The following is a 144,179-nucleotide window of genomic DNA, read 5'->3' on the forward strand; positions in this document are numbered from 1 at the left end:
AATTCAACAACATTTCATTTCTTTTTCCATGTTCTTCAATAGCAGTGGTTACTGTCAATATGAGGCAAATCACTCGGGCAATCAGAGCTGCTTGGCTCTAAGGGCAGTCCGTACAGTGGGTGTTTAAGTGTGTGGAAGTTCCATGTTGCAGCATCAACTGTGTCCATACATTGGAGCTGCAACTTTCCAACACTAGTTGCTGGAAGAGTTGGTCTGGGTGTTAACTACCTTTCCTTGTCCCTTTAAAGATATTTTCTATGCATCATTTTGCCATGGCCATTATCAATCCCTTTCATAACCTGCCAGAGAACTTTTGAACCAACCAGGGCAGTATGTCTGACGTTTAGCCACACACATCTATGTAATAATGACCAAGATAATCTGTTTTTTAATAATGTTGATTTGAGGACTACAGTGAATAAAGGCCTTATTGGCATATCTGCTATCTTTAGATTAGGTGGGGAAGATTTTTCTGGGTTTAACTTTTTTTTGTGGATGAAATGTGAAGTAAGGGCAGGCGCGGTAGTGTAGCGGTTAGCGTAACGCTCTACTGCGCCAGCGACCCGGGTTCAAATCCGGCCACTGTCTGTTAGGAGTTTGTATGTTCTTCCCGTGTCTGCGTGGGTTTCCTCCCACATTCCACAGGCGTACAGGTTAGGAAGTTGTGAGCATGCTGTGTTGGCGTCGGAAGCGTGGCGACACTTGTGGGCTGCCCCCAGAACACTGCACAAAAAGATGTATTTCACTGCGTGTTTTGATGTCAATGTGACTAATAAAGGTATCTATCTTAAAGTAAAACTGGAGAGTTGCAGTAACATTCTTGTGTGTTGGTCTGCCTCATAAAGATGGTTAAACACACTGACTTCATTACAAATATGTTAATCTATTCAAAAATTGTACAGCATAATTTCAGACTGTCTTGAATAGCAGACCTCCATTCATCTAAACTACAAGAAAAATGCTTGAATTGTTTTGCCAACATTTGATTTTAAATTTAAAGAAGTGAAATTAGATATGATTAAACATAAATCAAGGTTAATTTCAAATGCAACAGACCATGCATAGTGGAAAAAAAACACAATATCTAATTCAGGTTCCGTCCTGGCCAGTAATGGATTTAATGATTACCATCCAGTAGCTGACTTAATTCCCTCTTACATTTATCAAGTGGTTCATTCCCTGGAGCTGCATCTCCCGACTTCAGGAGAGTGAAAGGTAAACACATACCTTCTATTTCCAGTGCAAAGCAATAAGAAATAGGGTGCAGGGTAAAGAATTCTACTCAGTCTCTCCATGATAATAATACTGGCAGCCACTTTAGTACAACAGATAACGCTTTGGTACCACTACAGTGTTTTAATATCTCACAAAAGAGCCAATCTGCAAAGTGTGCAGAGGCTTCATCAAGAAATAACATGAAAAACAGCAGCCATAAATGTGTATGAATTGCATTGGTAGACCAGTGTGAGACAGCCTATTACAGAGAACTGCCTTTTATTACCTCCAACACAAAAAGTGAATGCATTACTCCTTACACAGCATTTTGCTATGTCCATAATCAATCCAACAGGGCTACAAAAAGATCCAGTCCACAATGCTGACTGCAAATTATTTACTTTTGCCCTGTCAACTATGAACCTTGGAAACATACTCATATCTTCTGCATAAAAGCAGCAGGTGTCTGTGTGTTTTTGTGTGTTTCATCAACAAAACCATTTTTTGCATTTTCTTTCTGGAGTAGAATACTGGTGGTGATGGGGGGAATTAAAAGTGACAAATAAAGCTCAGTAGCACACCGCAAATAAAAGGAATGCATGTGTCGGTATGCCTAACGGGTAGGAAGGTAACTGGGGGCTGGTTGGATAAATGTAGTCATTTATAACAGTGATGCGACTGAGGCTGTAAGAAATTAGTAGTGGGAAGGTGACACTCTTCAGAATTGGCCTTCAACAAAATGAGGTCCCTTCCTTGAGGTCTTCCCCATTTCCAAGTCCTGCCAAACGGTACATTTAACTATACAAGTGCTCCTGTCACTTCTAACCAAAAGTGGCAGCAAGACATTTTCATTTGGTAAATGTTGATTTTCTTAATGAACCTGCTACAGAGCAATGCAGATTAATATACACAAGGGTATTTAACCCATTGCCCTTTATAATATATTCCCCTTCTCCAAGCCCTTTACCGCATGCATTTACACATCACAATGTGTACTATACTGCAAGTATAAACAGAAGACAAAGTAGTCTAAAACATAAAGTGCATCTACTTGGCTCTGCACAAAGTTCTAAACATCCATGGTTATACTGTTTTTTCAAATTCAGGTTTGTTGTTACAAATAGTTGGCGTTGGTTGGTTGGCATGCCGTTTTCTTTTGGTAGAAGGTTGGGCTTATTTCTTATTTGTTCACCGCTTCTTTCTTCTCTTTTCTGTTGCTTGCCTCTCGTGCTGGTCCACACAGGAACACAGGCAGCAGCAACACCACAATCCCCCATCTTCAGTACTGGCTGAAACAAATCGAGAGAAATATGCGTGAATTAAAAGAGCATGTGTCAATCAGCAATGGAGTGGCTTTGGCGTTGGTCAATCATTTATTGCGACAGGGCTCAAAAGACACTTGTTTAAGGATAAAAAACATTACTGAAAGAGTTACTTTTATACAGAGAGTAGATATGACCTGGTATTCACTACCTGCGGGGGTGGTGGAAACAGATTCAATCAAAAGGGAGTTGGATAAGTACTTCACGGAGAATAACTTGGAAGTTTATTGGGGAGAAACACGGAATGGAATTGATGGGAACTTTTCTACAAGAAGCCAGTGTATGGTCAATGGCCTCTTTTAATGCTATATGAAATCTTTAACTCTTAAATTTAGAACTAGAAGTCTTGTATCATCAACCATCTGTAACCATCACCCATCTGTTATTGCTTTCCCCTTCTACTGATGTGGTCAAATGATCTGCATGGATGGAATGCAAAACAAATTTTTCACTGTACCACGGTACATGTGACAATGATAAACCAGTTACCAATTACCCTAAACTCATAATGTGCAGCAAGAATCTATTTTAATGAAACAAACAACATGGGATTTAGTTCAAACCAAGATGGACAACTTCAAGCATTGGGGTTAATGACTGATATCTACTCAGCTGGACAATATTGAATTGTTATTTTCAAATTAGTGTCACTGACCAAAACCCAAGTGGTTATTTGATGGATATTGTATGAGTGTGAACAGAAGGATATTTAAGAGAGGATGAGAGACTACTTGTCATCAAAAAGAACAACCAGAACCAAACTCATGAAGCTGCACAGAATTAGAACTCATGGAAGGCCATCACAATATGGTTGACTGGTTGGGTATGGCTTACACATCTTTCATAGTTGACAACAATAGATGCTATTCAATCTGTTTTTTGCCTTGGCAAGACCCTTTTCAAATGATAAACCTTTACAATTGAGGTCTTCATGTAGAGAAAGAAGCCAAATGTGTATGGCGGGGGGGGGGGGGGGTGTGATGCAAATATTAAAAATGAGACTAAGACACAGTAACTCTACAAAGAGCATATGCAAAAGGTAAGCATAAATCATTACCCAGGACAGCTTAAAGCTAAAATTCTTGGCCTTTTAATCCCTCAGGTGAGTGCTGGGAACTTGTATTTCAGAGTACAGATATACAGTTCTCTTTGTGCTATTGTCAAGACGGTTCCATTTCCCAATTACTTAAATGCAACAAGATAATTCTGGAACCAAGTCCCAAATCAAATCAGAAAAGAAATAAGGTGAAGCCATCATAAAAAGGCAATTTCAATTGCTTGGCTTTAGTTGCAAGTGGAGCATAACATCATAGTTGTGCCAAACCAAGTGGTGACGCTTGATAAATTATGCTTAATGTTGTTTAGCACTTTTTCCATTGACACATAAAAGATATTTGATATTTATAATTTGAAGCAGAGATCTAAGTCCATAAGGATGAACTTCTGACCAGAGTTTGACTGGCAGCTACAATATACATTTGATACTGCTGGTAAAAGGAGATGACTGGTGAGTGCTCATTGCTAGTCAAACATATCCTCAAATTAAGTAGTTTGAGTGGATTAACAAAAGTTGCCACGAGAATACTGTTAGAAAAGATGTGTACATAGGCTTTCCTTTGATCTTGCATTAAACTACATCAATCAATTGAGAGAACTCCTCTCCAAGAACTTCCCAGCAAATGTTGCATTGCATTTGTGTTACTAGCAAAGGTAAGGCAACCATGAAATTTTACTTGCTTAAAAGCCATTGAACTCCATCATCTTTCAGTTCTGGTTGAAAGGGTGTAGATCTGAAAGGCGAGCAGTCTTTTGTTCCACTAGTGCTACTTGTTCTCCTGAGTAGTTGCAACATTTTCTGCTTTTATCAGATTTTTTGATAAAGGCAGGAATCTCAAGTGACAAAATAATGAAATGGAAGATATTCCACTGCTAATTAGTCTTGTGAAATGAATGCAAAAATATCCAAGTGCCCAGGATAGATATTATTTGTGAAAGATGAATATTTGAGTTCATAATGCACCTATAGATTAAAATTAATTTATCAGACCCAAAAATAAGGATGAGTGTTTCTTTTAGTGTATGTGGTCACAGATAAAGTTTTCATACATGACTATGTAAAATTTACAATTTATAAATGTTTTAAAATATTAAATCACTTTAATAAGAGTTCCTTTATCTTTTCACTTTGTAACCTTTTCACTTGAGACTGTGAATTTTCAGCTAAGTGCTCCTAGAACACTTATGGCACTCACTGGGGCTACAATGTGCGTCAGGTTCAGCCTTTAGTCTCCCACTATTGTGCATAGCTATGGGGATATAATTATTCAAATCCTACCCTGCAGGCTCTTTCCTGTAATATGTTCTGCTTAGAATTGGACAGGGACCTTAGGCTGTTTCCAGTCTCAAGAGACTGAGTCATTGTATGAATCCTAATATTTACCCTTCACGCAGACATACTAGAAAAAAATACATAAATTTAATCAGCTGGGTGATAATCTTGAACTTGATTTAAAAATACTCAATATCTGGAGCTTTAAATTTTTCATGGAATGTAGAATCATGACAAAGCCAGCAATTATTACCCATTCTTAAATACCCCTTTATAGATTCGTTTAGAAGGGATTTAAGAGACAATTGCTGTACCTAGAGTCTGGAAGTCACATACAGGCCAGATAGATCAGCTTTTCTTCAGTGAATAGAGATGGGTTTTTTATGACAACTGGGTCGTTTCATGGCCACAGTTACCGATATCTACTTTTGCACAGTGAGAATGACAGTGGGGAGGTCGCCGTTCACCGTTCATGGAGAAGCTGATGGCAACTTGTGAAGTTCACACAGTTAAATGTGGGAATTCAGAAGTCCATTGTTTTACAAGTTTCCAGCATGAATTTCCAAAATCAGTGATCTGACAAAATCTTTGGGTATTTGTTGCAAAGAAAGTGTAAATATTATCCTTCTCTGTTAGAGATGTAAATACATTTTTAATGCTCTACTGTGCCAAGAACCTGTAATCATTTTCTGTGTGTGAATCATCTTTCTCTCCATCACAAATAAGAACAGGACTAGGTCATCTGGCTCCTTGAGCCTGCTCTGTCATTCAATAGGATCGAGGTGGAATTGAAATTGGCCTCAGCTCCACATTCCTGCCTATTCCCCTTAACATTGATTCCTTATAGACCACACATCTACTTTGGCCTTGAACATATTCAATGAATGACTCAGCTCTCTGGTAGAGAATTCCAGAGATCTATAACTCTCAGAGAAAAATGTCCTCCTCAAGACCATTTTAAAGACATTGACATCCATGACAGATGCTTATACTGCAAGGGAGTTGAAGGGTATGGGGTGAGGATGTGGTGTTGGGACAAGATTGGATCAGACATGATCTTACTGAATGAAGGTGCAAGTTTGAATGGCTGACTAACCTATTCCTGCTTATGTTCTAATGTTCTTGAATAGGTGACAACTTATTCTGCTATAGCCCTAGTTCTAGATTCGCCAATGAGAGGGAACACTGCCTCAGCATTTACCTTGTCAAATCCCTCAGAATCTCACATATTTCAATACGAGCACCTCTCCTTCCTCTAAACTCTAATGATTATAGGCCCAACTTGCTCAATCTTTTCTCATAATTCCTTATCCCAGAAATGAACCTTCTCTGAATTGCCTTCACCCTCCTCAAATAAGACAACCAAAACTGCATGCCACAGATACTCCTTGCATTTTAAAACTTAAAACTGCTACTTTGAAGGGTCTTTTTAAATTTAATCTCATGTGTCACTTCTGTAAAATATATACAATGTTAACAAAATTTGGCTAATCTCCTCTTGGTTTTCTATACGAATCCAGCAATTTGATTGGCTGCTGAGCTGGCTAATTGTCATCACAATGCTGTAGCACAGATGCCCGACAGCAGCCAATATCAGGAAAGAAGAAATCCATGCCACAGGGAATGCCAGATGTTTGCGGGGAGTTTTTCCTGAAGTTGATGATGTTCGTTGCAAACTCCAGGCCAAAAGCACAGCTTCCAGCTGCAATTTTCAATAATCGGTGAAAATGGAGCCTGATAAACCCAAGTTGTTGAGGGGATGAAACAAACCTCAGACATTCTGCCCTAATGGTTTGATTTCTGACACTGGGTTCCCAGTATCTTGGTGCTTACAGTACTTCTAGTTTTGAGCCAAAAATAATTTTGAAACATTGCCAATATGAAAACAAAATTGTTTTACAGACTTTAATTTAGCAGTACAGAGTGCAACCAAGTACTAAATTCTTTCATAGCATAAACCAACAATAATCCTCCAGCTGTGAATTCAATATCCACAAGCTCACCTATCCTCACATTGGTCGGCATAGCAACACACAACCAGCTGCAGGTGTTGTTTGGACAGAGGATTTTCTAATTCAGATAAATGGAACTTTTAAGAATAGCTTCAAACATTTTCTTTAATTCATCATGGGATGTAGACCTCAAAGTCAAGAAGATACAAAATAGGAATGTGACATTTGACCCCTCATGCTTGCTCTGCCATTCAATAAGATTGTGGCTGATCTGTTACCTCTGCGCCCCTTCCTTGCACTAATTCCATGTCCCTCACTTTTTTTTAATGTCTCAAAACTTAGAGCTTTGTCTTGAATAAACTCAGTAAGCTAACCTCTACAACCACTTGGACAGTAAATTCCAAGTAAAAAACAGATAACACAGGGCACAAATAAGGTGAAAGCACAGAGGTCTTTTCTCCCCCAGGGTTGGGGACTTAAGAACTAGGTTTAAGGTGAGATGGGAGAGATTGAATAGAAACCCAAGGGGCAACTGTTTTTACCTAGAGGCTGGTGCATATGTGGAATGAGCTGCCAGAGGAAGTGGTTGAGGCAGGTATATTAACAACAGTTAAAAGACTTTTGGACAGGTACAAGGATAGGAAAGGTTTAGAGGGATATCAGCCAACCGTGGGCAAATAGAACTAGTATAGATGGTAGTCTTGGTCCGTATGGACAAGTTGGGCTGAAGGGCCCGTTTCCATGCTGTACGACTCAATGACTTTATTGGTATCGGTTTATTATTGTCACTTGTACCGAGGTACAATGAAAAACTTGTCTTGCGTACCGTTCATACAGATCAATTCATTATACAGTGCTTTGAGGTAGTACAAGGAAAAACAATACAGAACGCTGAATAAAGTGTCACAGCTACAGAGAAAGTGCAATGCAGTTAGACAATAAAGGTGCAAGATTATAACGAGGTAGATTGTGAGGTCAAGAGTCCATCTTATTGTATGAGGGAACCATTCAATAGTCTTATAACAGTGGGTTAGAAGCTGTCCTTGAGCCTGGTGGTATGTGCTTTCAGGCATTTGTATTTTTTGCCCAATGGGAGAGGGGAGAAGAGAGAATGTCCGGGGTGGGTGGGGTCTTTGATTATGCTGGCTGCTTTACTGAAGCAGCAAGAAGTGTAGACAGAGTCCATGGAGGGGAGGCTGGTTTCTGTGATGTGCGGGGCTGTGTTCACAATTCTACGATGACTCGTTACATCTCAAAAAAATTCCATCAGATTTTTCAAGCATGATATCCTTTACATAAATTCACGTTGGCTCTGCCCAATCCCATTTCTTCTCATCTCTGTCCTGATTGGCCAACACCTTATTTTTGAGACTCTGGATATGGACAAGGGGAAACAACACTCCTGAATCTACAGCATCAGGTCCTGTGCAAATGTTTCAATGAGACCATCTCTTATTGCCTCGTTTACTTACTCTCTTTGTATGACAAACCCATCAGCCCAGCAATCAGTCTGGTGAACCTTCACCACACTCTTCTATCACTAGTGTATCCTTCCCTCAATATGGAGAAGAGAGCTGTGCACAATATTCTAGATGTGATTTCACTGAGGCACTGTAAGTTGAAGCAAGGCATCTCTATTCTTGTACTCAGACATTCTTTTTATGTGGTGGATGTTGATGAAATGGAAGAGGGTGGTGGGACTGGTATCAAAGAAACTTTAGAAAGTTACAGCAGTGCATCTTGTGGCTGCTACACCCAGCAGCCGGTGGAGGGGGTGAATATTCCAGGGTGATGGATTCAAAGCTAATCAAGTATGTGACTTGCTCCTGCATGCTGTTGGAGTTATACTCATCCAGGCAAGTGATGATAATTACCACTCTGAGCAGTTATTACCACTTCCAGATACATCATTATTTAGCTAGAAATTTGGAGAATATGTATTTGAAAATTTCAGTGTTTTTTTTTATTGATCAACACAGAATTTGGCCAAGGAACAAGCAAAGAGGTTTTACTTTGGGAAATTGTGCCTTTTTCATTTTATGCATTGATGGAAATCTATTGGATTAATCCACAAAGATATCATTTGTGTTAACCATGGCCTAGTCAAGTTGTGGATTCAAGAGCCACTCCAAAGATTTGGTGTCAAAATCTGGTCTGAATCTCCAATGCAGTATTGAGGGAGTGTTTCAGATTTCCCAATAAAACTTTAACTGAGGTTCCAGTCTACCCTCCCCAAGAGGCAAAAAAAATCATTTGCCAGTTGTCCAGAGAGCAGTATCCCTGTTGTTCTGACCAATTGGCTACCACATTTTCTACATTACAACAGTGACAACATTTCAAAAGTAGCTCACTGGCTGGAAAGTATATTGGGAAGACTGCGTTACATGAATCAGAACAACAGTGAAGGCAACCAAATTTGTTTCATATGAACGAACATAACAAAATAAAGATTTAATTCTAACCTTTGCAAAACAAATAAAAAGTAGATACTTATGTTCACACGGTAAATGAGTTATTTAGTATGTTTGAGACTGAGACATCTGCATTGCTGAATTGTTATATTTTGTTATTATCTGATTGATATAAACCAATTAAAAATGCAAAATGACAAAAAGTAAAATAAAATGAATAAAGTAACTGAAATTCTGGCAGGACTTCACAAGCCAAATATAGGAAAAAAAGTTCTGAATGAATGTAGTTAATTTAAAACATTTATAATATACATATTTTGACATCATTAAATAATTCAGTAGGGCACTTTGGAAAGGCAGGATAAAAGGTGCACTTATCTTTTCAAATGTCTAATGCAGTGCTTGGTCACGGGTCTAAACTAAAATACCTCGAATACATGAATAATAAAAATATATTATCTGGCAGAAGTGAAAGGAATAAAATTAATGTTCTGTGATAAGTCTCAATTTTCCAGAAACTAAACCGAAATGTGTATACTACCATGGCGATGAGCCCCTCGCTTGGAATTCTTTGCAGAGTTGTGCACTTTCACATTCCGCATTGCCCTTTGTGACAATATCTCATCAGAAACAGTTACAACACAGAAATGCAAATTGTCTGTAGTTTTGACAATAAGGATCCACATGAGACAATAGCTGGATATGGTACTAGAATCAGAGTCAGACTCAGAGTCATACAGCATGGAAGCAGGCCCTTCGGCCCACCATGTCCATGCTGACCAGTCGGCACCCACCCAATATTAATCCCATCTTCCAGCACTTGGCCTGTAGCCTTTTATGCCCAGGAAAGTCAAGTGCCTGTCTAGACACTTCTTAAATGCGGTCAGTGACTCTGCTTCCACCACTCTCTCAGGAAATGCATTCCAAGTACTCACCACTCTCTGGGTCAAAAAGGTTCCCCTCGGATCCCTCTACTGCAAAGTATTGAACTTCAGGTACTGAAAGTTCTTTAAGGAAAATAAAACGTGATTTAAACTACTCATCAAGAGCTGTTATATTACATGTCTTTCTTTCAGGATGAAGCAATAAATAAATGCACAAATAACTACGACGATCAGAGATCACCTGCCTGAAAAGCTACAGTAGAACTGATACAGATAAATACTGTAAAGTAACAACCATTCATTTTGATTGGTTTCATTCTTTGTCTGAAACAACCCCTTCCAATTGACCCAGTTTTTTGGTTCAAGTTGTTTGCAAAAGCTGTTATTTCCTTGTGAAACAAATGCAAGTTTACAAGTTTAACCCTACAATATTTTAACTTATGACATTCGGGGATGGAAATTCTACTTGGAGGATGGTACAAAAACAGGTACAGTTGGAGCAGCTGTTCATTAGATAGGTGCTTAATTCAATTGCTGGGTGTGGTGTTATGGATACCCAACCTGATGCTGGCCATTGCAGGCTACTACCAGAGACAAATTGAGTTCTTTATGCCTAATGCATGATATTATATAATCACGAAGATTCATTGGCTTTCTTGATGTCTTATACATACACCCTCAGTAAGAGAGGCCCAGAATTAAAGCAAAAGATCTCCATGTTACATTTATCATCTGTGCATCCTCCTTTAACAAACCATCACTCGCTATCCAACGCGAAGGCCATTCTACCAGAGGAGTGGTCTTCATCCAGTAACAGTTTCCTATGTGGAGGTTTACAAAGCCAAATGCTCCATTATTCATATGATTGCCAGTCACTTTGTTCTGAATTTATCAGATTAACCAGGCCTTACCTTATGTACCTCCAAGAGAAAGTTATATTCCACAATCATAGGACTTTTAAGCACTTAACCCTGTTCTGCTGTTCCGTTAGATTCAGCTGCTCTAGTTACTCCAGGTTCTTTGATACCATCCAACAGAAATCAATCCAGACTCTTTCGCTTCAACCATGTTAGCCAACTCCTAAAAACTTACTTAACTGCAATTCTGATAGAAGATCTTCAAGCTGAAAGGCTAACTCTGTTTCTCTTTCCATAGATGTTGCCTGACCTGCTGAGTGTTTCTTGCATTCTCTGTTTGTATTTCAACAGCATCACAGACAAATTCATTGTGTTTCTCAGCTGATGTATATCCAAGTGCTTATTTATGTCCATTACCCCCAGGAAATACATCATTTCCTAAACTGCTGAAAGATGGCAAGGCTGCAGGTTCAAAGAACTTTTTTCACTCAATGAGGGGGTTTATGAGGCACCCTATCTTTTAATGCAATGCACAGACATGTCATACTTGTATGTGGAGAATTGCCTGGATAGCAGGGATTAATGCAGTTTCTTCCTGACTGTGCATAATGCTGCAATATCACCTGACAGAGTACTTTTTCCAATCATGAGCTATCCACTCTATATGACAGGTAGGATGGTCATCACATTACTCTGTTGGCCAAACTAAAGAAGTTACTGCCATTTTAAAGAATTACATTGGCAGTAATTGGGAGAGAAACAAAATTAGGAATGAGGTTTGAAGTATAGTTCCATTTACTAATGGATCTGATCCATAGCACTGGCAGTGGAAAATCTAAACTATACAACACAGTGAAACCAATAATAGGTACTGATATCACTATCATTTGTTAATGGAGCACAAATTGTCAGTCATTATGGACAGTTCAGGTACAGAAGTAGTGTCAAACTGTGTCAATGCAGCTAAATCAGGGTCAACAAGATTTCCAGGAAAAAAATTTTTTTTAAAAAAACAGGTTGTTCTTCACAATAGAGACAGCTGTCAATACTTAACTCATCTTAACCTTGGCAAATGAACAGCAGAAACATCCTGCCACAAATAGCTGTCAGCAGCAAAAACAAGCTCCACAAACCTAGCCACTGGGTGTCCTGTGGTGAAACCTGGGACTGCTCTACTGCAGGCTCCTGTCAAAACCTGGAATCTAGAACATAGATCAGTATAGCACAGGAACAGGCCCTTCAGCCCACAATGTTGTGCCGAACTAATTAAACTTATAATTAAAGTAATCCCTTCTGCCTACACAACGTCCATATTCCTCCATTCTCTACACATTCAGATGGCTATCCAAGAGCCTCTTGAATGTCGTATTTGCCTCCTCCAGCACCCCTGGCAGTGCATTCCAGGCACCCACCACTGCGTAAAAAAAAACTTGCCCCACGTATCTCATTTGAACTTACCCCCTCTCACCTTAAATGCATGCCCTCTAATATTAGACATTTCGACCTTGGGGAAAAGATACCCTATCTATGCCTCTCAATCTTATAAACTTCTATCAGGTATCCCCTCAGCCTCCACCGTTCCAGAGACAACAACCCAAGTTTGTCTAACCTCTCCTTAGACCACACACCCTCTAATCCAGGAAGCATCCTGGTAAACCTCTTCTGCATCCTCTCCAAAGCCTCCACATCCTTCCTAGAATAGAGCTACCAGGATAGAATGCAATACTCCAGATGCGGCCTAACAGTCTTACAAAGCTGCAATGTTACTTCCTGACACTTGAACTCAATGCCTCCACTAATAAAGGCAAGCATACCATATGTCTTCTGTTCCACACTACCAACCTGTGCAGCCAACCTAGAGAGAATTCTGTGCCTGTCAAAATCCTACCACCTCTTAAATTTGATACCTTCTGCTTCTTTCAAGAGCATGTTCAGTACAAGTTAGCTACTCTTAAGGGCAAGGCAGACTTAATTGCATCAACAACAAAAAAAATTCAATATAATTCCATCACATGCTGACTTTCAATTAATTGAAGGGATTGTGCATTATAGATATAAATTCCTGGAACACCAAGCCTTCAAGGAAATAATGGGAATTCTGCTCTTTGTAGGAGAAGCTGCTTTGGAATCAGCAAAAGTTGAATAAAAATTATGAGGGAGAAGATATGAGCGTAAACTAGCAAATACTATAAAAACAGAGTGCAAGAACTAGTATACAAGAAGGAAGAGGACAACTAAACATAGAAAACATAGACAAACTACAGCACAATTCAGGCCCTTCGGCCCACAAAGCTGTGTTGAACATGTCCCTACCCTAGAAATTACTAGGCTTACCCATAGCCCTCTATTTTATTCAGCTCCATGTACCTAACAGTCTCTTGAAAGACCCTATCGTATCCACCTCCACCACAGTTTCCGGCAGCCCATTCCACACACTCACCACTCTGAGTAAAAAACTTACCCCTGATGTCTCCTCTATATCTACTCCCCAGCACCTTAAACCTATGTCCTCTTGTGGCCACCAATTCAGCCCTGGGGAAAAGCCTCTGACTATCCACCCGATCAATACCTCTCATCATCTTATACACCTCTATCAGGTCCCCCCTCATCCTCTGTCTCTCCAAGGAGAAAAGGCCGAGTTCCCTCAGCCTGCTTTCATAAGGCATGTTCCGCATTCCAGGCAGCATCCTTGTAAATCTCCTCTGCACCCTCTCTATGGCTTCCACATCCTTCCTGTAGTGAGGCGACCAGAACTGAGCACAATACTCCAAGTGGGGTCTGACCAGGGTCGTATATAGCTGCAACAATACCTCAGAGGATAGGACAGTAGAATTAATAACTGGAAAAAAAAGTTGGCGGAGAATTTAAATAATTATCTTGCATTTGAAAGATAGTAAAAACATCCCAATAATAATAGACAACTAAGGGGCTATAGAGAGAGAGGAATTTAAAACAACCTCTATCACTGGGGAGGAATGACTCGGTAAACTAACGGAGTTAAAAACTGATAAATATTCTGGATCTAATGGCCTGTATCCTAGGGGTTTAGAGAAAGTGGCTGCAAGAATAGTGGATACATTGGTTGTAATCCATCAAAATTCCCTGGATTTGGGGGTTCCCAGAGAATTGGAAAACTGCAAACTTAACTTCCTTATTCAAGAAAGGAGGGAGAGAGAGAGAAAAAAAAATCAGAAAAATATAGATCTGTTAACCTAATACTGAATTCATTACGAAGGAGGTCATTTAAACTTCTCAGAGCACTGGTGAAGCAGCCACTGGAGAACAGTGTACAGTTTGGCCTCGGTATATAAGGAAGGACATACTTGCTTTGGAGCCACAAAGGTTGATCCTTGAGATGAAGCGATTGCTGCATGAAGAGAGGTTGGGCCTATACACAGAGCTCAAAAGAATGAGAGGTGGGCTTATTGAAATGCAAGATTCTGATGGGGATTAACAGGATGGATGTTTAGAGGATACTTCCCTTAGTAGGGGCCATCTAAAACCAGGAAGCATAGTTTCAGAATACGGGCAAGCTCATTTAAGGCAGAGATGTTGGAGTTTTCTGCCCCAGAGAGTTGTGGGGGCAGAGTCATTGAATACATGACCTTACATATTTATGAATTATGCAGCTAAATGATTAATTTCCTTGTGCAATTTTTTTCCGATTGATTCCAGCTGCCCTTAACTGAAGGGAAGGTGTGGAGTACAAGTACTAATTCTTGAAAGCTATGTCTCTCTTCTTGATGCAGCCCACACAATACTCCTGAGCCAGTCATTTGGTATTGTCTCACACACTGAACTAACCAATCTTTTGGCCTGACTGTATACAACAAGCAGAAGCAAATACCCTCGGAAGCCTTTAATAACCTGAAATTTGTGAATGAACAGCACATACAGATAGTACAATGCTTTTTCATAGGGTCATAGAAAGCAATAGAGGGGAAAAAGGCCTTTCGGCCCACCGAGTCCATACTGACCATCTTACACTGATCCTACAATAATCCCATATTTTATTCTCCCAACATTCCCATCAACTCCACCAATATTCTACCACTTGTGTTTTAACTTGGAAGCAAGATTGGAGTGAAACATTTTCCTAAATACTGAAGTACACGCGATTAAAAGGATTGGGAAAAGTTAGGAAGTCAGAGGAACCGGATACAGATACGAGAACATGAAGAATAGGGGTAGGTGTAGAGCACACTCAAGCCTGCCCTGCCATTCAAACCTCTCATCCCTGAATGTACAAAATGACTCAGTTCTTTGGGGTAGAAAATTCCAAACACCCACAGCCTTTTGAGAGCAGAAATTCGTCTTTATTTCAGTCTTAAGGAGTTAAAAAGGATCCAAAATAAAAATAGAAAATGCAGGAAATAATCCACAGATGCTCCCCAACCTGTTGAGGGGGGTTTAAAGTTTCAGGTCAATGACTGCTCATCAGGAAAATTAGAACTAAAAGAAATTTTAAGTTGTGGAGGAAGAGGTGGGAGGGGCAAAGGAAGAGGTGGGGGGGGGGGAAGAGTTGGTGGGGGGGGAGAAGAGTTGGTGGGGGGGAGAAGAGTTGGTGGGGGGGAGAAGAGTTGGTGGGGGGGAGAAGAGTTGGTGGGGGGGAGAAGAGTTGGGGGGGGAGAAGAGTTGGGGGGGGAGAAGAGTTGGGGGGGAGAAGAGTTGGGGGGGGAGAAGAGTTGGGGGGGGAGAAGAGTTGGGGGGGAGAAGAGTTGGGGGGGAGAAGAGTTGGGGGGGAGAAGAGTTGGGGGGGGAGAAGAGTTGGGGGGGAGAAGAGTTGGGGGGAGAGAAGAGTTGGGGGGGAGAGAAGAGTTGGGGGTGGAGAAGAGTTGGGGGGAGAGAAGAGTTGGGGGGGAGAGAAGAGTTGGGGGGGAGAGAAGAGTTGGGGGGGAGAGAAGAGTTGGTGGGGGGAGAGAAGAGTTGGTGGGGGGGAGAAGAGTTGGTGGGGGGAGAAGAGTTGGTGGGGGGAGAAGAGTTGGGGGGGGAGAAGAGTTGGGGGGGAGAAGAGTTGGGGGGGGAGAAGAGTTGGGGGGGAGAAGAGTTGGGGGGGAGAAGAGTTGGGGGGGAGAAGAGTTGGGGGGGGGAAGAAGAGGACAAAAAAAAAAAGGGCTGAAATAGGGTGGCGACCCATTAGGGAGTGAATGGCAAGTGGTAATGGTGCCAGGTGAAAGACAGCCCACGCAAACATGGTTCAATCTGCCAACATTGCTGCTTTTACAGTTGACTTGGTAGATCAATAGCTCATTCATGCCACTTGCAGAGAATTTTTGGAAAAAATATAGAATTGAAGTCAGAACAGAACACAGGAACAGGCCCTTCGGCCCACAATGTTGTGCTGAACTAATTAAATTAGTAATCAAATGCCCAACTAAACTAATCCCTTCTGCCGACACAATGTCCATATCCTTCCATTTCCTGCACGTTCATGTGCCCATCTAAGAACATCTTGAATGCCCCCTATTGTATCTGCCTCCACCACCACCACCCCTGGCAGCACATTCCAGGCACCCACCACCGTGTAAAAAAAATCTTGCCCCACATCTTCTTTGAATTTACCCCCTCTCACCTTAAATGCCTGCCCTCTGGTAGGAGACATTTCAATCCTTGGAAAAAGGTACTGGTTGTCTACTCTATCTATGCCTCTCATATCTTATAAACATCTCAGATCTCCCCCCAGCATCCGCCACTCCAGAAAAAACAGCCCAAGTTTGTCCAACCTCTCCTTATAGCACACGCCCTCTAATCCAGGCAGCATCCTGGTAAACCTCTTCTGCATCCTCTCCAAAGCCTCCACATCCTTCCTATAATGGGGTAACCAGAACTGAATGCAATACTCCAGATGCAGCCTAACTAGGGTTTTATAAAGCTGCAACATAACTTCCTGACTCTTGAACCCAATGCCTTGACTAATAAAGGCAAGCATGCCATATGCCTTCTTTACCACCCTATCAACCTGTGTAGCCGTTTTCAGGGAGCTATGAACTTGGACCCCAAGATTCTTCTGCTCATCAACACCATTAAGGGTCTTGCCATTAACAGTGTACTGTCTCTTTACATTTAATCTCCTAAGGTGCAACACTTCACATTTAGCTGGGTTAAACACCATCTGTCATTTCTCCGCCCATATCTGCAACTGATCTATATCCCGCTGTATTCTTTGCCAGTCTTCTACACTATCCACAACACGACCAATCTTCGTATCGTCTGCAAATTTACTAATCTACCCATCTACATCTTCATCCAGGTCATTTATAAATATCACAAACATCAGAAGTCCCAGTACAGATCCCTGCAGAAGACCACTGGTCACAGACCTCCAGCCAGAATAAGTCCCATCGGCCACTACCCTATGGACAAGTCAGTTCTGAATCCAAATGGCCAAGTCACCACGGATCCCATACATTTTAATCTGCTGGATGAGCCTCCTGTGAGGGACCTTGTCAAATGCCTCACTAAAATCCATGTAGACAACATCCACAGCTCTACCTTCATCAATCACACTTGTCGACTCCTCAAAAATCTCAGTCAAGTTAGTAAGACACAATTGGCCCTGCACAAAGTCATGCTGACTGTCCCAAATTAGGCCATGGTTTTTCAAATGCTCATAAATCCTATCCCTAAGAATCCTCTCCAGTAACTTCCCTACCACTGACGTGAGACTCACTGGTCAATAGTTGGTAGGATTATCTGTGTTTCCCTTCTTGAACAAAGGAAGGACATTAGCTACTCGCCAGTCCTCCAGGACCTCGCCTGTGGCTAGACAGGACACGAAGATATTGGTCAAGGCCCCAGCAATCTCATCTCTTGCCTCTCTCAATAACCTGGACTTTAATGTTCTTTCAGAGACCCAACACTACCACTTCCTTTATTTCGAAATGCCCTAGCAGATTAGCATGCACTGCACTGATCTCCCTATCCTCAACATCCTTCTCCTTGGTAAATACTGATGCAAAGTACTTATTTAGGACCTCACCCACATCCTCGCTTCCAAGCACACGTTCCCTCCTTTATCCTTGAAGTGGTCCTACCTCCTTCTTAGTTATTCTCTTGATGTATAGAATGCCTTGGGATTCTCTTTAATCCTACTTGCCAAGGACTTTTCATGGCCCCTCTTGGCTTTCCTAATTCCTTTCTTGAGTTCTTTTCTGGCTTCTTACTAATCCTCAAGGGCTCTGTTTGATAGTAGCTTCCGAAGCTTTACATATGTTTTCTTTTTCTTCTTGACTAAATTCACCACCTCTCTCGATATCCAAGGTTCTCCTACCTTGCCATCCTTATCCTTCCTTCTTACTGAAACATACCTGTCCTGTACTCTGTGCAGTTGGTCTTTAACTGTCCTCCACATGTCAGATGTGGACTTACCCAAAAACAGCTGTTCCCAATTAACTCTCCCTCGTTCCTGTCTAATGCTCTTGTAATTTGCCCTGCTCCAATTTAATACTCTCCTGCAAGGTCCATACTTATCCTTAACTATCTTAAAACTTGAGTTGTGGTCACTGTTCCCTAACTGTTCTCCCACTGAAAGGTCAGTCACCTGGCCAGGCTCGTTACCCAACACCAGCTCCAGTACGGCCTCCTCTCGGTGGACTATCTACATATTGATTTCAGAAAGCCTCCTGGATGCACCTAACTAATTCTGCCCCATCTAAACCTCTTGCACTAAGGAAGTCCCAGTTTATATGAGAGAAGTTGAAGTCCCCCGCTACACCTTGTTTTTACACCTTTCCCTAATCTGCCTGCATATCTGTTCCTCAATGTCCCGGTGGCTACTGGGGGGAGGGTCTGCAGTATAATCCCATCAGAGTGATTGCACCTTATTTTTGAGTTCTACCCATTTAAACTCAGTGGATGAGCCCTACATTATGTCCCCTCTGAGTGCAGCAGTGATATTGTCCTTGATTAATAGTGCAACTCCCCCTCCTCTTTTACCATCTCCTCTACCTTTTCTAAACCATCAAAACCCTGGAACATTAAGATAAGTATCCGTTCCTGTCCCTCTCTCAACAGTCTCTGTTATGGCCACAATATCATAATTCCATGTACTGATCCATGGATTTACTCAATTAATTTAATTGTTATAGCACAGGAGTCCATACGCCTAGCATGTGTCTGCCAGCTCCTAGTAGGTCAATCCCATTCCTCCACCATCCTATAAACTGGAGTATTGTGCACAGTTCTGGTCACCACACTACAGGTAGGACATGTCAGCAGTAGAGAGAGTGCAGAAGAGATTCACCAAGATGCTGCCTGGAATGGAAGGCTGTAGTTATAAAGAGAGGTTGGAAAGGCTGGGTTTATTCTCACTGGAACATGGAAGGCTGAGGGGGGGATCTTATAGAGGTTTATAAGATTATGAGGGGCATAGAGAGGGTAGTCAGTCAGAATCTTTTTCCCAGGGCTAGGGAGTCTAGAACTAAAGGGCACAGTTTGAAAGAGGGAGGGGAGAAATTTAAAAGGAGATCTGAGGGCAAGTTTTTCCACACGGTGTGGGGATTATCTGGAACAAGTTGCCAGAAGAGCTGGTGGATGCAGATAGAATTACAACATTTAAAATGCATTTGGACAAGTTCTCAGATAGAACATAGAACAGTACAGCACAGGAACAGGCCCTTCAGCCCACAATATGTGGCCAAACACGACGTTAAGTTAAACAAATCCCTTCTGCCTGCACTTGATCCATACCTCTCCATCCCTGCATATTCATGTGCCTATCTCAAAGCCTCTTAAACACCACTATTGTATCAAATGATACAAGGCACAGAGGGATATGGGTCGAATGCAGGTAAAAGCAAGCACAGTAGCGTAGTGGTTAGCGTAACGCTATTACAGCGCCAGCTACCCGGGTTCAATTCTGGCCGCTGTCTGTAAGGAGTTTGCATGTTCTCCCCGCATCTGTGTGGGTTTCCTCTGGGTGTTCGTGTTTCCTCCCACATTCCAAATACATACAGGTTAGGAGGTTGTGGGCATGCTATGTTGGCGCCAGAAGCGTGACAACACTTGCGGGCTGCCCCCAGAACAGTCTACGCAAAGATGTATTTCACTGTGTGTTTCGATATACATGTGACTAATAAAGATATCTCACCTCATGGTTGGAATTGATGAAGTGAGCCAGAAGAGCCCGATTCTGTGCTGTATAATCTTATAAAAATAATATATATATGCCAAATAATAAAGATATGCACAGACTTAAATTTGATAATGTTTCCACGGGTGTACCACCAACATTAGTAGAACTTTGAAACATATTCTATATTTAATAGTTTTTTTAATCACAACACAAGCCAAGTTAACCTGCCAGTTCACCCTTGCACCAGCAAACAGAACATCTTTTTAACACCATGTTGCTTTGTGTTTAAGTTTGCATTATTAGCACAAAAACGCTAAACAGAATTAGTATGAATGGAAATTGGTTGAGGTTTTGTTTTCAGAAGAATGCCCTTTAAGATGAATTCCAATGTAGAGTCAATATTGCAAATGTCAAAGAAACAAATGATGAGATTCTCTGTAAACGGAGAAGCAATGGCGATGCTGTGTACGAAATCCCTCCATCTGTTTCTCAGTCCCCCTGGACTGCCCAGCCACTGCAGCTCCTACAGCCAGGCAATGCAGTCGCAGATTTCCAGTAATATCAGTCACAAGTAGTGCATGCAAGCATAGATAAGAGATAAATCTCCTTCCAGTTTTCACTTCTTCATGTCGAGAGCCATCTGGACCTTTACAACACAGCAGGGCTGAGATCAAAAACATGAACGGAATAAGAGACTGAGCTCGTACCCAATTGTTCTCACCCCCTACCACCACCCCACCCCTGGACTATCAATTCTTAATAATGTTAAATAGGGAATGGATCTCGTCATTCGGATTCCCTGGTGTTCTCTATCACGTTCCCAGTCTGACACTTGACAGAAAGCATATTAGTGAAAACATTGATTGGCACAATGCCCATGTTAGAACAGTACAGCACAGTACGGGCCCTTCAGCCCATGATGTTGGGCCAACCTATTTAAACCTTATCCCCCATGCAATCCATCCCCCTCTCTACTTCTTCCATAACCGTCTATTTTTCTTTCATCCATGTGCTTGTCTAATAGTCTCTTAAATGACCCTATTGTATCTGCCCCTACAACCACCCCCGGAAGAGCATTCCAGGCACCCACCACTGTGCAAAAACCCTACCTCTGACATCTCCCCTGAACTTTCCTCCACACACCTTAAACGGATGACCTCTAGTATTGGCCATTGCCACCCTGGGGAAAAGATGCTGGCTGTCCACTCTGTCTATGCCTCTCATAATCTTATATACTTCTATCAAGTCTCCTCTCATCCTCCGTCATTCCAAAGACAAAAGCCCCAACTCGCTCAACCTCTCCTCATAAGACATGCTCTTCAACCAAAGTAGCATCCTTGTAAATCTCCTCTGCACCCTCTCCATGTCCTTCCTATAATGTGGTGACCAGAAATGAACACAATATTCCAGGTATAGTCTAACCAGAGTCTTATAGAGATGTAACATTACCTCTTGGCTCTTGAACTTAATCCCCCGGCTAATGAAGGCCAGCACACCATACACCTTCTTAACCTCCCTATCCTCTTGTGTGGCAACTTTGAGGGATCTATGTACTTGGACCCCAAGATCTCTATTCCTCCACACTCCTAAGAATCCTGCCATTAACCATGCAGTCTGCCTCTAAGTTCATTCTTCCAGTGTATCACTTCACACCTCTCCGGATTGAACTCCATTTGCCACTTCTCTGCCCAACTCCGCATCTTGTCTGAATCCCGTTGCAACCTACAATAACATTCTTCATTTGTCATTTCCTCAAAAAACTCTATTAAGCTCTTGAGGCATGACCTGCCCCTCAGAAAGCCATACTGACTATCCCTAATAAGACTATACTTCTCCAAATGCTCATAAATCCTGTCCCTAAGAATCTCCTCCAATAGTTTGCCCACCACTGATGACTCATTGATCTATAATTCCCAGGATTATCCCTTTTACCTTTAATGAACAATGGAATATCATTTGCCATCCTCCAATCTTCCGGTACCACCCGTGGCCAGGGAGGACTCAAAGATCATCGTTAACACTCCAGCAATCTCCTCCCTCTCTTCCCATAGTAACCTGTGGTATATCCTGTCTGACCCCAGGGACTTATCTATCCTAATACTTTTTAGTAGCTCCAACACTGCTTCTTTCTTAACCTTGACATGTTCCATCACAATTGCCTGATCTATGCTAACCTCACATTCATCTAAGTCCCTCTCCCTGGTGAACACTGAAGCAAAATATTCATTTAGGATCTCCCCAACCTCCAGACACATTCCCCCCCCCCCCCCCCATATCCCTAAGCAGTTCTACCCTCACCCGAGTCATCCTCTTGTTCCTCACATACATGTAGAATGCCTTAGGGTTTTCCTTAACTCTACTTGCCAAGGCCTTCTCATGTCCCCTTCCAGCTCTCCTAAGTCCCTTCTTAAGCTCCTTACTGGTTACCTTATAACTCTCAAGAGCCCCATCTGATTTTTGCTTCCTAAACCTTAAATATGTTTCCTTCTTCCTCTTGACTAAGCCTTCCACCTCCCTTGTTAACCATGGTTCCTTCACCCTACCATCCATTCCTTGTCTCAGCAGAACAAACCTATCTAGAACCCCATGTAAGTGGTCCCTAAACAACCTCCACATTTCTGAGGTGTGTTTACCAGAGAACATCTGTTCCCAGTTTATCCTCTCCAGTTCTTGCATAATACCATTGTAATTTGCTCTCCCCCAATTAAATACTTTCCCATAATATCTGCTCCTTTCTTTGTCCATGGCTATACTAAAGGTCAGGGAGTTGTGGTCACTACCCCCTGAAATGCTCGCCCACTAAGAGGTCTTTCACCTGACCAGGTTCATTGCCTAATACCAGATCCAGCATGGCCTCTCCTCTAGTCGGCCTCTCTACATACTGGGTCAAGAATTGTTCCTGTACACACCTAACAAATTCTGCCCTATCTAAACCTTTTGCATTAAGGAGGTGCCAATCAATATTACAGAAGTTGAAGTCACCCATGACAACCACCCTGTTATTTTTGCACCTTTCCAAAATCTGCCTACTTATCTGCTCCTCAGTGTCCTGATAGCTATTTGGTGGCCTATAGAATACTCCCAGGAGTGATTGCTCCCTTCCTATTTCTGACTTCCACCCACACTGACTCAATAGATGATCCTTCTATGATGTCCTCCCTTCCTACAGCTGTGATATTATCCCTGATTAGCAATGCCACACCCCCCAATCCCTTTTACCCCCTTCCCTATCCCTTTTGAAATATCTAAACCCTGAACCTCAGGCAGGCAATCCTGCCCTTGCAACAGCCAAGTCTCTAATGGCCACAACATCAAAATTCCATGTACTGATCCATGCTCTAAGTTCATCACCCCTATTCTGAGCACTTCTTTCATTAACATAAACACATTTCAACCCACCTAACTGACTGTATTTATGCCCCATCCCCTGCCTATCCTTTCTCATCTTCTCCGTATACATTCTACACCAACTCTTCCATCGTCTAATCTAACACTCCAGTTTCCATCCCCCTGCCAACCTAGTTAAAACCCTCCCAACAGCGCTAGCAAACCTGCCTGCAAGGACATTGTTCCCTCTCCAGTTCACATTGAAAGCAATCTTCTAAGGAAAGGCAATAATAAAACCTCATCAGTAGTCCATTAAATAGTATTCATATCATCTCTTCTCTCAAAACATTCAAAAGTCTGAGCTCCTCATCTGAAGAAAATTGGTTTTATTTCAAACCAGAGCATCACAAAATCTAACAACCAGATAAAGATAAATATACTGTATATGTCTGTCTGAAAGTGGCTGGACTTTGAGGGTTGAATCCCCAGTCTTTCAATGAGCTTAAAAGTGTTATGGGCAGGACCTTTGGGTGCTAGCAATTCCTTGTTAAAGTTAAACAGTGTGATAGAACCCCACCACATATCTCCAGCATGGATACAAGTTTTTTTTGACTGAATTACTGATAATGCAAATTGTTGGGATATTTTGGACGTAGGTTTTCAAACATGGCTATACAGTTAGATAGATTTCAAAATAGAAAATGCTGGAAACACTCAGCAGGTCAGGCAGCATCTGTGGAAAGAGAAACAGTTAACGTTTCAGGCCCCGGACCATTTGTCAGAACCAGATGTATTTAATCTTGAATAAAAACTCTGCTGGGTGGATAGTATTGAATGTTATCAGACATGCTACAACTAGAGATTTCTGCATAAATTGTTCTCAAAGCTAACAAACTAAAAAGCTAATTTTTCCAGGGAATTTATACTTTGGGTATATATGTCTATGACAAATTTAAACCTTGACTCAAACTTGAACTCAAACCTATACAAGATTAAATCATTTACCAATCACAAATGAATACTTAAAGTCCATGTTTCATAACAGCTTTTTTTTAATTTTTAAAACAACCCCAGCGATGTTTTTTTAAGAAAGAACTGGGAACCTTAAGCAAGCTGAAACAGCAGGTTATACCTCTATGGACTAACATGAAACATTCAGTGAGAATGTAGTGGAATAGTATGAGTGCATCCACTTGCTATCACTTAATACTGCAGAGCAGGAACTATCCTGCAGTAACAGCAAAACACTGAAGTCACTGGATGGTACATTAGCATGGGTAGATCTGCTGTCTCACAGCTCCAGTGACCTGGGTTCAATCTGACATCCGGTGCTGTCTGTGTGGAGTTTGCACATTCTCCCCATGACATTGCAAGTTTTCTCCAGGTGCTGCATTTCTTCCCACTTCCCCAAAAAGACGTGCTAGTTGGCAGATTAATTGGCTACTGTAAACAGTACGTGGTGTGTAGGTGAGTGGTAGAACTTGCAGGAAGTTGATGGGGATGTGGGAAGAATGGAATTAGAGTAAATGGGTGCCTGATTGGCAGTGTGGACTCAGTGGACTACAGGGCCTGTTTCCGTGCTGTACAAATGCACGATAATGTGGAAACAACGTGTGCAATCGTCTAAACTCAGAAGTCCAGGCTTGAAGTACAAATCAGGCTTTGTAGATTGACTTGAAAGTAAAATTCAGCAGTGGCAAGCAAACCATTCTGCCCTCCTGACAGAAAGTTATAAGGCAATAACATTTTAAGAGGTCTGGCAGGAGTTTGCACATCTCCCCGTCTTTGTGTGGGTTTTCCTCCAGGTGCTCCGGTTTCCTCCCACATCCCAAAAATGTGTGTGTGTTAGTAGGTTAATTGGCTAGTGTACATTTTCCTAGTGTAGGTGAGTGGTGGAATCCGGGAAGAGTTGAGGGGAATGTAGGGAGATGAGTGTGGGATTAGTGTACATGGGTACTTGATGGCTGGCAGGGACTTGGTGAGCCCAAGGGTCCACTTCCCTGCTGTATGACTCTGTGACTAAATTAGCTAAATCTTTTTCTTTATACACATTGCAACAGAACTAAAGTGGTTTTTGGTTTTGCTTTAGTGAATGGGATCTCATCATTTGAAGCCTATTCCAAAGCATTTACTTCATTCCATCGAGCAAAGCAAATGCAATTTTGGAGGATGTAGTTATCCCCAAAGAAATTCACTTTGCCTTTCCACGTCCTAAGCTATTAAATGACTAATTCTTAATAAATTAAACATTTTATCCATCCCTGGTGTATCCAGTTTCTTCCTTTGCAATATGGCAGTGAAAAGCTCTTTCACAGATCCCTTTTCTCTAAAAAGGGAGAGGGAAAAGAAGCAAAGAGATTAACTCTCGGAATGTGACCTTAAAAAAATCGTTGAAACACTCTCTGGATGAGTCACTCACACAGCACAGCATGAATTAACAAGTGCCGGAGGAAATCTCAAAGCAGGATGACATTGTTCAACTCTCTGTGGACTCCTGCACATATTTTCTACTCATCTTAAGCTTAATGAAGTTATACATTTTACATTAACCCTGTAGGAGAGATATAGCAATTCAGCAACAGGAACTGCCCGAGAATCCAGCAAATTATATTACAAATAAAAAGACTAAATGTTGGGAACACTCAGCAACAGGCAGTATCTGCAGAGAGTTAAAGTTTCAGGTTGGTGACCTTTCACCAGAAGTAGGAAAAATTTTAATTGCAGAGAAGTGAGAGGAGTGGAGAGGACAGACGGAGTGTCTGATGACGTGGAGACCAAGAGGGACTGAACGACACCAAATAGTTCCAGTTGAGAGAGGACAGTGAAGGCTTGTTAATCACAACTGGTTGTCTGGAGGAGATACGAGTACAAGGAGATGAATAAAAATAAGAGGAGAAAAATGTTGGAAATGCAAAATATAAAATCTGAAATAAAACAGGATTATGGAAATACTCAGCAGATCGGGTAGCGCCACGGAGAAAGGAAAACAGAGTTAATGTTACAATTTGATGACCTGTCATCAGAACTGGTCAGTTATGATACTAACTGGAAGAGCTGTTTATCCGAAATTGCTGAATTCAGTATCGAGTCTCGAGGGCTGTAACAGGCTGAGTCAGAATGTTCCTCAAGCTTACGTTGAGCTTTGTTGGAACAATGCAAGAAGCCAAAGGCAAAATGGGAATGGGGTGTTCAATTAAAGCAAAAGATAATAAGCTCGGGTTCACTCTTGCAAACTGAATGTAGATACTCTGCAGTCACCTGTTGTAGAGGAGACCATGTCGTGAACATAAGATGCACTGCAGTAAACTGGGAGAATCACTGCTTCACCTGGAAGTGGTATTTGGAGCTCTGGATGGTGGGAAGGGAGAGATAAATAGATAGATTTGCATTGTCCGAGGTTGCATGTGAAAGTGCCATGAGAAGAGGGGAAGGGGGGGAAGGGGGGAAGGGGGGGAAGGGGGGAAGGGGGTGATGGAAATGGAAAAAGATGTGCCTAATAGAGGCATCATATTGAAGGTAGCAGAACCTATGGTGGATGGTCTGTTGAAGGTGGAGGGACATAGAGTGGAAGGAGAGAACAAGAGGTGCCTGATTCTTCCTCTGAGTGGGTGGACCATGCAAATGAAACAGGTATTTGTGAGCCCCTTCAAGTGTGGTGGAGGGGAAACCTCAATTAAGGAAAGACAATGCCCACTAGGACATACAGTGTGGAAGGTGTTGTCATCAGAATAGATACAACGGAGTCTGAGAAATTGGAAGAATGGAATGCAGTCCTCACTGGAAGCAGTGTGGGAGATGGTATAGTTTAGGTAGCTGTGACAGCCTGTGGGCTTGCTATGGATATTGGTTGCTAACCTTTGCCCAGTCCTAAGAATTATCCATACACCTGGAAGCCTCCTTCCAGTCTCTTCCCCTCTAGATCTATTCATCACTAACAGCTAGTCTTTAATTTTTCCACTCCACCTACTCACACTGATCCCTCCCCTTCTGAACCTGCAGAGAATCAATCCTCACGCTACCAAAGCTACTGACGTGGGCAGTGTTGTTGCTGTTGTTCGAGCTGACCTCTGCCTCAAAAGCTGAATTCCTCATAACACCCTCCAGACCGCGACTCCAGCTCAGGACATCAGATCTTTCTTTCCCGGGCAGTCACTGACCTCATTTCCTCTGGAGATCTTCCCTCTCTAGCCTCTGACCACAAAGCCTTCAACCAAACCGATGAACTTACTGCTATAGTGCACAAGTGCATTTGCGAATTTTTGATCGTCAGTATATAGACGCAAGCTGAGATAGGAATGTAACTATATGCTCGTATTTCATGCAATATCGCTCACAGTAACACCAGTGTGTGTTGCCGTTGCTTGGCTGCCCTATATCCATCTCTTTAGCATTCTCCTCTTCTTCCCTCTGATGAGTTTGCTCTCTTTTTTGTTGTTCTTTCTCTTTTGCCTCTGCCTGTGTGGGCAGAGTAAGGTTGCAAGCAGTCAGAAATATCCAGCAAAAACATTCAGCAAGTTTCAGGGATACCACAGGCCAGCTTTTGGGATATTGAATGATGGCTCTCTAGAATACTGAGCAAAAGCAAAATAAAAACTAGCCTCTTCCAAGATAAGAGGCATAGATCGAGTGGAAGTCAGAGACTTCTTCCCAGGGCAGAAATGGTTCACACGAGGGGGCATAAGTTTAAGGTGATTGGAAGAAAGTATAGGAGGGATGTCAGAGGTAAGTTTTTTTTAAAAAAAAAGAGTGGTGGGTGCACGGAACTCACTGCCAGAGGTGGTGGAGGTAGTTACATTTGGGACATTTAAGAGACTCTTAGATAGCCACATGAATGATAGAGAAATGGAGGGCTATGTGGGAGGGAAGGGTTAGATAGATCTCAGAGCAGGATAAAATGTCGGCACAACATTATGGGCCGAAGGGTCTGTACTGTGCTGTAATGTTCTATGTTCTTAAAAACTCTCTCAGTTCAGGAATCAGTTCAATTCCAATCCTTGTAACTCCATAAATCATTTGACGGGCTTCCCACAAAATAAACATAGCCTACAAGGTTTACACTGCAGGTCCTTCTCACCTATACTGCCTCTTTTTTTAAAGCCAGCTAACTAGTGCAGCATTTGTAGCACATTGATCCCTCAATGCTGTGTTGGTCATCATGGAGGTGAGCTGAGGTGAGAAATCTGCCCACTAAAACACCGAGTACTAACTGTCTGAGAAGGAGCAAGTGAATGCCACCAGCAAGTGAATTCAGTCATTTAAAGCTGCAAAAGTTAGGCTCCCATTCACAGTTCCCCCTCATCTTACCAGTGCATCTAGTACTGTACAACTGCATTTCTTGTGCAAGTTCACGATTCCTTTATCCCTCAATATCCTCAGTGCCCAAAAATCCATCAACCTCAGCTTTGAATAAATTCAGTGAGCATCCTGACATTCTGAAGTGGAGAACGCACTCCACACCTGTCAAAGCTCTCTCAATTACTCTCCTTCCTTTGCCAGGCTCTCTCATCACACAGACAAGCAGTCACATACATCTTTACAAGGGTTCAAAAGACACACCTGCTATTCTGATGAGACTAAAACGGCTGCATGGAGAAAAAGAAAACATGTCATCCAAGGAAGACAATGGTTTCTGTTTATAGGTATCATGAAGATGCTGTTATAGAGGGAAGACAAGGAGGATAACAGATAGCATTTTAATAATAAGAGTCAGTGCATGCAAACACCCACTTCCTCTCTCCCACCTCTTGACAGACTTGTAAAAAGAATATTGTTCAAAGCAAGCTGCAAACTTAATTAGTGCCTGCAAAATATCAGAATACAAAACGAAGAAATCTACTTTCTTGCTACCATTTGTACACACCAACCGCTATATTTTCTTGGTTTATTTAGTTAAAATTATAACAAACCCCAAGGCAGATGCGAATTCCTTATTGTGGAAAGTTTCATCAGCTTTTTTCCACCCCATAGAATCACTGTTGCCTATTCTTCAACTTAGGATGCAGTTATTTTATGTAAGTTACAACAAAAATTACATTCTGTAATTAAACTCTAAATCACTGTTTGCTGATAAAATATTCATTTTCCCTTGCTTTATTGATCTCCCATTCATATCAGGTCAGTTCCTTGGTGGAGGTCAACTTGGTGAATGCAATTGTCCAAGTATTGCTCTCTTCCCCTCCTCCCGAACTCTGGAATCTCACACAAATGATTCAGATAGCACAGACTCATTCATGCATGGCATCACAAGAAGTCTCAATCTGACCAGGACCCAAGTCCTTGGTTAATATTTATCCTCTAGTCACTGTAAATCAGCCATCTACAATACTACCCTGTCTAGATTCAGATAATTTGACAAAAATGCACCCGTTTCCACAACTTAAAACAGAAGTGAAAAAGTGGCACCGAATCTTCCCAGAATGTATGTTTTGAACTGCAGGTACACTGAGAAACACATCACAGCTTGATATGGAAACAGTTCTGCCTAAGACCACAAGAAATTGCAGAGAGTTGTGAACACAACCCAATCCATCACAAAAACCAGCCTTCCCTGCAGCGACTCTCTCTACATTTCCCGCTGCCTTAGGAAAGCAGTCAACAAAATCAAGGACCCCCTCCCACCCTGGTCATTGTCTCTTCTCCTCCCCTGCCACTGGGCAGAAGATATAAAAGCTTGAGAATTTCTATCCTACTGTTATAAGACTCTTGAACAGACCTCTTATATGATAAAGATGAACTCGATCTCTCAATCTCGTGATGGCCCTGGCACTTTATCTAGCTGCACTGCATTTTCTTTATAACTAACACTGTATTCTGCCTTGTTTTTTTTTAAATACTATCTCGATGTACTTGCGTATGGTACAATCTGTCCAGATGGCATGCAAACAAAGGCTTTTCATTACATCTCAGTACATGTGACAATAATAAACCAATTGCCAATTATTAACTATTAACCAAAAGATTTGCAGTGATACTGCTTTTCTTGACATTAAATACCTCAAAACACTGTGCAGCCAATGAAGTACTTTTTGAAATGTAATTATAGTCCTCTTTTGACTTGAGTGCATTTACTGAGACTTCATAAGTTCATATTTATGCCTTTTTTGGCCAAATCATAAAAATAATTAAAGGATAAATTATTTATCAGTTATAGTAGTTAAATAACAAAGCAATTCACCAAATTGCATACAATAGCATTTATTCATTTCATCCTCAATCCTTGGTTTTGGAGTTAACTGTTGTTGAATTAATCATCTGTTGCAACTTCTGTATATTATACAGATTATCTTTATACAAATTGCCATAGTCACAGACTTCCCAACCCGCAAACGCAAGATTAGGCAAGGATTAAGCCACGTTAAGGAAAATTATATTGACTGAAAGTAAACCAACATTCTTCCCAAGTCATTATACCTTGACACATAAATAACTATAATCAAAGGAGACAACATGTACGGTTTAGTAACAAAAGCATGCAAGGAAAACCCTGGAAACAGTTTTGAGAATTAATTGATCATGACATAGTTTCAACATATGCAGTGGCTCAATGAATGCGAGAAAAATTAAATAGCCAACCAGCTATGATCAAGTCAGAACTGACCAGTCAGGCTTTAGCACAAGTTAAAAACTCTTTATAGATCTTTCCTCTAAATAAAAAGGACTTGCTGCAGATAGAGACTATCGTTGCACAGACACATTTTTGCCAAGGCCCTGTCTGCCTGTGCTGGTAGACTATAAACATCCAATTATACTCATCATGGAGCAGAATGTTTTTTTTTGCCATTCATTTAATTTTGAGGTGCATGAAGCAGCCACAATGCTTTGCTCCACGTCACTCATTATTGTGGAACAGTTGAGATGAATGCAAAATATCCAAGTCATCATTTCAGGAATTTTCCAAGAGGTTGATCTTCTAACACAACGTAGTGCATAAAATGCTTGAAATGTCAAAAGACAACAAAAACGCACTGCTTGCCCAATATGCAAAGTACAATGATCAGGACTGAAACCAACAAGCGTCTAGGACAAGAGGGCATAAAATGAGAGTCTGTAACAAAGGTACAGCCATTTAGGGGCTAAGGTGGGAATAAATTTCTTTAAGCAGAAGGCTGTAAACCTTTAGCCACTGCTCAGACATTGAGTGTATTCAGAAGCTGAATCTGATAAGAGTTATGGACACCAAGGGAATCAAGAGGGAAAATAGACGAGGCACACAATCAAAGTCTTATTAAATTATGGAGTAGGCTCAAAGGATTACAGGGTGTATTCCTGCTCACATTTCTTATGTTTTACTACAGGTGCAAGTCTTAAAACATCCAATTCAGCACTTTATATAAATAAGAGGAATACCACTTATCCAAGTAGGACAATGGCTGCAAACTCTCAAAGGCAACTGTTTAAGTTGTTGCCACCTACCAGAGCTTATTTTTATTCATAGCTTTAATGAGAAAGCTAGACAAAAGAATAAACTCTATTCACTGACTGGACTTAAAATCCGTTCGGGAGTGGGAAGATAAGGAAGATAAAGCTGTGAAATAAGAAGATGGCTTTAAAGAAATTGCTGAGAATAAAGTAAATAGTGGTGCTAAAAGATATACAACTCATTGGTTAGGTTACAGTCACATTATTGTTGTCAGTTTTCAGCACTCCTTTGCTAAGAATATTGAGGCAAAGCACAGAAAAAATCACTAAGCTCATACCAAGAACTAGATTAGTTTATTCTCCATATATACCAGGGTGCAATGAAATTCCTTGCTCACCTGAAGCTCACAGAGTAAACAAACAGTATAGGTGGTAATAATAAATACACCAATGAGTGCAAAACAACGGAATGGTGCAAAGTATAGTAGTGCAAACTGAAGTAGTGCAGAAATCAAAGGGTTTAAATTATAACAGCAGATTTGAGTAACTGGGTTATGTTAATTTAATCAGAGATGATTAAAATGCTTGAATTTCATGGTTTTGCTTTTTTTAAAAAAAGTTACTGTGAAACTTCATAAATTTAAGATTACCAAAAGAATAAAGGGGAGAAAAGTTGGACTAATTTTGTTTCTGTGTTGAGGTTAAATCCTAAAGCGTGGAAAGAAGAATTCACAATCCTGTTGGCAAAGGGAATGGATAAATATGCAAAGAGAAACAAGTACAGTGGATAGAATAGATAGAAAGCTCTTTTGCAAACCTAGCACAAATCTGATGGGCCAAGCAGTCTGCTTCTATGCTGCAAAATTCTGATGAGTAGCAAGAAATGTGCAATACAACTGTTTCCTTTAAAATCAATGATAGAATGGCACACCATTTCTTTGCATAAATTGTATCCAACAGTTCTTTCAGCTACAACCTTTATTTGCCAGGTCGAGTTTTATTTCTTTACAGCAAGCAAATAATTTCCTACTATAAAGCCTTGTTGTGAAGAAATCAATTTCTCATTACAAGATAGTCCAATTGACATAACCATTGCAATTTCCATTAGCTTCATAGTGACTTTTTTTTCTCACCAAGTTTCCATTCAAATTCACTCACATATCACGAAATGCAAAATTTACTAATAGGACGATGTTACAGAATGCAAAAAATGCATTACAATATTCCTTTATGTATTTGAGGAATAATTTGGTGCTCCTTTATTAATACTGCTCAAAATTGGTTTTATCACCAAAACATTTTAATCAGTGAGTCAGCAGCTTAAATAACTGAAAATGACAAAGGAAATGGAATTGGTTTATTATTGTCACTTGTACCGAGGTACAGTGAAAAACTTGTCTTGCATGCTGTACATACAGATCAATTCATTACACAGTGCATTGAGGTAGTACAAGGTAAAACAAGGACAGAATGCAGAGTAAAGTGTCACAGCTACTGAGAAAGTGCAGTGCAGGCAGACAATAAGGTGCGAGATCATAACGAGGTAGAGGGGCGGCATGATAGCGTAGCGGTTGGCGCGACACTATTACAGCGCCAGCGATCGGGGTTCGATTCCCGTTGCTGCCTGTAAGGAGTTTGTACGTTCTCCCATGTCTGCGTGGGTTTCCTCCGGGTGCTCCGGTTTCTTCCCACATTCTAAAGACGTACGGGTAGGTTAATTTGGGGTTCAAAAATGGGTGGCGCGGACTTGCTGGGCCAGAAGGGCCTGTTACCATGCTGTAAATAAAATTTTTTTAAAAATTTAAAATTTAATTTTTAAAATTGTGAGGTCAAGAGTCCATCTTATTGAATTAAGGAACCGTTCAATAGTCTTATAACAGCAGGATAGAAGCTGTCCTCAAGCCTGGTGGTACGTGATTTCAGGCTTTTGTATCTTCTGCCCAATGGGAGGGGGGAGTAGACAGAATGTCCAGGGTGGGTGGGGTCTTTGATTATGTTGGCTGATGATACTAAGCTCTCCATTTCCTTGCTGTGCTCCCACTCATTGTTACTTGAGATACAGCCCATTATGGTGGTATCATCTGCAAACTTGCGGATGGAGTTAGAGCAGAATCTGGACACGCAGTCATGCGTGTATAGGGAGTAGAGTAGGGGGCTGTGGATGCAGGCTTATAGGGCACCAATGTTCAGAATAATTGTGCTCAAGGTGTCGCTGCCTGTCCTCCCTGATATAGAACCAGTTCATTACACTACAAATAAACAATTGAGATATTTTAATGAATTGCCTGCTCATGTCCCGACACCTGAAAAATCTTACTTTTAAATGAATATCTCCAGAGTTCCACAAGTGTGTTCAAGTGGTCAAAGTCAGTGCTATACAGCACAGAAACAGGCCCTTCGGCCCAACTCATCTATGCTAACCAAGGTGTCTTTCTGAGCTGCATTTGGCACATATCCCTTTAACCTTTCCTATCCAAGTACCTGTCCAAATTGCTTTTAAACATTGTGGAAAATTGAGTCAGGGTTCAGGGCCTGTAAATTTTATTTTAAAAATTAAAGCCACAGATTACCAAAATTTATCATTTTATTTGGACATTAAGTGTCTTAGTATTGTGTGCTGATTATGCCAACTTTAAGTAAACGGCACTAAAAACCTAAGCCTATTCTTGCACAAGGTCCAGGCCCCGATTTTTTTCTTTTAACTGTACCACCAAATGTGTGGCTAAATCAATGTTTGGTCAAGTGTGACCTTGACCTCAAAACTGTTTAAGCCTTGTATTGGACTCCTGCTGGGAAACAATGTGCAAAGATGATAAACCTGGGAGCCCAGTTACCTCTAATAACTGAGCCACTCACGATATGGTTCTGGTGAAATTTAGCAGTTCTCCTTAACCTGTTTCTTGAAATTGTGCATGCATGTAGCAAGCATGGCCAGCAATTAATGTCCATTATTTTTTGCCTTTGTGGTTGATACTGTGCAACCTTCTTGAACTTGCACAGGCTTTGTGGTTAACAGTCTCCCTCAGTGCTTTCAGTGGGACTTCCAGGATTTTGACTCTGCAGTACTGAAGGATATATTTTTAAGTTACTTAAATGGTAACTTGCTGGTAGCAAGACTCACGTGTACCTGCTACCTGTGGCCTTTTAGATGACTGAAGCTGCCATCCTAGAAGACGTAATACAAGTCTTAGTGAGTTGCTGAAGTGCACATTGCAGTCGTGGTGCATAGGTGGTGGCAGAGGTGGAGTGAATAGTAGACACCAATCAAGCAGGCTGTTTTATCTTGACTGGAGATGAAGATTATGGAAAATGTACTCAATCAGGCAAGTGTGGTTTTCCATCACATTTCTGACTTCTGGCTAGTTAATGGTGGATAAGCTTTCAGTAGACCCTGCAGAATACACTGTTACTGGCATGTCCCTGGAAACCACAATATTTATGGCTGGCCCAGTTAAACTTCTGGTAATAACAACCACAAACATTGATGATGTAGGATTTGGTGATAAACACTATCAAGGCATGGTTGGGCTCTCTATTCTTGGAGACCTTCGTAGTTTGACCTTTATGGGAACAAATATTGCAACTCACATCAGCGCACATTTAAATGTTGTCTTAGTTTATCTACTTGTGGGCATAGACAGCTTCATTATTTGAAGAATTGCAAATGGAATAGAATACCGTGTAAATACTCACACATATCCCTACTTTTGATCTTATGCTGGAAGAAAGGACACCAATAAAAGTTGAAGATATCCGTATGTAAAATAGTGTTCTAAAAGAACTCCACAATGGCGTCCCAGGGCTGAGATGATTAGAATTAGTCTTCAACAACAACATTCTTGCTTTGTGAGAGGTATGACTGCAACCATTGGAGTGCCTCCCCTGTTGTGTACCAACTTCATAGAACACTACAGCACAGCACAGGCCCTTTGGCCCACAATGTTGTGCCAACATTTTGTCCTGCTCTAAGATCTATCTAACCCTTCCCTCTCACATCTTCCCCCCACCGCCCCCCCATTTCTCTATCGTTCATATGTCTAAGAGTCTCTTAAGTGCCCCGAATGTATCTGCCCCCACAACCTCTGCCAGCACTGCGTTCCACACACCCACCACTCTGTGTAAAAAAAACTTACCCCTGACATCCCCCTTATACCTTCCTCCAATCACCTTAAAATTATGTCCCCTCATGTTAGCCAATGTCACCCTAGGGAAAAAAGTCTCTGACTTCAGTTTTACAAGGGCTCGTTGACATCTCAGTTGGTCAAGTCTACTATGAAGTCCAAGACAGTCATTTGCATCATGCCGTTGGAATTCTGCTCGCTTGCCCACTTTAGACCAAGGCTGCAATGAGGTTTGGAGCAGAGGGATCCTGATGCAATTCAAATGGAGCTCAGTGAGCAAGTTATTGATGAGCCTGCGTCGCCTGATAGTACCTGTAGCTAACCTCTCCAACAGTATGAAGGGCTGAGCACTGATTAGAACAATAATTAGCTAAGTTGGATTTTTTTTTGTGTGGCAGAATATACCTAGATTCCAATTTTATAATTGTACTATCATTGGTGAGAAACACAGCTAGTTCTGGAACACAAGACTTTTCAGAACCTAAAGCCTGAATGCTCCTTGTGGTTTATGGTTTTGGATGTATACTGGGCTCTCTCAGCTATTTCTCATTGTCACATGTACTGAACTGAAGGGACTGAGGACTGGTTTCTGTAACGGTGGGGATTCCACGAGGAAGCCAAGATGGATCATTCATTCAGACGTGCAGAAATGCTTCAGTATTATCGTGTGCACTCACACATTGGGCTCTCCCATCACCGAAGATAGTTATGCTCTTACAGCCTTTTACTTCCGGTTTCAGACACTACCAAAATCTTCATCGTCACTTCAAATGGGGCCATCAAATTAGAGCTCTTGCAACTGCAATGATTTGTGAATATTTATAATATTGGGGGGAAGGGGGAAATTAGGGAGGGAAACACATTTAATAACAGCTGAACAGCAGGTAACCATTTAGGCTTTCCTCTCAAACTGAGTCTTCTGAGCTTTGCTCCTGTAAGTCAGATAATTAAAATATTTTGACTTATTTAACAGATTCTCAAGCAACACAGAATCTGAAAATGAGGATTTGTCTTTAAAGTCATTCATCGATATAAAATATCAAAAAAAACACTTTAATGACCTCAAATGATGTACTCACTATATTGCCAACTAAACAGTGATGCAATTAATAACTTCAACAGTTGATAATACAAGAAAATAACAGCACTGAGAAATGCTGCTGGTTCATCAAATGCCACACACTTTGGTTACATCCACAGCTTTAAAACCTAGAAAGCTGCAGAGGCTGCAAGTCTGAAATAAAAAGAGTGCTGGAAATAATCAGCAGGTCAGGCAGCATCAAGAAAAGAACTGAAGGGCCATTGATCTGAAATGTTAACTCAGTTTCTCTCTCTCTCTCCACAGAATGCTGCCTGACCTGCTGAGTATTTTCAGCATTTCCTGTTTTTATTTTGGTGAAAACCACATGACGATTGGTTGGGAGTGGTTGCAGATTTGGCAACTGCCTTGCATATGCCTGTCTCAGTAGTCAAATTCCTGTGCCACCCACTTACTTGTAGCCCAAGTTACTGCTTTGTGATATCTTCTCCTGTCCCAACTGTTTTTGCTTCCTTTCCTTGTACTTTTCTGTTGGATGGAAGATGGCGAATGGTATGACAGAGCAAGCCAGACTGGATTCAGCTGTACCACTTTCTGCTTCGCCCACCCAAACCTACATTCAAATTTAATTACCCAATCCTTCCTTTAACCAAACACCCTCATTCATATCACTGGATCATTTACTTTATGAACCTCAACTGTATCCACATACATTGACTCTGCTGTCATTAACCTACAACTATTCCTCATCCCCACTCACTTCCCCAATAGTGGATATCAAGAGGATATTGAACCAAATCCAACTTCTTTCCTGCCCTTCCTTTCCATTTCACTTAATATCTTATATTTTTCCAAAATTCAGACCTTACTTTAAAAACAAAGAAATTCTGCCTTTCATTCTAATTGTGTGTCTCTCTCTCTCTCCCTCTCTCTGATTTCTGACAACTAAGATAGTCATTAGCTTTTCCTGCAAGTAAAACATTGGTGGAAAGAATAAACTGGGTTTGATGCTCATTTTTTTTTTTAAATTGTAGCAGCTTTTATCTTAGCATTCACATAGCAACAATGTGCAGCAGATCCTTCATGCAGTAAGTACTAGACAGATCCTTATTTTATCGGCTTCGAGCAACATTTACATAAATTGCCGTTAAATATTGATAAACCAACAATGACAACATAGTTGCAGGTTCTAGTTCCTAGTTGGCTGCTCCAATTTGGTCAGCGTACTCTATCTAAAAACATACGCATCAACTGACTGTGTCCAACCGCAGGTTACCAATGATAACACAAGTGGATGATGGTGATTTCATTGCCAAACCCTGATATTGGGGATTAAACAACGGTCTGAATCTTTCACTGAACTTGCCAGTCACCTGCCCTCAAAGATTGTTCTTACCTGGAGTGGGCCCCAGGCACAAACTTCCACTGGATTTCCAGCTCCCTGCTGATCAGCGAGGCTCATAGCACAGGGACTTTCTAACATCAGCCCCCAGAGTTTCTTTCTGAGAGCCAGTTAAGCCCCATCTCCGGGTTTACCAGCTGTCAAGAAGATTGAATGTTTCACAAATACTCCAAAGTACTCAGATATTAAAGCATTTCAACATTCTTGAAAAAATTAACACTTGCAACCCTAGAAAGCAATTAAATACATTCAATTCAATTAAGTCATGGAAAGGAAATTAATTCCTACTTGCCCTTCCTTCCCCAGCTGATATTTTCCAATAAAATCAGTAGCCAATTAACGGTGCAGGTTCAGCTGGCTGATATTCCAGCCCAAATGCCAGGAAATCACCTTAGGTTTACACCCCCTCACTGGACATCTGGAGGTGTCCAATGGCGAAGTGCAGATTCCTGTCAGGAGCAATCAGTTGTGCAGAAGCTTGGGGCTTCCCTCTTCACTCAGGAGTCCTTAACTTCTACACACTTACCTAGGTAAAAGTTGACATTTCCGAGCAGTCAGATTTTATTTGGAAGATCTGCATCTACAATCCTCAAACAGATGTGAATTACATGTGATTTATCATATACATAGGTGCATACAATTTACAAAAACAATCCATTTTGCTTTTCTATATTAAAAGTATATCCTGTGCAACAAGTCAAAACTAAAATTTATAATGCAAACATACCTGGCATCAGAGTAGTTTTTTAAAAAAATATATACAAGACAAGCTTAAAATTAAACATTTGCAGCCTGAATAAAGCTTCTACAAGCAGATCACAAGTCTAATATTGCCAAACATAATTTAAAAAAAGCACTTACACCAGAAATTAAGGGATTGAAGTAAAGCATGCCAAAATCAAGCCGAATAATAATTTCTCAACATGGCATTCTTATACAAAGCGGTTGAAAAAATTTTTTAAAGCTTTCATTAGAACCAGCAGCAGTTTAGTTCTTCCCAGGGATAAAGACACTCATATTGAGTCACAATAGAGTGCTTTATTATTTCTTTAACTTTGTGCTCAGGGGTAACAGAAGTTAATTTCCATTACATTTGCACTTTTATTTCCAGCAGCTGCATCAATGCCACAATGTGCATTAAATCTCCCTTTAATCTGCTTCAACAATCTACTTTCATGCTTAACTTCACAATGACAATTCAAATACGAATATTTTTCATTTTAGAATACAGGAAAATTTTATTCCTGAAGCCTGTTCTACATTTTAGTGGGATCTTAATCATTCTGCAACTCAATTCCAGATGCCCATTTTTCCATATGAGTATTAATAAATTCATTTTTTAAAAAATCTATTGCACTGATTTAAAATTAACTGACCTAGCATCAATTGTCACTTGGAGAGGAGTTCTAAATTTCTGCCACTCTTTGGATAGAGGTGTTTTCTTGCTCCATTCCTGAAAATTCGATCTAATTTGCTCACTTAGCCTTCAAATCCTATACTCCCCAACCAGAGAAAATATTTGTTTTATTTACCTCATCAGTCCCTCTTACAGCCCTAATCTTGATCAACTCCTAACAGTCTAAATGCCATGGAATACAACCCTGATTTATATAGACTCTCCTTATTTCACAAGTTGAGGTATTATTGTGATAAATCTACATTGAACCACTTGCCACTCGCAAGGCTAAAACATCTTACCCTAGGTACAGTGCCCAGAATTACTTGCAGTATTCCAGGTTTGAACCTAGTTATCTCTAGACCTCAGTAAGTGATATTCCTGACCAGCGGTGGACTTGGAAACGAAAATAAACTGTCAATTAAATTACCTTCGTAATTCGCCTGTTGGCAGTGTGGTGTGAAGTCAGATCCAAGCTTCATGTCACTCAGTTTTAGATACTGTACCATTATAACACTGCTAGCTGGCAAATAAATGCTACAATAACTTTTTTCTGTTGTCCATAATTGGAAAGATCCATATTAAGATCAAAAACATTACATCACATATCATACTCCAGCTTTTTTTTTTGAAGTCATCAATTAATTTGATAGATGTATGGCTGATTTTAACTTATATGATATAATTATATCCTACTTTACAGAAGAACTTCACTGAATGCAAAGCACTTTGGAATATCCAGAGATCATGAAGATGCTTATTAAAAGTTGAAATGAGACAATTAAGAAAATTCAATTTCCCCAAATGGTCTTACTTTCTGATAGAGTTCTCATTTCTTGGCATCTTAATGTTAAATTTTGATTCTATAATTCATTCTTATAAAATTACAGAAAGCTTAGAAATGAGGGGCGGATGTCTTTGGGATTTCTAAAATTCATGATTGAACATAATTGTATTTCATTGGATGTCTTAGTTTGTAAAATAAAAATGACCAAACAAACATTTGTAGCTGTGGAAACTAAATTACTGATGAATGGCATAATTCCCTAGTTTTATTAAGGAAATGTTGGTGTCATCAACATGGTTCTGAAAGCATAGCTATTTTCACATTAATACACCAAAGCACTGCATGGGTCTAGGTAACACTCGTGCTAACGTGACAGTACTTCAGACTGTCCTATGAGGACAGACTAGTCACTCAGTTTCTACTTCAAAAGCACCAAATATAATTATGACTTGACCTTAACAGGGAAAGCTAAAAGAATTCCACAGACTTTGAGGATTACTTCACTTGCAATGTGAAACTTCTACAAATACATTAAGTGAAAAGCTTATCTTAACAAGTCAAACTGCCAATTAACACTTCAAATGCAGCTTTGCATATGGTGCATACCATGAGGTTTTGTGCTGTCCATGGTGTATAACCATCTGATTCACTCTTGAATCTGCTCTCAAAATATTGAGCAAACTGAATTGAGTTATTCTTCAAAGTTATTGCCTACCAAGAAGACAGGAAAAAGCAATTGCATTTTTGTGGCACCCTTCACATCTGTGTGGTGTTCCACAGACCTTCATAGCCAATTCGATATAGATAAATGTAGCAACCAATTTAGTCAGACAAAACAATTTAGGAGCATTAGTTGAGAAATGAATGTCATTCAGAACAGCAGAAACCTTCCTGTTCTTCAGGAATTGCTGCTGGATCATTTACAACCACAAAGAGGTAAATAAGGGCAGTATATCTTGAACATAAGTGCCATGGAAAGTATTTAGTGCATGCAATCTACAGGAAACCAATTGTCCAAGGTTGGTAGGAATTGGCAGATTAGGCTGAAGTTCATTAAATGAATAAAGAACGTCATAGTAAATAATTTTTGCCATTCATTTTACATTTAGTCCACAAGAATTTTTGTGTATGTCATTCATTGCTGGCCTCAATGCCTTTCTTAATACAAATCAACTCAAAGTAACGTGTTTGAAGGAAAAGAAAGTCCTACCACAGAGTGATGGAATTCCTCCTGCTCATCTCATCTACAGATGGAGGTGACTTTAACTGTTGTAGTCACACTACTGTGGACTTTGCTTTCCTCTAATAAGATTGTGACAGCAGACACTGGTGGCCTCACTAAGGTAAAATACCCAATTGTCACCAGGGATTATTCTTCAGAAACATCCTAGTTATAGTACATTGTGCTTTAAATTCTACCAGATATTTGATGGCACACCATGGTAATTGTTGGCCAAAGCCTCATTTGCACAGTAGCCAAACTGCTACAAGCCATATAGTGTTTGTTGCAGGGAACTGCCTACTCAGGATCAGTTCAGCCAATAGGCAGATGGGGAGATTTGGGATTTTCTATAAGGATGTTTACATCTACCGTGTGAAATAAAGGGAAGAAAAGGGGGCAAATACAGTGGGAAGTTGCGCATGGACTCAAACTTGGCTGTCTCTTTGCACATTTGTAACAACGTTGACCTAAGTGGATAATACCACAAAATAGAAGGGAAACCCACCCTGCAACCACTTTATACATCAGCAGCTTGACTTCATCAGCCATGAAGTGCTGGGCACGAGGCACAGGTCTAACGCTTGGGTTCACTTTTGAATTCAGCTTGCAATGTAAGAATTTGAATTGACAACTTCTGCGTTATTGCAATATTCTAAACAGGGCACTTAACTCTTCCTTTCTCCTCAGGTTACTTTGGGTTTGTGTTGAGTAAAAGTGGGATTTCTCCTGCATTAGCTCAAGGACTTCAATTATTCAAAGTCTCTTGATCTACTTCTATTGAAAATATTTCTAACTAGGCAGCCCTCAAAGTTACAGATTCATATGTAGACATGATTGCTACTTGAATGCTGTGGATGTAGAAAAACAAAATATCTTATTCTAAATTCCAATAATTCCTATTATTAAATTAACCTGTTGATAGCTTGTCCCTGGAATTTCTAATGGGTTGGTGTGATTCATCCAAATAATCAAACTAATAGAAAAAGATGAAAAAAAAACTTCAATCAAATTACATCCAACAAAAAAAAAAAGCCACCTCACTCACAAAACTGGTGCAGGACTGAATGAATCAATGGTAAAGTTCTGCTAATTATATCATTTTGAATACCTTGGAGGAGATACTCAATTATTATAGTTTCTGATATAACCATACTTGTAGGCATTCTGTAGAATATCTAAATTACCACGTACTGTTGCTCCTTGCTCTTAATTATTATTGACAGTTCTTTATTGCACCTTCCCCTCCTCTAAATATTTGAAGAGCTCACTCCAAGAATAATGGACCAAGACCTCATTGTTTGTGATAACAATTTTAAAAAAGTATTGATGCCTTTAATAACAGGTGCCTGAGGGCATGTACCACCAGACTTAAGGACAGCTTCTACCCCACTGTGATAAGACTATTGAACGGTTCCTTTATACAATGAGATGGACTATGACCTCATGATCTACCTTGTTGTGACCTTGCACCTTATTGCATTGCACTTTCTCTGTAGCTGTGACACTTTACTCTGTACTGTTATTGTTTACCTGTACTACATCAATGCACTTTGTACTAACTCAATGTAACTACACTGTGTAATGAATTGACCCGTATGATCGGTTTGTAAGACAAGCTTTTCACTGTACCTCGATACAAGTGACAATAATAAACCAATATTCTTTTATTCAACAAAACGTTACATTGAAAAAGCTTATTTGCTGTTCTGCATCTTGCTAATTTCACTGCAATACAGAGCAGACAGTTTCCATACATTCGTAATGGAGATAGTTGAAATGTCATTTATCGAATTGAGACCTTCATCATTATCCTTTGTAACTGTTGGACAATTTCAGTCAGAGGATATCATTCAATGCACTGTCTTATTTTAAAAAGATCTACCCAAGATCTCTGTTATGACAATGGCCCATTCCTTACAAATTAACTTGTGTTCAGATATGTAAAATGTCACAAAACATGAAGCTAGCTTTAAAACTGAATATGTAACTACAAAAGATAAAGTGCAGTGCTTAATGATAAACCATACCTAGCAGTTAACAATGAAACATTTTATTACTTACAAGCAAAGCCACAGATTTGAAGAGGCTGAGGTTCTGCACTTCAATATGGCTCATTAAAAGTAATTGCATGCACCACTAACCAGTTTTTTTTAAAAAAACAAACGTTTTATTGCACAGTTTAAAGCACAAAACTAAACAAATCTACATTTAAAATATGCATTCATTCAACAACTTTAAAACTAAAACTAACTTTTGAGTCATCAATCACAGTACTTGTTATATTATAAAGTTTTGTTTATTCATAGGATTACGAATTTGAATTCAACTTAAACTTTTGCATCATGACATTTGTTTTCATCACTTCACCCATATTCTCGCCTAAAATACAAATGTCTATTTATTGAACCAGTTCCATTAAACCCTACATCTGAACAAACGTAAAACTAGATTGAAGCTGTACTACAAACAGCAGCAAGCTACATCATTTTGTACAGTAAACTTTCTTTTGATTTAACCACAGCTGTTAAAATTGAAATCCATTTAGGGAGGGAAACAAACACATAGACTTCAGAATCTTAGAAAACTAAAATCTTCCTAAACTGATGGAAAAGCTTTCAAACTTGTTTTTACAATAACAACATGGAGGGCATCACCTATTTTCAATGGGGATGGTGAATGATACTACAGTTCCTTCCAACCTTTTAGAATTAAATTATTGGCAGATTTTTAGAATAATAAGAAATTTAAGATGTCTTCTGGAATGTCTATAGATAAAAGGCTTCTGCTGGATGCTCTGGGCTGGGATGCACTGACAAGCAGAGTTATTTAAGAGGCAATTTTTTTTGGTCAATTCCAGAAAATTTCAAATGTGACATGTTACTACTGATGGTCCCCATGAACAGATAGTAAATTTACGCAAATTAACAAACTGACTTAACATTTTTATCCTCTCAGATTGCCCTACAGAAATACGAAAACTCTGAATATCATTTGTACTCTAATCAGTTATAGCAGGTAATTCCATAAAAGGGTAAAATATTTAGTTGTAGGGCCACGAAGGCAAGAATGTGTTTACATAAATTTTCCATAAGCTCCATAAATACACACTCTTAAGTTATTACAAAAGTGGGTGCTTTTGAATGCAACAAAGGGCTTTCAAATCATTTTATTTAATTTAATACAACACCTGCAACAAAAATAGTAGGTAAAATCATTTAAAGTATTAACCAAAATTTCTACAAAATTTGAATCAGTGTGACTTTTGGGATTTCAGCTATTATAACATGCATACTACTATTGTCACAGTACAACACTGGAAAAGTGGGGAAAGATGTTTTAATTTTCTTGTACACTAATCAGCAACTGTGACAATTCTTCAGGAAGCACAATATAAACACACATTATATGCAATGGTGAAAACACCTCAGTCCGTTGTGGTTAATAAATATAAAGGAAAGGTAAAATACAATGGCATTTCTGTATGAAATCATACAAAAACAAAAAGGTATTCATTTACAAATAATTTCCATTTAATTTAAGGTCCTTAAAAATGGTTTTTAAAGCAGCTGTGAACTTTCAATCACCAACTATTTTCTACTAAAACTGTGGTTTGCTATACAATCTTTCAACATACCAAAGTAATGATTAAAAAAGAATGTTTATTTGCCAACTTAAAGGAGCAGAACGTCCTGGGTCATGGTTGGTTAGAGGCAAAACACCTACGTATTATTCTATTGCTAACAATCAGTCAAATGAACCAACACACATGAAAACAAAGATGGAAGAATCAGCAGGCTTTTTGCTCAGGTGATACTGGCATTGTCAATTTGGTTGAGAAGAGACCACTATAGCTGTTTGTAATTACCCAGCTGCAGTACAGAAGAATGGTAATTCTTCCATGGGGAAGTGTAGAAACTATATTAAAGATGTTAATTAATAATCAGATAATAATATTAAATGGCATTTTAACAAGGTGAAGGGCGAGAAGTACTCTTGTTAAAGAAAATCAAAACAAATAACGTACTGCTCCTTTAACACATTCAATTTTATTTTAAAATTACAATCCTGCACTAAAGAATTAGAATCCCGAGGATAAAAGCCATGTAACCTCAATGTAGAGGAGCTCCTACAAAAAGCTTTTGTTACATGTTCAAGATCCAAAACAATCAAATATTCAAGTCTACCAATCAGATTTATGATGTATTTCTTCGTATTTCTGGATGGCAGCTGCAAGTTACAGCACTCGGGACTTGCACAATGGGAGTTTCTCCTGGAAGCTACACATGCAGCACCAATGAAGTCTGCTATGTAAACACTGCTTGCAGCTCAAATCCTCCAGAGGTATCAGTCAGGTTTAAAGTGCAACTGAACCAGGAACAATTCTCAGAGTACTTAACACCATTGAGTGGGACAGATTTTAACTTTAACCATCAGGCCACCATTAATTTGCCGTTATACATGTTGCTGGATTTTTCTTTTCACTAAGTTCAATAGAAAGGAAACTCAAACTGGGTGCATAATTGACAGCTGACCCTCAATGGGCTGTTTTCCACCCAAAGTTAAAATCCATAACATCATGTCTAAAACATTGCTTTAAGCAGTTAAACATCATAGTAGCTCCCCGAAAGCAGGAGCTCATGGCATACTGCTGACTTCAAATGTATTGACAAATCTTACCAGTTCTTTCAACACTATGGATGCTCTTTATACATAGTTTTACATACAAGCAAACCTAAGCTACAGGAAATTGCATGAAGGGAGCTGGGGATTGGGGATGGAGTGACATATTTGTAACTAATATATTGTAAAAGTACAAATTATACTTATTACCTGAAATTCACTTTGTAACTAATGAACGGGATTGCTAATTTTTCTTTAAAAATGAACTGAAATAAAAGTAATGTTATTCTGCCACAAGTTCTAGTTTGTTTACAGAAAAATAAAATTCACCTTCAAGTATACAAAAAATACTGAGAGAAACAAAGGCTGTTCTCAAAATAAGTGAACAAAGGTTATATGACAATAATCACCCAGTGCAAAATACGAGTGACTAAATATACTTCTGTGAAGCTTCAATGTATCGATCATACCATACTACAATATTATGTATTGCAATATGAATATGGCATGTGGTGACTTTGTGTTGGGTTTCCATTCAATTACAGTTCAATTTTACCCCTTTTGTTTATTATGTTTGAACTGGAAAGGCATAGTTTAAAACCATCTGTCACACTATGAAGTGACAGGTAAAGCAAGTCAAGTTCACTATTATAGTCATATCTCACAGAGACTAATGACTGGCCCTATTCTGATTGCTATGAATCAATGCAAAGTCTCTATTCCTTCATAAGTGTATATACACAATTGGACTGTCACATTAAAGTGTGCACTTAAGATAGAGTCCAGTTCAAATATAATTTAATGGAAGCTCCAGTACATACCACATAGAGTTTACAGATGGGTCATTGTTGTTTACATGCAGAGAGTTTCCGAATTTTGCTGCTACTGGTGGAGGCTTTGCGGGATGGATTGGAAGAAGAGCTTGACCTCCGTTCATTTTTGACCTTGCTGTTAAACTGTCCTGCCTCTGTGCCATTCATGCACATTGCCTTGTGGCTGCCTTTGCTCCTGTTTTGGCCGTTTTGCTCAATTTCTTCTTCAGGCACCTGCACCTGTCCTGTGAAAATAATAGATTTTTTTTTGAGAACTGAGAGGCAATTCCAAGTGGCTTTTTTTTCTGCGAGGTAGAAATAAAATTACCAATAAAAGGACTATCCAATTGGCACATCATTTTGGAATTAAAAGAGCACTAAAGGATCAACCACAGCAAAGCCAATCTTTGAAATATCCACTGCCCTGATTAAATAGCACAGACTGGTGGACATTTGAAGGGTTTTAACTAGGCAAAATGCTAATTAACTGCTAACTTGAGGCATTTTTCAAAATAAATTAGTCAAATTGAGCATCTGCAAAAAAGATGCACAGAATTTTATGCCTATTCTAGTTAGAAATCCTCTAAACTTTTAACTATCAAATTGCATCTACACCTATATTAATTATCAACCTCAACTCCAGGAATCTCCTCCAAAGCATTTGCAAACTCACATGAAGCACTATAGACTTTTACTTAAAAAATTATTTAAGTTACTTCACACATTCACTTTTGAGAAATAAATGTAACACTCAAAGCATTAAGCTAAAAGGAATAGATATATTTATGCAAAATAACATGCAACTATAAAATATAATAGTAAATATTCAACTTTGGACACCCAATTATAGAAAGCACACAAATTTTAATTTCTGTTCAAGTGAAAAGAAGTGAAAATCTGTGGTCTCTGGAACCGGTAACATTATGGACTCGCAATCTGGGAGATCTGGAGACCAAATCCAACCATTACGGGTGGGGTGGGGTAAAGTAGAAGAGAAAAAAAAATCAATTAAATAAAAACAAAGAATAAACAGCTAGCACTAGTAATAGATTATTATAAAAGCTTATCTGGTTCAGTGATGTTAATTAAGGAACCCGGTATTCTTGCCTAGCTAAGTCCTAAATGTGACTTCAGACTCTTAGTTATGTGGTTGATTCTTGACTGCCCTTAAAGTGCATTCATTTCAAGGGTAATAAATGCTGACCTTGCCAGCAAGGCTCACTTCCTGTAGAATAAAGTCAGATCCATCATGCCAGTTGTGTGACTGGACAAGTTGAAAATAAAATGTCACAGAATTGGAGACATTTATGGGTACATAAGGTTATTCTACCTACTTTTTTGTGCATGTCAGCCAAAAAAAAGCCACTGAAATTGATTCCATTTCTCTCTCTCATTCCATAACTTTTACAATGTGCCTGAGAATATTTTGGATGCTTTGAATATTTCCTTTTTCTGGCAATGTTCCAAACTTCTGCATTTTTGCATTTACATGAAGTTTTATGACTCCCCTCTAATGGTGGCACCGCCAGCAGAGCTGCTGCCTCAGCTCCAGTAACCTGGGTTCAGCCCTGACATTTGGTGCTGCCTATCTAGAGTTTGCATATTCTCCATATGACTGCATAAATTTCCTCTGGATTCCTTGGTTTCCATCCCAACGACATGGTTGGCAGGTTAAATTGGCCACTATAAATTGCCTACAGTGTGCAAGTAAGTGGTAGAATTTGTGGGGAGTTGATGAGAATAAAAACAAAATGTGATTGGCGCAGAATTAATGTGAATAGATGATTAATAGTCGACACAGACTCTATGGGCTTGTTTTCATGACTTTATATTATTTTAAAATCGATGTCCCCTATATATTGGGCATTCAGCTAAAGGAAACAGGTCCTTCCTCATGAAGCCTCTCACAATGTTACACAATCAGATTAAATCTCCACAGTCTTCCCTTTCTTTAATGAAAACAATGTAGCTAACTTTCTTCAAAACTAAACTTCTCCAATCACTGCAATATGTTCATAAATCACATCTGTATCCTCTTCAAGGATTGTCATATCCTTTTGTAAAGTAACTAAAATCGTGTGCAATGCTCTTACAGTGGACTAACTTGTGTTTCATAGATTTCTAATGTGATCTCACTACTCTTTGCATTTTATGCATCAGGAAATAAAAATATCTTGTATGAATTTAAGGGGCAAGTTAAAGTTCATCCATTATAATAACTTTTCCAAAAATGTATTTCTGACATAGCTTGATAATCTGTAAGACTAAGTTTTTTTGTAATCACATGTGTGCAAGATAATTCAACATAATTCCAAGTTCCAATTTCACAAATCGATCCAAGACATTGAAGAAACTAAGTGCAGGGAAATAACCATCAATCAACTAATATCAAGGGCACAATGGACTATATCAATGCAGGAAATCATTGTAGTGCATTTATTCTTCCTATGGTTTAAAAACTACACACAAATTATTGTACTTGTCATAACAGATATATTGTCACAAAGCTGGACATCATATGTGCATGATTTGTTTAACAATGCCACAAAATAGTCAACATAAAAAAATCATCAACTCTACTTGCCTTGCAGAGACTGAAGTAGACAGTTTATAATCCCTTGGGTAATTAGAATAGATGTTAATTAGAATAAATGTTAAAAGACCATTCTGTGGAGTCTGGAACTTGGGATCATGGTCCCAAATTCAAGACTCCCCAGCCAGGGTCAGCCATTTAAGACAGATAATAACAAATTCATTCAATGAAGCCTGCAAATCTTTGGAAGTTTCTATCCCAGAAGATGATGGCTACTCCGAGCATATTCAACATGGAAATTGATAGATTTTGGAAACAAGAATCAAGAAAAATGGAGATAAAACGAGGAAGAGTTGAAAAATAAGATCACCCATGATTGAGCAGGGTTGTAAAGCCACATGCCCAACTGATGACCCTCATGAAGTTCATTGCCTTTAATGTTATCCAGCTCTTAGAAGCAGTCAACAAATACAACCATGAAAGGAATCTTTTATGATGTGTACATAGTGGAATCTGATGCAAGGAGGATGCTGACTGGGAAATACATTGCATCTTCCCCACAAGAAACAGGATCCAAGAAAAGAGCAAATCATTTAGAAAGGTATATCATGTATTATACTTGCACCCTCCAAAGCAGCCTACCCATAAATGGGACTTTCATCTCAGCCAGAACAAAATATATATCCAATAGTTAAATTCAATATTTCCAATCAATGAAAAGTACAGAAAATGACTTAAACAGAACCACTAGGAGTTTATGTTGAAATGGTGCTCTTCCAATAGGTTATTTGTTTTCCCCACCAGCACACTGACCACCCAAATCAAGAACAGGCACAATACCATATGGAACCAGGAAATTACTGAACTTAACTAGACTTTTTGCAAAAAACTTATTAAACATCAAGTTTTACCATTTCCAACTCTCCACATACAAAACAATTCTAGATAAAATAAATCTGAAAATCATTAGAAAATTGGATAGTTAATGTCCTCAGTCAAATTTGATACAGTATTTGATTATTGTGCTCTAAGAATGTAAATTTGCTTACAAAATTCCATTTGGTGAAGAGACCGTTTATACCACAGGATTTTATAGGTACAGATATGAGCATTTAAATAAGAGGAATTTATGACACAGAAGGAAGTGTTCAGATTGTATAATGAGTTATGGATCATTTTTCAGATTTAAAGCCAGCCTCACAATGCAATGCTATATGGAGAAACTTTCTAGATAAGAGGTAATGGTTGTGCCTAAAATGCATTAACTGCTACAATATTTTAAAGGATAGTGTTAGGTTCACTGTTTGAGAAAATGCACACTTTTGAATTTTTGTTACGTACAAAATCCAGTAATTATAAGTTTCACCATTGTCCTTTGACAGCAAATTGAGCAGCATCCCTTCACTTACATGTTTAGGCAGATCTTGTTATGCTTTTTCCATACAGGAGTACACACTGATGACAGCTGGTTCTAACTTAAAACAGAACATACGTAAGTACTGCACAGGAACAGGCCATTTGTTCCACCATGTTTGTGCTAACCACTAATACAGATTTAAACCTTATCCCTCTATTTCCTGCCTGTTCAACCTGTCGGCCTAAGTGCCTCTTAAATTTTGCTACTGCATCTTCTTTGACCACCTTCCCCAGCAGCAGGTAGAAAAATACTTGCCTTGCAAATCTGCTTTAAAATGTCCCCTACTCACTTTAAACCTAGACCCTCAAGTATTTGACATTTTCATTCTGGAAAAAAAGACTCTGACTATTTACCCTGTCTATGCCTCTCATAATTTTCTGAACTTCTGTCAGCTCGCTCCTCAGCCTCTGACACTCCAAAGAAAACAATCCAAGTTTGTCCAACCTCTCCTAATAGCTAATATACTGCAATCCAGGCGACATCTTGGTGAACTTCTTCTGCACCTTCAAAGCCTCCAATGTCCTACCTATATTGCGGTGACCAGAACTGCATACAATACTCCATTTGTGGCCTAACCAAAGTTTTATATAGCTCCAATATGACTTCCCAACCTTGGTACTCAACACCCTGACTGAAGGCAAGTATGTCATATGTATTCTTAACCACTCCATCCACTTGTGTTCCCAACTTCTAGCCATACTTTTGGCAAAGGATTGGTAACTGGTAGAAATGCTACAGAACCATCAAGCAGCAAACTAAATACTAATAAACTTAAAAATTGCACAATGTAATTATGCTAATACAGATCTTTCTGAAATACAAGCTGAAAATACAGTAGCTCCAATTGCACCTTGAAAACAAAATTGTACTGGTTCATCTAAGCCATCAAGATTTATGTCAACTGTCTTAATCTGCATGTTTAATAATTTGTCCTCTTAATTCTTTCCAATTAATTTGTTCTTTCAATAAGATTGTGCTCCTTCTCTACACTAGCAACTTGCTCTATTTATTATCAAGCCTAAAAACACCAATCCTTTCAGTCTATATTCATCAGATTGTGCACTGCAAAAAATGCTATTATTTCTCTTATTGTACTGGAGTTTGAATCCTTAAAATCAGATTTCCTCTGGGTAGTTCCATATGGTCATACAATCTTGCTTTTATTTTCTTCAAAAAAATGTTAATGAATTGCACATGCTCACTGACAGTTTCACGTTTAGTTTAGTCTAGTCAACAAAACTGAAGAGCTGGTCATTGACTTCAGGAAAGGGGGCAGTGTACACACACCCGTCTACATCAATGGTGCTGAGGTCGAGAGGGTTGAGAGCTTCAAGTTCCTGGGAGTGAACATCACCAACAGCCTGTCCTGGTCAAATCACATAGATGCCACGACCAAGAAAGCTCACCAGCACCTCTACTTCCTTAGGAGGCTAAAGAAATTTGGTTTGTCCCCTTTGACTCTCACCAACTTTTACCAATGCACCATAGAAAGCATCCTATCTCGATGTATCACGGCTTGGTACGGCAACTGCTCTGCCCAAGACTGCAAGAAGCTGCAGAGAGTTGTGGACACAGCCCAGCGCATCACGGACACCAGCCTCCCCTCCTTGAACTCTGTCTTTACCTCTTGTTGTCTTGGTGTAGCTGCCACTATAATCAAAGACCCCACCCACCCGGGACATTCTCTCTTCTCTCCTCTTCCATCGGGTAGAAGATAGAGGAGCCTGAGGGCACATACCACCAGACTTAAGGACAGCTTCTACCCCACTGTGATAAGACTATTGAATGGTTCCCTTATACAATGAGATGGACTACGACCTCAATCTACCTTGTTGTGACCTTGCACCTTATTGCACTGCACTCTCTCTGTAGCTGTGAGACTTTACTCTGTACTGTTATTGTTTTTACCTGTACTATATCAATGCACTCTGTACTAAATCAATGAAACTGCACTGTGTAATGAATTGACCTGTACAAAAGGTTTGTAAGACAAGTTTTTCCACTGTACCTCGGTACAAGTGATAATAATAAACCAATACCAGCTAATAACTCAGTTTATAACTCCTCTAATATTAAATTTAACTCCAATATCTTTTTCATTCACTCATAAGCCTCCTCTTTTCTACAGAGAAGCAGCACAGCCTGCAGTTTCCTTTTAAGTACATCTCACTTGTGGTACTATCCTCATGAATCATTTTTGCACCTTCTCTAGTGCCTCAAAGTCTGTGTAAACTATGGAGACTCTACCCAAATATGTTCGTCTCTCACACTTCTCTCGAGCCTAAATCTCAGTTGTAACACTGTTGGGATTGCAGTTTGATTAATTGCAGAGAAAATAAAAATCTGCATGCTCAAGAATTAGGTTTTACGAGCAATGGACTGGAGAGATTAAAGGCATCAATTGAAGAAACATGACATGATTCTATTTTTTAAAAAATACAAGCAATCCCTGGGTTATGCAAGGTTTCTGTTCTTGAGAACTGTCCATTAGCATATTTGTCTACAGGTCAGACACACCTATTTTTCTATAGCCACCCATGTCGTATCACTCCGTATACACTAGCTATATTCCTTTCATTGAATATCGACCCTAACACTACCCATAATTAAAGTAATGGAATATATACTGTATCCAGTCATAAATGCCACAAAACATTTTATTGCAATGTTGAAAATGTATGGAAGAATTTGAGTAAAGTTAGAATTCAAGTAAAGTTAGAGTTCCATAAGTCAGGTCATCCGTAATTCAGGGAGTCCCATACTTGGATAGTTCCATGCCAAAGCTTAACAGAAATTCCTATTTTCAACTGGAAGTTCTCTATTTGTTTAATGGCCTCAAAGAAGGAATTAATAGGAATTTAAAACTGGCGATAATTTCAATGAAATTCATTAACAGCTATGACATTATTAACAACCAATGAAACTGGTCACTGTGAATGAATAATGTAATAACAAAATCTAGGATAGTAATATAGTTGCAACTGTAGCAGAGCCGCTGAACTGAGATATATTAGCAAGAAATATTTTTTAAAAAACTTGTGCACTGATTTGTTTTCTTTGGCAAGATTAGCCATGTATTTAAGGTAATTGAATATGCAATTAATACAAAAAATCAACTAAATTATAGTTAATGGTTTTACTGCCCACAAAATCAGAAGAGTCATAATTAGTATTTAAAAACTATGCATAATTATAGCTTAAACTTCAAGGAACCTAAGAAAACAATGCCTTCTATTTACAAAAGAACAGTTCAATTTTTGGTAATGATATACAATAGCAATGCAATGTTTGAATAAACAGCATCATTAATAACATTTCAGGATCAAAACTTCAAAACATTTCCTGTTTGATGAGAAATTCTCCTTCTAGTTGTGATAACTGATTAACTCTCATTCTGAAAAAGCTTAGCAAATAACATTTTTAATAAAAATTTAAACCAAAATATGTTCAGAATACAAACTAACAGCACTGCTAAGTGAAGGCCTACATGCACCAGGCTTGCTCAGAACCTTGCTCATGTTGGTCCAAGAATGTAATGAACAGAAGCATATTCAGGCTTTGACTTCTGAATAAATGCACACTAAAGTTAGATGTCTGCTTTTGCATCATTCTTGGTTCTTTAAATCAATTTATTCTCCTCGCCTTGGACAAAGCAATCAGTCCAATGGCAATAAAGCACTCAGTGTCTGTAGCAGAAGATTTTTATCGTCTACTAATACCTTATCAGATGAGAAACTCAGTCAGTCAGGCTTGCTCCAGCATTCAACTGCCTTTGATCCATTTCCCTCACCTATCAAGAATTACTGGTCTCAGTTTTGAAAAATGTAGATTAGCCAAGCATTAAAAGCCTTTTGGTAGAACTGTTTCACAACTCCATTATCCTATGCATAAAAACTTTCCCGATTTCACAGTTGACAACATGTTCTTCAAGATGCACATCCAACAATGGATATCTGTAGCATTGTTTGGCTTTAGAATGAAAAAAAATTTATCCTTTTCATCTTGACAACCTTCATTAAAATTGAATGTGACAATCTTAAAAACACATCTGGATAATAAAGCTGCAACTTTCATCCTTGCTATTAGTACTTAATATCAACCCATGTTGTCACAAGAGCAGCAAAAACAAAATTTTCACATAAATTGTTACAGAAACAATTTTTCCTTTGATGTACTGATTGTGTCTTTTTAAAAAAGCACATTTTCCCCAAATACCTATAAACAAAGCAAAATTAAATGTCATAATTAACACAACCTAAACAGGTCGCTGAACATCACTGCCGTGAATTCTGGTCAGCACTTTTGGTCTCAGAATTGTTACTAATTGTTTGTGTCTTATGTTACCGACAGCACTTCTAAAATAACTACAACATTTTGCATCTCTTTCAATCCTGGCTGCTAGAAGCAGTATAGCTTTACAAGTCTATTAAGACAAGAAATAGGTGGTGGTATTTGGCCCTGTGTGCTTTGCCACATGATAAGGTCATTGATCTAAATATCAATGTCCAGCTTGAAGATACTTGGGTGACTGAAACTCCACAGCGTTCTCGGGTGGAAAATTCTGAAGATTTCAAGATTCACAACCCTGGGATGAAAATTCTCATCTGTCCTGAATGGCCAACTTCTTATTTTGAGACAGAGGCCACTGATTCTAGATGTTCCAGTCAGTGGAAACGTCACTTCTGTATCTATCCTATTTCAGATATGTTTCAATGAGATCACGTCATTCTTCTAAACTCTATAAAGTATACAGGCTGTCTGTGAGTTACAAACACCTGACCTGTTGACAACACTGCATGTGAAGGAGCTCCCATAATAATATTAAATTCAGAAGTCTGACCCTTGTACATATGTTCGGCCCTACAAATGGAGGAACTAGTTTCCTATCCCTCTCCACTTTTATTAATTGTTCTTTCTTATCAGTCTTATGTGCTTTTGATGCCATTCATTACAATATTGTGGAGGTATAATTACCATATTGAGTGATTTGTGCATATTCCAACTTATGGACAAAATCAACTCATGAACATCAGTGAAAAAGGAACCCATTTGTTAGCCAGGGACAGCCTGTGATTTGGTTAGTCTCTCCTTGTAGGACCACCCCAGGAATTTCCTCTATCACAGGTATATCTTCTCTCAGTTTGGGAGACAAGACCTGTACATAATATTCCAGCGGCATTCTCAAAAGTGCCCTATGTAATTGCAGGAAAACACCTTTACTCTTGCACTTGAATCTTCTTGCAAAAAAAAAAACCAATATCTTCTTTGCCTTCAAGACTGCCTACTGTACCTGCAGGTTAGTGCTTAGATCCTTATACGAAGATACCCATGTTCCTCTAGACATTAACACCATTCAATCTCTAAGCCTGCTGTATTAAGTTAACTGATGCCTTACCACCTAAAACTGCAAAACTGAAGCAGCTTTGGGCTTGTATGAAGGAAAAGTGGTAGCCCCCACAAGTTAGAAGATTTTCAGCGTACTCACTTTCAGAAGAGAAAAAAAGGCCAGAAAAAAAAACCCAACAAGGTGAGACTTCCAGATAATAGAGATTGGATCCTCCTTTGGTACTTGGGAACAGAGAAGACAGGAAGTAAAGAATCTTCACTATGCTCATTTTGTTCAGATTGAATTTTGCACATTTAATATTGAGAATAAAGTCAATGTGAATTGCAAGGAAACTAGCAGCTTCTAAAACTGATGAATCAATACTCATGCAACTAAGTATACCTTGACCATCACATATTAATTCATTTTTTTTATTAAAATTGTTTAACATTTAGCAGTCAAATTACCGAGAGATGGTCATCAGATTTTAGAAACGTGGGTAAGCCAGAAAGCAGAGGAAGTTCCTGGATTCCCAGCCTATGGTCAATTTAGCAGGACAGCAAGGAACTTGGTGTACACATTGGTTAGGTAATGGGAAATGGTTTTCATTAGTACTTATATTACTGACCCCATGTTCAGAAATATACTACAAGTGAAGCATACATGAACATTAAAGGTCCAGTGTGGCTTTGGGAAAGAAGCTCACCATGATAAAATAGATGGTCAACAGTTCTACCATATGTAGAAGAGGCACACAAGAGATTAAATTCTACAGGTAACAGATAACTTTTCATTGGAATGGCATTGCTTACAAGTCGCTATTCTCTAAACAAATGAATTTTGAAGGGTGGTACATGTTGGAAAGTGACACAACTTGCAATGTATTTGAGTAAAACACAGGACATTTAGCTATCTGAAATTCTATTCATTTACAGGTCCTCCTTATCCCAAAGTATTCTCTTCCAAGGTAATATCTGATTGGAGAGTTTTATACAGTTATATCATTATATCCTCAGTCAGATCTAGCCAGTTACAAGTTGAGATTTACTCTGAAATTGCAGGTAATTGGTATCCAAAGTAGATATAGGACAAATGGCAAAAAGCAGAATTTTAGCCATACATAAGAAAATTATAATAAATATTTGCAGGTGAATTTTTGGACGAACAACCATCCCAGAAAATAAAGACAACAGCAATTAAATATTATAGCAATGGTCGGTCAGCCAATCCAACCTACTAAACGCAAGGAAAAAGCAACTAACGAACAAAATTAAACTTAACATTTTTAGAGGCTTGATTTAGAATATCCAGTCAATCTTTGGTTACATTTAAGAAGTGCATGGAAAAAAAGCTAGTTAGATATTAATCAAGAGGTTTAGTGCCATCTGTGCAAAGAGCCTAAGTTATCTCTGTGAAACCAAAAAATATTAGATCAATCACAGGAAAACAAAGAATTTAGTGTTTACAAAGTTTCAAGGTGGAAGCTTGAAATGCAAAATTTACTCCAATAACTTGTGGTCCAGGTTTCAACACCCTGTAACTAACAAAGAGTTCAGACATCCCCAAGTAATCAGTTTACCATTAGGAATTTCCCACCAACCTTAGCGCACCAAGGTAAAATATCTAGATGACAGTGTCTGACTGTAGAGTGGAATTTTCAACCTACACTTTCTGCCTAGCTGCTAACATAATTGCAACTGGACAAGTTCTTCTCCACGTCTTTGCCAGTCAAAGATTCCCATTCAATTGCCAAACAGACATTCATTATTTGGTACCCAGCAATTAAGGATTTTGAAGGAGAAACTCCACATTATTAGATGTAACATACAAGTATATCTATTTTCGAAACACTTTTCACCTCAGGTGTCCTAAACTGCTTTAGGAATCAGTCAAATGCCTTCTGAACTGTATTCAATTTATAAAGCAGAAAATGCAGCGTCAATTTATAAAGCAGAAAATGCAGCGTCAATTTATAAAGCAGAAAATGCAGCGTCAATTTATAAAGCAGAAAATGCAGCGTCAATTTATAAAGCAGAAAATGCAGCGTCAATTTATAAAGCAGAAAATGCAGCGTCAATTTATAAAGCAGAAAATGCAGCGTCAATTTATAAAGCAGAAAATGCAGCGTCAATTTATAAAGCAGAAAATGCAGCGTCAATTTATAAAGCAGAAAATGCAGCGTCAATTTATAAAGCAGAAAATGCAGCGTCAATTTATAAAGCAGAAATGCAGCGTCAATTTATAAAGCAGAAAATGCAGCGTCAATTTATAAAGCAGAAAATGCAGCGTCAATTTATAAAGCAGAAAATGCAGCGTCAATTTATAAAGCAGAAAATGCAGCGTCAATTTATAAAGCAGAAAATGCAGCGTCAATTTGCATACTGAAAACCCAAGTTTTGAGTCAATGACATAATGATCAGATTATCTGTTTTGGTGAAGTTATTGGATAAATAATGGCTGGGGCATAGATGGTAACTCTACTGCTCTACTTCAAGCGCTTTTGTACCCACCTAAGAATGCAGACAAGACCTTGGTCTAACATCTCGGCTGAAAAAACAAATCTTGTCTCACTGGAGCACATCCTCCATACCACACTAGCGTTAAGTTTCTTGAGTGTGATTCAAGGCCAGAACCTACTGACTCACCAACAGAGCCAAGGCTGACAGTGTATCAAGAACCACCAATCTCACTGGGGATAGCTTGCGTTAGCTTTCACGGTTTGGTGAGCTTTTCCGTAGATACAAGTTTCTTACACAAATTATCTAACTCATTGTTTTACAGGGCATCATTTTTGAATTAGTGTTTGTCTTCAAGGTGAATGGATGTACAGGTAATTCTGATATAACGTGTTTCCATAACTCGAATTGGTTATAATGCGATTTTTGGATTAGGGAACACTATATGCATTACACGGGCTGCATTGTGATTGTGCTATAACCAAATCAGGAAAACCTGTTTAAAACTGCTCTGAAGGCAACTACAGCCTGTTCTGCCGCAATGTGACTTTCTATAATGCGAGGTTTCTCAGGAACATAACTATCATGTTATAGCAGAACTACCTGTATTGCTGAAACTTCTATTACTTGATAATTCTCTAAAGAAATCCTGATCTGACAACAGATGATGATGATATGCAATAAACTGAGAATGTAATCCCAATTATATCCAGTTATATTTTAAGCACCATAACTTCAGATCTGTAACACCAAATTTTCCCACAAAATAAAATTATGGACTTGTCCTGAGTACCTTAGCAAGACCACAACTTCCATAAATTAGCATACTTAACATAACCAAAACATCCCAAAATGGAACTTGTCAGGAACTTTAATCAAACAAAAAACTGACACCAAGCCATTAGTGAATCACTGTCACAAATGATCAAAAACTTCAAAATGGTAGATTTTAGGCATTGTCCTAATAGAGGAAAAGGGAGGCAGAGAAATGTTGCAAGGAAATTCCAGTAGTCCAGGGCTAGGCTGTTGAGACCACTAAGGGAACAATTAAAGTTGGAGACATTCAAACACACAGAATTACAAGGTTAGAGAACCGAAGGTGGCCATCGACTTAGGTAGGGGTGAAATGATAGAACGATTTGCAAACAAAATGATAAGAATTTTAAAATCAAGATGTTGATTCACTGGGATCAACAACGATGTAGGTTAACAAGCATAGGGAATGTGAGTGAGCAACACTTAGAAGCAAATTAGAACATGGGCAAGGTTTTAGATGAACACAAGCCTATGGAGAGTAGACCAGCCAGATTAGTCAGCAATTTATTCTGATAGGAGTACGGCCTGGTAGTGCTCTATGTAGTCTGGAAGACTTGTTGCCTGCCATGTCTGTTAAAGAGCATGAGTTAGACTTGGGGAAAGTTGTCAATGTACACAATTCACTGCATGATCAATCACCCAGATATAGTATAAACCCAAATGGATCACAAGAACAACAGAATATCGATTCATTACATTGAGATATCATTTTTCATCCCATTCCAACTGTAAGCATAGATAGTAAAACTTTTGGCAAAGACTATTTCACTAATTTTTCTAACCTAATTTGTCCCAGATCTGTTTGTATTACCAAGCCAAAAGCTGAATATCTATGGGTGTAGCAAGTTTGCCATCAATCTGAGAGAAGCCAAATGAATGGCTATATTAGTAGGTTTCGTCTAAACCTGACCCAGGGATTCGTTTGCAAGATGCCTTTAAAGATGAATTAAAAGAAAACACTCAGAAAACAGATCAATTAAATCACATTCACCAAATCAATGGCAAAGACAAAAAAGCAATTTCAGTCTCCTTTTAGAATTCATGATTTATCAGCACCATTTATCAGTCTAGTATCAAATACCTCTCCAAATATATCAGGAAAAAAAGCATCATTTTTATGAGGCTTATCCCAACAGAAGACTTCAAAGACTTTACAGCTTTTGCTGCAACTTCAAATGAAATTGTTCTTCACCTTCTGAACACCAAGACAAAGACGATCATTTGACAAATAAATTTGATTGGTCAGATTTGAAAATGTGTCTAAGATGTCAACAGCTCCAATTCTGAATGATTTTCAATAAAATCCTCAATTTACAAAAACCTAGAAACTGAATAAACTGACTTTCAACCATGAGCACTCACAGGAAAAATTTGAAATTGTATAGGCAAGTGAGGGGAGAGCCAGAACAAGTCGACCAACAAATAGGATTGTCCAAGTGAAAAACACTATCACACACGCAGAAACATCAATATTTACAGAAACAAGAGTACGTTCATTTGAAATGTCTTATTAAACAAAAGTAGGACTGATTAAACGTTGAGTGCTGTTGTATGCTATGTCCATGCAAAATGAAGTACTATTTTAGTGACACATAAATAGTATAAAAAGTCAATGGAACTTGAGAAAGCAATCTACCATGTTGAAGGCCACAGTGTAAACAGCATAACTCAGATCATACTGCTGTTTTCTGTGAGATTACTATATTGCATAATTTGAGCACAAGAACATTATGTAGGTAACATACCTGGTACTGTAAAATCCTGAGTATAAATTATTTCATTCTCCACATCTTCATTGTACAGATCTTCTTCATCATCATTATAACCATGCAAGTCTTCCAGGTAAGGCACCACTGTCATACTTCTCCATTTGTCCTTGGTCTCTGGGCTTGGAGGAATTGGAACAGGATTTTCTGTCTGAGGGTGTTTTTTCCGAAACCAACTATATATTTCAAGAAGAAAATAATGTTACTTTAGTTAAACCGATGACATTTCAAAATTCTGTATCTTTCCTCCTCCTTCCACCACCACCTCCCCCCATCCAACCTAACAGGTTTGCCATTTCCAAATAAAAGCAATTCATCGATATTGAGAAAATACAACCAATCCTTATTTAAAACTTGCATTGAACAAGGCAAGCTGGCAGACTAGTGGAAAGAGTTGAGCCACATAACCAGAAAATGAATGTTTCATAAAACCTCAAGGAAAATTTCTTAGTGACTCAAAAATCCAGCTTTAATAGCTACTTTCAATATTACACTATTATATGAAACCGACTGTGACAAACAAGTGAAATTCAGAAGTTGAGTATCTGTTAATATCCTTACTTGTCTGCTCAGTATTCATAAAACAACTTTTAATATCTTTAAAAACTTTGAACATTATGTGGGAATAGAACTCAGATGTCCAAGTATCTATACTCCAACATATTTCTGAGCCTTTAGACTAAACATCTCATTCATTTCTAGCCAGCAACTTTCCAATTTTGACACACTGCTGGCCAATTGAAATGGCTGATCTTTCAGAGTCGGCTGATCTTTCAGTCGGATAATAACAGCATGGAAACAGACCATTCGGCCCACCTCTTCCACACTGACCAGTGGGCACCCATCCATATTAATCCCACCTTCCAGCACTTGACCCGTAGCCTTCAATGCCCAGGCGATTCAAGTACTTATCTAAACACCTCTTAAATGTTGTTAGCAACTCTGCTCTGCCACTCATTCTCTGGCAGTGCATTCCAGGTACTTGCCATTCTCTGGATGAATAAAGCCACCCTCAAAATCTTACCCTTCGCACTAAATCTATGTCTTCTGGTTTTATTCACCTTTTATAAAGAGGGAACAGTTCTGCAGTCTACCCCATCTCATAATTTTATGCACCTTAATCATGTCACCTCTTAACCTCCTCCACTCAGTCTCTCCTCATAACAAAATGGTCTATCCCAGGCATCATCATGGTAAATCTCCTCTACACCCTCTCCAGTGCGATCATATCCTTCCTATAGTGAGGTGACCAGAATTGCATGCAGTACTCCAGCTGAGGCCTGACCATTGTTTTGAAAAAGAGCACAACCTTCCTGCTCTTGTATTCGATGCCCCAACTAATGAAGGCTGGTCATTATGCCTTCTGAACCATAATATCTACCTTCACAGCCACCAAAGATCTTTGAACTTGCACAGCAAGGTCCCTCTGTTCTTCAATACTCCCCAGGACACTACTGTGCAAGCTCAAACAACATGGTTATCTACTTTTGCAGCCCAATGGATTCATTGTGCATGTCCTAACCTTAGTACTCCCAAAATGCATCACCTCATTTACCTGGATAAAACTCCATCTGTCATTTCTCAGGCCATTTCACTAACACATTGACAAACATTCACATATATTGCAAAAAGCAATGGTCCCAGCTTTGGGACACCACTAGTCACAGGCATCTTATCACTAAAACAACCTCCACAATCACCCAATTCCTCCTATTACCAAGCTAATTTTGGATCCAATTTACCAACTTGCCCTAGGTCCCACGGGCCCTAACCTGTTGGACCAGACTCCCATGTGGGACCTTGTTGAAAGCCTTGTGGGACCTTGTTGAAAGCCTTGTTGAAAGTCCACATAAACCATATCTACGGCAATGCCCTCATCCATACACTCGTTACCTCCTCAAAAAATTCATTCAGATTGTGAAGGGCAGATCTTATCTGACCAAAGCCATGTTGTCCATCTGGTCCCTCACTTGATGCCCTGAATCAACATCACAGGAGAAAGATCAGACACCACGTTTATTTCACTTTTTCCAATACTTTGTAGAGATTAGCATCAATCAATTTGACAAAGCATTTACTTTCTTCTTTATCTAGATCTTTAAAAAGCATACAACAACCACGCTCACATGAACAAAGATAGATCCAGGTTTCACCCAATGTAATTGAAACAAGTTTTTAAAAATACATTGAGACAAATCTTCCCTTCAGCTTTCAACTCCTGTGTGGAGGGTGCCAGAACTCAATTGCCAATTCTCCACAGTAGCAGAATGACTATTAAGCCTTTAGCTCAAAGATTAAGAGAGATGGCACAACCCAATAAAGCGCTTGAAGAACAAAATTCCATTTTTAAATCTAAAGTTCAAATTGAAAATTCTGCCCTTCACTTCACATTGCAACATTACCAACAAATAATTCTAACATTTATACTTGGAAGGTTCACATCAGTTTGATATCCCAATCATGTTGGAAAGCAGATTTTGGGCAGAATCAAGACTGGTTGTTGAATTATTTTTTTTAAGATTGTTTAACAGAGAACTGGGATCTCCCAACATTATTCTCAATCTTGTATCAAGCCCACACTAATTTATTGAAAACATTTTCCAAATGAGTAGACGGAGAGTGGAAGAAGAAAAAAGCCAAAATCTACATTTTCTCTCAGAAATTTAAACTACACAACCTCATGATTAAATAGTTATGCTCTGCATAATGTTCTACCCAAAGAGTAATACTTACATTCGAGTAAAGAAGATATAATAAAAAACTGAACACATCTTATAGCTTTAGAGTACATAAAAACTGAAAGGAGGAAAGCTATTTTTCGGTGTCCGCTTGAAGTAGATTATTTTAGTAAATAATGCAAAAACAAAACAGCAATACATAAAGATTTTAAGCAAGTTTTGTTTCATCGTTTGTCTACAATTAGCATTTCAAACATCTTCCTTTCTTGTCAGAAGCACAAAAATTCCCTGGAGGGTAAATTATAGTGCTCTAGCCTGCTCCCTTTGACTGATTTATAATGCCAACATTAATTTGACATCCTGTGCAAGACACCTTCATTTTCTAGTCTCTCACTGTAATGCCTCATCAACTAATTCATTCACCCTTGGGCTGACATCCTTCACACAGGAAGTCAGTGATTTTAGAACTCTTCTCTTATTGACAAACAGCTGGCTTTTGATGTACTATAAGCACAGTAATTAAGCGTTTATTTTTCAGGCAATAGCCACTATTCTACACAATTCTATAAAGCTTCCTGAGAATGGCTAGGTAAATTTACACAAGTCCAAATATTTAAGTATAGGATAAGTTATAGAAAATATGCATACATAGGCCTTGTAAGAAGCAAAACACAGATACACTAGAATGACGCTTCAACTTAAGGGCTATATCCTGAAGACTATTTGCTACAGACTGGGATTTATTCTCTTAAATTTAAATGATTGAAAGATTATATGATTGTGTTGTTTAAGATGAAGGGATTTGTTAGATAAAGGGAAACGATTTCATTTGATGAGGAAATCAGAGCAAGGGATTGTCATCTTAAAACTATAGTTAGGTCAGTTGGGAGTGAAATTATGAAACAGATTTTCCACACAATGAGACAAATCAGGAATTTCACAAAGATTGAAGGTGCCAAGTCAGTTGTAATTTTAAATACCAAAGCTAAATTTTTGTCATTAGGTAAAAGGTATCAGGGAATAAAGGCAGATAAATGAAGTGGTAGAGAAGGCTTAAAAGAGCTGCGAGGCTTACTCCATTTCCTATGCTGCAGTAGTTTTTCTATCATATTGTTAACAATGCATGTACATCTCTTCACTTGAACAGGTCATCTTTCCACTCGCATTCCCATCCAGTTCTCCTACCAATTACAAATTTAATTCCTATAATTTTCTTTTCTGGTTATTTTATCCCATTTAACCTAGGCCCTAAAATTCCACTAATGTGGCCTTAAATAACTAAACCAAACTAATAATAATTCCAGTTAATTTCAAATCCATGCTCTTTTGAAAAAAAGATCTACAGTTTTTGAAACCACGTCAAAATATGGCACTTACTCGAGCAAAAATCCTAAAGGTTACTCAGGCTGCCTCAGTGAGCAGTACTATTGACAGCAAAGTATAAGCAACCCCCCACTCAGATATGCCATCTGGTAAACAACAAGCCTGGCTCTAAATATTGCTCAGTGGCAAATTAGGGAAGAGCTTCTGTCAACTTATTTATTATTCAGCAACTGTCAGTCAGTTTTCAATTCATCCATCCCTCTGTCAACTAACTGTAGCTTCTGAAAACCAATTAACTGATAGGCAACTCAGTGTGAAACCATTCTTAAGCCACAGGAGATGGTAAAAAAATACCTTTGATCTAAAAGGGCATGGTCTGCAATGTGTGCAACGGAAGTTCATATTTCTTAATATAGGTTTGTTACGTAAAATATATAACTTTTTCTTCGGAGGGTGGGAGATAAGGAGTAGGTAAACAAGACGAGGGAATTATTGCTAATTGAATTTGTTAATATACAACCACAGAAAGGATTAATATATCTTACCTTGAATGGTTTAAAAATACCATGAAATCACTCACAAATAACACTTTCATCAAGTGCATTAACAAAAATAAAATTAAAAATTTCTTTGGGGAAATCAGGAAAAGAAGATAATTGGTATATTATTGTCACGTGATTATGCTCTCATACGAAGTCCCAACTAAAAGAAAAGGAGCATATTGATAGTTATTATGTTGAGAGGGAATACAGCATTCAAATTATATTTTTAAAGTATCAAATTTGCAGCTTAGATCCCAATCAGGTCTAGCAGGTTTTGCTGATCATCATCTTAGGTGCAGTTGCGATGGTTTATTACCGGTACACAAGTGGGCAAGGTCACAGGGAATCAAGAATTGTCCACTGTAGTACAGGCAAAAGGGTCCCAAAAGCACAATAATGAAGAAAGATTAGAGTAGATAACTTCAAACCAGGTAGTCACAATTGGCACTAGTTCAAGAGGTCAGATGACTGCCTCCCATGCTCTAATTTGTGTGGATCTAATCAACCCTAAATTGGAATGGAGACAGTGACTCTGGTGGACAGGCAGCAAGAATGCAATTTACAGTAATGTGGTGAAAAATGAGAGTTACCACCAGGACCCACTAAACACGCATGCAGACACTAATCCATGAAAGCCTCTAGATGACTCTTAAACACAGATTTTATTTTGATATGAAGAAGTTTGTGGTTATTACTATTTCAGAATTCACCTTAATTGATGTTAAGAAACTTACTTGTGCTGTCTAATCTGTTGTATTGAAAATCTTTTCACAGGATCATATTCAAGCATTCCTGCAAGGATAGAAAGGGTGTGTTAATAATAAAAAAAAACAATGATTTACTTCAAAAACAGCAGAATTTCTGTCTGTCTTAGCTACATACTAATGCAGAATTTGTTGAAGACTTGTGCTTTGTAGGTCAATGTGTCAGTGCCACAGCACAGAAGAAAAAGGAAATAGGGATGCAAGTAATGTGCATCTCTTCTACTCTGTACGACTCTGACATCATTGTATATTATACTTGCAGAGCCAATTAAAAGATTGATCACCAAAAGCTGCATGTTCCTATTAAAATCAATGGCAATAGTTCCAAATTAATACGAAAATTATCACCAATGCTGTTTAGAATGTTAAGTAATGGTGGCGATAAGCCCTTATCACATCAACTTAATATTTTCAAGAAACCAGCAAGAAATTACCAACACTATTATTTACTGGGATTTCACTGTCTTAGTAATATGTGCAATTACCATGTTGGGATTTATTTACAAGAATTTATTATGCAGCATTTTAAATCTTACAAAGGGTTAGTCATTTTTATTTGTAGAACTAAAGGGATCAGCAGCTGATTGAAGTGGAATTGGTTCCACTTTTAATTTCTACAATTTTCCATGATCCTTCAGAAGGCAAAGAACCTAGTTTATGTTCAAAGAACCCGGCTTATATAAGAAAATGCAAGAGTAGTCACAAAAGTAAAATATTCATTAATGACAAGAATAAACTGCAAAACTGTGCTAGACAGTTGAAGTAATGCATGAAGGCATATTGCAAAAAGAGTTTCTCCAGCTTACAATATCAATGTCATCCAATGTTAGTGATTTTTGAGCTGGATTTTATTCTTATAATTTTGGAAAATGGTTATACAAGGAGATAATTAAAAGCTCTAAACACAGTGCCTTTTCACAATCAGAATGATACTTTTTCCACATGCAGAAGTAATCTCCAACTAAATTTAATGCAAATAACATGGCAAAGAACATGAAGGCAGCTGTAATGCTGGACAGATGTAAATGAACAAATTTCATACAGCCCATCCTTACATTCATGCTGTTTTGTAACTTTCAACTTAGTATGTTTTGGAAGAATCTTAAAAGTGGTAGAGTGTTTCAAAAAGTCTGCTACTCCTGAGATTTTGAGTTCCATAGTCATTTTAGTTTAAAAATGACAAATCCTGCCGATGGATGTCATCTTTCGGGGTGCTCTGCATGAAGTAACTCAGAGAGAAAAACTACCATGTACAATGGAGAAGGTCGAAGAATATTAAATCAGAGGAAGTACAAGCAGCTCACATGAAGCACAAATATTGCTTTGGATAGGCTGGACCAAATATCCTACTACTATGCTGCAGAACTTCAAATAATTTAATCAAACTGTAAAAGATTGGTTGTGTCAAATCTGATTTGCTGCCAAGAAGAAAATTTGCAAAGACATCAGATAAAAAAAATTACACATTTCAATGAAAATTTGGGTCATTTTCCTTGTGTCTTAGCTAGCACACATCACAATATCCTTGGGAAAAAAAAAATCACATTCAGCAGAGCAAATCTGCTATCATGCAGTGATGGTCTAGCCAACATGTGACTATACAGCCATTAATCTGGCTGATTCTCAAATGCCCTCTGAAATGGCAATCCTTGAAAACCAGTTCATGGGCAATTCTGGATTAACAATAAAACATGAGTCTAAGTTGGAGATACTTGCACCCTGAAAATAATTAAAACTAACACCATGTACTTTGATAGGTCAGTAAACTTCAAGCAGGTTTATAGTTAGTGAATGGCATAATTAAACATAATTCAACCACTTATCACAATGTTCAATTAACAGTGCTATTGGGAAACAGCAAAGCTCTGGGATACAAAGAGCCAACACCAACCCAAATGGTGTCCTCCTGTACAGGTGTTATTCAATAACACAGTAATTAATAAAGGCAAATTTAACGAGTCCCTTTGCATTGCCTTTTCTTGTAATCTTGTAAGCAATTTGTAAATATTTTTCAAACTAGGAATACATATGCAATTCTTACCAATAAGTCTCCCCATAAATTATATAGGTGCGCCACCTAGAGTCAAATATCACCTCTACATCTGCTGCAGGTGGATCAAAACCAAACTAACCCAAAGTATGCAATCCTTGTATTGCTTAAATCTTTTGAGTTTTCAAATGCCAAATTGCACTTTAATACAAAAGACTGAAGCAGGTGAGCAATCAGCAAGTGTATATAAAAAGCAAAACAATGCTGTTTATGCTAGAAACATCACTCCAGATGGAATTGCTTATCAGTCTGGCCATGGATAACATTTCTGGCATTTGAATATATGCCATAAGAATTGATTATTCAATCACATTACATTTTTGATAGGCTTTATTCAAATTGAAAGAAAATAAACCGGTTTCTTTGCAGATGTTACATTAAATGTGATAAAAGAATAAAGGAAAAGAGGAGTAACTTCATATAAAATCTCAGTCATCACAATTATATTATGGACAATCAAGAAAACATGTTTATTACCACGAAGTACAGCATCTTCCTCATTAGGCCTACATTAGCTTGTTGGTGCATCTTATAACATGCTGCTACCATTAAACACATTTTTTATTAATCACTTGCTCAAGCTGAAGAGATACCATCTAGTTGTGACAAGGCCAAATTCTGAATGGATTCCTCACAGCTACAGCAAAAATAAAATTCAGATACTGGAAGTCTAAAACAGAGAATGCTGGAGGCCCTCCAGTAACAACTGGTGAAAAAACTAAGTCAGCAAATCGCCAGCCTCAAAAGAGAAACACAGATGACAATACAAAACAGGCTACAAGATGATAGTGTTGATCCACCAATATAACTTTATAAGTGAACGATTCCAAAAGTAATTCAGTGACATATTAAAGTTGCCCATAAATGTTTCTAAAAATCTACATACAGACATACATAAAGACGATGCTTCACATTTTCTTACTTTAAGATTTAAATAATAAAACAATATTTTACTATTTCAGACAATTGTACTGATTAAGTGTTTTTGACTAAAATTCTTGAGCTCTCAAACACAACCAATGTTTTTACGCTGAAATTAAATGGGAACTGCTTTGATTTCACAAAAAAAAATTTCATGGAATATAAACTATTTGTATATCGAGAGATACATGCAGTTGTATTTTAAATTTTTGAAACATTTATAGTTTTAACAATCCACCATGCCCCCTACTGCACCTTTATAGTACTGCTTTCAATCCATATGGGGATAAAATTTCTACACCTTATAAAATGTATCCTTTGCTTAAGCACCGTCCCAAAATCAATATTCAAAATTAATCACACTCAAAGTTGGCAACTCATTCATCATGTTGAAATAATTTAATACTCACTTCATTCTCTACAAGAAACCCCTGCAGTTCTTTTAAGTCAGTAGATAACTTTTGCTAACGTAAACCAGCACTTCCCCTCAATTTCTAAGATTAAGTTTTTTTAAGTAAAGTTTTAAAACAATTTATTACTTGCCAAGAAATTGAGTCACACAGCACCTTACAATTGTGTGATCAGAACGCCCCCATTATACTGCATAAATCAAAGTCAGTAATTTGATTTACTTCACTTTAATTCAAGATGTCATTTCCATGGTGTTCCAGCTACAAAACAGGTATCACTCACAAGAGAGTGATGCTTGTACTACATCATTTGTGGCTGTAACACTCTGGAAGCAAATTGAAGTCTACCTTTCCAGGTTTTCACGGAACTGTATTTTTCTGCACTCACCTTGCAATAAATCTGTCAACAACGGTCCACATTCCTCTGGAATGGTGTACTCCCCTTTCCCTATGTTTTCAAATAATTTGTAGATGTTATCTCCCTCAAATGGATAAAGACCTGTTGTAATATTGTATCTGAAAAACAAAGAGTTAAGGAAGTTTATCACAATATCCAACTGCACAAAAATTCAGTTGCAATTCAATATTCTGTATACTGTAGCCTGACATATTAACCTATGGCAAAACTGAAATAGGCAGATCTTTTGTTTTACATGCCAGAATAAAATTAGGGATTTAATTGCAAGGATTGAAACTTTCAATGTCTCCACTAGATTTGTAGAATGTACTTTGGATAAAAAGAACACTCTTTCATCACAATGATAGACTAGTTCCTATGGTTTCGTTATTTATCTGATCAGTCACTGGCAAAATTTGGTAAAGCCATATTTCATTGAACATATAAAATGACAGAAAAGCAAAAAAAACTGCAGATCCTGGGAATGTGACATAAAACAGAAAATGCTGAAAATACTCATCAGGTTACACAGCATCTGTGGAGAGAGAAAAACAAAGATAATGTTTCCTGTCAACCTAAAGAAAGGTCATCAATCCAAAATATTAACTCTGTTGTGTAATCGTAAGTTGGTTAAATATCCATTTAAGTGTGCTTTAGAATGCTCTTAAGAACTTTGCTACATTACCCTTCAAAATGCAGATTCTTTACGTTTTATACATCAGAAATTAAGTAGAACATTTCTTACAATGTCACCCCTGCAGACCAAATGTCCACCTTGAACCCTGAAAATGTATCTAGTCCATTTGCAATTTCTGGAGGCTGGAATGCTGGTGATCCTTGACTCGTCCTACATGTATCATCCTCTGCAAAAGGGTGTAATGCCTGAAATAATGAGAATTGAAAACAGGAGTTATTCTTTCTCGTTACACATGGAAAAAGAAAATCACATTAGAATTCATGATGTTCCACTTTCAACTTTAACAACAAACTTCATCACATCCTGTGCAACTGATTTTATTATCAATTGATTTTCAAAAATAATTTACATTGAACTATTTAAAATCAAGGTGCAACACATGTAAAGTGTTGATAGAAACAAAATGCAACCTTTGTGTGCTGTTTTTTTTAAATTTATGGTGGTCTTGAGCAAGTGCAAAATTAATGCTCTGCCTTCACTTTGAACCCTATTTCAAATCCAACCAAGACTGAATAGGACAGATTCTCCCAGTTTTATTAACAAAATTATGACATTGAAAATGGAAAACTGCAATAAGACATTGCTCTTCTGAAGTAGGCTATTATGAGCACTAGGAAAAGTTGAACAGTCACAAAAACTGAATTTCCATTTGAACAAACCTGATATATTAAGTATATTTAGGAGCCATTCTTAAAATTAAAAAACTAATCATTCAGTTATAGCAATTCCTGAACAGGAGAAATCAGATTACACAGCACAGTTCTTCCTTAGCATCACAAGACTGAAAATTGCTTTAACTTGAAGCAAATCATAATCACATCTTTCCAGATGAAATCATGCCAATCAGGAAATTCAATTGGTCACTTCCTAGCGTAAATCACTCTTATGACCTCTGATTGGGTTTGTGCCTAACCTCCTGATCCTAGAATAAGCATATATTCAAATATTTGTGTGCAAGTATATTTAACTCTTGGGAACCTGCAACCAAGCCACCAATACATTGATCAAAACTATTGTTTCACTGCATTTACACCAAAGCAGCACTGAAATTTCTAGGCACTGGTTTTCTTCCAACTAGCTTTTATCACCTTCCTTTTATTCTGGTTAAATATAATTGCTTTACATCTTTTTTCCAATGTTTTTCTTATTATCCATTTAACATTTCTGAAGGATTCTTAAAACTCTTCTTCCTTCAATCAAAAATTGTGTTAAAATCTGCCCTTCCAAAAGTATTTTCAGCAGATACTATGTTTGGCCTCCATCCGATGCATTCCAGGGATTTTCAAACCAGGTTTGTCCAAGAAAAATACTCTACAAACTTTAACTAAACAAAATTAAACATACTGTGAAGGAACTTCAAAGCCAAGACCAGTATACAGAATAGTGAAATGAATGATTTGCTGACCTTTAAAGATAAAGCTAACAATCAGCTTTGGTTATTAAACTTCAGTTATTCTTTACATACCATTTGGCACCTCTTGTAAAGCAAAAGTCAGTCTTGACTAAGGCCATGACTTTGTAAATTTCTTCTAACCTTAACCTTAAGAGGACTCCAAACATAACAATGCAGGGGTAGGAAGAGAAACCATGCTCCACTAATGAAGAGGTGAGAAAGACTTCTTCCTCTTCTGCTGCTAAGGAATATCGCCTGTAGACATGGGTTCAACCACAGCATAATTTCACCAATTCTTCACCGTCTCTGCATTATCAGAATTAGTATCCAGCAACCAATTTTGAATGATATGCAGGAACAATCTCACCCAAATAACACTGTGCCTGAAGCACTCAGCTGGTCAGGCACCATCTGTAGAAACAGGTACAGATTCATGCTTCAGGTGGAGGGCTCTTCATAAGAGTCCTTTATAGGGTCTTCAACCCAAAATGTTAATTCTCCTTCTTTCCACAGATGCTGCCCGACCTGCTGAGTGTTTCTAGAATTCTCAGATTTTATTTCAGATTTCCAGCATCTGCAGTTATTTTTTGATTTTTCACCCTTTCTCCAACCTGTGGGATAAAGTTGACAATGTAAATAGATGTAGACTGAAAAGGAATAAAAGGTGCAAAAGAATTAAGGATGGTATTTTTTTTGAGAGGACCGGTGAAGGTGGTTTTGAAAGGAAGTGACAGAGAAAGAATCACAATGGTATAGTTCAGTTTTCAGAGGTTTACTGGCAATGGTGTTAGAGCAGATGGGTTTAGTGGACAAAATTAGTTAAGAAAATAAATGAGAAACAAGGGAAAGATGAGAGATGAGAGATGAGAGATCAGAACAAGAGCAGGAGCCCACTAGTCAGGGTGGGGAGGGATAGGGAATTGATCATGATAGGATTTGATAGATTATTGGAAAGTACTTAGAATCACTTTGTAACAAGGCCGTGAGCTCAGAGAACATTGAAGTGACAGTAAATTAAAGAAAGGAGTGCCTGCACTGAGCTCTCTAAAGCTCAGCACATCAATGCTAACATGACACTGTCGCATTATTCCAAGCTCTTGACAATCCTGGCAACACCAACCTAAGCTGACACATCTGTGGAGCAAGCAAGAAAGACCCATAATACCAGAAGATATAGGAGCAGAATTCAGCCATTCAGTCCATTGAGTCTACTCCACCATTCGATCATGGCTGATTTATTTTTCTCTCTCAACCCCATTCTCCTGCCTTCTCCCTGTAACCTTAGATGCTCTTACTAATTAAGAGTCCATCAACATCCACTTTAAATATACCCAATGACTTGGCCTCCACAGCCATCTGTGGCAATGAATTCCACAGATTCAGCACACTCTAGCTGAAGAAATTTCTCCTCATTCTGAGGCTATGTCCTAGACTCTCCCAATACTGGAAACTTCCTCATCCACTCGATCCAGGCCTTTCAATATTTGGAAGGTTTCAATGAGATTCCCCCTCATTCTTCTAAACTCCAGTGAGTACAGGCCCAGAGCCATCCCAGGATCATTCTTGTAAACTTCCTCTGGACCCTCTCCAATGCCAGTATATCCTTCCTTAGATATGAGGCCCAAAACTGCTCACAATACTGAAAATATGGTCTGAGCCTCAGCATTACATCCTTGCTTTTAATATTATAGTCCTCTCAAAATGAGTGCTAACATTGCATTTGCCTTCTTTACTAACGACTCAACCTGTAAGTTAATCTTCAGGGAATCCTGCACTAGGACTCCCAAGTCCCTTTGCACCTTTGATTTCTGAATTCATTCCCTATTTAGAAAAGTAATGCCTTGATCCTGTATCCTGCACTGAGTGGAATGGAATATTCTCCAGTTAACTCACCAGTAAATTCAATACTGTAGGACTAATTAAAGGAGTTCTCTGGCATTATTGGGGTACAGGAAATTCTAGATGAAACAACACAGCAAATTTGGATCTCTCTCCATGTCACGAAATGAGAATTAATGCCTCATGCCAATACACACCAAACATCCATCTTTCCCCAGCTTGCTTGAAATATTTAGTGTTTTCCCAATAACGTTCTCAACATAGGTCTTGGAACAGGCCTTGATGCAAAAAGAGAATCGGTGTTAAAATTGTCCTTGTACAGAATTCACAAACCTAGAGCTCAACCTCTGAATGTGGACAATTGAATGACGATTCATTCATTGAAGAGAATGTGTCTTGCATTCCAAAACAAAAGTTCCTCTACTAACCTGCCCTTTGTATGATACCACTCTCTGACAATCAAGTCCATGACAAGACCCTGGAAAATGGGAATACTTCCTGTATCTTGGGAACCACTTTTTAGCCAAGACAGACATCAATGATGAAATTCACCATCACCTGTAGTGGGCCAGAACAGCATCTGGCCATTGAGGAAAAGGCAGTTTGAAAATCAAGACCTTAAGTCCAGCACAAAACTCATGGTCTACTGGGCAACTGTGATCCCGGCCCTTCTATACACTTCTGAGACTTGGACTATCTATATGAGGCATCTTGAAACACTGGAGAGATACCACCATCATTATCTCCACAAAATCCTCCGCATCCATTTGCTGGATAAAAGAACCAATATCTACATGCTCTCCCAGGCCAACAAATCTGGTCCTGAAGCTCTAATTGCATTCAGTCAGCACTGTTAGGAAGAGCACGTTGTTCACATTTCAGAGACCAGTCTCCCAAAACAGACACTCTATTCACAGTTCCATCATGGAAAGGGATTACCAGGTGGGCAGAAGAAAGGATTCAAGGATGTTCTCAAAACTTCCATGAAATAAAAGTACGACATCCCCATTGACTCCAGGCAATCCCTGGCCCAATACTGCTCAAAGTGGACAGGCAGCTTTAGGAAAGGCACCGAGAATCTCGAGTCCATGTGACTAGAGAGGTCCTGCATAAACAGTGATAGGGGCATGCCATCTCATAAACTACCCATTTACCCATCCCCTCAGGTATCTCTGACCCCACACGATAGAGTTGGTGAGTCCCACACAGGCTTCAAGGAGTTGTGGTGAGCTGTGTCCACATCACAGAAACCAGCCTCCCCTCCATCGACTGTCTACACTTCTCGCTGCCTCGGTAAAGCAACCAGCCTAATCAAAGACCACACCCACCTCGAGCATTCTCTCTTCTCCCATTGGGCAGAAGATACAAAAGCCTGAAACCACATACCACCAGGCTCAAGGACCGCTTCCTGCTGTTATAAGACTATTGAACTCTTGACCTCACAATCTACCTTGTAATTGCCTTGCACCTTATTGTCTGCCTGCAATTTCTCTATAACTAATATTTTATTCTGCCTTCTGTTATTGTTCTTACCTCATACTACCTCAACGTACTGATGTGATGAAATGATCTGTATGGATGGCGTGCAAAACAAAGTTTTTCTCTGTATCTTGGTACATGTGACAATGATAAACCAATTTACCAATCTGTTATCTGAAAACCCATAGGACTGAATTACAAGCAAGTCATCTTCAATCTCAAGGGGCTGTTTAAGAAAATTCAACTTGTTGACAACAGATTCAAGTTGAATTCATAGGGAAAAATTCTTTGAAACAAGATTTAACACAGATCAGGCACTACTTTTGGAAACTACACAGCCTATTTTGACCAATACAGCTGGCGAGCTTGAGAGCAAGGACTACACTGTGCCAAATACAGTCAGGAGGTGGAGTCAGCCACTTACAAATGCAAAGACCCTGCACTGAGTAGCCCCTTGTCAATAATCTGAGAGTTGCCTTCCATTGAAGGATAGAATTGAGGACCATGCTGGATGAAACTGACTGATCTGCATACAGACAACCAACAAGTTTTGATGGTTTGTCAGCCAGTGGAAGATCCTCCTCTAAAAGATTTAATCCTATTCTTTACAGGTTTATTGGTGCCAAAAATAATTACTTCACAACAAAAGTATAACTCAATGGTAGACCATTATCAGAATTTTGTTTCGGGGGGTGGGGGGGGGGGTGGTGTGAAGGGGAACAAGGATAAATTAGTACACTCTCATGACTATGGTAATTATCCCAACTCTTAAAAGAGCAATCTTCCCTCAATTCAGTACATACAAGTCTGCAGAAAATCAGGGAAGGAGGACAGCAAGGATCTTAAAGACCATTCCAAGAGTCAAGCGTGAATATTGTTGAGCATCCTCCTTATTCTAAAGCTGTAGCATCTGGGCTTAATGACCATAACATGATAAAATGGTAGTAAAACTGCTTCCTTCAAAGAGTCAGTACAGGCACAATGAGTCAAATGGCTTCCTTCTGTGCTGTTATTCTGCCATAAAGGACACATCTCCCCTTCCACATATTCACTATGCTTTCCAGATTTAGATTGAAATTCAAGCTCCAAAATGTTTAATATCTATGGCCAGCATCCAGTCTCTTGCTTTGACAGTTCTAATGGAGACAACATTAAACAGACAAACCTTGGGTTTCCAATTAACATCCTTTTAAGCAAATGAGGTTATCAGCGATCTGAAAATAATACTTTATCAAAAATTCTAGACCGCCACTACGTCAATCTGCAGGAGTCAGGTTTAATCCCATTAAGAGACCAAAGAGGAGCATCGTGGGTCGGCAGAGAATTCCTATCATACTGAACAACAGTTACCTTCTGCGGGATTCTGAAATCCCAACCAAAAAGAAAATCAGACAGGATTTGCTCGAGGTAACTGCCAGTTAGTATTCCCTGAGCCACCATCACCTTACTTATAGCAATATCATTTTGAACTTCTCCAATTCTAAGACAACGAAGAGCTCCATGTAAAATTCATGTCGAAAATATTCAATACTTTGAGAGACTACAAACTAATGAGGGCAATTGGTATTACAATGAGACGATAGCATCAAAAACAACTAATTGTCAAAGATAAAATGAATCTTTGCAGGGGAATGGTTAAAGGACAATAACCTCTCTACAGTCATTTTTCCTCAAATGGTTCTTGGCGTCAGGTTTTGCCTGAATGGGACTATATACAATTTTGCAGAATTACAACTCTCAAATGATGATCACAGTTAACCATCCATCCCAATAAGCATCTTCTGAATTTTTCTTTTTCTTGAGTATAGAATTATTGAAGATGAAAATGCTATCTTTTGTTTATTAAGAGTTATCACAACACACTGCATTAACTGTAAGCAGCCACTGAGAAATGGAGCCATATTAAAAAGAAAGTAACAATTGATATTGGGACGCACTTATACAATGTGGTATACAATGTGAGAAAGGATACATACTTCAGCTACTCCTAGGTCTGAGATTTTCAAAGTGCCATCCGTTGTTAGCAGAAGGTTCCCTGGTTTAATATCTTTGTGGACTATCCCTTGACTGTGCAAATATTCTAGACCATCAATTAATTGGCAGAAGTACCTGTGAAAATTATTTTGAGAAAGAAACATTTTATATAGTGACATCTAATGAAATCAAGTTGAACTAGTTAAGAAAGTAGTTTTGGCCTTTACAACTTAAATACGAATGAGAAATATCAACATTTACTAATACATAAGCACACTTATATGATGACTAAGTATATGCAAGAGATAATGGAGATAATAACATTGTCCTCTATTCCCATTTATTATATATCCATTGATGGAGGGCCTTCGTTTTACAACAGCAAAGTATAAATAGAAAAGCAAATCTACTCTCAAAAGTTAAACATCAATTATTTACCATTTCTAATATCTACCACTCTTCAATAGTGTTTATATTTAACATTACACAAGCTCATTTACAAGTCAGCAAGATTTAATTAGTGAACCACTGAGAATTTTTTATATATATAGATATAGATATATACACATTCCTGGATAAAGTCAAACAAGGCATCAGCAACAAATGTCCTAGGACAATAGTAATGACAGAATAGACCCAAATCCAGAGCTCCAAAAAAGGTCCATAGTTTTAAATATTTATTACTGGTCAGAGAACAATGGAAATGCAGATTCAATCCCTATGCAACACTGTTCTTGATGTTGTGGTACAGCAGCAGAACTGAAGATAAGCACATCACCACAGCAGGAGATACCATAATAAGTCAATTGTCTGGTCATCAAGCTGCTCTTTATGTGCATCATCACGAACATGAACGTCCAGGCTTTTTGTTTTAACTATCTAATACATTTACTGGTAATCTAACTCTTAATTAGTTGGTATATTTTATTAACGAGCACCTATCTAGTCCATAACATAGCTTTCGCTGCATTATGCAAAGATAAACTGAAGTGATTGAATTAAGCAAGTTTGATCAGAGTTGTTCACTTGTGTGTAAAATAAAGCAATGTAATGATTTGCATCCGATCTCATCCTACCAGACATTTAATGGTCTGCCTTTGATAAGACTGGAGATACATCGACGTATGTGCAAAAATACAATGATCAGTTCAGAATACAAGGTGCTATCTATTGGAGTAAGTAGATCCATTGTTATAAGTAGATTGTTGTAAGTAGATCGTGTTATGCAAGTCAACTTCAGAATGTGAAAGGTGTGGGATTCACTTATGTGAACAACTAACCCTACTGAAAGAGTATCCATGGCAGATCTAAATTTCTAGCTTTCAGTTATACGTTGCTTACAATATGGTATCTTACATTGAGAATTTTCTTTGGGTAATTATCAACCACACTCAAAAGAACATAACAGATTCCATTTCAATGCATGCAAACACTTATAATGCAGTTCTCCTTTGGTCCAATCATAAAATGGATACGTTAACACTTTATTATGCACTCCAACTGTACATTAAACTTTGTTTAGCTGGACTTAAAAGGTGTTAATTTAATTGTCTAGTCATTTATTCAATCTCTCTGCACAAGCTCATTAATAATTATTTTGAAACCCAAGGCTTAAAAGAAAATCAGGAAATAACTACACGATGAATTAAACTTTGCAAATCTATACTCAAGCAGTTTTCAAAGATCAAAGCGACAACAAGCTTCAAAGTGGGCAGCCAAATCAACTAATCTCTGAAAGTTTTACAAATGCTTTAAAACTGATGCCTCTATTTCAGTGGTGATGGTCAATACCAAACATTTTGGAAAATATACTGCATTGAGACAACATACAAGAGACTTTATGCTAATAACTTTAATTCTGAATCAATAACCAGACCAATTTTTGATGTAGTTATAGATATGGCAGTTTAAACAAAACATGAATTGTGTAAACAACTAAATTATATTTCTGACGAAGATTTTTTTTTCTGCTGGTCACACTTTCTAAAATGCAAGAGAAGTGTGATCAGAGGATAAAGAAAAACATTAAATTGTGGGAGCACCAAGTTTTTGAAAGCCAGATCCAAAAAAAAGATATGTAAAATTTGCACTTTAGAAGTCTTTCATAGTATATAATTAAAGTTACTTACCCATGAGCTTGAAAAACTGGGAATTTCTTATCGCTGACACTATCCAACATTTCTTGCATTCCACACACGCAATATTCCATTACCATATACGTTAGTCAAGTCAAGGAAAGAATGGCACAAACTTATTACTAAATCAAACATTCTGGCAACTTTATGTAGCTTAACAGCTGATGCACTATTATTTAAAAATGTATAAATTTAACATCAGTCAGTAATTTGTTTCTTCATTACTTAAAAGCACATGTGCAGGAGATAATTATTTTGGCACACGCTCATCATATGTCATTCTTTATCATTCATATTTTTAAAATTTGTCAGTCCTTGAAACTTGTTCAGAAGTTAATTACATTAGGTCAAATCACTGGAAATTCTAATGGCCATTTGAATTTAAATGTGATATTAAATCATAAGAAAAATTATTAAGAAACTGAAAAAAACCAAATGGGCAGTCACAAGTTTTCAAAATACAAGAATTTTGCATCTTGAAGAGATGTTTTTCTCTCACATTAAGTTGGAAGCTCATTTTCTGCTTGAATACGGTTCTGCTCACAGCCAAAGCCAGGAAGACATGCAAGCAGACAGTGGACCAGATTTTACCATGAAGAGATAAAATTTGAAAATAACTCCATAGAAAGTTGCTCGAAGGTTTATGGGCCCTTCGGCATCACATTCGCTATGCAATTGTGACTTGTGTAAGGTACCTTCTACAGATGATCTGTGTCTTCCAGTAACTGGGATTGACCTGCTGATTTTATCATATGGAAAAATTCTCGTTGACAGCAAACCAGGATGTAAAATGCACCAATTATAATTGTTTTTAAACATTTTACTGCAAGCAAAATTAATATTGGGACACACGCACAGGATGAATAGAGAAACAAATTTTATAAAAAGTAAAACAAAACAATTTTCAAATGTCATTGAGGGAATGGCACTGCATGTATACAAAGTTAATTTCTCAGGACCAGGGAATTTTATGATACTGCAATAACTCAACTGCACCATATTTTACAAGGCCCAATATTTTCAGTGCTTTTACAGCAAGAGAGAGAAAAGGAGGACTATGTGGGAGGGAAGGGTTAGCTAGATCTGAGAGCAGGATAAAATGTTGGCACAACATTGTGGGCTGAAGGGCCTGTACTGTGCTGTAGTGTTCTATGTAATAATGTGCAGGCAATTAAAATTTACATCAAATTGGAAATTTATTCAACGAATCTGCAGAAATATACAGAATCATTCACTATACTCTTCCCCTGAATTCAATATGGGAGTGCAGAGATAAAATAGGAACTTGGTGGATTCTATACCATTTCTGCTGGCTGATCCAGTACAGGATCTGTGAGCCCATTTAAACAGAAATTTTATGGCTATGAAGAGGCAAAACAAAAATTAGCTGTTATACACTTTACAAAAATGAATTGTATATGCTGTAATGCTTTTAGTTATAAAAAATATTTTCAGGCAACTTAGTATTTTTTAAAAATTGCTAATTGTTAGAAATGCAACTTTTTTTAAAAAAAGTTTTGAATGTTTCCAAATGTTAGGAACTTGACAGATGGCAAAGCCAGGAGGATGCCTTGCTACCTGTCAAAGGTTCCTTCAGCCAGATGGGTTGTTCTGACCTACTCACATGGATTCTGTGACACTAACAAGGCCCTGATGCTGTCCCGAACTCTAACCACTTAACTTTCAACAAATTCAATCTGATTTGATCACAAAAGGGCAAGTGCGTGACTGGCATGCGTCTGTGTGGCAAACAAAGGAGGTGAGCTGGAACAAGCAAAATCTCAGCTACTATTTTACTTAACCATGAACTTGTTCTGGAACATAATTTTTGTATTTCTGCAAAATGAAGACAGATTTGTACAGATACAGATTCATGTATTTTAACATCTAGTGGAGGAAGAACATACATACATAAAAGACAGGAATTGTCAACTGCAAGTAATGAAGAATTTACAAAGCAAACCTTAAAAAAACATACTTAAGTTAGTTGTTGAAGGTGCCATAAATAGATGTTCACTTTGATCCACAGGAAATAACTGAACATTTTTGGCTAACTTAGTCATATATCATTCTACCTTGAAGTACAAGAGCCAATAACTGTTGTTTCAAAATATCATTTTGTACATTACTTGGTCTACTCCACTCTAAAGAATCATAGGCCTCAGAGGTAACCCATTAACTTATAAGTTAATGTACAACTCTACTTTGAAGAATTCAGTACTGAATATTTCTCAGCCATAAAGGATATATCTTTTGTTTTTCATCATTATACAGCACATCTACCAACTGGATTACATTTTTGTGTCGTAGTCTCCTGAGCAACTGGATTTCCCTGAAAATAAAAAGATACGACATTTTTTTATTAAAAAAAAAGGATTACATCAGTATGGTCCTTCACCTAAAGACAATATTAATAAATGTATTCAACCCAGTATCAGTAGCTAGTGGCAAGTATAGGCAGTTTGATGTCACTTGAACTTTGTACTCACCTTGGCATCAGAGTACATTAAGAAAAGCAGAGAACTATTGACACATTCTGGGACTTAAGTTCATATGGAAACCCCAAAGTTGCTCACAATTAGACAGAAGTGACAGAACCCAATTAGTTGTAAGATGTTGCTACGAAATCCAAGACATTTTTTTGCTTTAATTTGAGGCAATGAAAAGTAAAAATTCATTTAAGGCTCCAAACCAGACATTTTGTTCAAAAACTGAGGTTTATGTTTCACAATAAACATCTCTTGCAATAAGAACTTAGTTGCATTTGTAAGCATCTTTCATGTCCTCCAAATAAAGTGTGGCTGCTGTTACAATGACACAAAAATAGAATTTCTACAAGTTCTCAAATAAGGAAGTTCAATGAGCAATTAGTTTTGGGTGGTATTGGGTGAAAAATTGAAGATTCTGCACAAATTCAGGTTTTGCACTATAAATTGGCTGTTATTGAACTTCAATTATTTATATGATGCAAATGCAGCGTAGCCTGAAATGTAATATAAAATCAAATGACCTTTCAGAACTACCAAAAGTTAAACTCATTTAAGAAAGCACAGAAGTGGGGTGCAATAGGAAGGAAGGAGGAAATAACAAGTGGGAACACCCTTGATAGGTTGGAAGGTAGAAAAAAAATTAAATGACTAAAAATGATAATGATTATGAAAACTGACAGTGGTCAGGGAGCGATGTTTCACTGCTATATTGTCACCGTTTTATATCTGGCTACAGAAAGCTGAAGTCCATACCTATTATTGCGTGCAATTTCGGTCACCTCACTAAAGGAAGGATGTCGAGGCTTTAGAGAAGGTGCAGAGGAGGTTTACCAGGAAGCTGCCTGGATTAGAGGACATGTCCTATCAGGGGAGGCTGGCCAAACTTGGGCTCTTTTCTCTCAAGCGGCAGAGGCTGAGGGGTGATCTGTTGGAAGTGTATAAAATTATGAGGGGCCTAAATAGGGTGGGCAAGCAATATCTTTTTCCCCCATTATTGAGCTATCCAATACCAGAGGGCATGCATTTAAGGTGAGGGGGTAGGTTCAGAAGAGATGTAAGGGGTAAGTTTTTTTTTTACTACAGAGCGGTGGATGCCTGGAATGCAGTGCCTGATAGGGTGTTGAGGCAAACTTACTGGAGGCTTTTAAGAGAGGCTTGGATGGGCACATGAATGAGAGGAAACTGGAGGGTATGGGCATTCTGTAGGTAGGAGGGATTAGCTATGTCAGCACAACATTGTGGGCCGAAGGGCCTGTTCTGTGCTGTACTGTTCTATGTTCTAAAACAGGAACAGTAATGGGCCAAGAAAGAAAAGATGGGGCAAGAGGTGGTGTAAATAGTAGAAGCAGAATCATTAACTGAAATTTTTTAAACTCAGTATCAAATCCGAGAGGCTGTACTCCATGCAAGTAGAAGATCAGAGACATTTCACTTTACTGAACATGATAGAACCTGTAGGCAGATAATTAAAAATCACAGACAACCAAAAGATCAGGGTCATGTTGCTAGACTGAATGGTCTTCTAACGGTAGTCAATCTGATTTTGCTTCTGCCTTTGCAAAGGGGTCTTCAATGAAACTGAGAATAGTATACCAAATTGAAGAATGTAGCAATAATCCGCGATTTTAAACTGGAGTGTTTGGGGCCTTAACAGCGAGAAGGAAGAAAATTAGGGATGACCAGAAGTGGAACAGGGTGTCTCAGAGCCGAGGATTATTTTTTCCCAGCAAGGGATATTTTCGGTAGTGACGTTATGAAGAGGCAGTAATAGTTAAGGATTATCCTTTGAAGGATACTGATTGCCCATCTCTAATTGCCCTTGTGCAGAGGAATGCTGATCTGGTGAAGGTACTCTAACACTGTTCAGGAGGAAGTTCCAAGACCCAGGCACAGTCAATGTATACCAATATATTTCAAATCTTTCTTGTTGTGAGGTCACAGGTTTGGGAGCAGCCTAAGTGAGCAACTACAGTGCTTTCTGCAGAGAGCATACACAGCAAACAGGGTACAAAAAGAGATAGAGAATGTTTACTTTTCATTTTGCAAATGTTTCCTTGAGAGAGAATTCATGCAAGGAAACAAATAACTTAAAGGTTAAGATATCTTTTTCCTTTCCAGCTCGTTACTCAAACACTTAGACATTATTGGCCTAAATATCAACCTTTGATTGTAGGAGAACACAGGAAATAGATGGACCAAAATTTAAACGAAATGTAATTAAATGCCCATTTCTCTTGTAGATGATTGAAGTATATTGTTTTTGATTTTACAGAGTTTACAGATTACAAAAAACAAACTCTCCACAATTTAACATTACCAAAATATGTTTTCCTCTTCCCTTTCAGGAACTACAGTTCTGTTTAAAGTTATTTACTCAAATTGCACATTTAAACTAAGCCATAGCATAAAAATGCAGTTACAAAATATTAACAGTTCCTTTTACATGCCACAAGAGAGCAGTAAAAGAACATCTTATCCATGAGAATTTAAAACTAGTAATGAAATTTACAATGGAAGCAACACTAGAAACATCTCACATATTATAGTTACCTCATACATGTAAACGAGGAGGTCCTATGTAATTAAGAGATTAAAACCAAGATGTATTTTTACCACATGCTCCTGTCACTGGATCTTGCATACCTCCAACAGGCAGCTACAGTGCAACATAGCGTAGGTTTTAGGAGTTTATTACATGAATTGCTGATGGAAATGTGCAAAGAATACAGATCTTCTTTACATGGGATGGTGGTTTTAGAGACAGGATTTTAACTTCGCTTTCGACATTCATGTTTGACTTGTTGTTCAGTGGCATCAACATTCTTGTCAAACACTAAGTCAACTTTTTTTTAAAATTGCTTTTCATAAAAGGTAGGCACTTCACAAACTTAGGCAGTGTGTCCTTGCTCCATACATCACTATGTGTCAGCTTTAAACTCTACGTATTCATTCCCCCTCCCCCCGTTATTTGATCAACTGAGAGCTACAATAGGGAATTCCAAACTTGATATTTCCTTCTTCCACTTGCACCAGCCACTCTGTCAAGTCTTGATGAGTAATACCTCCTCAGCACCACTATTGGTCATTTTATTTGAATTACTTCACTGCCCTTTCCATTGACTTAGTCAAACTAAACAGTCCGTGTCTAGACCTAAGTTGGTTGTTACCATTACATTTGTTTTGCTCACTCAAGGTCTTTGAGAATTTTCAGCAGAAATAAAATCAAATATACGCTCAAGATTCAGGATCCAAGGCCAGTTCCTCAGTTGGGGAGGGTTTAAACTGATCTAGGCAAGGGGATGGAAACCAGGATCTTAGGTTACAAGATGCTAAGGTAAGGGAGAAGTTTATAGAAACAATGTCCAATGAGGATGGCAAGAAGGACAGGCAGGTGAGAAGTCAGGATAACTTGCTTGAAATAATAGAAGTACAACAAATCAGGATGTTAGGATACAGAATATAGGAACATGTCGAAGATAGTATGTGATGAAGATGGTAAGAAGGATAGACAGTGAAAAGTCAGGATAGTCTGCTGAACAATAGAAGTACAACAAAATCAATAGCAGATACCGGACTAAACCGTACTATATTTAAATGCACGTAGCATTAGGAATAAAGTAGATGACCTAGTGGCACAACTACAGGATAAATAAATACAACATTGTGGCAACCACAGAGTCGTGGCTTCATGATGGATGTGATTGGGAACTGAATGTCCAGGGGTACACAGTGTATAGGAAGGATAGGCGGGTAGGCAGAGGGGGAGGTAGTGGGCCATGATGGTTAGTAGCGATATAAAATCAATAGAAAGGAAGGACATTGGATCAGAGGAGGTGGAATCCTTATGGGTGGAGCTAAGAAATAGCAAGGGTAAAAGGACAATAGCAGCAGTCATATATAGGCCCCCTAATAGCAGTCAGCAAGTGGACGATAAGTTGCAGGCTTGAGATAGAAAAAGCATGCCAGAGTGACAATGTGAAGATAATTATGGGGATTTTAACATAAAGGTGGACTGGGAAATCAAGCAAGGCAGTAGAACTCAGGAGATTGAGTTTGTGGAATGTCTATGGGACGTTTTTCTGGAGCAACTTGTTGATAGAGCCCACCAGGAGATCGGCTGTTTTGGATTGGGTGCTGTGTATGAACCGGAGGTGATTAGGGAACTAAAGGTAAAGAACCACTGGGAACCAGTGATCACAATATGATTGAGTTCAGTTTCAAGTTTGAGAAGGAGAAGCTGATAACTGGTGTATCTATATTTCAGTGGAACAAAGGAAATTACAATGGTATGAGAGAAGAGTTGGCCCAAATTGATTGGAAGAGTAAGCTAGCTGGAGGGGACAGCGGAGGAGAAATGGAAGGAATTTCTACAGGAAATAAGGAAAATGCAGGATAGATATATTCCAAGAAAAAAGGTTTTGAATGGAAAAAAAGGCACAAATGTGGATAACGGGAGAGGGGAAGGTTAAAATAAAAGCAAAAGGGCCAGCGTACAAAGACGCAAAAAATTAGTGGGAAAACAGAAGACTGGAAGCTTTAAAAACCTGCAGAGAGAAACTAGAAGGTCATTAGGAAAGGAAAAGATGAATTATGAAAGGAAGTTGGCGGATAACATTCGAAGGATACTAAGAGTTTTTTTTTAAATATATAAGGAGTAAAAGAGAGACACGAGTTGATATAGGACCAATTGATAACGGTGCAGGAGATATTATAATGGATGATAGAGAGATGGCAGAGGAATTGAATGAATATTTTGCATCGGTCTTCACCGTGGGGACATCAGCAATGTGCCGGTTAGTCAGGAGTCTCACAAAATGGAACTGAGTTCAGTTAAGATTACTAGGGAGAAGGTGCAAGGAAAACTAAATGGGCTAAAGACTGATAAGTCTCCCGGACCGGATGAGGTGCATCCCTGGTTCTGAAGGAGGTGGCTTTAGAGATAGCGGAGGCAATGGTGATAATTTTCCAGGAATCGACAGATTCCGGCATGGTTCCGGAGGACTGGAGAGTCGCAAATGTAGTTCTGCTGTATAAGAAAGGGAGGGAGGCAGCATAAGGAAATTACAGACCTATTAGTCGGACGTCAGTGGTGGGAAAGTTATTGGAATCTATCCTCAAGGATGGGGTTACGGAATACCTAGAGGTGCAAGGCAAGATAGGTCCTAGCCAACATGGTTTTGTGAAGGGAAGATCCTGCCTGACCAACCTATTGGAGTTTTTTGAAGAAATCACAGGTAGGGTGGATAAGGGAGAGGCGGTAGATGTTGTGTATTTAGACTTTCAAAAGGCCTTTGATAAGGTGCCTCATAAGAGACTGATTAATAAGATGAGAGGTCATGGAATTACGGGTAGGATAACAGAATGTGTGGATCATTGGCTGGTTGGCAGGAAGCAAAGGGTGGAAATAAAAGGATCTAGTTCTGGTTGGCTACCGGTTACTAGTGGTGTGCTGCAGGGGTCGGTGTTGGGGCCGCTCCTTTTTACCTTGTACATTAACGATCTGGATGATGGAATAAATGGTTTCGTGGCTAAGTTTGCGGATGACACCAAGATAGGTGGAGGAGTAGTGAGTATGGAGGAGGTAGGAAGGTTGCAGAGAGACCTAGACAGTTTAGGAGAATGGGCAAGGAAATGGCAGATGAGATTCAATGTTGAGAAATGTGCAGTTGTACACTTTGGAAACAGAATAAGTGGGCAGATTATTATCTAGAAGGAGAGAAAATTCAAAGTACGGAAGTACAAAAGGGACTTGGGGTACTCGTGCAGGATACCTTAAAGGTTAACCACCAGGTCGGATCAGTGGTAAAGAAAGCAAATGCTATGTTGGAATTCATTTCGAGAGGTATAATGTATAAAAGTAAGGAAGTGTTCATGAGGCTCTACGGGGCACTAGTGAGGCCTCATTTGGAATACTGGTGCGCAGTTTCGGGCCCCACATCTTAGAAGGATGTGTTTGACGTTGGAGAGGGTTCAGAGGAGATTTACGAGGATGATTCCAGGAACGAAAGGGCTTACGTATGATGGGCGTTTTGTCGGCTCTTGGACTGTACTCACTGGAGTACAGAAGAATGAGGGGGACCTCATAGCGACATTTAAAATGTTGATAGGAAAGGACAGAGTAGATGTGGCTAGGCTGTTTCCCTTGGTGGGTGACGTCCAGGACCAGAGGGCACAATTTTAGAATTAGAGGGTACAGTTTCAAAACAGAGATGAGGAGAAATTTCTTTAGCCAGAGGGTGGTGAATTTGTGAATTCCTTGCCACGTACAGCAGTGGAGGCCAGATCAGTGGGGACGTTCAAGGAGGAAATAGATATCTAAATAGTCAGGGTATCAAGAGATATGGGGATAAGGCCGGAAATTGGGATTAGAATAGGTTTTTTTTTCTTCCCCACCACCCCCCCCCCATTTCTCATTTCTTTTTTTCCCTTTTCCTTGCAGCAAACTCAATGGGCTGAATGGCCTGCTTCTGCTCCCTTGTCTTGTGATCTTGTGAAATGTTTTATTCTGTAAGAATTTGAGAAAGCCCATTTGTTTATAGGCAGGCCAATTGGGAACTCTTGTTCATATGCTTATGATGAGATTAAGTCAATAGAATGTATCACAAAGGGGAAGTTGCCAACTCTAATGGATGCAGGGCGAAATTCCATCAATTGTACCACTTGCTACGTACAGTCGTGACCATCAACAAATTGCCAACAAGAATTGCACTGGACATTCATATCCTCCACTACAACCTCTAAATGCAAGCCCTTACACCTTAATCTTACAGTTTGCACATATTGCCAGCCACTGCACCACAACAGCAATATCACCATCACCCAAATACATGACACTTACTAAAATATACCTCTCTCTTCTGATGCACACAGACACAAACAGCTAACCAGCAGAGACAGAATTTACTATATCATCTTACCACAACTGAGATCCAGAGAAAATAAAGTGGGGTGAACTGTCAAGGGAAAGATGAAAGGATAATGACTAAAGGATGTGATAGCTTGAATGCAGAATAGTTTATCTAAAATCATTGAAAGAATGTTTCAGGGTTGCTGGAAATCTGGCATTTCAGAAATGTTGATTACCTGAAAATTATTAAATTCAATATGATGGCTATAATGAGACTTATTTGGAAGAGGAAGTTTGACTGAACAGAATCTAGCAACCCCAAATCATGTCCAGAAGTTGCAGCACCCAAGTTGTGGGCAACTCTGTTCATGCACTTGTGGATCCAATCATAATTCAACAATTAACATCTCAGCTTCCATCGCACCATGAATAACCACCACAGATAGTGCTGAAATGGAAGCTTAGATTGCTGTCATGCAAGATCAGAGTGTTCCCTTCAGTGTTGGAAGAGACTTGAGGGCTGCACAGTAGTCCAACAATCTGCCCTCAGGAGCTTTCCCCCTATGAGACACCTTGTGACTCCAGTATAAAACTCATGCATATATGGAGAGAAGGCAAACAATGGAAGTCACAGTGCCAGGCTCGAAGCAGAAGACCACTGATACACTGAGGCAACAGTTCTGGATCTTGAACTGCTCTGGAGGAGCTCTGCATTATTTGGATGTAGGCTTCAGTAGGTTTGTAGTGATCTGATGCCCAACCTTGCCTTCATGAGGGGCCCATTATTTTCCAGAAGCCATACAGAGCAAATAGAAGCTGCAGAACAGGAAAAGGAGGGGAGGTAAGCATTCTGAGTAGGAAGTAGGATTAACCCAAATAGCCTTTCTAAGCTGGCAAAGATACTATGCTGTATATTTATACAATTCTAGACAAATAGCATAGGAAGAAGGGGTGGGGGGGGGTCTTAAAGATGCATTTAAATTGCTGCTACTAGTCTCGACAAGCAGGTGTGCATCAAATAAAGGCAGCATCACATCAATATTGCCCAACTCCAACCATAATGAGCCAGCTCTGGAGAAAGCCTCACATGAACACTTTGAAGCCAACACAAGCTTCCCTACCAGTAGTTAGAATTGCAATGTTTCAATGAGTCCAAAAATTATTACCCCTGCACAATATTTAAATAAATGTTAAACTTACAAGTTTTCTGAGGATCCAACTGGTCAACTAAGTAATGAAGTGTCAAACATTAGCAGTCTCAGACCGACTCTTTCAGAAAAGAGATTTGTAAATAACCTTGTCTGGAGATTCTGATTGGGCAATGAAAACCAAGAATTATTTTCAATGATTTTGTAGTTAGTACAGGGGGGGGTGGGGTGGGGGGCATTGCCATTCATAGAAATGAATTCATAGACATTTTTTATTTTACTAGATTCTACAACACAAACGAGTTTAAGAGTCATTCATGCAACAGTGCAAGTATTTTCCCCACTGTGAAGGTCAAGGTACATTTCTTGTACAGTTTTAAAAATTATGACTTCTGTGTTACTCTCAGGTAATGGATAGAGTACAATATTATTGTTTTCTATTCCGCTGGTTCAGACGTTCCGTTTTACTTTACATTGGCTACAAAGTGAAAAGGACAAATTTTGATTACTGTGCTGCAGTCTGAAACATGCTATTAATGAAACATTCTGCTGTGGCCCCAGCCCACTTTTTGAAAAGGAAATGTCCAGAAAGGCAAATTATTGCAGGCAAACGGATATCAATACAAATGACCATCTTTACGTTGTGACAAACACCAGAACTTTACAATATGTTGTCTTTTACACAACATTCACTTTATATAAAATATTAGTTGAAAAACAGTATGTTTTATAATCTAATTAAATGTGTAAACAGTAAACTGGAACAGGAAGCTAAAAATGGACCATTTTACTACTTTCAACGATTCCACTTCAGGAGCTATTTACAGTACAGGAAGTCCCCGACTTACAAACACCCAACTTACAAAGTGACCTTCGTGGTCGGTTCGTTAACGGGCCCGGCCCCCGATCCTACCACGGCGGCAGTACACCTTCTTTGGCCCAACCCCGGGCCAAGTGCGTATGTGCGGCCGAGGTCATGTGTGGCCGCGATCCCTGGCCCAAGTGCACTATGCGCAGAGACGCTGTTCCGAGTTACATACAAAAATCAGGTTACGAACAGTCTCAAAAACAGAAACTTGTTCGTAACCTGGGGACTTCCTGTATGACATTTTCCATTCTAGAATCAACGTGCTATTGTTCACTTAACAAATTTTACATAATATCAATTTTCATGCACAAAACCTGAAAGAATACATTACATATTATGCAAAACTAGTATGTTTAGTTAAGCATGCATTTAGATTTCAGCAAGTACCAACACATCTTAACCCACAAGCTTGTGGAAACTAAAGCTACCAAAACTCAGCATGCCTTCAAATATTCTTGATGGTCTTACATAGCAATTTTCAAAATAAATAATTACAAGCATAGGCTCAGATTTTGCTGCAAGCAGTGCTTCTAATGGCATGCTCTGCCAGACATATTCCTTCACTGTTGTGTTTCAAACCTTTGCCCTACAATTTGCTACAAATAAAGTTCATTACATTGAGGCCACAAGGACATCTGGAATCTCAGTATATGACAGAAACAATGGTCTATCTCCTTAACCAAAGAGATTTAAAGATCAAAAAAGGAACTGAGGAACAGGGAAGATGAATTCAACTCAAATCAGCTACAGGAAGGAAACTTTGAGGCAAACTAAAGACAGAAAAATATCAAAAGAAAGAATTTGCAGGGCTACGAAGAGAAGGCAGGAGAGTGGGATTAGCTAGATTGCTCTTACAAAGAAAATAGCCTGCTTCTATGTGGAAACATTCTGTGATATTCTGAAAGGGATTGTTTTTTTAATTCATATCACAATTTTAACTGCTGGAATGAGACTTCATAGTTAAACTATTTCCCCTCTAGACCCAATGTATTGGAGTGCCAATGCAAGAACACAAAAACTCACTAAAATAATAACTATGCTGTTAAGTACAGGTCCAAACGTGCAAATACAGCAATTGCTTGAAACTTAAGAGGCAGGACATACTACCATTTTGCTAAGGTAAAAGTAGATTAGTGCAAATCATCCAGCACCACGACAATTCACAATTCAATTCTGGATGACTTACACATTTTAACAAAAGCAGATTCATTAAACTCATCCATTCAAACTCAACTCGCTTCATTAAACATTAAATTCATTAAAATCTGGACCAATATTGATTATGAGTGTCATGGAGTACGAAGTAGAAAATCTCTCTGTTATTGGTATTGGAGCAGGTTGCAAAGAGTCGCCACGATCTGGCACCATCTTGGGTGATGTTAGTCAGTGTAGACATCTAGTGTTAATTCAGTTTTGTAAAACGGTTAGCTTCTGTAATTTCTCCCAGCGATAATGACTGAAAATTAAGAACTTCAGAAGAGGCAGTGTGTTCAAATAAATTGTTGCAAAGAAATGGAATGACAAGGCTATAGGACTTCACAATTGTTATTGCTGAAGTCACATGGTCAGTGTGGAAAAAAAAACACACACCACCTCCAATGAAAGAATGCAAGTACCATTCTTTTATACTCTACTACAGACCAGTGAGGCAGCACTTGGTGTGTTGGCCTTCATCGTTGGGGTTTCGAGTTCAGGAGCCGCAAGGTAATGTTGCAGCTCTATGGAACTCTGGTTAGACCACACTTGAAGTATTGTGTTCAGTTCTGGCTCTCCCTGTTTCAAACTGATTTGTCTTCAATTTTGCCTCCTCTTTGTTTCCATTTCTAACTTTTCTGCAGCATCATCAGTAAGAAATTTACCTTGGGACAAGGAAATTCAAATCTTCCCAAGAGAAGAGGCAAAAGGACAGAAGGGATAAAGCTAAATTCATCCAGATTTCTTCGTTAATATTTTGCCTATGGTTTGATAGTGTTGTCTTAATACACATTTTATTGTGTTTGCATTTCAACTGTATCTATTTGGCCATAACAATTTTCTTTATAGCTCAAAGTAAAACTTTAAATTCAATTGTCTATCAAAACATTTGGAACTATGTTTAAACGTTCAGTTTTAATAGCACAAAAGCCAAACCAACATTCCTAAACAAACGGTGGTCCCTAACCAGCTGATGGTTAAAAATCCATCTTTGCAAGTACCCAGGTAAGGAATAGTTTCTAAATACCATTATTGTATTTTGTTACATCTTGCATCAGTAAGAGTTGCAAAACAATACAGTGAAACATGCAAATTAGGAGTAGGTCACTGGCCCCTCAAGCCTGTTCCACCATTTCATAATATCACGGTTGACTGGATTGTAACATCAACTCTGCATTCCATGGTAACCCTTCAACCTGCATCATGCATCTGTACAGCTCTGCCATAATAAGTATGCAAGGACTCTGCTTCCACCACCCTTTGGAATTTACATCCCTCTATGAGAAAAAGTTTTGCCTCATCTGTCTTAATTGGACAAAGCTTTATTTTTAAAGGGTGACCCATAGTTCTAGATTCTACCTTAAGAAACATCCTCTTGATATCCATAATGAAACAATTTTAGCAAGTAGTTAAACAGGAGATGAAATGCACCTAGAAAAAAAAACACACAAAATGTACAAGATTTTATGAGGAAATACCGGCAATTCTGCACGTAACTGCTGGCATTTCCCTCCACCAGTACCAGCAAGCTCAGCATTTCCACACATATTTAAGCCCCAAGCTTACCAACAGCATCAATTCTTGTAACTACATTATTTATGTGGCTACTCCAGTTAAATGTTCTGGTCATGGTAACCTCCTAGTCAGTCATCGATGCTGGTCTCAATTATGGTAATATCAGGGGAAGGTGGTCAGACTCACTTTTGTTGGAGATGGTCCCTGCACAGCACTTGTATATCACAAGTACTACTTGCCAATTATCAGTCCACGCCTGAAAGTTCTCTAGTTCTTGCTACATGCAATCATCGATGACTTTATTTTCTGAAGGGTTACAAATACAATTGAACACCAAGCAATCATCAGCAAAAAATCACTTCTGACCTTCTGATGAAAGGAAGGTCATTGACAAGTAACTAAACATGATTGGGCCTAGGATACCATCCCAAGCACCTTCTGCAAAGATGTTCTGGGACCAGGATGACTAATACAAAAACACAAGAAAAAGAAAGTAAGCCTTTAGGCCCCCCAAGCCTGCCTTGCCATTCAATATCCACAGCTGATCAAAGCTACCGTCAGCTCCCCTTCTACATTAGCAGGCAGATGCCAATATTGCAACTTGGCTACGGCACAGCCAGTTCTGGAGCACGTCTCCAGAATACAGCAGAGATGTTATCTGTCTCATAGCCTTTGCTATATCCAATGCTCTCAGTTTCTTATATATTACGTAGAGCGAATCCAGTTAGCTGACAACTAATTTCTGAAATGGTGGGGATCTCAGGAGGAAACTGCAACGAATCATCCGCTTGGCACTTACGGCTCAACATGGTTTTAAATGCTTCAGCATCATCTTTGGTATTTATATATTATCCTCTGCCATTAAGGAGGATGGGTGATGTTCTTGAACCTGCTTTTCACACCTCTCCCAAAAAATAAATGGCATTTACTCAAAGAAACCCCAGATCCATCGCAGAAGATTTTATGATCATACTTAGAGGCAGACTCCCTAATAGCAGTAGAAGAAAGGATGGCCCTATTACTTAATGTGAGAAAGAATGCTTAAGATCTGCCATTCCATTGAAGACCCATGCAGCGTTTGAAGCTTGTGTGCTTATAATGCTCTACAGTAATGTCAAGGGTGCATTGTACATCAAAATGAGGTCACTGTTGTGCACTCATTGGCCTTCATGCACAAGCATGCCACGTGCAATTGAGGACTAGGACACCATTTCCCATTGTGGAACTGGTGTTATATTTAATCTATCCCATTACTCTTAAAATTAATGTACAGAATAACTTATTTCTAGTTCAATATCCCTTGGATCTCCAGGTCACCATGCTCAATATATTGCAGTCCTTTCTGGCACATACTCAAATGTCAGGGAGGAAATTGAACATTGTTCTTAAATTAGGCTGCCAGCTGTGCAACACCATTTTGAGAGGGAAAGTAGACAGAATTAGATTAAAGAGCTGTCAAGAATTTTCCAAGTTAAAATCACTTAAGTTTAGATGGTCTCTGGTGTTTCAACAATAGCAGGACAAACACACATATAGTCACATATCTTGGAATGGAAAGAACACTCTAGTAAGTGATTGGGCTTACAAATGGGGAAAATGCCTGGAAAACCAGAATGAATATTGGTTTTGGAAGTTATTTCTACACTGCATCAAAGATTGTTTAAACTGCATATGGGCAAAAGCTGAAACTTAACACAATCTGCAAGTAATAAGGGATGAGGCTTCTTTCATTCAAAAGTGTTTGACAAACATTTAGAAAGAGAAGCCATGGATCTTGCTTGGCAAAACATGCTTGGCAAACATGCTGGACAAGACTGTAATCACAAAGCAAGCACCTCTTTAAAAGAAAGTAAAATGAACCAGCATTATACTGACTAAATAGCAATCCATATTAGAAAAAAGGAATTTGAGTTTCCACATTGATTTTATTTTGGGCTATTTTAGAATGATCTGCTATTTACAATTGGCCTTGAGGCTTGTCTCTGCAATGCCTTTGCAATCATTGATCCCTGTAGATCATGTAAAAACAGAAGTATCCAGAGCCCATTAAAAAAAGTTTCATTTATTTGATACCTGATGGGAATGAAAACGGAAAAGGTTTTGTTTTAAATATGTTTAAAGTGACACTGAATCCATGAGATTTTTCTTTAAATAATGTCAACTTAACCATGCACTAGTAAAGCAGACAAAACCCTAACATAACCAGCACAAGGCTCCACTTACCCATCATCTAAAATAACAACCTCACTAACCAGTATCTGTCAGGACTCATTAGAATACATACTGCATAAACAAATTCAGACTGCAAAAAATGGGCACAACGCTGCTCTGCAGAGCCATGACAGGATACTAGCAATGCTCATAATAAAAGACATAGGTGGATATTAAATCTAAAATTCTGAATTCTCCTATTGTTTGTGAAAAAGACAACTCTGGTTTTGGTAACATCTTTGTCATGATTAAGGTTAAGAAATCTGTTTTTGTTTAAAAAAGCCTGCACGATACAATAATTTCAAATAAATTAATACAATTATTACACACCAATTACATGTAATACTACACATATACACTTGTATTTCAATAATTTTACTGTGTAATGTGTAAACATAAAATTCCAGTCAAACCCTGACAAGAGTGTAGTAAATATACAAGGACTCCAGATCCCAGCTCCAGCTGCAAACCCACCCACATTCCAGACCATCAGCCCCCAGTCCACCAGACCCACATACTGTCCCAGCTCTGGCTGCCACACCCCAGTCTGCAATCTGAAACCCAGCTCATATTCTGAACTAATGAATGAAGGAACAAGTGGATGGTGGATTATCAGAGTTTTACTGTAAATCACAATAAAGTCTGCAACAGTTATGATAATTCATGATACATATAGAATTATTGTTGCTGGAAATTTTAGGGCCTTCAAGATCTCAATGAAATTTCAAAATCTAGTTGATAGGCTTTGAACAGAAGAACTGGAAATTATTCAGTAAAACACATTCTTGAAAGCATTAAATGATCAACTTTGATTAGTTTTATTTGTTATAAATGTTTTTTGTGCAATGCTATTTTCATCCTCACCTCCCTCAGATCAATCAAATACTTAATTCACACTTTGATTTTATTGTTCTTGCTGAATTTGTATTTGGCAGCTTTGGCGGGGGGGGGGGGGGGAATGTGAAGAATGATTTTCTGCTGCAACTATGATTCTTCCCACGTATTACATCTGAAGTTAACCATTTGAGGTGATATCTGATACAATGGAAGTGAACATTTAAGGTGCCATAACTCAAAGTTGTTACAAGGATGGATAGAGGCTGATGGAAAACTTTATTATTTAAAATCTTACTATTTGCTTGTATGGCTATATTCCCCAGAGCAAAAGTATTTTTAGATTTTCTGTTATTACCATCCTTGCACATTCAGTGCTAATGTGGCATGTTTTCAATTAAATGGCAATGATTATCTAATAAATTGGGATAGGGGTCTTTGAAAAAGAAACTTTATTGCATACTTTGTTTAGACAATATGTTTAGCTGTTTATGTATCACTTGTTTTCCCATAGAAAGCATAATGTACCTTCAATGGTCTCCAAGGGACTAATTTTACAAGCTCATTGTTAGTATTCTACAGTGTGCTGACAGTGAAGCTGGGTTGTGAATCAGTTGGCAACATTTCTTCTGTTGATTTATAACAAAATCTTAAAATCAACTCCACACACTCAATCACAAACATATGGCATTAGTTGGCAAACTGGGGTCACTGTGTTAATTATGGAGAGAGGGAAAAGAGGTGTGTCAAGTGTCATTAAATTTCTGTCCATCTTGTCATCAAACTTGTTCATTTCTGCTTGTTGCCTTTCTGAAATGTTTCTTATGCTGCATTAAAATATTTAGAAAAAAAACTTTCTGCAGAAGAATTTTGCAGAGCTGCCTTTGTATATCTTGAGGTTGGAACAGATGCTTTGAATAGACAATTGTTTGCTAGAAAGGTTCTCCTGCTCTGAAGAATCCCAACAAATAGTTACTAATATCCTGCATAATTTTGATTTCTCTATTTATTCCTGCTACAAGTAATTTGATGGTTATTTGTATTCATAATATGCTTAGAGGTATCCACAGGTATGTAGTTGAATTTTGGGCTGATTATGAATGTGTAAGGAAGGCTTGTGCAATGTTGTAGGCAGAGGTTTACAGCTTCCACTACAACATTTATGCACCATGTTTGATGCTCTTAGCCTAAAAGAAGTGAGAAGTTCCTTCTTAGTGCAGGAAAAATGCTTCTGTTCTATTATAATTGCATTGATAGATTTCAAGTATTTTTATGCCATTTAAATGGTTAAATAAAACTGGAAGCAAACTGAATTGCTCACAAGGGATTTTTCAGCCACTGATGCGGGTGGTGGGGGGTGGGTTAGTTTTTCCAACAGGTAAATGAGAATATTATAAACCACAAAAAATACCTTAAACAATACAGTTAATACACTAGACCCAGTCAGTACACTATACTCTGCAGTACCAATTACTGCAGAGCAAAATCGAAAAGAAAAAAAAATCAACGATAGCTTAATAAATAAAAACAAAAACATCATGGGAAGCATGAGTTAAAATTCTTCCACAAGCATGTAAATAGTTTAAAAAATTTCAGGATGGGGGGGAAAAAGATCACCTTTTGCATCTTAAAGTTTGTGAAGTAAAAAAATAAATATTTTAATGCTATTAACCCTATAACACTGAACATCAGTAAGTAGGGTAATATTATACCTTCAGTAAAACCAAATTATTACAGGAGTATACAAAACCTTGTTTTTAAGCTAAAGCAGGACCATTCTGAATACAACTGTAGAGTCCGTGAATATTTAAAACTTAATGTACTGCAGGTCTCAGTTGAAGACCACTATTTACACTGGTATTTTCTAACCCCCAAGGAAAATAATAAATTGCTGAGACCAATGTTTAAACAGAATTTGTTGCAGCTCACAATAGGGCAATTTTTGGCATAACCCCTATGCTCTCCATTCAGTAAAAGTGGATCTTTTTTATTAAAACTATACATGTTATGTTTTCCAAATCTACTAATCTTTAATTTATGTATCTGAAACCCAAGAACACTAGCATTCTGTTGAACAGCATGACACCACTGTCAGGAGTCAATTGCTTTCAGCTGCCCTGGCATTGTCATACCAAATTACTGCAGGTTGAAATAAACAAATTCTGATCAAACAATACTTGTATTTCCAGCAAATTTCCACAAATCAAGTCACGGGGACAAATCCAAACAGACCAAAACTTCCACTTCAAAGGAGGTGAAACATTATTCATACCCTCCAACTGTATTTTATGTTTAAAACAATGGAAAAGAATGTGTTTTAAACAAGATCAAAGTAGATGAATACATGCATTTCTGGAGTCCTTGCTTCCATTAACACATTAAAACTCCACCACCACCATGTGGCATCCTTCATCAATTACTCAAGCTGGAATAAATGCCTCTAAGTCAGGTGTCCTTTTGCAGGTTTCTGTAGACATCATCTTTCCTTCTCAAGAGGTATCAATTCCATTTGTAAACACTACACCAAAAACTTGGCTTTGAATAAAACTGAGCAAAATATGAAATACAAACCTTTTCATTCCACTTTAGATCACTATATATGCACACACATATTCACAGACTATAATCTTGCCCTTCTACCTGAAATAATTGTGTACACAATGCTGCCTGTTGGTTACCTAAAACAGGTACAGAAGACAATCAATACAGCAGAAGCATACAATGAATTTCTTGTTGCAAGACCACATAAAGCAAGGCAAAGCTGGAAACAAAGTAGCAAAATTATTGAATCATATAATCCTTCAGTCTAGGATTATTGAGTTTAAAAAGATTCATAATGTTATTTCCCAATGTTATTCCCAATGTTATCCAGATTCCCAATGTTATTCTTGGGTGTTCTGCTAGTTACTAGGCCAGGGAGAGGAAGTGAAGCTACTGAAATCTAAGCTTCTACACCTTACTCTAAGATTGCCATAACTGAAAAATAAATTACAAAAGCAAAAATGACCTATCCTGAATATGCTAGTTTCAGATCCAAAATGAATGAGCCTGGTCTAGATAAAACCAGCAAAAGCAATGCTTAAAGATTCAGGCTTGAAAAATATTCCCAGACTTGGAGAACTCACGATCTGAGAAATCTGTTCATACATAAGCACCGAAAACCTATGTATAAAAATTCAAGGTCATCAGAAGACAGACTCCCCCCACTTTGGAAAGTGTAGTCACCTGAAGCCTACAGTTATCATACCCCTTTTCCCTTTCTATTTTTGTAACCTTGCCCTCATTCTGCTCATTGTGTTTTGCTTTGCTTCACACTTGCCTAATAGATAGGCAAGCACAAACTATTTGTTTACATTATGTTTTCTGTGAAGAAACTTCTATTTCAGACAGCTACATACAGTCCCCCTATGTACTACAACATGACAGTAATTCATCACCTAACAAATCACATGTGACAGCTTGCTCAATTTAAGTTGCTAGAAAATTTCTACGTTTGCAAAATTCTAATCCACCCAAACTGATCGGTTGTTTCTGCTCCCTGCCTGCCACAAATACCTTGTATGAAAATAGTTCAGTAGTCTCTACATGTTCAAATAGGGATGTCAGGTAAACTGTGTGCAGTGGGAAATATATGGAAAAGGACTAGGAAGCAGCAAAATCATTGCGGAACAGTGACTTTTACTGCTTGGAGTTGGAACTGGCAAAGTTTCCTAGCTGCAGCAACCCGATCTCTGCTGCTGTGTGGAGTTTACATGTTTTCCATGACTGGGTGGGTGCTAGTTGGTTGGAAAATAACTGGCTACTGTAAATTACCCCTAGTGTTGGTAGTTGGTGCTGTTGATGGGCAGTGGGAGAGAATAGCTTATGGGGAGGCAAATGGAGGAAGAGATTGCTCTGAGAGCCAGCAGACTCAAAAGGACGAAATAGCCTCTATGTATTAAGGAAAAATGAAAGTAGTGAAAGTTTTTACTTCATATCCCACTTAAAGCCTTTTTGTCATTTGGGAATATCTCATGGTTATCAAAAGATGCCAAGGGAAGAAGTGCTCACATCCCTCCTCTTCAAAGAGAAAATATTTCAGGAAGTCTTCATAATTAATGCTTAGTAAATGTCATCAAAACACAAGACAACTCACAATTCTAAAACACAAATCATTTATAATAACATACAAAGGCAGCAACACGAAACATCCAAAAGCACTTAACAAGAACTGAAAAATATCCAGTGAAGAGTAAGGGTTTGAGGAAAATAAGGATTATTGCAGGCTGGAGAGAGAATGCAAAGGATGCCAGAGGGATAAAGGACAAAAAAGTACATGCTGAATTTATGGTTGAAGAGTTATATAGCACAGATGATGTGAAAGCATAAATCTTAAAATCAATGCGTACAGAACTGGAAGCAAATGAAGAATAGGAGTGAAGGGAGAAAATAAAAAATGAACACGAGTGAGTTCTGAACAGGATGCAGTTAAGTAAGGTTGAAATTCAGGATTCATGTCGTTAAAAAGCAGATGCACAAAGATTCTATCAGCTATAGAATAAGTAGAAGAAATAACATGTAGTGCTGTGTTGATGAAAATGGCAATCTTAGTTGGAAAATCAGGATCAAAGAAGGAGCAGGCCATTTAAACTGCTCAAGCCTGCTCCAGCATTCAATGAAATCATGGCTGATCTGCAATCTAACTGCTCATAGAACAGTGTGGTAACAAATCAAGTTCAATCTGGCTGCTTAGTCAGGGAGATGGTTGGAATCGAAAGCCAAAGTCAAGGAGCTACTGGAGAATTCAGAGATGTTTATGTAGTGACGACAATTGAACAGTACAGTGTTTGAAGTATCAAATGTAAGGAAAGACGAATTATCAAATACATATGAAAGCTGACTTGCCATGTATGCAAAAGATAATGAGCAGAGTCATGGTTATAGTCTTAAAGCACACACTCAGTTTCTGTCCATAGGTACACCCTAACTACAGTTTTGAATTTCTCTGTATATAACTTTTAAGTTAAAGCTACCTTGTTTGAATACAGAAAATAAGTTTGAAAAAAATTAGAATGAATGCTCATGTAAACAGAATAGCACAAATTCAGACCAAAAATTAACAAGTGACTTAACTAATCCCTCCTGATAAACTGTATTGCAATAGAAACCAATCTTACAGTTCACTTATATAGAGTAGCTGAATTAGGAAACAATAACATTTATATATAGTCATACATTGTGAAACAAACAAATTCATTCAGTCCAAGTACACTGTACAATACATGCAATAAGGGTCCAAAGAAAATCAGCTTTACATTAACTTTAATACTGTTCTACAGCTGTCAGAGAAGATTAACATGTCTATTTTAAAAGCTTTAGGCAGCAGTCTTTACAATGTTGCATGAAGTTAAAATTTCAATAATGAGGAAGGCTGAAATAATTATGTTTGATCTGTAATTATGTATTAGGTTATAGTGGAAACTGTAATCAGCATTGCTTAAAACAAATCTGGTTTAGTTCACATAAAATCATTTTAAGTGTCAGTGACTGGTCAGTATATTAACAATTATTACAACAAATGTGAAACAGAAGAAACACTCGAAGATAAATTTCTCTTGACCAAGAGTCTAAACAAAATCCAAAATTATTTCAATTACAATAGAGTGACTTTTAAAGATGTCTAAATGATTTCCTTCAAAAAATGTTCTACAAGTTCAAAACAAAGGCACTCATGTGTCTATAAAACCATCATGCAATTAGAATATCTATCTTGACAAAAGAACAAAAGATGTACATTTTAGGTAATACTTGTTTGAAGTATTTCAAAGCACTTAAGAGCCATTTAAGTACTCTTGTAAAACAGAATATTTGCACAGATTAAATAGTACACATAAGGCATAACCAGCAGTGCAATAATGGCCAGATATGATGTTTTAGAGACATTGGAGGGGTAACCATTAGCCAGAACATGAAAACATGGGATCTTCTGCATCTTCTCAGAGAGCAAGGTCTTGTTTTAATGGTACAAGTTCAACTAGAGATCAGTACCTCTTCATTCAAATGCAAAAGAGCACTAAGTCAGCAGAAACCACATTGTGAATCAAGACATGCACCATGAAGACAAGCCTCAAATGTCAAGGAGAGAGATATGGTCATCCTAACAGGAACTACAGATAAACCATCTATACCTATTCATTTACAGCAAGTGCAAAGTGGATCGATGGTCTATAGAGATCTTTAACACTATGTAGAGCTGAACACCAAATGGAGATTGGATGTCCTGCAACAACTGACTCACCCCCCCCCCCCCCCCCCAGCACCCAAAAAACTTTTCACCATCCACAGCACAAGGCAGGAGCATAAAGGATACTCACTACTAACCTGCATGAGCAGAGCTCTGGCAACACTCAAGATACTCAATACCATCTATATCACAGCCCTAAATGGTACAGAGCCTCTACCACAAACATTCATCCTCCTCACCCAGACAAACTGTAGCTGCAGTGTGCACTATGGACAAAATCTATTTCAGTTACTCACCTATGCCCTTCTGTGACCACCTCCCAATCCATAACCTCTATCACCAATGAAGCCAAGGGCAGCAGAACACATGGGAAAACCACCACCCACAAACTGCACCACCCTTCACCCCCAATTCGCAAACCACCTTCACTTGGAAATAGAACAGTGTTCTTTCACTATCCCAGCATCTGAAGCCTGAAGCTTCCTACCCAACAGCACTTTATAAGTTTCAAGACTGCAGAGGCTCAAGGAGGCAGCTCACGACCAACTCTTCAGGTGACCAATTCCTTCAATCACCATGCTGTAATACAGTTAAAGTCCAAACTCCATCATCATTGAGTCATTCATTAATGCATAGGAGAGCATGGGCCTTGCACCTAACAAATGCAAAATTAAGGTCCTCCACCAATATGCCCCTGCTTTTCGACCCCACCCTCTAACAATAACAAGTCCAAGACCTAACGCTGACATACATGGGCCACTTCCCACATTTCAGGAGCCAGCTCTCAAAGGCAAACATTGATGATGAAATTGGTCATCGGTTTCAGTGCACCAGAACAATATTTGGCCACAAGGAAAAGGATGTTTTAAGATCAAGATCTCAAACCCACAAAAAATTCAGTTCAAGGGCAGCAGTGACCCCTACTCTTCTGTACATTTTTGAATCATGGGCACCTCAAAGCATTGGAATGATAACCCCAATATTGTCTCCACAAAACCCTCCACATCCACTAGCGTCATAAGAGAACCAATGTCAGCGACCTGTCCAAGCCAATGTCTTCAGCACTGGGACCGTTTAAATTTAGTTCTCCCCGGTGGGTAGGCCATGTCATTTGCTTAAGAGTCCCAAAACAAGCAGACTACTTTGTGCTCCGTCACAGTAAGCACCACCAGATATACAGAGAAAACAAATCAAAGGTGCTATCAAAACCTGCTTGGAAATGGTGCAAGATTGTCAACAACTCCTGGGAATACAGAGCCTACGAGCTCAAATGAAGCAGCATTTGGAATGGCATTAAGAACCTCAACTCCATTCATCAGGAGCATACAGAAGCCCAGTGTAAATGGCAGAAGGCCAGCATCACCACCGCAGGTACCCACCTACCCAACCTGTCAAGCACACCCTGCTCCACCTGTGGCAGATCCTGAAGGTACCACAATGGCTTCATTAGCAACCTCAGGAGTGGAACCAAGTCATCCTCAATCCCAAGCGACTGCCCAAGGAAGGCAATTAGGGATAAGCAATAAAATGCTGGCTCTGCCAGTGATACCCATATCCTGAAAGATGAATTAAAACATTAATTCCTTGTGAAAAGTTATTGAAGGTACAACCATATAATCAACATGAATAGCTACCTCTAGGTGTGGCAGATATCATAGTTGCATGTACCCTAAAGATAAAAATCTCTGCATATCTTCATATATAGTTAAAAAAAAAGTATTATGCAATTGGCTTCTGTCTGAAGGAGCAAAGAGGAGAAATCAAACAATTCAGACAGACTAAATAGCATAGTTCTAAAGGGTGTGCAAAAATAGATACACCTGGGTATGGAAGTGCATCAATCCTTGAAAGTAGCAGGACATTTTGAGTGGTTAGCAAATCACATGGGATGCTGGGATTCCTAAATGAAGCCAATTTAAATCTGTGCAAAACATTGTTTGGGTCACAACTGGAGTTAAGCTCACCCAATTTTAAGGAGGACATAATGGTCCTAAAAACATTATAGGGCACAAAAAAAAAACATTTTCAGGGGACGAAAGACTCCATCTATATTGTTGGACTACAGAAATTGAGGTTTCTCTCTTGGAGCATAAAGGTTGTGAGGAGATTTAATATAAACTCATGCTTGGTTTAGATAGGATAAACAGATGGAAGCTTTTGCTATTAGTGGATGGTTCAAGGATTTGTGAACCACAAATTTGAAAATTTTGGGCAATTCACTTGTATGGGAATTGCAAGGAATTTTTTTTTTTTTTTTTTTTTTTACACACACACACACACACACACACACACACACACACCAAGTAGCCATGATCTGGATATCTCTGCCAGCAGGGATGGTGGAACAAATGCGGTTATTGGACAGGCACTCAAGAGACAATTTTTTTTTAAGGCTAAACAGAAAGAGTGCAGGAATGGGACTGGTCAGGTTGCTCTACCAGGAGTTGGCAAAGACTCAATGGGCTAAATGGCTTCTTCGCTGCCATAACAATTACTTGAAATACATTTGTGAAATATTGGTCAAAGAAAGTGCCATCAATGGATCTTTCTTTCCATTTATTTTCTACTCCTTCATCCTGTCTGTTGCAAAGCCTGTTCTATTTAATACTCAGATCAACTAAATTATAACACTTCAAAATGCGATTAAACTAAAATGAAAATGTATTTTTAATCATTAAAGTTGCATTGAATCTAAATGATTTTATCAACAATTGGACATTCACACACAAAGCTTTCCATCGTATATAGGTAGGATATACCAAAAAAGCAAATTAGCATTATTTATTCTCACACAACCAAGACTCTCAGCAATACCTTACTTTCCTGCACAATCACCTTCAGAATACCACATCTGTCTTTGGATCTTTCTTTCCTCAATTACAATGCATTGACAACATAATATCAAAGACTGTTTATAACATAGGAGATTGTTCGGCCCATTGTATCAGCTCTATGCAAGAGCATTGTAGCTAGTCTTCCATAGCCCTGCAAATTCTTCCCTTTCAGATACTTGGTCAGGTTCCCTTTAAATGTATCAACTGAATTTGCCTCCATCGCTACCACAGAGTGCATTCCAGACCCTTACCACTGGTGTAAAAAAGTCTTTTCTCATGTAATTTTTGGTTCTTACGTCACAAACACCTTCCATCTATGTCATCTAGTTCCATTAAATGAAGTTTCCTTTCCCCATGTATTTTCTAATCTCTTTTGGAAGTCCATAAATGCCACATTAACCCCTTTTTCCCTCATCCACCCTCTATGCTACTTCATTCTGCCTTTAACAAATCTAAACTAACTTTCTTTAATCAATCCACATTTGCCCAAATGACTGATAGTTCTATCCCGATTATAATTTCCAAAACTTCCCCACCACAGAGATCGTAAGCACTGCTTTACTTCCTTGATCACACTGTGCTGTATAATTACTGGTAAAACATCATGTTAAGAATGAGGCAGGACGTCCTTCACCTCGGCTGAGAAATTCTTCAAAACGTAAAAACAGTTACACTAGCACTGCATGAGAAGCCCATGCCAGCTTTCTGTAAGAAAAATATTATTCTAATGTGCAATGTGTCATCAGCATTAGAAACTGTGCATAAATGTACAAAAAACTGCATTTGTTCCAAAATGCCAAGAACCAACTTTGTTTTGCAACTTTCTGCCATGGTGAGAGTTCTCATAGGAATGGTTCCCACTTCAAATATCAAATAACGAGTAGGTGATTGAGATCAGCATATGTGTCTCCAACAGTCCTCTGAGGCATTGTGCCATCAGTGGCAAGAAGGATCACTAGAAGGAAATGATTAGTAAATAGATGACAATGGAATTATTATTGAAGAGTCCAGGTGTGGTTCCAATATCAGATCCCTTAACAGCGACTGAAGAAAGGTGGGCCCTTTTACCAGTGTGGAGCAGAACTTCAAACCTCCAGAAACGCTTGATAATGCAGCAGAATCCATGCATTCGCAGCGTGTATTTGCACTTGAATTTTGTAACAGCAACATCAATTGTGCCCTTTGTTTGGAGTACTACACTAAAATTTCAGAAAAACTATTATGCATGCATTATTTGGTACCTTTATTAATTGGTTTTCAGATAAAAAATCTACCATGCAGTACATAAGACACTGTGCTACCCAACAGAATTACCAGGCCTCTTCCATTTAGCCTTCCACATAGAAACTATCCAGGCCTCTCTTTTAGCTGAACTGAAGGATGCACAATTTTCATGCCCAGTTCACCCCAGACTTCAGCTTTTAAACCAAACACCCTTGAAAAGTTACAGAAGAGGCCACTGAAATACTATATTTACAAGGAAATCACAATGAACAGAAGTTTATCCTTTCTTTTATATTATATTCATTTACTAAGAGATCGTTGGATCTACAGATTTTTTTATATATTTTATTGTTCTTTATGATTATCTGTGCTATGATTGTTATCCTGATCTCTTTGTATTACATGTATAAATATTGATGCTATACATCAATCTGTATTAATTTGAAAACGAATAAAAAGATTGAAAAAGAAAGAAAGAAGTTTGGAAATCCAGTATGTCACACCAATACTATTCTGTTAATTCCCCTCATAGCACTTAGAGGTTTAACTATCAACCAGTAAATTACAAGTACCTTAAAGCCACCCTGAGTTAGCAGTTCATCAGGCACACAAGTACAGATTTTTACTATCAGCGTTTTTTTTAAATACAATAAAGCAGTTCTAGAAAAAGTGTAAATGTTCTGGCAAATAACTGACAAAATGACAACAGTTCATGACAGTAGTAAACATACGCAACAGAGGGCCAAATCTTGTGGGCCTTGTCTCCCTGCCCAAAATACCTGCTCTCAGGACACCACATCCACACTTAACAGTGCTGACTCAAGAGGATCCGTCTTCCCAAACCTCTGCATTCAAGTCCACAGACATGGTCTCAGCAGCACATCGTTAGCACTGATTGGGCCTCAAGTGACAGTGAAGAAGTCATGTCCACAAAAAGCCCCTGGCAGTCTTTAAAAGACAGCAAAGCTTGGGGGGGGGGGGGGGGGCGGGGGGGCATGAGCTTTGCCCAGAGTAAAAGTTGAGGGTTGTTTTCTTTTAAAATAATATTTGAATGTCTTATTGCAGTTTCAATGACCATCGGCCAGCATGACTTAGCTTAATAGGGGTAGAATACATTAGGGAGTAATGAAAAAGTGCAAATAGAACATGGGTCTTCCATTCTGAGTACTAAAGCACTATTAAAGTCACCATATCAGCATACAACCTTCATAGTATACAGAAGTTAAACACACCTGGGGTTGGATATAGGGACCAATCAAAATTAACCTCAGAACACTTACACTAAAAGAAAAGCTAGCTCAGGAGACAAGGCCAAAAGTCTTTGAGAATAGCTTACAAAGAGCCGTGAATGTGAAAACTCAAATCAATAGACTTGTGAAATAACAGTGCCCAGCAATACAGAGAAAAAGTGGGAGAAGAGGTAGAATAGGAACCTTTGTAATTTAAAAGGCAAAACCACAAACTCTGCAACAAGATACAGCGGAAGGCTCAGAAAAATGGGCAATCAATAAACACAGCTATAGGACAGCACAGTGGCACACCTGGCAGAGCTGCTGCCTCACTTTCAGTGACATGGGTTCAATCCTGACCTCTGTGCAAAAAAAAACAAATGCAGACAGCATCCAATCTCCCTGCAACTGCTTGGGTTTCCTCCAGGTGCTCTGGTTTCCTCCCACATCCCAAAAACATGCAGGTTGGTAGGTTAATTGACCATTGTAAATTGCCTCTAGTGTGTAAGTGAGAGATAAATTCTGGGTGAGTTGATGGGAAAGTGTGTGAATAAAATGGGACCGGTTTAGAATTAGTGTAAATGAGTTCTTGATGGTTGGCATGGACTTGGTGGGCTAGAAGGCCCATATCCAATGCAATGTGACTCTAGCATTATAATAAACTTGGATTAAGCTGCTTCACACAGACAGTGAATGGACAGAAGAGCGGGTGGAGGTGGATTTAAATAAACTGAAGAGCACATGGAATTTTTTTTAAGCAAAAGAAACTATTCATAAAAGGAGTCCAGAACTACACTTAAAACAAGTCAGTGACGATTCAGATCCAGAGGAATGCAGAGATCGCAAAGGATTACACAGCTGCAAGAGGTTACAGAGATCAGAAGAGTTGAGTTAAATAAAAGGATGAAAATTAAATTCAAAGTATTGCCAGTTCCAGAGCTGACATTGACGAACAAGCTTAAATATGATAAGTGAACAGGACTTTGTGAGATCCATGGTAATGTGAGAGGTTTGGTTGAACTGAAGTTTGCAGAGGGTGGAAAGTGAAGAGGCTCCTCAAACATTGGAATACTCACATCTGGAGATAACCAGGTGGTTGAGGATTTCAACAGCTCATGGTATGAGGCAGAGGAAGATTAAATGTATTTGATTTAGATTAAATGTTTTATCTGTTATGCTATCAAAATCCCAAGTACACTTTTAACCAAACCACAGCATTAAATGCAAATCATGAAACAACACAAAATTAAAAGGCCCAAAGCTGACCAGCAGCTTTAAAAGTTTAAACCTACGCTTTTCACTTCAATTCTTTACTACAGAGCAGAAACTATAACATGCTAATAAAACAACCAAATAATAGGAAGTTTTAGCTTGCCAAGCATCTAAAACCTGATCTGTGCCATAACATTACAAAGATAGTCACTTTAGGAGTGGGGAAGAAAAGAATTTGAATTAACTGTACATCACTTGACAAAAAGGACACCAAGGACAAAATGTACAATAATATGAAACATGTACGGAATGGTCAACCACCATGGTAAAATAATTTAATGGATTACTAAACACCAAGAGTTAGCTGCACCAAAATCAAAACACTCAAAGATCTTTCTCCTGCCACCATACTCAAATCATCTATATTTTCTCCTTAGGTTTGAAAGTCAAAAGAACCCTACAGACACAATTCCTCATCAACGTGCCAAAAAGCAATCTGGTACATTCTCAGGATGAGACTGTCCTAAAATTATCAATCATACAATGATCTATCAAAAGCCAAGAATAATGCCGGAGTAGGAATATTAATTAAAAAAGGGTTTTTTTTTTATTTAGTTCCTTTTTTGTGGGGAACTGAAATATTTTAGCAAGAAAAAATACCTACACTGATCTTTATCAAAAAGATCATTTTTCCACAAGAAATGTTTACCCATTTCACTTCAAAATACTTTGCATTGTCATTAATTCTTAAATAGCAATTTAGTGACTATATTTTTAAACAACCAGAAGGTTGTAGGTATGTTGCACGAGACAAGTGACTGAATTTACTTTTTGTTTTAAAAATGAAGAAAATGGCAGGAAGTAGTAAATACAGAGTGTTACTACCTATTCACTTTCACTGTTGTTAAGGCAACAATGACTGTACACTATTGAGAAAATCATCTGGTTTTGAACTGATTCCCCCTGAAAAGTGACTTATGACCATATCAGACAACATTATTGAATTGGAGAACACAATTACCCAAACCATTTGCTCTTCCCAATTCCCAAAAAGTTGTCAATTTATAACGTCCAGTCCCAGAACATAGTTACGTTGGCCTTTCTCACTTTTTGGTAAACAGAAGAGAGACATGCACGTACACAAAAGCACCAGCTTTCTTGTGCACTTTGCTCCAGTTATCAGAACGTCAAACCCAACAACTAAGGTGGCTGCAGCCACAGGGACCAATGCTTCACCTCTCGTTGACCCTCATAAGGGAGCAAGACCGGCTTGACTCTCACAAGTACAAGTGGAAGAGGTGTCGGGGCCGGGGAGGGGAGGAAGGAACTACGTTGAGATGGAACTGTAAGGACTTGAGGTGCGGGCTGTCAGTGGGCAACACCTCCGCTCCCTGGGCCTCCTCGAGTGCACAATATTTACACTTCCAGCCACACTTACTTTTTCACATTCGCCTCCCCATTCGGGATCCTCCGCAGCTTCTTCTTCTTGAGGATTTTCACGGCCCTTCTGCACAGGGTCTCGGAGTCCAGCATCTCCTTGACTTTGCCGTAAGAACCCTCGCCCAGCAGGTCGCCCATCAAGTACTTGCCGATGATTTTGGCCCTCTTCTTCCTCGGCTGGTAGATCACGTCGGTCGAGTCTATCCTGTGGATGAAAGTGTCCACTCCCATCAGGTCGTTCTCGCTGATGTAGTCAACCACCTCGTCCATCTCGAGATAGTCTCTGAAGGCTGCCAGGATGGGCTCGGATTCCTCGGGCTCCTCTGGCTGCTGTTGTCGTTGTTCCGCTCCATGCAGCATCGCCTCTCCCTCCCTCCCCGCAGGAGTTCAGTTGTTAGGCAGCCGCCATTTTGTTTACCTGCCCCTTGAACAACTCCGGAGTTGCCGTTGTGCGTCATACCTGCAAGCCCGCCCCTCTGCCGCCCAATCCCCCACTTCCATTGGCCTCGCCGCCTTTCGATCACCCTAGTCACCGGGCGACCGGGCTCCTGGACCCGCCTCCGCCCGCAACCCATTGCTGCAACTTCACGTCAATAACTCCCGTTACCTCACAACCAGCGGCAAAGTTTCGCCCCGCGCTGCGTTGTGGAAGGCTATTGGTTGGTTGCTGCGGAAAGGACAGCGCTCACAGGTTGGTTTCTGCGTCAATCATCAGCGCGCTAGCGAATCAGATTGCCCTTCCAAGCTTCACTGGGGCGATTCATATGGAATGTCCCAGTGGTAGAAAGTTTTTTTTGGTCTGGTCCTTGTCCAGGGGTTTAATATAGTTATAAGGGACAGAAGGGATTATTTTTAGATGCCTGATACTGTCAGACTTTGAACTGTATGCCCTCTGAGTTTAAATGTTTTGTCAACAACCTTTACTTGAGTAGACAATGAGGTAACAATATTGTTGATTGCTGCAAAGTTTTAGGAAAATGCAAAACAAAAAGAAAGAAACACGTCGCAAATTAAGATCATAGTGAGTGTGGTTGATTAATATACTCTGTGGGCTGAACACAACCCTGAGTTACCAATGAAAATAAAAAAAATGTGCATTACTGGAAATCTAAAATAAAAAACAGAAAAAGCTGGAAATACTCAGCAGGTCAGGGTGCATCTGTGGGAAGAGAAATAGAGTTCCTATTTAAGATAACCAATGCCTCTTAACCAGAATTGAAGTTTTACAGTGAGCGAATCCAGTTTATTCCTGGCACTGAACTTCAGAAAGACCTCAGCTTAGCAACCCCCGCGCCACCCCCCCCCCCCCCCCCCACCACTGCTGAGTGGGCAGAATTTGTTACCTTCCAGGTAATATTTTGAGCAACCAAATTTCACCAAAACAATAAGCAAAAAATCTGCAGATGCTAGAAATGTGAAATAAAACAGAAAATGCTGGAAATAATCAGCAGGTTAGACAGGATCTGAGGAGAGAGAAAGAAATATTAATGTTTCATTAAACTGAATGCCAAAAATGAGGGACCAAGAGAATTGCTCTAGCTTAAGAAGCAGTCATTCAATATTAAACATGTGTTCCACTGTTCTTTTTTGTTAATACTACATTGGATTTTTTTTAAAGATACAGTAAATGGCAGAACCCTTAGGAGCATTGATGTACTGTGGGATCTTGGGGTGCAAGTCCATAGCTCCCTGAAAGTAACAACACAAGTAGTTGGGTGGTAAAGAATGCGTAGGGCCTTCATTGGTTGGGGTGTTGAGTATAAAAGTCGGGGAGTCATGTTGCAGTTGTATAAAGCTTTAGTTAGGCCACATTTAGGGTATTGTGTGCAATTCTGGTTGCTACATTACAGTAAGGATGTGGAGGGTTTGGAGACGGTGCAGAAGAGGTTCGCCAGGATGTTGCCTGGATTAGAGAGTATCAGCTACAAGCAGAGGTTGGACAGACTTGGATTGTTTTCTCTGGAGTATCGGAGGTTGAGAGGAGACCTGGTAGAAATATATAAAATTATGAGAGGCATAGGTAGATTCCAAGGATGGAAATGTCAAATACTGGAAGGCATAGCTGTAGGGTGAGAAGGGGAAAGTTTGAAGGAGAGTTACATGCCAAGTGTTTTTTTTAAAACACAGTGTGGTAGGTGTGTGGAACCCACTGCCAGGGTAGGTTGTAGACTCAGATATGATAGCAAAGCTTAACAGGCATTTAGACAGGCACATTAACAGGAAGGGAATTGAGGAATTTAGACCACATGCAGCAGGTGTGCAGTTTAAATTGGCACTATGGTCAGCACAGATATCTTGAGCTGAAAAGCCTGTTCCCCTGCTATACAGTGCTTTGTTCAATGTACATGCAATTAGTAAAAGAAATTGCAAATCTAACATATACAGAGGTTGCAGGTCAAATCAAGAGGTCTGTAGTTGCTGATTTTTAACATTTTTCCAACCATTTGACTTTATTCATGTCATGTGTAAATACTGATGTAATTAATTCTAACTTAAACACTTAAGTTTGAGAAAACAAGAAAGCAGTTTGCAGTACAAATTCAAAACATAGGAGTATTTTTAAACGAGTACTGTCTCCAGAAGCCCTGAGTTTACTCTTTTGAGATAACTAACTCCTTTACTGAATAAGGAATTGTATTTTTTGTTCACTTGGATAGAAAATAGTGGCTTCAATATTTATTATCACAGAAAGACATTCCAGTATTATTCATCCATAATGCAATTAACAATGGAATTGTGAGACAAAATATCAAGATTTGCAGTTGAATTGCAATCCAACTAAGAATACCACTGAAATTACATTGCTACATACAGAATAACAACTTCAATATTTGAAGAAATTAGTCATTTTTAAATCTTCCAGTTTGGCAGATAAATTGATGAAAGTCCAAGATACTGGGCTCAAATATCCTGTTGTACTCATAGATCTACATATTCCAATGCGTAACGATTAAAATGATGATATAAGATATTATATGGTTAATGCCACATTCATTCACAAATCTAATTTCAGTTATGTTTTCATCCATCGCAAGAATACAATTCATTAGAATTTTATTGTTCTGCATCAGTTTTCTTCCTTCTGGGCTGTGTAATCAGATTATTATTGGGTTCTGATGATGGAATATAACCTGAAACACTAACCCATTAATCTTTTTCAAGCTGTTGTTGTTCATTATCAGCATTGATTTTACTGAGACATTTCATAATTTCCTTCTTCTCCTCTACCTGTATAACATGGTGGTGACTGTATCAACCTATAATTATATTACTGGGTAGTTTAACTCCTAGTGGAAAGAACAAATGTTCTTTAAAATCTGTGAGTAGAGCTTGTCTTCTAGATCAAAGTTAGAAATAGTGATTGTTTTCTTTTCATATTTTATTTTCTGATCTCCTCCTTTCACACCATTATTTAGTGGAAAGCAAATGAATACAACCTATCCAGGATTCGTGGTTAATTGACTTTCGGGTTTTTTTTAAACTCTCATTGGAGCATCATTTCTGAAAAAAAAAGTACAGCAGAGATGAAAAGTCAATGTGGAGAATTACGAGAGAAAAGCCAATTCTACTAGTTTGAGCTGCACCAACATAACAGGCCAGTAGATCACAACACATGTTCTGCATCAAATGTAAAGACATGGCTAATCAGTATTCAAGTTCTGCAAACAGTACAAGAGGAATCAAAAGAAAAAAAATCAGTAAATTAGTATAGGGGGGCACACAGACAGCATCATTGCACTGTGCTTTGGCAATATAAAAGGAGGAGACACAAGTTTTGTACTCCTATATCAGTCCTGGGTTGATATGATTTGGTGATTGCATAGAGTTGCTGAACTCAAACCAAAACACATCCACATGGGCAGTGGACTAGAGATACAGCAGTGATCCCTGTTGCTTGTCATAAGGAGAGTGTGAGCTGCTGTTCAGATGGGAGTACTCTCCCCTCTAAATCGAAATATTTTGGGTGAAAGTCACACTTCAGGGTCATGAGCACAAAAATCTGAGCTAACACTCCAGTTTGATACTGAAGGACAGCTGCACATTTGGAGGTGCTGTGTTTTGATTGTCATGTTAAACTAGGACCCATCTGCCCTCCTAGTGGGATGTAAAAGGGCCAATGTACCAGGTCAAAGAAATTGGTGTCCTGGCCAATATTTATTCCTTAATCCAGTTCACTAAAACAGTTGACTTGCTCATTGTCACATTCTGTTTCTTGGATATCATTGTACGCAGTTTGACTACTACATTCCCTTCTTTTGTCTGGCCCTGTTTTCCCTGGAGCAAGAAGGCTGAGGGTTGACCTTTTAGAGGTTTATAAAATTATGAGGGGCATGGATAGGGTAGATAGTCACAGGCTGGGGGAGTCTAAAACCAGAGGGCATAGGTTTAAGGTGAGAGGAGAAAGACTTAAAGGGGATCTGAGAGACAAGTTTTCCACAGAGGTTGGTAGGTATATTCAACGAGCTGCCAAAGGAGGTGGTAGAGGCAGGTACAACTACAACATTTAGAAAACGTTTGGACAGGTACATTCGGTTCTTGAACCAACTGGCAAAACCTTAATCACTAAAGTTTAGCAACGCTATGACCACTTTGTCTGTGGTGTGAGGACCACCATCCTCATAAGACATGTTCTTCAATCCAGGCAGCATCCTGGTAAATCTCCTCTGCACCCTCACTAAAGCTTCCACATCCTTCCTATAATGAGGAAACTGGAACTGAACGCAATACTCCAAGTGTGGTCTAACCAGAGTTTTACAGAGCTGCAACATTACCTCGCAGCTCTTGGGCTCAATACCCCAACTAATGAAGGCCAACACACCATACACCCTAACAACCCTATCAACCTGTGCGACAACCTTGAGGGATCTATGGACATGGACCTCAAGATCTTGCTGTTCCTCCACACTGCTAAGAGTCCTGCCATTAACTTTGTATTCTGCCTTCAAATTTGATCTTCCAAAGTGTATCACTTCACTTTTCCAGGTTGAACTCCATCTGCCACTTCTCAGCTCAGCTCTGCATTCTATCAATGTCCTGTTGTAATCAACAGCAACTTTCAACACTATCCACAACATCACCAACCTTCGTGTCATGTGCAAACTTACTAATCCACTCTTCCACATCCTCACCAAAGTCATTTATAAAAAAATCACAAAGAGCAGGGGTCCCAGAAAGGATCCCTGCAGAACACCACTGGTCACCGACCTCCAGGAAGAGTACGCTCCATCTACAACCACCCTCTGTCTTCTATGGGAAAGCCAATTCTGAATCCACACAGCCAAGTTTCCCTGGATCCAATGCCTCCTGACTTTCTGAATGAACCTTCCATGAGGAACCTCATCAAATGCCTACTAAAATCCATGTACACCACATCTACTGCTCTACCTTCATCAATGTGCTTTGTCACATCCTCAAAGAATTCAATCAGGCTCGTGAGGCATTACCTGCCCCTCACAAAGCCATGCTGACTGTCCCTAATCAGCCTATGGTTCTCCAAATGTTCATAAATCCTATCTCTAAGAATCTTCTCTGGGAAAGTGAACTCCAGACGTCTATACCTACAGAGACTTGGAAGAAAATTCTTCATTTAGTTAATACATCTTCAATGTGTGCCAGACATTCTTTGACACAGTTTAAGGTAGTTCACAGGACCCATATGTCAAAAGATGAGCTAGCTCGTTTTTATCAACATATAAATCCTATATGTGACAGATGTAAATCGAATGTGGCTTCTTTGACACATATGTTTTGGTCCTGTCCGCTTTTGGAAAAATATTGGAAAGATATTTTTAACATTATTTCAAATGTATTGAAGATTGATTTACAACCTCATCCTATTACTGCAATTTTTGGTTTACCAAGCACAGAATCTGGGCATTTATCTGCCTCCGCTAACCGTATGATTGCCTTTGTTACATTAATGGCCAAACAATCCATTTTGCTTAAATGGAAGGATCCAATACCCCCTACTACTTTTCAATGGTTCTCTCAAACTATATTATGTTTAAACTTGGAAAAAATTAGGAGTGGTACTGTTGATCCTTCGCTTAAATTTGAGGAAGTTTGGAGTCCATTTATTCAATATTTTCACATGATATAGATCCCCTTATAATAACCTTTCAATTTAGAGGAACAGAGTTGACGACATAATATTGCTCTGTTTCTATTGAGAAATCTTAGTCCAGTTTTTTTTTCTGTTTTTTAAAAAAAAATTTTTCTTTAGCTTAGTTTGGCTTGATATATTGTTTATAATTTTTCTTATTGTTTTGTTTTTTTTTCTTTTTTATATTTTATAATAAATCTTTTTCTTTAATATTATATTCATTCACTAACAGATCGTTGGATCTACAGATTTTTTTATACTCTATTGTTCTTTATGATTATCTATGTCATGATTGTTCTCCTGATCTCTTTGTATTACATGTATAAACATTGATATACTAGTCTGTATTAATTTGAAAACTAATAAAAAGATTGAAAAGGAAAGAAAGAAAAAGAATCTTCTTCAGTAATTTGCCCGCCACTGAAGTAAGACTCCCTGGTCTAATTCCTAAGGTTATCCCTACTCCCTTTTTTGAACAAGGGAACAACATTTGCCACCCTCCAATCATCTGGCACTACTCCTGTTGCCAGTGAGGATGCAAAGATCATCGCCAAAGATGCAGGGATCTCTTCCCTCACTTCCCATAATAACCTTGGATATATCTGGTCCAGCCCCGGTGACTTATCTATCCTAATGTTTTTCAAAAGTTCCACACATCCTCTTCACGTTGACGTGATCTAGCATATCAGCCTGTTGCACACCATCCTCACAAACGTCAAGGTCTCTCACTGGTGAATACTGAATCAAAGTATTCATTAGGGACCTCCCATACCTCTTCCGACTCCAGGCACATGTTTCCTCTTTTATCCATATCATATCAATTAGAACACCTTGGGAATTTCCTTAATCCTACTTGCCAAGGACTTCTCATGCCCCCTTCTAGCTGTCTTAAGTCCATTCTTAAGCTCCCTTCTGGCTACCTTGTAACTCTCCAGAGCCCTGTCTGATCCATGCTTTCTAAACCTCAGGTAAGCTTCTTTCTTCCTCTTGAAGAGATATTCTACATCTCTTATCAACCACGGTTCCTTCACTCTACCATCCTTACCCTGCTTCAATGGGACAAACCTATCCAGAAGCCTATGCAGTACCTGGCAAGTACTCCCTAAACAACCTCCACATTTCTGGTGTGCAGTTCCAAGAACATCTGTTCCCAATTTACGCTCCCAAGTTCCTGCCTAATAGCTTCATAATTCCCCCTCCCCTAATTAAATACTTTCCCATATCATCTGCTCCTATCCCTCTCCAAGGCAATGGTAAAGGTCAAGGAATTATGGTACTTTCTCCAAAAATGCTCTCCCACTGAGAGATCTGAGACCTGATCTGGCTCATCACCCAGTACCAGGTCTATGGCCTCTCCTCTAGTCAGCCTTGTTAGGAGTATCCAGGAAGGATTCCTGACACATTGTGTCCACACAATGTGTCAGGAATCCTTCCTGGATATTCCTAATAAACTCTGCCGCATCTATCCCCTTTACACTGAGGAGGTGCCAACCAACATTCAATATTTGTTGACATCACCCATGATAACAACCCTGTAATATTTGCACCTCTCCAAAATCGGCCTCACGACCTGCTCCTCTGTGTCTCTGCTGCTATGGGGGGGGGGGGGGGGGGGGGTGTCTGTAGAATACTCCCAATAAAGTGATCCTCCCTTTCTACAGCTGTGAAACTGTCCCTGATTAGTAAAGCCACTCCCCCACCTCTTTTACCTCCATCCCTGTTCCTTTTGAAACATCTAAACCCCAGAATATCCAGCAACCATCATTCCTGTCCTTGTGACAGCCAAGTTTCTGGTAATATCCACAACGTCTTAGTTCTATGTGCTTACCCACGCTCTAAGTTCATTACTCTTGTTCCTGATACTTCTCTCATTAAAGTCGACACACTTCAGCCCATCCAGCTGACTGCAATTTTGCCCCTTCAACTGCCTATCCTTCCTCACAGTCTTTCTACACGCTACATCTGCTTGTACACTAAATGCACCAACCTCTGACCTATCACTCTGGTTCCCATCCCTCTGCCAAACTAGTTTAAACCCAACAGCTCCAGCAAACCTGCCCACAAGAATATTGGTCCTCCTCCAGTTCAGGTGTAGCTTGTCCCTTTTGTACAGGTCATATCTTCCCCAGAAGAGATCCCAATGATTCATAAACCTGAAACCCTGCCCCCTACACCAACTTCTCAGCCACACGTTCATCAGCCAAATCACCCTATTCTTACTCTCACTGGCACATGGCACAGGCAGCAATCCAGAGATTACTACCCTTGAGGACCTGCTTTTCAGCTTCCTACCAGCTCCCTATATTCCCTCTTCAGGACCTCATCTCTTTGCCTACCTATGCCATTGTTACAAATATGTACCACGACTTCTGGCTGTTCACCCTCCCCCTTCAGAATGCTGTGGATCCAATCTGAGACATCCCTGATCCTGGCACTGGGGAGGCAACATACCATCCCAGAGTCTCTTTCACGTCCACAGAATCTCTTGTCTGCCCCCTCCCCCTTACCATTGAATCCCTTATCACCACCATTCTCCTCTTCTTCCCCCTTCCCTTCTGCGCCACACAACCTGGCTCAGTGCCAGAGGTCTGGTCACTATTGCCTTCCCCTGGTAGGTCATCCTCCCCAACAATATCCAAAGCAGTATACCTGTTATTTAGGGGAATGGCCACAGGGGTACTCTGCACTACCTGCCTATTCTCCTTCCTTCTCCTGACAGTCACCCAGCTACCTGCCTCCTGCAGCTTAGGAGTGACTACCTCCCTGTAGCTCTTATCTATAAACTCCTCATTCTCCCACAGGAGCCAAAGGTCATCCAGCTGCAGCACAGCCTAACATGGTCCGTAAGGAGCTGCAGCTGGATGCACCTTGTGCAGATGTAGCTATCAGGGAGACTGGAGGTCTCCCAGAACTCCCACATCTCATAAGATGAACACACCACTGACCCTGGAGCCATTCTAACTACGCTAGCCTGGCACTAAAGGAAGAATCAAAGAAAGAAAGGAACTTACCAGAGACTTACCTCAGCCTCCGCATCCTCTCGCCACAGCCTCAGTTCCCCCACTCTAACACTGGTCCACTCCAACAATGGCTGCTCCACTTGACCCTACCTTCTTTTTATTGGCTGCTGTTAAGTAGTCAATCAACTATTTACATTTGCAAATATTCCTCTTTTAGACTCCTGCAAGGTGAAACTCACAAGCAGAAGCACAGAAATTCATTTCTTTTCAAATCAAGTCTGCATTTAACTGAGTCTGGCATCAAGCAGCCCTTATAAAACTGAAGTCAAGCCACACCAAAGGGAACATACTCCAATGACCGGAATCATACCTTGAACAAAGATTGTGGTTGCTCGAAATGAATCATCCCAGTCCCAGGACATCAAGGTAGGAATTTCTCAGGACAGTATGCTAGACCCAAACATCTTCAGCTGTTTCATTAATGACCTTCCTTTCATTTTAAATCAGAAGTGGGGATGTTCACTGATCAATGCACAATGTTCATTTCCATTCATAACTCTTCAGCAGAACATGCCTGCATGCAACAAAATCTGGACCACATTCAGGCATGAGCTGACAAGTGACAAGTTACATTTATGCCACAAAAGTACCAGGTAATGATCATCTCCAACAAGGAAGAGTCCAGCCATTACTATCACTGACCTCCCCACCATCAACATCCTGGGGGTCAACATTGACCAGAAATTCTGCTGAACCAACCACATAAATGTATTAACTACAAAATCAGGTCAGAAGCTGGGAATCCTGTCATGAGTGATTCGCTTCCTAACATTCCAAAGCCTTTCTATACACACAATTCAGGTGCATGATGGAATACTCTCCATTTGTCCGCAACAACTCTCAAGAAGCTTGACACCATCCAAGACAAAGCGGTCCACTTGATTTGCTCCTCATAAATTAGCCTTATCATTTATTCCTTTCACTGGTGGGTGCACACTAGCTGTAGTGTCTGCCACATACAAAATGTGCTGCATTTATTCACCAAGGTGACTCTAACAGCACCTCCCAAACTCATGACCTTTACCACCAAGGAGTACAAGGGAAGCAGACACATGGGAAAACCACCACTCTCAAGTTCGTCTCCAGATCCTGACTTAGAAATATATCATTGGTCCTTCATGGTCACTAAGTCTGAACCTTGGAACTTCCCACTGAACAGCACTGTGGGAGTACCTTCATCAGAAGGACTACAGTGGTTCAAAACAATCACTCACCCTGACTTCCACAGGGTCAATTAAGGATGGACAATAAACACTGTCCTTGCCTGTAACACCCAGATCTCAAAAAAACAAATAAATAAAATAAAAATGACAGCAGTGATTACGTTTCTAGAAACACTTTGACTGACTGTAAAGCCATTTGCAAGCTCTAAAAGGGATTGAAAAGAACTGCTTAGGTGCAACTCTTTTTTTACTGAAAATCCAGGTGCATTCTAAATGCCCATTCACAACCACTACTGGCCCATGACCCTGAGGAACATTGTAAATGAAAAGGAGAGTTTGACAAATTAAACAAGGTTTTTAAAACTTCTTAAAAGTAGTGTCAATTAAACTGACCTTCACAAATTCTACTGTAAAGTTATTTCCTGTTTATCAAGATATAAAGCGGCAGGAAACAGTATCAGAGATTAGACATAGGAGATAATGAAACAAACAAAATGTACAACGCAAACATTTTCCAAAGAAATCAGTCTTAGTTTTGAAAGCTTCACATTGCCACAGTTTAGTTGGTAGTTATTCAGTATAGAGAAAATAAAGAAGGAAAAGAATTAGTCCACTTCATTGTGTACAGAATTATGGAACTGCACTTTCATTCAAGACCTGTGACAACTTGCCTGTGATCAAAAACCGACAGTGTGGGCAGTGATGGCCTTTGATCCGCATCTTTTGTGGAGCAATTTAGTTGTACAGCCTGAACTAACAGATTATTATTGTGGGTGTTTGGTAAGGTAAAATTATTTTAATACTACGTTACATTATTAAGAAAATGCTTGGAAAGCACTCCAGTAATAAAGTGTATGGAGCATGTATAAATTGGTATGATAGAGAAGTACAGGCATCTGGAGATTAGATTGCAGCTGTTTTGGGTGTGTCCACCTTCACATTTAACACCAAAGCCAGATCTGGGTGCTCACAAAAAATCACAAGATTAGACAAAAGCAACAATGCAGCAGCACTGGGATGTAAAATACCCAGAAAGCAGCATTAAAGGTGATCTGCATAGTTCCCTGCAGGACTTCATTCTATGAAGCATAGAAGACTGAGTGGTGACCTGATAGAGGTGTATAAAATCATGAGGGGCATAGATAGGGTGAATGCACACAGTCTTTATCCCAGAGAAAAGGAACCAAAAACTAGAGGTCATAGGTTTAAGGTGAGAGGAGAAGGATTTAAAAGGGACCTGAGGGGCAACTTCTTCACACAGAGGGTGGTGCGTATGTGAAACGAACTGCCAAAGAAAGTGTTTTCTATATAAAAAGGTAACACTAATGAATGATTTGTACAAGAATGTAAAGGTTTGCACTGTTTTGTAATTGTATATAGTTTGTCTTTTATTATGAATAAAGTTTATTTTGTAAAAAAAAGAAAGTGGTTGATAGTTAGATAGATATCTTTATTAGTCACATGTATATCGAAACACACAGTGAAATGCATCTTTTGCGTAGAGTGTTCTGGGGGCAGACCGCAAGTGTCGCCATGTTTCTGACGCCAACATAGCATGCCCACAACTTCCTAACCCGTACGTTTTTGGAATGTGGGAGGAAACCGGAGCACCCGGAGGAAACCCACACAGACACGGGGAGAACGTACAAACTCCTTACAGACAGTGGCCGGAATTGAACCCCGGTCACTGGCGCTGTAAAGCGTTACGCTAACCGCTACATAACAACATTTAAAAGACATTTGGATAAGTATATGGATAGGAAAGGTTTAGAGGGATGTGGGCCAAACGTGAGCAAATGGGACTGGCTTAGGTGGGCACCATGGTTGGCATGGTTGAGTTGGGCCAAAGAGCCTGATGTTGTATTACTCTATGACAACACTCATTTCAGCATAGCACTTGATCCCACACCTCAGCATCTTCATGCCATTAGCAGCTCAATGTGCTAAAAGCTCCTTAGACATTCCTTCTCCATCTTGAGTGGTCACGTGCCAGCGATTCCTGGGAGTCAATGAGAAAGTAACACTTTTTCAAGGAGGTCTTGAGGACAGCCTTGAAGCAGTTTCCCTTGTGGAAATCCTCTACACCAATGGAGCTTGGAGTGGACCATTTGTTTCAGGAGCCTGGTGTCAGCCATGCAGACTGACATTGGAATTGGAATTGGTTTATTATTGTCACATGTACCGAGGTAAAATCTGTCTTGTACACTGTTCATACAATTCAATTCACTACACAGTGCATTGAGGTAGTACAAGGTGAAACAATAGCAGAATGCAGAATAAAGTGTAACAGCTACAGAGAAAGTGCAATGCAGCACAATAAGGTTCAAGGCCATAATGAGGTAAATTGTTAGGCCAAGAGTCCATCTTATTGTACTAGGGGACCATTCAATAGTCTTATAACAGCGGGATAGAAGCTGTCCTTGAGCTTGGTGGTACGTGCTTTCAGGCTTTTGTATCTTGTGCTCGATGGAAGAGGGGAGAAGAGAGAGTGTCGGCTGCCTTATCGAGGCAGTGAGAAGTATAGACATAAGAACATGATATAAAAATTATATTTTCTATTTTCTGTTTTTATATTTAATTTATTCAGTTTTTCTTATCTTAATATAATTCTGGCCTGCTGAACCGTTAACAATGCATAACACGGACAAGAAGCTTAATGTGTTGCTAACTGCCCCCATTAAATCACAGATCACAGATATTCCCTTTGTTCTACACATCCCTCCCTCACCACCTCTCCAACTAAAAACTAGCTTGTATATCTCTCTTTCCAACTTCTGACAAATGGTCACAGACCTGCAACATTTCTCTCTCCACAGATGCTGCCTGACCTGCTGAGTTTTCCAGCACTTTTAGGCACTGAAAAAAAACCTAAGTGACAGGCTGTAATTATATCTCTTCTAATTCTGAATGGGAAAGGAAATAATATTTCAATAATTTTGATGAAACGTCATTGATGTTAGACAATGGCTATGTTTCTCTCTCCTTAGATACCACCTGATACATTGAGTGATTCCAGCATTTTCCATTTTTATTGCAGATTTCCAGCATTTGCGGTGTTTTGTTTTATGTTTAAATGATACTTCCATCTAAGTTAGTGTTCAAAGTATAGAAAGTGTTACATATGCTTTAAGAAACATAGATAAATTGGAACAGGAGTAGGCCATTTACCCCTAGAACCTGTTCCACCAACGTATTTCCTAATATATCATTTATACTGTGCATTTTAGGCATCATTTGATTTTTCTGCCAAAGAATTTGTTCAGCTTTCATTGCTGTCTAACTTAAAAGTATATCCCCCAGCATAAGACTTCAGAAGCCACAATGACAAAAGGATTCTCAATGTGTGGCTGTTGCATCTCCGATGAAAGATCATCGATTTGAAATGTTAACTGTGTTTTTCTCTCTGCAGATGATGTCTGATCTGCTTAGCATTTCCAGCATTTTCTATTTTTATGTTCCATCTCTATTGCTTTAGCAGAGTCCATAATGTCATGCTGATTAGATATTGCCCATTTTGCTAAAGACAAATTTATACCTCAATGTATTCATATCCTTTGTAGGAATTGACTGCAAAGTCAGAAGCTCAAAATATTTCCTTTACTTCCTGGAAACTGTGCAGGAGCTATGTATTGCTCCTGAACCTTTTTCTGGGTCCTGGCTTGTTGCTGCTCTTGTACAGCAAGTATATAATATTGTGCAGTGTGCAACATACAAGAGGTATCTGCCAAATTAATCTGGATCATGTTGTAAGGCACTGTCAGAGCAGTCAAAGCTTAAGCATTCTCATCACTAATGCTGTTGAAACCATCTGTGTGCGCAATGTAACTCCCTAGCTGGGATAATTCTGTTGTAAGCCACTTAAATCCCTCGAGAGAAGCAATGTAATGAAAACTAAAGGCCAGAATTTTTTTAATTAACGTTTCAACTTAAATAATTTCGATTGTCAAATGAGGATAATTTGGATGTGTTAGATACAACTCAACTTGTTGTAGCATTTACCCTAGAAAAAGGTTAATTTTCCTCATGATGCCCAGAAGTTTAGCAAAGCAATATGCTTTGAAGACAAAAGTCTTAACTGACTATTGTAAAGTTCTGTCCATGACAGTAAGATTGTGTGAACCAATGCTGATGAAAGGCCATTGACCTGAGACATTAGCTGCGTTTCTCTCTCCACAGATGTTGCATGATCTGTTGAGTATCTCCACCATTTTCTGCATTTTATAAATAGACACTGATGGCTTTCAAATTAATATTGTAGAGTGTTGCAATGTACACTACCAGAAATACCCGTAGCTAAAAATAATAAAATCCTGATAAAAACATCAATCCATGCAACACAATGCTGGGAATTGGTCATTGAGATAATCAAATTCGTTCTGACTCACTCCACTGGAAATGTATTTCCATTTTTTCAAGCCAATACACAAGGCCAGCAATTTGTGATTGCTTAATATTTCTCTGTAAGCCAAAATGCAGACTTTAAACTGAAAGTGGATGTTTGTTGATGTACTGACCCTACTGACTGAGGAAGTGAACCATTTTTTGAAAGAGTGGAGGATTGATGTTGATGGGGAACTGGCACAGAAGGGGAGATGAGGCCTGGGCAGATCAGTCATGATCATATTGGGCTGAAGGGTCTGTTTCTGTGCGATGTGACTCTATGAATCTAGCACTCAATGAATAGGACAGAAACAAAGAATATTTGACATTTTCCTTGTTGTGACAAGCACAGCCTGGCCCCAGTGTATTCAATGCCTTCCAGCTGGCATTTTTCTGAAGCAGAAAGCTCAAACCCTATTAACCCAATGAGCAGTGGCTCAGAGTTAGTTTTAAAAGGTTAAACAAGTCACATCATTGTTGTGATGCCTGAAGAAGGATTCTTAGAGTCATAGAGTCCTACAGCACAGAAACAGGCCCTTCACCGCACCATGTCCAAGCTGACCATCATGTACCCATCCGTACTAATCCCATTTACCAGCACTTGGTCCATTGCCTCCTATGCCTTGATGATTTGAGTGCTCATACAGATAATTCTTTGTGAGAGTACCTTCCTTGATCTTCTTAACTTTGGAAAAATACCACAAGAATTATTTCAAGCCATTAAAGGAGCTGGTTCCAGAGGCCCTTTTAATTACTGTTGGTTTGGTCACTCACTGCTTTGTACAAACGGACGTTTCATGTGAAGCCTACATCCCCATCATTTATTACTGATAACTGCAAATGGCATCTGACAACTGTCCATGAAAGCAGTCTCCCCTTAACTTAAGATAAGATATAAGATATCTTTTATTAGTCACATGTACATCGAAACACACAGTGAAATACATCTTTTGTGTAGAGTGTTCTGTGGGCAGCCCGCAAGTGTCGCCACGCTTCCGGCGCCAACATAGCACGCCCAACACTTCCTAACCCATGTGTCTTTGGAATGTGGGAGGAAACCGGAACGCCCGGAGGAAACCCACACAGGCACAGGGAGAATGTACACACTCCTTACAGACAGTGGCCGGAATTGAACCCAGGTCACTGGTGCTGTAATAACGTAGCAGGATTGTTGAGTTCCCACTCTCAAAGTCCCCTAAAAATTGCGTCAGGTGGGCCTTGGGTGTCCAAAGAGCAGCTCTTGGACAAGGAGTGGTCTGGTGTGTTAAAGTAATGCTGTATGAGGATACTTAATGGAGACATTTTGTTGTGCACACAGCTCAAGGTAAGTGTTGTGGATCCGAGATGAGGGTGAGTAGAAGGAAGGGACATTTGTGGGGAAGACACCTGGGATGGATGATCAGAGGGGCAGTTGTGGTGAGGTGAAGACAGGAATGGTCGGTGGAGGAAAGGATCAGGGAGAGTGAACAATTGGAAGATGATCAAGAATTAGGCCACAATGTGATGCTGGAGCAACTCAGCAGGCCAGGCAGCATCCGTGGAGAAAAGCAAGCGGTCAACGTTTCGGGTCAGGACCCTTCTTCAGGAAGGGTCTTGGAGAAGGGTCCTGACCCAAAACATTGACCGCCTGCTTTTCTCCACGGATGCTGCCTGGCCTGCTGAGTTGCTCCAGCATCATTGTGTTTTTCATCTAGATTCCAGCATCTGCAGTCCTTTCTTTCTCTAGTATGACAGCTCCACTGTGAAGACTCTTCAAGGATGCCCACTTTGAAGAAGTTTTCTTCCTCTCTTCGACGGGAGCTTTGTGAGCCCCTCTCTCACTGCTCCACCTCTGTGATCTCCTCTGCTCTCTGGCTTCTCGACCATGAGTCCTGAAGAGGGGTCCTGACCCGAAACATTGACCGCCTGCTTTTCTCCACGGATGCTGCCTGGCCTGCTGAGTTCCTCCAGCATCATCATGTTTTTCATCTAGATTCCAGCATCTGCAGTCCCTTGTTTCTCATTGACCACAAGGAGTGATCACTAAGGAAAGCACACAAAAAAGAATTTATCTGGATGAAGATGGATGCTTTGCACTTCTCCTATAAATGATGCCGATGCGGGCTCCAATTCTCAAGGTGCAGGTTAATGACACATGTGTAGGTGTTGCATGCCATGTAACATCACTGCACATGTTCAGTGACCTCCATGAATATATATGTCAAATGTCCAGAAGGCCTAGAGTAAAAATTTGGAAGTACACAATTGGGACATTGCGTACCCAATCAAGTTTTTGACAACATTCTATTGTGCAATGCTTGGAAACTTTGTACAATGTGATAGAACTTCCAGGCCTCAATATGCTGAGATTTTCAGTCTCCAAACACCTCATAACTGGGAAAGGCAGTAGCAGAAAATCCACTCCTTACTCAATATGTCTTGGTGAAGCTTAGGTGCAGCTTTACATTGGTTTGAATATGGCCAAAATACTCAGACCCTCGCTCATATTTTAGTAGAAAGACTAAAGCAGCAGTCGAATCACCTTCAGTGAACAACGCTCCCTAATCTTGCTCCATAAAAAGCAGTTGGAAAGGTCAGATAAATTGAAGGAGTTGTTTGGTAATACCAAGGTCCTGATAAGAACTGATTTCTTCACAAGGATGTTTACTTCTATAATGGTTTCAAGCTGAGATCAACCATTACATTTTGCTTGATATGAAACAATGTGTGATCTTATCAGGCTCCTGGTGGAAAGAATACTTCATCGTGGCTTGCTGCAACTGTACATAAAATTGTACATAAATGAACAAACATTCAGGATATTAGTTGATTATTTTGCGGCAATTGATTACCTATTTGTACAGTTGTTACTTTAGAACAGCTTATGAATGGATTGTCAATATAACATTACACGGTCTCATTCATTCCAAAGTAATTAATAAGCATGATTTTTTTATATTGGACCAACTAAAGCAGATAAGGCTTTATAAAACTATTGGTGAACACATATAACCTGGGAACATTGGGTTTTAAAGGCTGTCGATTCCAATGGCCAATTCAGTGCAGAATGCAGAACTAATAGTTCAGTAAATAAAGTCAAGCATTTAAAGACAATGCTTGACTCTCATTATGAAAGATTGGACAGGGGAGGTAGCCGATCGGAAACTAGGGTCAGCTGGGTTTCTTTATTACTTCCAGTGTTCAATAGTTAAAGTGAAAATACAATAAGGGCTATAGTTGGTAGAAGAAATGTTTAGAGTGAAATAGAGTCCTTGGGGCAAATTTAGAGAAATTGGTGAGCATAATTTAAGGTTAAGTCATGACAGGATGGATTGGTTACATGGAAAATTTCTCCTGCATATTGTGAGAAGCGAGTGACTCTTCCAGAGTCTGGAGTAAACAGATGTGCAGGAAGTGTCTCCAGCTGCAGATACTGCAATCCCTGTTTCAAGGCTGGAGCTCTGGCTGGGTCATTCCGGAGTATCTGACAGGCTGAGATCTTTGTGTTTAGTCTGTTTATAGCGGTGGTCACACACCAGGCTAAGAGTGCACAGACATTAAGGGAATGGGTAGCCATCATGCAGAGCAGAAGAAGGCAGGTGGTGCAGGAGTCCCTTGGTGCCGTACCCCCCCCCCCAAACAAATATACCATTCAGGATACTGTGGGGAGATGGCTTCTCAGGGTATTGTAACAAGAGCCAAGTCCATGGCACCATGGGTGACTCAGCTGCACAGCAGGTGAGGAAAAAATGTGGGAGAGCTACAGTGATAGGGAATTGAATTTTAAGGGGAACAGATGCATTTTTGCAGCTGCAAATGTGACTCCAGAATAGTACGTTGCCTCCTTTGTGCTGGGGTCAAGAATGTCATGGGAAGACTACAGGGCGTCCTGGAGAGGGAGAGTGAACAGTCAGAGGTATAGTCAGTGGGACCTCAAATGAAGTAATTTCAGGATTACCCTCAGTACCACATGTTAGCAAGCGTAGCACTAGGAGGATAGGTAAGATAGTAATTTAAAGAATTAGTATAAGGGAAAGAAGTACAGCTGAAAGCTGACAAGTTCCCTGGACTACTGGTTTTCCTCCAAGAATCCTAAAAGAAATGGATACAGACATAATGGGTGCATTAGTTGTAATCTTCCAAAAATCCCTGGATTCGGGAGAGGCAATGAATGACTGGAAAATTATCCCATTAAAGAAAGATAAGAAGCATAAAGCAGGTAAATATTAGTCAATTAACCCCATATTTATAATTGGAAAATGTTACAATTGGTTACTTGGAGGTAATTGCAGAACATTTGAGAGTCATAATCAGATACACCGGAGTCAGCAAGGCTTCACGAAGGGGAAATTATATCATGTCTGACAAAGTTACCAGAGATGTTTGAGGAAGTATTAGCAAGCATAGATAGAGGAGGATGAATACATGTAATATATTTAGAATTTCAACGGGCATTCGACATGGGGCCACACAAAAGGTCACTTCACAGGATAAGGCCTCATTATGTTGGAGGTAATACATCAGCGTGGATAGGAGATTCAATAACTAAAAGGAAGCAGGGAATAGGGATATTGGTGATTGATGTAATTGGATGCAATCTGATGCTACCATGACTGGAAATGCCTGGTTCAATTTCACGAGTAGCTTGACTTCTCCTGGAAGCTATCACTGATGCATTTTCCTCGTGGTAAAATCCAAGTAGCTCTGCAAAGCCTATCGTTTTATCCTGCTCAAAACTTCATAAACCATAAAATCCTGGACTGAACTTCTGAGATATCTGGTCTCAACTAAAAGGGCTAAGGAGTATTATAGTTGATTCAATTGTGTCCCCGCCTCGATCCAATATCTGGGGTCAGGGAGGGGACACTATTCTTGCTCCCTGACATTGACCAATGGACTCTGCTGGAACAGATGTGAGTGTGGATGGCAATAAAGCACATAATTGGACTTTATGTGATGATTCCCATAGTCAAAAACCTGCCCAGATTCATTATCTCAAAGTACGGTCATTTGAGGGAGCTCCCACAAGTATGTCTGTCAACTTGAAACTTTGAAGCTATAGGCTCTAAATTTGGGAGGCAAACAAGTTACTGCAGCAACTCTCTCATACTGTGCATATTCACCAAAAGTGTGCTTATTTTTAACATGGAAATCACTCCTATGTTGACTGTGCTAAATGTATTTGGTGGTGACATTGAGATTTTGAATTCTACTTCAGAAATTCAGAAGAAGAGTTCAATGCCCAATGGACCAAAGTCCATTGAAACTAAATTTCAGAAGGAAAGTGCAACAGGCTTACTACACAGAACAAATAGCCAAGTTTTCTACAAATATGAAATAAAGGAGTTTGTTCAACTATGTTTCTTAATTTGTTCACCCACTTTCCTCAGTACCTCTAAATCAGAAAGATAAACACCTAATTGTATTTTGATGGCACATCTTAACTATGTGTTTTTATCTTTGGTCTCAGATTTGCTATGAAAGCAAATGAAATATGCTTTGAAATGCAAATGAAATGCACCATGAAATATATGGACTGGAAATCCATTCACACAACTCAAAAAATAATCAGCTTTAAGCTGTCAAAAATCAGCTTAAACTGGAACAGGCCAGGTTTGCACATGATTCTGGATGTCTGGGTTTCTGGATCTTAGGTGAGAAATTACAAGCTTGGAGGTAGTTTCTAAATTAGGCAACAGGAGAGGATTGAAAATCCACACAAAATCAGAATGTCCAAACTCAATCAGGACAGTCATGATTCATGCCTGTGGTTACAGAATCATAAGCTGCCCAGTAAGCAAAAGGACAAGGGTTTAAATGTCAAACTGGAGTCCTCTGTCACTGAAGCTCAGATGGAATTGTTTGTTACAGCGTTTTGTCAGTCATCATTTCCAGCATTGATTTTTTTTTTACCGATGTTTTCATCCACATGATCAATAAAGAGAACATGCAAGACAGCTTTTCTTTCTCAGCACTTTATGCCTCTGAATGAGACGCATCAAAAGTTGAGTACAGAACCAATAAATCATTAACATATGCATAAGTGTTGGCAACATTCCAATAAGTTGGATGGTTGGCTCTCATCTTGTCAGTTAAGCATGCAACACCATTGAACACAGCAGCTGTAGCATAAAATAAGGACAACAAAACAGATCGTTCTAGCCTGAACTGAATAAGTGGATTGACAACAGTTTTCTTGGAGGAAACATGGTGAAAAATTGAGGGGGTGCTGATTACGTACACTTGTGTTAAAACATCTGCAAGGCAGCTTTTATGCATAATGCTCACAAAAAGCAGGTGCAAATGGGTCCAACTTTTTGGCTTCACTTCCTCATTCTCTCCTTCTCTCGTTCCAAGAGACCCCACAACCTTTCTGTGAGCAGATTATCTACCAAAAAGTTTAAAGGATAAGTGAGTCTGTATCCCACAGTACCATCTGGAATGTAAACTCAAATAATTAAGTAAATATGGAGTTGAAAAGTTGTTAGCAAAGTACCAGAATGCCATTATAAAAACGTATGATTCACAAACACCTCCTGAGGGACAAAGATCTGCTATTCTTATCTGCTTTAGCCCATATGTGACTCCCGATCCATAGCAAATTGATTAACCCTAGACTGTTGTCTGAATAGATTGAGCAACTCAGTTTACTGGGTGATATGGTGACTCAGCTAGTTGAGCTGCCTCCTTACAACTCAAGTAACTGGGTTCCATCCTAACCTCTGGTGTTGTCTGTGTGGAGTTTGCCTGTTCTCTCTGTGACTGCATGGGATTCCCCCTGGATGCTTCAGTTTCCTCCCACATCCCAAGGACATGATAGTAGGTTAAATGGCTACACTAAATTACCCCTGGTGTAGATTAATGGCAAAAAGAGTCAAATGGGAGTTGATAGGTGTGTATGAGGGAGAATAAGCACCAGGAACTAATGAGATTGTTTCCCTAGGCATGGACCCAGTGAGCCTAATGAGCTCCTTCTGTGGCATTATAAAGGTAACTGGTAATGAATTACAAATGCTGGCCTTGTCAGAAGCATTCACATCCCATGGATGAATCAACAGGATCCACATTTGTCTAACGTATTTCACTGGGGATCTGAGAAATCTGGAGGGTGTAAGAGTTGCTAAATCAATTCTTTTTCAGATCATTTATGAACAGTTCTCAATTATTAACACATTGAGAACAGCTTATTCCAAATATTTAGTTTCAAGCCCTTCTATTGACCATGCATGCTGTAACAACTGATAAACTATCTGCTTCAGTATGAGCAGAAATTCAAAGCAGTTTCCATGGCTGTCCACTTATTATCTTAATTTGTGTGTACATAATTGGTGAGAATGATGACATCGCCTTATTGTCTCACACGTGACTATACGTGTGCTTAATAAAAGCTAGTAATTCGTTGTTACTAATTCATTCCAGGGGCCCACACTTGCACTTTGACATAAACACAGTGGAGACAACAGTACAAAATGGAACCAGTTGCATGCCTGTCTGAGTATCCATGGCTGAAACTGGAATATGATTTTAGTAACTGCTAAACTACTGAAACATAGGTAATAAAATAAATAATAGAACAAATTATATAATTATAAGCAATTAATAGGGATCACACGAATGACATGCATTTAGTAGGACTTAGCATAGGCTCATGGTACCCACACACTGGGATACCAGAGCCAACATTGCATGGATTTAAGAAGAAGCAAGTGACTTTTAGCTAGTGAGTTCCTTACTGAGGAAAGTGTTTGGAGGCCGAGTCACTCACCCCATTTGCTCTTTCACATGTCGCGGCAACTGTTTCAAGAATAGTAGTTGGACAGATCTGTTAACAGATCAGCAATCTTGTGGTCAATGGCTCACAAAAAAAACCAGGAGATTTCCTGATCCATGTGTCTCTGCACATTGTCAAAGTCTCATTCATATAAACAATTTTTATGACATTCCAAATTACTTTTAAAGTGGAATCATTGTTGTAGTAAGGGGAAATATGACCAGAGTATTTAGACAGCAAAATCACACAAAGCATTTTGATGTTGTTCTCTGAGGGATAAATGTATAAGAAATAGGAGCAGGAGTAGGCCATCTGGCCCATCGAGCCTGCTCCGCCATTCAATAAGATCATGGATGATCTGGCCGTGGACTTAGATCCATCTACCTGCCTTTTCCCCATAACCCTTAGTTCCCCTACTATGCAAAAATCTATCTAACTGTGTCTTAAATATATTTAATGAGGTAGCCTCTACTGCTTCCTTGGACAGAGAATTCCACAGATTCACTACTCACTGGGAAAAGCAGTTTCTCCTCATCTCCATCCTAAATTTAACACCCGCCCCCCACCGAATCTTGAGGCTACGTCCCTTAGTTCTAGTCTCACCTACCAGTGGAAACAACTTTCCTGCCACTATCTTATCTATCCCTTTCATAATTTTATATGTTTCTATAAGATTCCCTCTCAGTCTTCTGAATTCCAGCGAGTATGGTCCCAGACGACTCAATCTCTCCTCATAGGCTAACCCCCTCATCTCTGGAATCAACCTTGTGAACCTCCTCTGCACTACCTCCAAAGCCAGTATATCTTTTCTCAAGTAAGGTGACCAGAACTGTACACAGTACTCCAGATGCTGCCTCACCAGTACCCTGTACAGTTGCAACCTAATCTTCCTGCTCTTAAGTTCAATCCCTCTACATTTGGTGGGAGAGTAGGAAAAGTCTGTTTCAGACACATCATGAGCAGTATCAATACATCTGTTAAATGGAGAAGACAAGAGGAGTCATAGCTTAACAGCTCCTTTGAAAGACAGAACCTCTGATAATGCAGTACTCCTTCATATCTGCACTGAAGTGTCAGCCTGTATCTCTTGCTGAACCTATAACCTTCTGCCTTAGAGGCAGGAATGGGAAGTCTGGGCCACAAATCATCTGCTAAAAGTTCCAAACCACATGCATCTGTTTCACTGGATAACACAGTCGAAAACAAAAGCAGCAAAATGTTATTGGCAGTGCCTGGATGATAATTTTAACTGAGTATGTTGTACAGATAATAATCAGAGAAATGAAATAGAGGGGCATATTTTAATACACTTGACTACAGAGTAACAATATTTTAAGTAATTAGGATTTTTTAATCCAACACTTGCCAATTTTCCCATCACCTGTTAATTTTCTGTTGAGTTTACCTCCTTGCCCTCATAAATATAGTAATAATAATAGCAGAAAATGCTGGAAACACTCAGCTGATCAGGCAGCATCTGTAGAGAGAGAAGCTGAGTTAAAGTTTCAGATCCAAGGCTCTTCATCAGAGATAATGAAAGCCATCCTTCCTGGCCTGCACCAGAGTCAGGGCAGCTTCCTCCACAGTATTGACTGATGAATGAGCCTTGAAGACCAATGCCCACTGATAGGCAACCCTTGGGTCACTCAGTTTACATCACAGGCACAGTAGTGTAGCGGTTAGTGTAACACTACTACAGCACCAGTGACCTGGGTTCAATTCTGGCCGTTGTCTGTAAAGAGTTTGTACGTTCTCCCCGTGTCTGCATGGGTTTCCTCCAGGTGCTCCGGTTTCCTCCCACATTCCAAAGACATACGGGTTAGAAAGTTGTGGGCATGCTATATTGGCGGCGGAAGCATGGCTACACTTGCGGGCTGCCCCCAGAACACTCTACGCAAAAGATGCATTTCACTGTGTGTTTCGATGTACATGTGACTAATAAAGATATCTTATCACAACCTATTCATGATATCATTTTATACTAGAAAAATGGAATTATCCAATAATTTGAAATATTTAACATAAATGCACAGCAGAGTCTGAATTCAATGCTAAAACATGGAATGGATAATTTTGATTAAATTATCTTGAATTAAAAGGAATAGGCAGTATGTCATTTTCAGAAATTATCATGAGAACAATGCTACTATGTTAATTTGATTCTTTTCTTCTGATCTCTGGTTTCTATAAGTCTAGTGGTAAAAGACATGTCATCATTTTAAACGTGCTGATAGTGTGCTGACACAGAGGACAAAAGATATATTCTTGACTGTCAGGGCCCCCGTGTCCATTATCAGAAAGAGCCTTCATGCCGTTCATACTTGATGTTCACTCAGCATTATTTGACTTTCAGGCTGATGTATTTGGCTTTCTCATATTTCCATCTATATCCTCAAGCAAAGCCAGAAGTCCATTAAAACAATTGGATGATGAGTTGGAGGTGGAAGGTTTTGACAGCAAGTGATTAGAACCCGGTGTTCATGCCGTCAGTCTAAAGCATTGCCTGTTTTTGTGCTTTTAGGTTTGTAATCCAGAACAAATGAAAATACAATCTGAATTAAACATGATTACATGAATTTACTCTCCTTTAAGCATCTCCTGACTATCCATTGGAACTGAAAGGAAATGCTTCCAACTAGGAGGTTAGAGCCCCTTCAGCTGGGTGGTGCTCCTGTTTCCTCCAACAGTGTGCTGCTGGACCAATTGCCTATTGTAAATTGCCCTGGGTGAAGGTGGGTGGCAGGGGAATTGAGGTGAGTGTGGAAGGAAGCCAATGGGCATTAGAGGAAGGAAAGGTCACAGGAAAATAAGTGGGGGAATGGGACTGATGGGATTGCTCTGAGAGCTGCCATAGAATCAATGGGCCAAATGGCCACTCATAATTCCTCAATATTTCAATTTTGCCTCATTAATATGGGAATATTACAATCTCTTTCCAGAGGCACATGAAAGTACCTCAAAAGGCATAGGATGTAAGGTATAAGGTTAAGGTATTTTTATTAGTCACATATACATCGAAACACACACACAGTGAAATGCATCTTTTGCGTAGAGTGTTCTGGGGGCAGCCCGCAAGTGTCGCCATGCTTCCGCCGCCAATATAGCATGCCCACAACTTTCTAACCCGTACGTCTTTGGAATGTGGCAGTAAACTGGAGCACCCGGAGGAAACCCACGCTGACACTGGGAGAACGTACAAACTCCTTACAGACAGCGGCAGGAATTGAACCCGGGTCACTGGTGCTGTAATAGCATTATGCTAACCACTACACTACCGTGCCTGAAATGAAGCTGTAAAGACAGATGTAAAACTTCTGTTAAAAGCATGTTAAAAACTGGGGTGTGGTATATTTGGGTTTTTCTTGCACTGGACTGTGGAGTGCTACTTAATTCCTGGACAATAGCAGAAAATGCTTGAAGTACTCAACAAGTCAAGTAACACAGAATTATACAGCACAGAAACACAGACCCTTCAGCCCAACTTGTCCATACCAATCAAGGTGCTTTCCTGAGCCAGTCCCATTTGCCTGCATATGGCCCACGTCTCTCTAAACATTTCCCATCCATGTACCTGTCCAAATGTCTTTTCAACATTGCAATTGTATCTGCCTCTACACCTCCTCTGGCAACTTGTTCCATGTACCCACCACCCTCTGTGTGAAAAACTTGCCTCTTAAGTCCCCTTTAAATCTTTCCCCTCTCACCTTAAACCTGTGCCCTCTAATTTTGGACTTCCCTACCCAGGGAAAAAGACTGTGGCAATCCACGTTATCTATGCCCCTCATCTATCAGGTCACCCCTCAGCCTCCTTCACTCCAGTGAAAACAGTCCCCTCCTATCCAGTGGCTCCTTATAACTCAAGCCCTCCAGTCCCGGCAACATCCTTGTGAACCTTTTCTGCAACCTCTCCAGCTTACTCCATCCTTCCTATTGTATGGTGACCAGAACGGCACATAACATTCCAGATGTGGAATGTTGAACTTTTTTGGTCAAGAGCTCTTCATCAGAACTCCTCCCCCAACAACGCTGTGGGACTACCTCCACCAGAAGGACTGCAGCATTTCAGAAAGGGAGCTCACTGCCTCCTTCTCAAGAGCATTTGGGGATGAACAATAAATGCTGGTCTTACCAGATCCAGAATAAATAATTAATTAAAACAAAACAGCAGCATCAAGGAACATGTCTGTTTATTGTGACCAAGTCTGAACTGACCAATGTCTGTTTATCGTGACCAAGTAGTACTTCCATTTGCAACACACCTGATGCTGAAGGAATTAAATGTGTCGGGCAGCATCTAGGGAGGGATATGGACGGTTGACATTTTGGGTTGAGATGAAGGGTCTCGACCTGAAACGTTGGCTGTCCATTTCCCTCCATAGATGCTGCCTGACCCGTTGAATTTCTTCAGTATCTTGTGTGTTGCTCCAGATTCCAGCATCTGCAGTCTCTTGTGTTTCCATAATACTTCCATTTTACAGCTAACACACAAACCATAAACCAATAAACGTATGCCACAGGCATGAAATCTTCTCTGCAACATGTTACTTCATAAATGAGTTGAAAGCTTCATCACTTTTACCAACTGGAAAACAAAATCTCCCGCTATTTATTAAAGTAATTGAAGTGGAATATATGTCACATGGAGGCATTAGATCAGGCTTCAGCACTAATGAAATGTGCAGCAGCCTCATGTGTGGAACATTCATTGGTGCACTGCACAATGGTGATACAATACACGACGGTTTTTAGGCCAATGTATCTTTGATAACAGTGTGGTTTGACAATCACACTTGCAGTGCAATCTCGAAGTATTTGAAAGAGAATCGTGCTCCTTTCAAATGACTGATCCTGTGCGCTATAAGGAAAGCTGCTGAATTGAGTAAGTCGTGACTGACTGCACTGTGACTGCAGTGTTAGGCAACAGTTGAAGGCTAACAGTGACTACATAATCGGATGTGTGTGAGACATTAGATGCTGTGCTTCATATCCTTACATTTGGTTCATGAATCACATCAAGATGTAGCATGATGAAGCTTCAATTATTGCATTGATGCAACTTGAGTGAACGGCTCTCCACAAAATACTGCTGAGTAATTTTATCACAGGAATCCTTCTTTTAAATCTGTCATAAAATTTCTCTTTGGTTTCATTCTTTATGTTAGTAATGATGAAGCAATCCTTTAAAGTGTGAGTGTCCCCGGAAAGATATGTTTTTCACTGCAGAATATAAAATCACCCCAAGCCCAAGCGTTTCCATATTTATTAAAATACCAATGATCAGAAAACAAACAGCTGCAGGAACTCAGCGGGTCAGGCAACATCTGTGGAGGGAAATGGACAGTTGACGTTTCGGGTTGAGACCCTTCATCTGGACTGAAGTGTTGTGTTGTAATATCATTTGGTGCAAGGGCATAATTTTTGACTGGAATCAAAGTGTTATTATAAATTTTAATGCAATGCTGAAATAAGATATAAAAAGACCCTTGGCTCACTGGATTCTTTCCATAATGGAAACAATTTCTCTTTAGCTGAAGAGGAGGTTACAGTGCAGGCATTTTACACATACACAGTGGCACAGTGACACAGCAGGGAGGGTGCTGCTGCCGCACAGCTCCTGTGACTTGGATTTGACCCTGACCTTAGGTGCACTGTCTGTGTGGAGTTTTCATGTTCTCCTTGGGACCGTGTAGGTTTCCCCCGGGTGCTCCTTTTCCCTCCCACATCCCAAAAATATGCTCTTAGACTAATTGGCCATCGTAAATTTCCCTGAGTGAAGGTGGGTGGCAGGAGAATTAAGTGGGAGTGGGGTGGGGTGGAGGGAAGTTGGTGGGTATTTGATGCAGAATAGGTCACAAGGAAATAAGTGGGGGAATTGGACTGATGGGATTGCTCTGAGAGCTGCCATAGAATCAATGAGCCAAATGGCCTCATTCTGTGTTTGTAGAAAAATGACAAATATCTCTACAGTAGTAATGATGCAGCTTTACAGAACTCTGGTTAGACCACACTTAGAGTACTGTGTCCAGTTCTGGTCGCCTCATTATAGGAAGGATGTGGAGGCGTTGGAGAGGGTGCAGAGGAGATTTACCAGGATGCTGCCTGGATTAGAGAGTATGGATTATGAGGAAAGACTAAAGGAGCTAAGGCTTTACTCATTGGAGAGAAGGAGGATGAGGGGAGATATGATAGACGTGTACAAAATAGTAAGAAGAATAGATAGAATGGACAGGCAGCGCCTCTTTCCCAGGGCACCGATGCTCAATACAAGAGGGCATGGCTTTCGGGTAATGGGTGGGAAGTTCAAGGGAGATGTCAGAGGGAGGTTTTTCACCCAGAGAGTGGTTGGTGCATGGAATGCACTGCCTGGGGTAGTGGTGGAGGCTGATACGTTGGTCAAGTTCAAGAGATTGTTAGGTAAGCATATGGAGGAATTTAAAATAGAGGAATATGTGGGAGGAAGGGATTAGATAGTCTTAGGAGTGGTTTGAAGGTCGGCACAACATGGTGGGCCGAAGGGCCTGTATTGTGCTGTATTGTTCTATGGTTCTATGGTTCTGTTCTATCTCTACTATCTTCCTCTGTGAAACTGGAAATTATCAGAAGGACAATAACAAATGTAGCATGGACTTCACTGCATTCTGGTGGTGCATGCTTTGGCCTTTCTTCTTGGATGCTATTAAACATTTACAAGAGTAATTCCTGAATGCTAATCAATGCCACTTTCATACGCAGCTGTTTCTGCCTACTTGTTTGACCAACCTTGGCACCATCCGGGCAGATCGAGGAAGGTGACTAATGACTCCTTCCAGGGTGTTCCTTTCTCTCTGCCTGATGCCAGTACAGACATCAGCTCAATGCCATCTTTACAGTGAGAAGCTCATAATTAAAGCAGTGTGATATCTCTGAGGCTTGGAATTTCACCAGTAATTGAACTCCATGGAAAATTTAATGGTTCACTAAGTGACAGTTTGCTGATTGCCAGAGTGAATAACGTGGTTTACATTCAGCAATTTTTTTTTTGTTTTATGCTTTGTAACTATCCCATAATTTGTAAATAATTCTATTCAGTCAAACTGTACACATCAGATTTAGTGTTTTGTTTTTGAAGAAATTACGGCCTTTTTTACCTTTTATTAGCAAGTCTGGTCATAGAAAGGAAGAGAGGACTTGCATATATATAGGCCTTTCTATAACCTAAGGAAGGCACAAATAAGTAATTTTGAACTGTAGTTATTATGGTTGTACAGGTAATTGATGCAACCAATCTGTGCAGAGCACGGTCCCTTGAAGAACAATAAGATAATAGCCAGATAATTTGCTTTACATTTTTAATAATGCAATGAGATCTTCTAAATCCAGCTGTAAAGGCAGGTGGGTCCTCTGTTTAAAATCTAAGTCAAAAGACATCACTTTCAGCAATTGAGCGCTCACCCAACTCTGTGAAGAGTTCATACCATGGATTATGCATTAAAATCTCTGGAGCTGGAAATGAATATTTCATTTTACCAAACTATTGTACAGAATGGAATTGTCACGAATAAGGCTGGATCTTCCTCTCTGAACCAATCCAAGCAATACAGTGAAGGGATGAGTTTGCCCCCATCTGTTTGGTTTATCGAGTATACTGGGGTGAACCTTACTGAAATTGTTTAGGTGTGATTCCATGCAGTAATCCCACCAATGCTGAGGGGGCAAGAAAGTGCTTGCAGCTACAGTCTTAGCTAAATGTGCGCTACACATTCAAAGATCAGTCACTTTGAAGTTTTTGAAAAGGTTTGTTTGCTCCTGGAGTTAACCTGGCAGCTCTTAGTTGTGACCTTGCACCTTATTGCACTGCACTTTCTCTGTAGCTGTGACACTTTACTCTCTACTGTTATTGTTTTTACCTGTACCTCATCAATGCATTCTGTACTACCTCAATGCACTCTGTACTAACCCAATGTAACTGCACTGTGTAATTGATCTGTACGATCGGTATGCAAGACAAGTTTTTCACTGTACCTTGGCACAAGTGACAATAATAAACCAATACCAATACCAATTTTACTAAAGTATTACTTTGATTCATTGAGGGTTGCAACAAAGGTTCACTGGACTGGTTCCAGAAATGGCAGGTTTCCCGTATGAGAAGAGCTAGAGCAGACTAGGCCTGTATGCTCTCAAGTTTAGAAGAATGAGAGGAGATCTCATTGACTAGTCTCCCAGGGCGCAACAGGCTGGTTGCTGGGAGGATGTTTCTCTTGGCTGAGGAGTCTAGAACCACAGACTCAGAATAAGGGGTAGGTCATTTAGAACTGAGATGGGGTGAAGTTTATCCACGCAGAGGGTGATGAACCTCTGGAGTTCTGTGGAAGGTCAGTCTTTCGGCCACTCAAAATAGAGATCAATAGATTTCTGGATACTAAGCAAATTAAGAGATATGGGATCATGCAGGAAAGTGGCCATGGTCTTGGTGGATGATGGAGCAGGTTCAAAGAGCCCTCTCACGCTCTGTTCTTTTTCATTCCTATATCCTTATCCTTTGGTATTAATTCAATTGTCAATTCAGATTTTAAAGTCTACATGATATTACATCCCATTTACCTTCTCTTCTCACCACTGCCATCTAAACAATGCTTTTGCCTTTTCCTAATTCCCTTCCTTTTGCTCCTTTCCCACTGTTCCCATTTTCCACTCACATTCCTTTCAAAACAACTCTCTCTCTATAAAATCAGTATAACAGATCTTTAAGTTGTTGTAGAGCAGATTTCTCGCAGTTCTGTGCAATATTCCAACTCAAATGCTGCTTATGAAAATTATTTTGAGCTTGTTATTATATTGTGCTTGAAGTTGCAGCTTCCTCTGTTTCTTCTCATCAGTCGTGGGCTCCTCAAGGACACTTTCACCTCCATGGAATTCCAGGGACGTGTCACATTCCTGGTGGAGATACAGACACAGGCAAGGACTGTAACTATGAATGGTTAGACTTCAAAGGAACTCAAGGCAATGGACTTCAGTGGAACTAAAATTTTCGTAGCGCTGACTTTTAATGCTATCAATTGAATTTAATTTCTAGGCGAATCACATTGTCTAGAAATTAGGCAGTGTGATTTGATCTGATTCCTCCAATGGTTACATTCCAACTATTGGATAGAAATGAAATTCTGAGTGATCTTTCTCTTATCCAGCCCAAGGTTTCTATTATCAATGATAGCATCCCAATTCTGTGAATTAGATAATTCTGCAGAAATAGGGAAATTGCACATAGTCTTCCGGTTCTTGTTCCACGTTAAACAATGCGTTTGTTGACAAGGCTTCTTGGGTAACTGCACAAGCCAAATTTAGAGGAAATACGTTGTGTTTATGAGGTAGAGTATGCAAATAATTCTGTTTTGGTGCATTTCAGGCTTTTGTTTGCTTAGAAAATCAGAGGGAACGTTTGGACAAAGCTTTAGGAAATAAAACAATAAAATTGACAGGATATTGGGGAATTAAATGTCAGAATCAGAATCATGTTCATTATCACTGACTTATATGACATGAAATTTGTTGTTTTGCGGCAGCAGTACAGTGCAAACACGTAGAATGACTATAAATTACAAAAATAAATAAATAGTGCAAACAAAAACAATGAGGTAGTGTTCATGGGTTCATGAACTGCTCAGAAATCTGATGGTGGAGGGGAAGAGGCTCTTCCTAAATCATTGAGTGTGGGTCTTCAGGCTCCTGTACCTCCTCCCCGATGGTAGTAACGAGAAGAGGGCATGTCCCGGATGGTGAGGGTCCTTAATGACAGATGCCACCTTCTTGAGGCACCACCTCTTGAAGATGTCCTCAACGGTGGGGAGCACTGGAAGCTCCATACCAGGCTGTGATGCAACCAGTCAGGATGCTCTCCATCATACATCTATAGAAATTTGTAAGAGCCTTTGGTGATATACCAAATCTCCTCAAACTCCTAATGAAGTAGAGCCACTGGCATGTCTTCTTTGTGATTGCATCAATGTGTCAGGCCCAGGATAAATCCTCTGAGATGCTGACACCCAGGAACTTGAAGCTGCTCACCCTTTCCACAGCTGACCCCTCAATGAGGACTGGTGTGTGTTCTCCTGACTTCCCCTTCCTGAAGTCCACAATCAATTCCTTGGTCTTGCTGACATTGAGTGCGATGTTGCTACCAACATTATTTAATCGTGACCAATGTAATTCCTCTACTATTCTTTATATCTGCTATGACATCAAACTAATCCATAGTACAGGTAGGAGGCAGTGAACTCACCCCCTGGAGAAATGCTGAGATGAAGCTGGAAGTCAAACCCACACCTCTGAGAGCTCTGCATTGCATTAAATGCATCATTAATCTTTGTATCTGAAGCAATACCCAGAGCAGGATTTGGACACTCATCAGAAGCAGCCTGCTGTTGAGTATTATGGTATATAATTAACTGGTTTAACCTATTACATTATGTAGTG

The 144,179-nt window shown here is 39.3% G+C and overlaps 1 protein-coding gene across 4 annotated transcripts; it reads right to left on the reverse strand.

Moving 5' to 3' along the window:
* Nucleotides 1–650: 650 nt before the first annotated feature.
* Nucleotides 651–111,742, reverse strand: stk11 (serine/threonine kinase 11). Of its 4 annotated transcripts, none has more exons than XM_052037658.1 (10): nucleotides 111,310–111,733; nucleotides 82,292–82,375; nucleotides 80,038–80,127; nucleotides 77,911–78,043; nucleotides 71,272–71,408; nucleotides 70,518–70,645; nucleotides 66,719–66,776; nucleotides 61,421–61,617; nucleotides 47,137–47,372; nucleotides 2,385–2,504 (listed from the first exon to the last, which is right to left on the reverse strand). In XM_052037658.1, the coding sequence occupies exons 1-9, from the start codon at nucleotides 111,669–111,671 to the stop codon at nucleotides 47,158–47,160; spliced, it is 1,404 nt and encodes a 467-aa protein (XP_051893618.1). In that variant the 5' UTR covers nucleotides 111,672–111,733; the 3' UTR covers nucleotides 2,385–2,504; nucleotides 47,137–47,157. The 4 variants fall into 4 exon arrangements, with proteins under 4 accessions (XP_051893621.1, XP_051893618.1, XP_051893619.1 ...); XM_052037659.1 differs by lacking the exon at nucleotides 2,385–2,504 and adding an exon at nucleotides 20,577–20,689; XM_052037661.1 differs by lacking the exon at nucleotides 47,137–47,372 and having other exon boundaries at nucleotides 651–2,504.
* Between the last annotated feature and the right edge of the window lie 32,437 nt (nucleotides 111,743–144,179).

This window comes from Pristis pectinata, chromosome 24 (assembly GCF_009764475.1).
Source record: "Pristis pectinata isolate sPriPec2 chromosome 24, sPriPec2.1.pri, whole genome shotgun sequence".
NCBI classification, from domain to species: Eukaryota; Metazoa; Chordata; class Chondrichthyes; order Rhinopristiformes; family Pristidae; genus Pristis; species Pristis pectinata.

Bases quoted from the DNA above. Each gene is read 5' to 3' on its own strand.
- stk11 (XM_052037658.1), bottom strand. From the start codon at position 111,671: ATGCTGCATGGAGCGGAACAACGACAACAGCAGCCAGAGGAGCCCGAG. The intron at 71,409-77,910 runs GTATGTATCCTT...TCATTATTTCAG, and splicing joins CAGACCTAGGAGTAGCTGAA to GCATTACACCCTTTTGCAGA. The intron at 61,618-66,718 runs GTAAGTTTCTTA...TGAAATATATAG, and splicing joins CAACAGATTAGACAGCACAA to TTGGTTTCGGAAAAAACACC.